The sequence below is a fragment of the Triticum aestivum genome, chromosome 5A (genome assembly GCF_018294505.1).
Source record: "Triticum aestivum cultivar Chinese Spring chromosome 5A, IWGSC CS RefSeq v2.1, whole genome shotgun sequence".
Lineage (NCBI taxonomy): Eukaryota > Viridiplantae > Streptophyta > Magnoliopsida > Poales > Poaceae > Triticum > Triticum aestivum.
In genome coordinates this window covers 471,621,855-471,766,033 of record NC_057806.1, presented here as the reverse complement: position 1 = coordinate 471,766,033, position 144,179 = coordinate 471,621,855, and positions in this window count along the sequence as shown.

Genomic DNA, 144,179 nt, shown 5'->3' with positions numbered 1-144,179 from the left:
AAGGACAAAAGTCCGAAGAGCACGGCAGTCAATGCCGGATTCGAAGGCCCACGACAAAATCAGGCAAAATCGCCCCCCCCAGGATAACAGGGATGATCCATCCAACCTAAATAAAATCCTGGACAGGATATGTCAGATACACAGTACTCCCGGGAAGCCTGCTAACCATACCCACAGAGACTGTTGGGTTTTCAAACAATCCGGCAGACTCAATGCCGAACACAAGGGGCTCGACACACCAAGCGAAGACGAGGACGAACCCCAAAAGCAGAGCACCAGGAAACAAAAGAACTTCCCACAAGAAGTAAAAACAGTGAACTCACTTCACATAACAAAACGTGCAGCACCCGTAAAGGTACACACCACACGGCCCATCCCCAAAGGGTCCTGCCACTGGTTGTCAAAACCGATCATCTTTGATCAGCTAGATTATTCTAGAAATATCAAGAATGTAGGCTGGACTGCCTTGATACTCGATCCAATAATTGGCGGACTCCAGTTTTCAAATGTCCTTATGGACGGCGGCAGTGGACTAAACCTGATATATCAGGATACAATCCAGCACATGGGGATAAACCAAGCAAGAATCCGCCGCAGCAAAACCTCCTTTCAAGGGGTAATACCTGGTCCGGACACCCATTGTATGGGTTTCCTCCGGCTCGAAGTCATATTCGGCTCTGCCGATAACTTCTGCCGCGAAAGCTGACCTTCCATATCGTCCCGTTCTCAAGTCGCTATCAAGCACTACTAGGACGCGAAGCTTTCGCTCGCTTTAACGCAATACCACATTATGCATCTCTTACGCTTAAGATGCCCGGTCCACGAGGCATCATCTCTTTGAAGGGGAAGCACTAAAGTGCGCCTCCCCAAGCAGAGGACTGTGCGGCCACTTTGACAGCCCCACAGCAAAATGGCCTCACCGGCCAAAAAACTTCGAAATAGGTCATTCAAGACCACGAACGCGGATAGACGAGTTTGGTGCAAAATCATCATTGATGCAGGCCCAGTAGCCATATAATCCCGCACTAGGGGCTCCATGCATATACAATAAGAGACAATAAAGCTCAATCTTATATATTTTACTTTATACTTTGTTTATTTTAAACCTTTTCGGCATGACCCGTTTTCAACTCAGTTCCTCTCTTTTGCAGATGAACATCGTGCGGCGCCCGTCCAGGATACGGCACAACGGAGACACAGGCGCAGACGTGTAGTAGGGACCCATCCTAAAGGATTCTTTTTAGATTAAGACCCTGCGTAAACCTTTTTTACTGTCTCTTGTTGCTACACATCCCCTGGTTTTTCTGATATAACCAAGGAGGAGGCTGGCGTCTTGGCATGTGGCCACGTCAGAATTTTTGCACGTACCTGGACACTAGGGGCTTTTTTAATAAAGAGTGTTGTTTCGCCCGCGCTCATAAAGACCGAACACCTTAGGGAGTGTTCGGCGTCGCGAGTTTTGGCATTATATGCATCAGCTCCGAATCATGTCTTTGGTCAAATGTTGGGTTGCCCGGCTCCTGAGTTCGGCTACCTTACGTTCCGCTCTATCGGCTAAGGTAGCACCAGGAGAACTACTGTGATTGTGCCTCGGTTCGGCCGGGCGAGCACCTCAGTAGAGAAAGCCGAAAACTGACTGTCATGATGTAGCGTGAGACTGGTAAGCCACTCGATGACCTATCGGAAACTATCGGATTCCTCCGCTTTAACGAAGGGCCGCTTCCCGGTCAGGAACATACGCGCCCCGAACTCGGACAAGTGCAGTTGCCACCAAGGGGCTATCTAAATAGTCTCACTGTCAAACTCCTATGGCTAAGTGAAAGTGTTAAAGCATTATAGTCCGGTTGCCTGGCCCGCTACGCTATCACCTCCTTTGTAGGACCAAGACGTTGGGTTAAGTGTGAAAATGCGTCTTCTGCGAGCACCCCCGCACTATGTGCGTGGGGGCTGAAGCCAACGACTGCCATCTTTCAGATTTTGTATATATATATATATATATCTTAAAACGGCCGCACAGGAGGTGTTCCCAATACTTGGAGGCACAAGTATAAAAAAGGCCACTACAGTTTATCAAAATATTACTTTATAATTACATATGCTATCATAACATAGCATCTTTCGGGCACTGCGTCTCTATTACACGAGCGCCTTCAAGAACTTCCTGAAAATAGTGCTCGGAGGGTACTCGGCTTTTGTCCGAATCTCGGGACGCAACAACGGTGGTCTCCATCTCTGCCCAGTATGTCTTAACACGGGCAAGAGCCATCCTAGCACCCTCTATGCATGCTGACCTCTTCATTGCATTTATACGCGGCACCGCGTCAAGGAATTGCTGCACTAAGCTGAAATAACTCTTCGGCTCCGATCTCCCCGGCCACAGGTGACCCATGACATACTTCATGGCGAGTCCAGACAACCTATTCAGTTCGGCCCATTGAGCCAAATGATCATCCACTACCAGTGGACGCTCTGGATTGTGAAACTGCGACCAGAAAATCTTTTCCACTCCGCGGTCTTTCTGATCTCGGAAGTGTTCGGTCGCATCAGCAGCACTCACTGCCAAGTCCAGATAGGTATCCTCCACACTCGACATCCGGTCCAACGGAGCAAACTTCGGATCGCAAAATTTCCTTCGCAGCATAAAGGGCTTTCCAGCCGCAATCTGTTCGGCCTGACGCAGCTCCTCCTTCGCAGCTCTCATCGCAGAGCGCGCGTCCTTGGCATCGGCAATGGCCTTCTCTAAGTCCGTCTGTTTCGCCTGGTCTTCTTTTTCAAGAAGTCTGCAACGGTCTGTAGCGCTTTTTAACTTTTCGGCCATCTCGGCCATCTCTTCCTTGCTTTGGCAATGAGCAGCCTCTTTGGCTCTCAGCTCTTCAAGGGCTTTCCTGGTGGCCTCATCACTTTCGCTGGCTTGTTCTTTAGCTCGGGCAAGTTCTGCCCTAAGACTGTCCACGGCGACCGCACCATCTGCGTCAAGCACACACATTGTAAGACACAGGCATAAAACTGTTCTTACCTGATGCCGCCCGAGGAATTACATACCTTGGGCCTCATCAAACCACTTATTGACAAGCGTGATGTCGGCATCTGCCACGTCCAGTTCTTGCTTTAGTTCGGCAAAATCATCAGTTCGGCTCGATTTCGGACACCCGGCCGCCTACATTCAAAGGCGACATCTTAGACCTGGGATTATGATCCTCTGTGTGCCGTCATTTCTTGACGATGCACAGAGTCTCAGGGGCTACTATCTACACAGGGCGCATCTTATTCATGCGCAACTGACAAAAGTATACATTATCTAATGTACCTCAAAACCCGTCAGTAAACTTTTGACGGCCTCATACAATCCGCTCTCTGCGGATGAAATCCTTTCAATCACCATGCCCATCAATGCGCGGTGCTCCTCTAAGATAGAAGCTCGCCCCAGCAGAATCTTTAGCTCCTCCGGCCGAGCACCAGACGGTGCCGAGCTCGTCCCATGACCTCTTTCGAAGGCCGGACGTGGAGAACCTCGGGGGGGGGGGGGCGCATAGCCACCTTCCGCCCCTGCCGGATTTGGAGAAACCCTCCGCGACGACACCTCAGGGTCGCCTGCCTCGCTAAACGGCACAGAAGGGGGAGGCGTCCCGCTCTCCATCATCTCCGGAAGGAGATCCCCCGAAGACGAGCTCTGCTGAGAAGGGCTGAGGTCCGAGCTACAAGATAAAGGTTTGGTTAATCTTCTCAGATATAAATCAAGGATTTCCCTCATCCCTCAAAAGGAAAATCTTTTCTCCACTTACGGCTCACTGGAGGGCTGATCCCCTTGAGGGCGTAGTCCAGCTGAGGAACTCCCCGGCGTCGGACCCTCTGACGAGGATTTTCTCCCCCGTTTCGAGGCCATGGTTTTCGGGTCGTCAAAGGCGGCTCTCTTCTTCCCCTTACGAGAGGAATTGTCGGTTCCTCCCTTCGGAGCAGCCTCCTTCGAGGAGGCCATAGCTTCCTTGTCCTCCCCCTCCAAAGGCATTATCTCCAGCATCCTGACCAGCACGGGATCCGGCCTGGTTTCAGGAAGGGGAGCCGGACACCTGATCAGCTTTGCCTTCGCTATCCACTCCTGTTTAAAAGGGCGGCTCTTTTAGGGGCAAGTTTATGACAATTATATGGATAGAAGGTCCGGGCACAAGGTTGCTTACTTGAGTATCCGGGCGATTGCAGCTTAGGCCTGCGTCCTCGGTTAAATCCGAACACATCTCTTGTGATCCGAAGAACAGTCTATACATCTCCGTGGGCGTTGCGCCCATAAAGTTCTGGAGAGCTCGTGGTCCCTCTGGATTAAACTCCCACGGGCGAAGGGGGCGATGTTTGCCGGGCAATATTCCGCGAATCAGCATGACCTGCGTCACCTTGACCAAGCTGAGGTCTCCTTCCAAGAGATCCTTAATCCGGCCCTATAACAAGGGCACGTCTTTGGGAAAACCCCAATCTAACCCTCTGTTAACCCATGACGCTAGCCATGGTGGGGGACCCGAGCGAAAGGCAGGAAGCGCCACCCACTTGGTGCTCCGGGAAGTGGTGATATAAAACCACTCTCGTTGCCACAAGCCTAGCTCCTCTTGAAAAGAGCCCTCGGGCCATGGAGCATCAGCATTTTTGCTTATAACAGCACCTCCGCACTCTGCGTGCCATCCCTTGATCATCTTCAGCTCCACTTTGAAAGTCTTGAGCCATAATCCGAAGTGAGGGGTAACACAGAGGAACGCTTCGCATACAACAATAAACGAGGAGATATGGAGGATGGACTTCGGAGCTAAGTCGTGAAATTCCAGCCCGTAATAAAACAGTAGTCCCCTCACAAAGGGATCCATCAGGAAGCCTAATCCCCGAAGGAAGTGAGACACGAACACTACGCTCTCACCGGGCTGGGGACTGGGATAGCCTGCCTTTGAGCAGGTAACCTGTGTGAAATTTCGGCGGTCAAGAACTTAGCCTCTCTCAACTTTAGCACGTCCTCCTCCGTGACGGAGGAGGGCATCCATTGGCCTTGAAGGTCGGAACCGGACATTGTCGAAGGTCTGAGGCACCCAGAATCTGGAGCCTAGGGTGTTGGAACTCGAGGCGACGGGCGAACTTCTTTTGGGATTGGAGAAAAGGAGTAAGGCCCTGGTCTCTTTATAAGAGGTTGAATACAGGAGCCCTCCCCGTAACCGTTTGGGACTCGCCTTTAATCGAGAAAACATGCTACCGGGCACGATTGGGTTACCCACGTCCGTATTGATGAGAATCCCGTAAAAGGGGGGCACACGATCTCTGCTTTGACAAGACGTGCCAAGGAAACCGCCTCGCAAAACACGCTGAGGTGGAAAAGTGAGAACGATTCGAGTGGAGGACTTGGCTGTAGTGTGATGACGCACTGCGGAATACGTCAGCAGATTTGATTTGTGTTATTCTCTCTATGGCAATATGTGGAAGCTTATTTTGCAGAGCCGGACACTACTCTTGGTGTTTACAATCTTCTATGAAGGACTTGGAGGAGGAACCCGCCTTGCAATGCCGAAGACAATTTGCGCGCCGGACTCGTCGTCATTGAAGCCTGGTTCAGGGGCTACTGAGGGAGTCCTGGATTAGGGGGTGTTCGGGTACCCGGACTATACCGTCAGCCGGACTCCTGGACTATGAAGATACAAGATTGAAGACTTCGTCCCGTGTCCGGATGGGACTTTCCTTGGCGTGGAAGGCAAGCTTGGCGATGCAGATATTCAAGATCTCCTACCATTGTAACCGACTCTATGTAACCCTAACCCTATTCGGTGTCTATATAAACCGGAGGGTTGTAGTCCATAGGCAATCAACTCCATATACAACAATCATACCATAGGCTAGCTTCTAGGGTTTAGCCTCCTTGATCTCGTGGTAGATCTACTCTTGTACTACCCATATCATCAATATTAATCAAGCAGGACGTAGGGTTTTACCTCCATCAAGAGGGCCCGAACCTGGGTAAAACATCGTGTTCCCTGCCTCCTGTTACCATCCGGCCTAGACGCACAGTTCGGTACCCACTACCCGAGATCCGCCGGTTTTGACACCGACAATCATCTTGTGCCTTTGATCTCCATCTCCAAAGTACTGTCATGATCTCCATCGTCACCGGCATGACACCATGATCTCCATCATCTTGATCTTTATCAACGTGTCATCACATGGTCATCTCGCCAACTATTGCTTTTGCAACTATTGCTATCGCATAGCGATAAAGTAAAGCAATTATATGGCGCTTGCATCTTATGCAATAAAGAGATAACCATAAGGCTTCTGCCAGTTGTCGATAACTTTAACAAAACATGATCATCTCATACAAAAATTTATATCTCATCACGTCTTGACCAGATCACATCACAACATGCCCTGCAAAAACAAGTTAGACATCCTCTACTTTGTTGTTGCAAGTTTTACGTGGCTGCTACGGGCTTCTAGCAAGAACCGGTCTTACCTACGCATCAAAACCACAATGATTTTTCATCAAGTGTGTTGTTTTAACCTTCAACAAGGACCGGGCGTAGTCAAACTCGATTCAACTAAAGTTGGAGATACAGACACCCACTAGCCACCTATGTGCGAAGCACGACGGTAGAACCAGTCTCATGAACGCGGTCATGTAATGTCGGTCTGGGCCGCTTCATCCAACAATACCGCCGAATCAAAGTATGACATGCTGTAAGCAGTATGACTATTATCGCCCACAACTCTTTGTGTTCTACTCATGCATATAACATCTACGCATAGACCTGGCTCAGATGCCACTGTTGGGGAACGCAGTATTTCAAAAAAATTCCTACGAACACGCAAGATCTATCTAGGAGATGCATAGCAACGAGAGGGGAGAGTGTGTCTACATACCCTCGTATACCGAAAGCGGAAGCGTTTAGTAACGCGGTTGATGTAGTCGAACGTCTTCGTGATCCAACCGATCCAAGTATCGAACACACGACACCTCCACGATCTGCACACGTTTAGCTCGGTGACGTCCCTTGAACTCTTGATCCAGTTGAGGCCGAGGGAGAGTTTCGTCAGCATGACGGCGTGGTGACCATGATGATGAAGTTACCGACACAGGGCTTTGCCTAAGCACTACGACAATATGACTGAGGTGGAAAACTGTGGAGGGGGGCACCGCACATGACTAAAGATCAACTTGTGTGTCTATGGGGTGCCCCTTCCCCTGTATATAAAGGAGGGGAGGAGGAGGAGGGACGGCCACAAGGGGCGCGCCCAAAGGGGAGATTCCTACTCCTATTAGGAGTAGGTTTCCCCTTTTCCTAGTCCAAGTAGGAGAAGAATGAAGGAGAGGAGAGGGAGAAGGAAAGAGGGGGGTGCCGCCCCCTCCCTAGTCCAATTCGGACCAGACCATAGGGGGGGCGGCCACCCCTTGAGGCCCTTCTCTCCTTTCCTGTATGGCCCATTAAGGCCCACTACTTCCCCCGGTGAATTCCCATAACTCTCCGGTACTTCGAAAAATACCCGAATCACTCGAAACCTTTTTGATATCCTAATATATCCTTCCAATATATACCATTTCGAGACTCCTCGTCATGTCCGTGATCTCATCTGGGACTCCGAACAACCTTCGGTACATCAAATCACATAACTCATAATACAAATCGTCATCGAACGTTAAGCGTGCGGACCCTACGGGTTCGAGAACTATGTAGACATGACCGAGACACATCTCTGGTCAATAACTAATAGCGAAACCTGGATGCTCATATTGGCTCCTACATATTCTACGAAGATCTTTATCGGTCAAACCGCATAACAACATACGTTGTTCCTTTGTCATCGGTATGTTACTTGCCCGAGATTCGATCGTCGGTATCCTCATACCTCATTCAATCTCGTTACCGGCAAGTATCTTTACTCGTTCCGTAATGCATCATCCCGTAACTAACTCTTTAGTCATATTGCTTGCAAGGCTTATAGTGATGAGCATTACCGAGAGGGCCCAGAGATAGCTCTCCGACAATCAGAGTGACAAATCATAATCTAGATCTATGCCAACTCAACAAACACCATCAGAGACACCTGTAGAGAATCTTTATAATCACCCAGTTACATTGTGACGTTTGATAGCACACAAGGTGTTCCTCCGATATTCACGAGTTGCATAATCTCATAGTCATAGGAACATGTATAAGTTATGAAGAAAGCAGTAGCAATAAACTAAACGATCAAAGTGCTAAGCTAACAGATGGGTCTTGTCCATCACATCATTCTCTAATGATGTGATCCCGTTCATCAAATGACAACACATGTCTATGGCTAGGAAACTTAACCATCTTTGATTAACGAGCTAGCCAAGTAGAGGCATACTAGGGACACTCTGTTTGTCTATGTATTCACACATGTATCAAGTTTCCGGTTAATACAATTCTAGCATGAATAATAAACATTTATCATGATATAAGGAAATATAAATAACAACTTTATTATTGCCTCTAGGGCATATTTTCTTCAAAGTCACAGACACAATTCAAGTCACATGAAAAATAAACAATGCAAAGCTGCTGGACAAGGTGCTACAAAAGCTAGCTACAAGTGATTTGGTGTTGAGAACTTGAGATTAGCTAGGAATAGTAGTACTAATGCACTAGAACGACTGGCTGCTGGCGGAGAGTGTTGTTTGTGGCACGCGTGGAGGCAGACACAAAACGCTAGATGTCTGGTGTCTCGCTCTGCGTGTAATGAGCGGCGCGAAGGGACAAACACCGGTGGATGATGTGTGGGAACTTGCTAAGCGCGATACGCCCTCTCAGCTATGCGTACTGAAAACCTGCAAGACTCTCGGATGGATATGTGTCAATCTTTGTGGCGGAGTGTCAAAGGATAAAGGCAAGAACAAAATAAATATGTCCAGAAAGCATATTGGCTTGGAGATACGAACAAAAGAAGATCGAATCTTGTTTTTCTTTTGGCTCTGATACCACTTGATGTGACGGCGGCCCAATCTTTCGATGAGAGTGGGGATAACTGTCGATTTAGAGGATTTTGACCTTGACAATCCGGCTATGCCGTACCCGATGATACGCCTCGACAATCGCTAAACCAATCTCCAATGGATATTGACCTTGCTGTAGACACGATCATCCTGAACAACGAGGTTCGAGTTCCTGCAAGCAACCGAATAACCGGCAAGAACAAAGGTGAATTGCAACTGAAATTGCGGATAATAAACTGAACACACGAACTAGATGAAAAAGTTGGGATTTCACTGTGAATCTGACAAAACGGTAGTCCTACACGTCTCGTGGATGCGAATTATAGCGATGGCTAGACAATATAATAAAACCCAAGTCTTAACCCTAACCTAAGCTAGCTATTTATTAAAGAATGATGTGCGCCTAAGTCGGTTCCTGTGCCACGGTCGCCGTGCCATACAAGACCGGACACTTCAAGAATGGATCGGTTGACTTGATGACGTGTAAGCACGTTGTGGTGTAGCGCATCAAAAAGTACACGTTACTCCTCTTGCTTCATTGAACCAAAACAAAATTGTCTGACCCCTATAGTGTTGCCTTCTTGCATGCATGCATGATGGATGGGACGGAACGTTCGGTGGTTGAGGGCATGCATGTCTTTGATAATGAAGCATGCACACATAAGGCCCGGAGCATGCATGGCTGCACCAAGTCATCTGTAGTATATGGATATGTGTACACACAAGCATGTATGTGCACATATACACTAACTGTATCTTGGCACGTGGTTTGAATAAATCTCCAACAATTCTCTGCATGAAATAGATAGAGATGTAGTAATTTTTATTTATTAACAAAATAATATATTTTATAATTACTACTAGAATCAACCTGAAGGGGAGCCTTGGCGCAGTGGTAAAGCTGCTGCCTTGTGACCATGAGGTCATGGGTTTAAGTCCTGGAAACAGCCTCTTACAGAAATGTAGGAAAAGGCTGCGTACTATAGACCCAAAGTGGTCGGACCCTTCCCTGGACCCTGCGCAAGCGGGAGCTACATGCATCAGGTTGCCCTTTTTTTACTACTAGAATCAACCTGTAAAATATGAATGCATGTAATACTTTTGATCGTATCTGAGGTAGCCATGTCCACATCAGGAAAGCAGGAGAGTCGCCTCCTGTATCGCCGCTTTGGAGCGGTCCCAGATGCGAACAATTGGGAGGCACCCTGGCCCGCGGCGTTGGGACGTAGGCCAATGCGGACAAAAAGGTCTGAACTAAGGGTTTCTAGAAGGGCTGGGACCGCTGCTTGGACCTATACAGGAGGCGACTCTCCTGCTTTCCTCTACATCTCCGGCGACAGTGGGTCCTCGTCCGTCTCCGTCTGCCGCTCCAGCGGCAGGAGCGGGCGGGGACCCTTGCTGTTTCTGTCTGGTAGGGATATAGAATAGATATATTTTGTTTTCAGAGGTGTTGCATCAATGGTGTGCCGTCGAAATAATTTGCTTCTGCTCTTCCTCCATCTCGGTGGCGCTCTAATGGGCGGCGCTGGGGAGCAGGTGGCTCGGTCTTCTTGCCGGTCTTTCGATCCGGTAAGATTTGTGTCTGATGGTCGGCGCTTCACACTTTCTCGGGTGGCGTTGGTGTCGGCTGTTGCGGTTGTGTTTAGTGTCTTGCAGTGGGGTACGTGGATGGAGGAATGCAACGGCGTTCCTCTTCTTCGACCTAGTCGAATGAAGTTGACGACGCTGGGATCTAGCAGACACATGGAAGAACCCCGGCCGACGTGCCACAAAATCTCGATCTCGTCGCTTGTAGCAGTCCGATTCATCGGCTCGAAAAGCATCGTTGTTTGCAAAGGTGCTCCTCTAGATCTTGGTATGAAGGCGGTTCCCCTCTTTCTTCGACATTGCCTCAGCGGCGGAGGAGGACGATGGTGGGCGATGTTTGGGCGTGGCACAAGATTCTGCCGAAGTGAAATTCTGGTTTTACTTCTTGTGAAGTCTTTGTTGCAATATTGCAAGACATCTATGTATGTCTTCTGTAATGACCACATGTGTATTCTTTGTAATACGTTTGTCTAATGAAATATATGAGGTTATTAAAAAAACAACAAAAGGGGCAGAAATAAACTGTACTGTTAACCCGGAAAATGCCAGGATGGACAAAAAGGTCTGAACCCAGCACCTTCAGGCTAAAATAACTGTACTGTGTTCCATTTAACTGTATAACTTTGTTCAGATTAGTAAAAGGTTCTATGAAAAAATGTCTGTGTGGTCTAGTTCAGTTAGAAAATTGAGCATGTGCTAGTTGGTGTTAACTGTTTTTACTGTCAGAACTGCACTCGTTGCCCTTGTAGAATTGTTTGCAGTGTGCACAGTATACTGAACATGTATGTGTTGGTTAAGTTCAGGTTACCGCTGGGTAGTGCACCTCCTCGGACACCATGCCCGTCAAGGATGAGTGTTCTGGAAAGTCTATTCGGAAGTATGCGGAGGAACCTACAAAGGGTGTTGTACGCCTGGCACTTGGGTTGACTTTCGATTCGCTTGGTGAGGTGTATGACTTGTACAATTTGTACTCTTGGGAAATCGGTTTCGTTATTAGATATGGTAAGAGCAGACTGAACGTCGAGAGGCTAAATGCATGCAGGAGGTAGTATTTCGGTTGCTCGGTGAGTTTTGTTTTTTTGGTTACCTCCTGATGTACGTATCAAGCAAAAATGCTAGGAGTGGCCTTCTGCTGTGCAATTCGTGTGCACGGTCGCTGATTTTCTTTTTGTTGGAACGCATGCAGGGGAAACCAGAGGCAGAAAATAGTAGATCATGTAGATGCGAATTCATAATTATCTGTACACTTAATTGAGAATTTTGTTGTACTTCATTCCCAGTATGTATGGTTAATTTTTTATAATGTTTCGACTTGTGTTTTGTGGGATGATGAATCAGCTTGTCATTGGGGTGATGCCGTCGTCTCCGTGCTGACGACTCAGCCTAATGGAGTTCGATCAATTGGGTTGATGGCTAACTTGTATCCTCCAGGTGTAACTGCTGACACGTGGCCTGCATGTGTGATACCAGCAATGCATGGCTGTTCTTGAGTGGAGATTCAAATTTCGAAATGGTCGAAGGAGTAAATGCAAGGACTGAAAGACAAGGGAAGTGTGGCATGTTAGTAGAAATTAGAACCAGTGTAAGAATGAAAGACCGGCTGCTGCCATTCTGCCTTCACCATTATTTGGAATTCAGTCCTTATCAGTTCCGGTACGTAGATCAAATAATACAATGCAAGCAAAAGTTTCTAGATTCGTAGAGATATAGAACAACATATAAGTTATCATGCTTGCATATCCATCATTTGAGTCTCCAACAATTATTCCAATAATTACATATCCGATTTGCTCTATTGATGAATATGCAAGCATACGTTTCATGCTTGTTTGAGTAATAGCAATGAGATTCCCCAAAATCATGCTAAGAATAGCTAGGATTTCCAAAAAAAGATGACATTCGTTTGATGAGAAATAAAAAGGAATATCGAGAATTCGCGTGGCTGAAGCTGAAGCAGCTACTTTCGAAGTAACAGAAAGAAAAGCAACGACTGGAGTGTGGAGGAGTCAGCGTCGAAAAGAGGATTCCTCGCTTTTTTTCTCTCATGCAAAGCCGTGCATGAGACTTTCATCTCGCACGGCTCCTAAGTGGTAAAAGAAAGAAGAAATCGTCTTCTCTCTTTTTTGATTACCTTCCTCGCGTATGTATAAGACCGAATCCATTCTTTTTTGAAATCGATTTCAAAAAAGAACTATTAATCCTTAACTTTTCGAGGAATCCTTCATCACTGGTTGTGAATGACTGACTTTTTCAATCCTTTCGACCTTGGTTCCGTAGGAGCAAGTCAGAAAGGTTGAGAAATAGAACCATCTGATTTGATTCTTTCGAATCGATATAAATTATATAATCTGTAGAAGTACAAAATTTGAAAAAGAGGGCTCAGACATGGTCGCGAGAATTCTTCTTGTTCCCGGTCAATGAAATTCCTGAATTCAAGTACCTTGACTTTCCAATATTGATAGTTAGCGAAAGAACTAAGATCTTTAAGGCTATACCAACTGAGCTATCCTGACCATCTATGGAATCTGGATTCCCCGGTTTTCTTCCTGGCTCAGACTCCTTGTCTGGAATAGGTCGCGTAACAACCCCCCAGAGGGAGACTCAAGTTATTTACTTCTTTGTTAAAATAGATTATATAGCCATGATGGTTGGTCAAGTGCACAAAAGTAGCGGGGATAGCGAATGCTCAAAGATGGTACGACACTCTCCTGAATCGGCAAGGAGGGGCACAACAGGGAGGTCTGAAGTGGGTGACGCCGGCGGTGGAGTGGAGATTCATGTACGACTGCTAACTCTAATCATCTACTCCCTTCTTTCATCTATACAGGGCCTAATGTGTTTTCGGAGGCTAACTTTGATTAAATATTAGAGTAATAATATATGACATGCAACTTACACAAAGTATACGGTCAAATTCGTATGTGAAAGGAGTTTCCAATGATATAATTTTCACATTATACATCTCATATAATATTAATCTTGTCAATAGTCAAAGGCGGTTTTGAAAAACGTATTAGACTCTATATAAATGAAAGGAGGGAGTACAGGTTTTAGTTGTTCGAGAGGGCTTTCGTTTCTCGTCAGTCTCCATTTACAGTAAGCTGCCTCTGCGTCCATGGAGCCTCGGACATGGCGCAAGATTTGCAAGCTATGTGAGCAGGAAGGAGATGGTGATATTTTCTGCGTGTGGTTGGATCGGATGTGGCTGCGAGATGCATTTAACATGGGCGCAGGCTGGTTGCCGTTTGTGAGTCTGGCCCCCGTGCACGGGTCAGGCCAGCTCAGTTAAAGGTTGAGCCGTGCGACCTTTGCCTGTCCGCATGCCCACTTCGACGTGCCGTTGCATTAATTGCGCGCCCGAGGTCAGACTTAATATGGGCGGCTGCTACAAGTCAGCCGGACGTCCGATCTGGCCTGCTGCTGCTGCATGTACGCTCACCGAGACGCGAGCCGGAGCATCTTCCTGAACTCCGTTGTACGCCACTGACGTGCTGCGTTGCAACGCCACCAGTGCTACGGGTGGACGGAGCCGCCAGCGAGCACCGGGAGCCACCGGGGCTGCTCCATGGCAACACCGAGTCCGACGCCTTCGGCGAAGCTTCCTTGCAGCTCCGACGAAAGCTTCATTGCAGCTCCGACGGAGTCTGTTCCATCCCCATGGCAGCTTCAACGACCCGGCGGCACTCCAATGCAGCTCGAGCGACGCTGCATAGCAACACCGGCAGCCTCGGCGGCGCTGCATAGAAACACCGCCGGCCTCGGCGACGCTGCATTGCAGCCCCGGCGGCCCTGGCGCGCGCTGCATAGAAACACCTGCCGCCCCGGCGATGCGGCATAGCAACACCGGCGAGGAGGCGACCCCCGCGATGTTGCACCGCAGCACCGGTGGCCCCGACGACTCAGCACCGACGAGCCCCTCGCTGCAGCACCCGCAGCCCGCTTGAAGCACAAGCACCGCATCGTTGCAGATCGGCGGCACGCAACTTTTCCCCGCCTGCGGCAACATCGTCTGTCGTGCTTTGGCTTGCAGCAGCAGCTGGTGCTTGCGGCGGGATGTGCACCGGCTCCCATGGTTGGAAGCAACAATGGCGAGCTATTGGATCGAGGCCCTCTCTTCCTTGTCTAGCCTGTGAAAAATGAGAGAGAGGGGATGAGGAACGAACGAAGAAGACGAGAACATGAGAGGATAAGGCTGGGATGGAGAGCGGTGAGCGGGCCCCGCATTCTACACGCGTAGTGGGAGAGGTGACGCACGCGCGTGAGACAAGCGCCGCACGACCGGCTTCGATCGCACGGCTCGCGACACGGTTTACGCGAGCCAAACATCAGTCGGTTTGAAACAAAGATTTCCCTTAATATGTGCATATATGGTTGGCAAATACACTGGGGAGCACGGATCTAGATGTGGGCTAGTGGTGTAGATTTCAGGAGCATCTGAGCCCGAGCTCAGAAACCAATATCCGGATTCTCTGTTTTTTTTTCCGCCTCAGGCTATTTGCTTCCTTATTAACAGATCTTGATTCCTTTATTAGTTAGATTTGCTTCCATCAGTCCTGTGTGACTGCTTACAATTTCGTCCAATATAATGCGGAAATAAACATGCTGCCGTTTACCAATGAATTTGCTTCCACGGTGAATTAAACTTGCTACGGTGAATAGAAATTAGTTTTCTAGTACCTAATTGAACAAAATTCAATAGACCAGAGGATTTCTCTTACCTGATTAGGTCTTCTTTCTATTAAAAATAAGCAATATCATGCATACACGGTACACATAGCACATTCTTCAAGCATATTAGGAGATAATTCCAAAAAATAGAAATGTGCTGAATTTGCTTCCATCATATGAAAACCATGCTTCGAACACTACAAACTATGCTTCATAATACATAGTCTCATTTTTCTCTCCAAGTAGTGTCGTGTAGTATGCTTGCTTTATTTTTCAGCTCGTAGGATCCATGTGTTATGTTTACAAATTTTTGGCTTACTAGCAATTCAATTTCTTTGTACATAGCTTGTACACTTTCTGCCTACTTTGTCGCACCACCGCTACAGTCCCATCCCAGTCCCCCCCTACTCCATCCACTGTGTCTGACTTGGACTCGATGACCTCCATTTGTCCCTTAATAAATCTACGGGTGTTGACATGACGCGCCATAAGAGTTTGGTGAGGAGCAGCAAGGCTGGCGCCATCGAGGGGACAATGCCCTTAACCTTCAACAACTGAGTTCGTGCCTTGCTAGTTTGCTTCCGAAACTATGTGAAAACATTGGGTACTGAGATGCTCGATCTGACGTCCCAGGCAATGCCGACCATCGATGGCCATGACATGCTCATCGTCGACAAATCATGATTTCCTGCTCTTGTTAGGCCTGCAGAAATGTACGAAGCATCAGTAGTTTGATTAGGATACAAACATGACGCCTACAGAACAGTATGAAGCAAGGAACACAAACTAGAAGCACAATTGTGAAGCCCATGAAGCAAACCGTAGACAGTGAAGATGCATAGTGCGTATGAAGCAAACCTTGCACCGTGAAGAAGAACATGTATGATACAAAATGACTCATGACAAATTGGATGCATCATATTCATGCAATCTCAACATAATTTCTACATAGTGGAACCAAATTATTTTAATGGGGATACAAAAGATTTATGCATAGTCGTTGAAGTTAAGACAATGAAAGGGGCAACACGCATCTTCTCCATAGTAGTACATGTGAAATTCAGGGAAGCATGATTTAGTTTTTTCTTAAAAAGAAACGTGACGGCCACATGCAATAGGCACGGAGACGAAGGCGGTAGAACGGCGTGGCTTGGGGAGAGCTGGAGCGGCGAGCACGACGGCTAGATGGGGTCGGTTTGGTTCGTTGCAATTAATTCGGGATAAGCAGATACCACAGGAGCATAGGCGTGAAGACTGGAAAGTTTAGAAAAACATTGGCGCACGATTTTGATGGGTTTCCTTGGCCGTCAGATCGAAGATGAATCAACGGCGGAGGATCGGGCTGAAGACCGCTACACATCAGACATCTGTATGTATATGTAAGTGTTTCCCATTGTTTTTCTATTTCCTTATAATTACAAAACAAAGATAACTCTCAATCGTCGGATCTCAAATGTACATCGACAATGTAGGACTGGTCTGGCGCTGGTAGTTTTATCAGACTACATATACAAAGCGTTTCCCAAAGAGGTGTCCCCCCCCCCCCCCCCCCCCCCCCCCTTTTTTTTTGGACTCGTGAAACGGGCCCTCCTACAAGCCGTAAACCTGTTGGGTTGTCTCTACCGGTTCAGCTTCGAAGTCGGAAGATAAAACACTATATATGCGCCACGCCGCCAACAGGTAATCGGTAATCTAAACCTAACTCACAGATCCGCCTTCAAGAAAAGAAACCCACAGATCCACTGAAAAAAAAACCTAACCCGATGGATCTTCCCGACGAGTTGGTGGTGGACATCCTCGGCCGCCTGCGGCCAAGGGACGTCGCCGTGTGCCGTTGCGTACGCAAGGACTGGCGCACAGCCGTCGACTTACACGGGTTACTGCTTCTTCCAGTGGGTCCCGTGCGAGGTCTCTTCGTCAACTACATTTATAAATGGAGGAACGGCTTCTTCTCCCGAGTTGCGCCGGCGCAGGGGAGCCCATCCATCGACGGCGGGCTCCGTTTCCTGCCTGGCCGGCCGACAAATTACCGGGGTGTCCTGGATCACAGCAACGGCCTCCTCCTCTACGAGAACGCGCTGGAGATGCATGTGTGCAACCCCGCGACACGACGTTGGGCGGCGCTGCCCCCGCCGCGTGTGCCGCCCATCTGCCTCCGCTAGCCTCTCTACCGCCGTCGTATGTACCTCTTGTTCGATCCAACCAGGACGCTGCACTATGACGTCTTGTTCCTCCCCGATGCGCCAAAGAAACCTAATTACGTTGGTACCACTCCCCGAGGATCAGCCGGGGTCGTCGTCTTCAGAAACACATTACGAGCATGAGTATAACACCACCAGCTCGATGGAGTGGCCACCATACTTGTACCCCGTGCAAATCTACTCGTCAAGAACCGGGCAGTGGGCTGACAGGACTTTTGTCCCAGAAGGCAATGTGACGGGTACCATGATGGACGTTTGGTCAGATCCAACGCCACCAACTAGCGGTTTCGACGCGATTCGACGCCATGGCGTGCACTGGCGAGGAGCGCTCTACGTCCACTGTCGCGGTGATTTTGTTATGAGGCATGGACAATTCATGCTATGTTGATCTATTTTTATTTTGTCTCGTCCTTGATGCAGCGTTCAATCTAACCAACATGTTTAATCAATTTTTTTCATGTCATACACTAGGTTGTCATTAGTGGAGGAGATTTATCGAGTGATCAAAACCCCAAGACTACATGTAGCCGAGTACAACGAAGAAGACGACGATGCTAAAACCTTTGGATATCTCGGAAAATCCAACAATGGGGTATACTACACCGCCATTCGTGGGTACCAATTTCAGGTATGGATATTGCGTGAAGCATCAGGACTACATCAAGCACCGGAGTGGGAGGTGAAGCATCAAGCTAACCTCAAGCTTGCATTTGTGCGGCACTACAACAAACACAAGATAGGAGAAAATAGTGCCACTTGGGTTTTGAACCCTCGCGACAAAGTATCAGAGGACAGAGAAGAACATGAATGGGACTCTAGTGATGATAGTGAAGATAGTGTTGCTGATATGGAAGAAGAGGAGATCAACAACCTCGAGGGCTACAAAAAGCACTATCACTACTACGGCCTAGACCTGTTAGGTTACCATCCTCACAAGGAGATTGCACTTTTAGGCAACAGTTTCAAAGGTTTTGCCTACTACCTAGACAACTCAAAATTAGAGTATTTGGGATCACTTTTCCCAAGATTTAGTCTAGATATCCGTCCCCGTGCACCCATGTTCGAGTCATTCATCTACACTCCTTGTATGGATGATTTGCTTCCGGCTCACAATGATATTTAGGGTTTATTTGGCTCAAAGGAAATTCATCTGCACTCCATGCATGGGTGATTTGCTTCCGGCTTACAATGATATCTAGTTTGTACTCAAAACTTATGTATTTGTGTTCCTAGTGATTCAGTTAGATCTTCAACTACTGATGTTTGGGACCATTTCTTAGGCTCTCAATTTCTCAAGGCTCATCAACGTTGTTCTTTACTTTTGACATACATGAGTCCCTGGATTAATTAGCAGATATCTTGCCAATGAGGTGAATTTGGTCATATAAATGCTAATGGCCAAAGAAGAAGGTAACAGGTCCTGTCAGTTTCTCTATTGGCTTCCAATTCAGTGTATATCCATGTGCTTTTTGCTGGACATCTGACGGTGATGCTAGTGTCCTGCTCCAGTGTTACATATAGAAGGGTTGCTCGTGTTGTTGGGTTTCTTAAAAAAATCACTCCATTTCAAAATATAAAGTGTATTACTTTTTTTTAAAGTCAAACCTTTTAAGTTTGATCAAATTTGCAGAGAAATATATGAAAATCCATAATATCAAATCGGTATTCTTAGATTCACCATGAAATGAATTTTCAAACCTTTTTGTTTCGATATTTTTGCTCTGAACTTGATCAAAGTTAAAGAATTTGACTTTCTAAAAAACTAATACCCCTTATATTTTATAATTGATGGAATATTTAGTTTGGCGGATGGGGAGACCATAGATTGTGTTTTGTTTTTATTTATAACGCGGTGATTTGGTGGGCCTTTCGTGGTGTCATTCCGTGTTATCTATGAACCAACCTATATTTATGTGGGAAAATTGTTGTGTCTGTGGTTGCATGTACTACATTGATGCTACAATATCACATGGTGGCGCTTCTTTTTTTTAGGTGGTGGAAGGGTGCGTAGGATTGATATGTTTTTATAGGTTGGTTTCTGCCCAATTCATTTATATGTTTTGATCAAATCATTTGCCCAATCAAAATCATAAACCAAATCAAAATTGAATATTTCAATTGAATGAAAGAGCTTCAAAATTTAAAAACACAGTGGATTAAAAGAATTGAATGGGAGAGCTTGACAAGTTGTCGACCTGGTCAAAATTAGATGACCCAATTCTAAATTGAATATTTTTATTAATTGTGAGGACTTAAAAATTAGGAAGCACAGTGTATCTCTACTACTGTTAAACAAGAAAACATTAATTACCCTAAACGCACCCCGCCTAACATACACGGAAAGAAACAAATGAATTAAAGGGTCACGATCAGCCTACTTATATAGATCTAACCGTCTACATAACAACTAACCTCGTGAAAAGTACCTCAAGCAATTTTTGGAGATGGATGAAACTCTGCCATCCCCGTACGAAAGGTTCGCACCCACATCCCGGCTCCGGCAACGTCTCCTGCTCTCCACCACGGGGAGGGCTTGTTGACTGCGGCAAGAACATAGAGCACACTACCAGTGATTGATAGGGATTCCTCAGGATCTGTTCTGTCGGGCTATTGGTGAGATTTTTCCTCCCGCGCCGCCCTGTGCCGCCGCCTCTACGACCGTAAGAACCATGGACGGATTTCCATGTCTATCCGATTGATGGGTAAGTAACCTTATCAACATCTTGTTTGATCTGTGTAGCTACCCAATGTAGTTTTGAATACCCGAGCCTCTTCATGGGTCTTCGTGGATGAGGACACGCGTGATTCATCTAGACCAAACTGCAATCGTCATGAGAGCCAAAACGAATTTCCGCTGACCAGGTTTCTGTGTGCTACTCCTTGTCATGTATTGACTCACAAATAGATCCATGTGAATGTATATGCTACTGTTTCTCTTCAAAGAAAAAAATAAACAATTTATCCTGACGAATGGATGTATATCTATGGTGGATGACCTCTGTCATTCTTTTGTAGGTCATAATATGCATTCACACAATTCAAATTCATGCTCTGGAAGGATATTGACCAACTAACCATGTATTAATTGTGTTGGTGCAATAATTTGCCTCCTTATATTTTGAAGTTTGTTGACATGAACGGTATGAGACCTATGTGTTTGCTAGTGCACACAGAGTAACAGGTCCCTGGAATCAAGAGGAGATTGATTCAAATGCCGAAGTTAATCCCCTGCGTGGCAGTGAAGGTTAACACCGAAGATTATGATAACAAGAGTGACAACTCAAAAATTGCTGACGAGAAGCAATTGGTTTGGTGCTCATCTGAAGTAAGTGACAGCGACCGAGAAGATTGAAGACAAAGTGAAGAAGTTTATTTCGTTGTTTCTCTACTCTTTATTGAGTCACAGGACCACCGTACTATTAAGAGGGGTGCAACGTTCGAAGCTTTGATTCTCTGATGCTAAACCCAAATCCTATGAAAGTTGTGAGAGAAATCTCTTTGTGTTCCGAGCAAATACTTGCCAGCAAGAGACTATGATCTTCTTCGCTGCGAGAGATTTGTCTCTGGCCGAGGAGTTAGCATTACTTGTTCCTCAAGTAATGTTACCATTGCTCTTGAAACCCAACCGTTGTAAACATGTTGGTTGGCCATTGGCTGGACCGCGTGCCCAAAATGGTCATTTCCCACCAGGGAATGTTGCGGCTATAAATAGCCACCCCGCACCGGCGTTGTCCGGTGGTTGCTCCGTTTGATCGTGAGAAGATTGTTGAGAAACCCCCTCTCCAGAGTGATTTGAGTTTAAAATTCACCTAGAGAAAACTCCTAGAGCCGAAAAATTAGATAGTGGTTCAACATCACTCGAATCTAAGTCCAGTACGCTCCGCCTATTACTCTTCAGAGCCGCAAACTCTCTAAACGGTTAGCTGTCAATCTCTTTAGATACAAGAGTAATTGTGGTTCTCAAAGAAGAAGTCTGTAAAGGTTTGGAGATCGCCTCAAGCATCTACCACGAGTGATCGACATTGGTTGACGAACCAATTGTCGAGGAGAATAGGGCGAAGAGAGTTTATCTTCTGTGTTAAATCACAACCCCTCCAACCAGACGTAGTCCTTGTACAGAAGGACAAACTGGTCTACCAAATTCCTTGTCGCCATCGAGCATCATTGGTTACCTCTACTCTCCTCTTTACATTCAAACGGTTTCAATCATGTGATTTGTCTCGATGCACGCCTTTAATTTCCATTTGGTAGTTTGTATTCGCTCACTGTAAACTGTTTTTCATTCGCTCCACTGCTGGGTTACGAGAGTTTTGATATTGCCGAAGAAATTTTAAAACTCCCATTCACCCCCTCTGGTAGACATACTTCCTACAATTGGTATGAGAGCAAGGTACTCCTTGTCTCTGCTCATTTTGGTCTAACCACCTTGGAGTTTAAGTATGTCTTCAGTGAGCTACAAGTTACATCTCAAGATTCTCATCTTTGATGGGACGGACTATCCCTTGTGGAAAGATAATATGAAGATCCGTCTCCGAGCTATTGATGATGATATGTGGAACGTGGTGTAGTTTGCTTTTACGGTTGAAATACCCCAGGCCCCCACTGACCACGAGAAGAAGCTCATTCAGATGGACGCTCGAGCTAAAGATGAAATTGGTGGCCATCTCTCTTGGGCTCAATTTTTTTGCTATCGTCATTGTGAAACTGCAAAGGATTTGTGGGATATTCTCGAAAACATAATTGAGGGTGTTTCAACTCAGAAAGAAGCTCGCATTCACTACAAAAAATCACTTCCCTGATGATACGTGTTTGTCACAGTAGGTCACTTTTGTTGTCATGCATGTATATCCATGATAATTTTATGAAAGAATCAAGAGTCATACCTGTGCTGTCGTAGAAGTGTTCCATGACAATACTAAAATTATCATCACGGAAGTGTCCACTTCCCTGACGATTAATGACGCACATGGAAGTGCTTTCGTCAAGGGTAACTGACACGTGGCCTCCAATGAAACGGGTCACCGTTAAGCTATCTGGTCCAGTTTTGGATCCAATAACCCACTAACAGCACAGACCAATGACGATTTTCCATATGTAAAATTCACATTGGCCAATGGAACCACGTGTTAGCTCCGGCCCGGGACAAATGTCAGTCGTCCAATGAACCACTGATACGTCATGGCACGGCCCAATAGTAACCTATTTAGGTTAAAAGGCTGGGCCTGTCAAAATAAGCGGGCCGGCCCATTAGCGACCTACTTGCATCAGTCCCATACACAACCACGAACCATACGAGTTACATAGAATCGACCCATCAAAGGCCCATTCTAGATTTGACAATTTCCAGCCCATCGTCAGTTCCAACCAGTTAACAACTCGTTACGTCTTTGGGTTCAATTACGGCATGACCTTATTTCGGTCTGATAGCAACCCATTATAAATATGGACCAATGAATTGCCGGTACGTCTTTCAGCCTTTTCTCGGCCTATTCTGTAGTTGTGCCAACTTCTAGTCCATTGTGACTTTCGGCCTTTTCTCGGCCCATTCTGTACACGGGACAACTTCTAGCCTGTTTTGTCTTTCTACCTGTTAACGGCCCGCACAACAGTTGGGCCTTTGATGGTGCCACCTGATTTTGGGTCCATTAACGACCCACGTTCCCCAGGGCACAATTTCAGCCCGACGCGACTTTCGGCCTCTTAAAAGCCTAGTTTGTAAATTGGGCCTCTTTTGGCCCAAAACACTTTCGGCCTCTTACTGGCCCATCAAGCAAAAGGGCCTAGACAAAATTGAAGTTTATTTCGGCCTGCTAGAGGCCCGCGGGCCGTTTCCATTTATACGGCCCTATCAAGCTTTCAGCCTATTAACGGCCTGCTAAGAGCCGTTGTTACAGTGGGCCACAACGATTGGGATCCACTAAATATTACTCCCTTCGTCCCATGATGCAAGACGTTTTTTTGACACTAGTGTAGTGTCAAAAAATGTCTTACATTATGGGACGGAGGGAGTAGTTGACTAGTAACCCACAAGTATAGGGGATCACAACTATTTTCGAGGGTAGAGTATTCAACCCAAATTTATAGATTCGACACAAGGGGAGCCAAAGAATATTTGCAAGTATTAGCAGTTGAGTTGTCAATTCAACCACACCAGGAGATTAAATATCTGCAGCAATATGATCAGTAGCACAGTAATATGATAGTTTTGATAGCACTAATGATAGTAGCAGTAATGGTAAGAGTGATAGCAATGATTTTGTAGCAAGTGTATCAGTAACAACAACAGTAGTAACTTAGCAAGAGCAATATGTGGAAAATTCGTAGGCATTGGATCGGCGAATTCGGTGGATGATATTCATATAAGAGTCATAACCTAGGGCTTTGCAAAACTAGCTCTAGTTCATAAATATAATGTAGGCATGTATTTCATAAATAGTCATACGTGCTTATCGAAAGAACATGTATGACATCTTTTGTCCTACCCTCCCGTGGCAGCGGGGTCCATAAGTAAACTAAGGAATATTAAGGTCTCCTTTTAATAGAGAACCAGAACAAAGCATTAACACATAGTAAATACATGAACTCCCCAAACTACGGTCATCACCGACAAGTATCCCGATTACTATCACCGCGGGGTTTACGGATCATAACACGTAATTGGTGAATATGACTTGCAAGATCAGATCTAGTACATAGATATAATAGTGAAAACATAAACATTTCAGATCTAAAATCACGGCACTCGGGCCCAAAGTGACAAGCATTAAGCATGGCAAAGTCATAGCAACATCAATCTCGGAACATTATGGATACTAGGGATCACGCCCTAACAAAACTAACTCGATTACATGATGAATCTCATCCAACTCCTCACCGACCAGCGAGCCTACGAAGGAATTACTCACACCTGGTGGGGAGCATCATGGAATTGTCAATGAAGGAGGGTTGGTGTTGACGAAGATCGAAGATCCCCCTCTCCGGAGCCCTGAATGGACTCCAGATCTGGCCTCCCGATGAAGAACAAAAGGCGGCGGTGACTCCGTATTGTGAAACGCGATGAAACTTCCTCCCTGATTTCATTCTCCGAAAATAGGTATTTAAGGAGTTGGAATTAGGGTCTGCGGGGCCACCTGGTGGGCACAACCCACCTGGGCATGCTTGGAGGGTGTGGCGTGCCCTGGTGGGTTGTGCTTAACCAGGGGACCCCCTGGTGGTTCTTGGCTCCAGTATTTTTCTATTATTGTAAAATAATTCTCCAAAAAGTTTTGTTCCATTCCGAGAACTTTTATTTCTGCACAAAAGCAACACCATGGCAATTCTGCTGAAAATGGCGTCAGTCTGGGTTAGTTTCACTCAAATCATGCAAATTAGAGTCCAAAACAAGAGCAAAAGCGTTAGGAAAAGTAGGTATGACGGAGATGTATCAACTCCCCCAAGCTTAAACCTTTGCTTGTCCTCAAGCAATTCAGTTGATAAACTAAAAGTGAAAAAGAAAAAAATTTACGAACTATTTTGTTCTCGTTTAGATAAATAAGCTTAAGTAGCACCTAGGTTTTCAGCAAAGATTATGACTAACCATGTCAACAATAACTCTTAGAAATTATATTAACTTATATGAATGGCATAAGCAACTAGTGAGCAATAATAAAATATCTCAAATGACAACATTTTTTCAAAACAACCTAGATATAATATGACAACAGTGGTATCTCGCTAGCCCTTTCTGAGACCGCAAAACATAAATGCAGAGCACCTCCAAAGTTCAAGCAACGACTAAACATTGTAATTCATGGTAGAAAAGACCCTGTCATGATGCATCCAACATTAACTATAGACAATGCACGAGGATGACAATAGTGCTCTCACATCTGGCACTTATTTGAGAAGGTGATGACTCAACATAAAATTAAATAGATAGTCCCTTCGCAGAGGGAAGCAGGGATTTGCAGCGGTGCCAGAGCTCAAAGTTTTTAAAACAGAGATAAATGAATTTTGGGAAATGCACCCTTCCTGTTTACGTCATGACCAAAATTTATCAATACCTTCAATGCTAGACACATTAGTGGTGGTTCCCAAGCGATAAAAGTAAAGGTTTACCCCCCTCCACCAACAAACACACTCCACAGCTAGCCGAATCCACGGGTACCGTCCATACCAACATCAATCCTGGGGGAGTTTTGTTTAATTATTTGCAATTTTTTATTTCGGGACTGGGAATCCCTATTACCGCCCCTCTCATGCAAGGACGAGTGAATAAACACTCATCATGAGAATAACCCGCGTAGCATGGAAGATATCGACTACCCCCTGTCGCTCTATGAACAATCCAGGCACACAAAAACATATGTTTGTTTGAAGTATTTAGAAGTGGCTGATACGTCTCCATCGTATCTACTTTTCCAAACTCTTTTGCCCTTGTTTTGGACTCTAACTTGCATGATTTGAATGGAACTAACCCGGACTGATGTTGTTTTCAGCAGAATTTCCATAGTGTTATTTTTGTGCATAAATAAAAGTTCTCAGAATGAGATGAAACTTCACGGAGATGATTTTTGTAATTAATAAAAAATATTGGCGAAAGAATCAACCGAAGGGGGCTCACACCCTGGCCACAAGGGTGGGGGGCGTGCCCTCCATCCTTGTGGGCCCCTTGGACCTCCACCGACCTCAACTCCAACTCCATATATTCATGTTCGGGGAGAAAAAAAATCAGGGAGAAGGATTCATCGCGTTTACAATATGGAGTCACCGCCAAGCCCTGTTCTTCCTTGGGAGGGCAGATTTGGAGTCCGTTCTGGGATACGGAGAGGGGAATCCGGCGGCATCGTCATCATCAACCATCCTCCATCACCAATTTCATGATGCTCACCGTCGTGCGTGAGTAATCCCATCGTAGGCTTGCTAGATGGTGATGAGTTGGATGAGATTTACCATGTAATCGGGTTAGTTTTGTTAGGGTTTGATCCCTAGTATCCACTATGTTCTAAGATTGATGTTGCTATGACTTTGCTATGCTTAATGCTTGTCACTAGGGCCCGAGTGCCATGATTTCAGATCTGAACCTATTATGTTTTCATGAGTATATTTGTGTTCTCGATCCTATCTTGCAAGTTATAGTCATCTACTACGTGTTATGATCCGACAACCCCGGAGTGACAATAGTCGTGACACTTCCCGGTGATGACCGTAGTTTGAGGAGTTCATGTATTCACTAAGTGCTAATGCTTTGATCTGGTTCTCTATTAAAAGGAGGCCTTAATATTCCTTAGTTTCCAATAGGACCCCACTGCCACGGGAGGGTAGGATAAAAGATGTCAAGCAAGTTCTTTTCCATAAGCACGTATGACTATATTCAGAATACATGCCTACATTATATTGATGAATTGGAGCTAGTTCCATGTCACCCTATGTTATAACTGTTGCATGATGAATGCCATCTGACATAAGTATCCATCATTGATCCATTTCCTACGATCTCGTTTCATATGTTTTCTCAATTACTTTTCCATTGCCACTGTCACGATTGTTACAAAACTGCTACTATTACTTTTGCCACTATTACCGTTACTTCCATACTACTTTGCCACTAAATACTTTGCTGCAGATATTAAGTTTATCAGGTGTGGTTGAATTGACAACTCAGCTGCCAATACTTGAGAATATTCTTTGGCTCCCCTTGTGTCGAATCAATAAATTTGGGTTGAATACTCTACCCTCGAAAATATTGCGATCCCCTATACTTGTGGGTTATCAAGACCTTTTTCTGGCGCCGTTGCCGGGGAGCATAGCTCTATTCTCTGAGTCACTTGGGATTTATATTTGTTGATCACTATGAGGAATTTGAAAGATCAAAGAACTAAGCTTTTTCCCTCAACTAAGAGGGGAGGTAAGGAACTGCCATCTAGCTCTGCACTTGATTCTCCTTCTGTTTTGAGTAAACTTGCGACACCTACGCCTGCTATTGATTCTGATATGTCACATGTTATTGATGATGCCACTTCTGCTATGCATGATGCTTATGATGAAACTACTTTGCTTGATAATACTGTTCCATGAGGTGAATTTCTTGATGACCAACTTGCTAGGGTTAGAGAGAATAAAATTACTGAAACTGAAGATTATGATTCTCCCCCTAGATATGAATTGCCTGTTGTACCTGAGGGTTGTTGGGAAACATAGCATGCAATTTCAAAAAAAGTTCTAGGCTCACGCAAGATCTATCTAGGAGATGCATAACAACAAGAGGGGGAGAGTGTGTCCAGTACCCTCGTAGACCGAAAGCGGAAGCGTTTGACAACGCGGTTGATGTAGTCGAACTTCTTCTCGTTCTGACCAATCAAGCACCGAACGCATGACACCTCCGAGTTCTGCACACGTTTAGCTTGACGACGTCCCTCGAACTCTTGATCCAGCAAAGTGTCAAGGGAGAGTTCCATCAGCACGACGTCCTGGTGACGGTGATGGTGAAGTGATCCGCGCAGGGCTTCGCCTAAGCACTACGTGAATATGACCGGAGGCGTAAACTGTGGAGGGGGGCGCCGCACACGGCTAACAATTGTTGGTGGGTCTTCTAGGCACCCCTCCCCATGTATATATTGGTGGGAGGGGGATGGGAGCTGCCTTGGGCACCCCAAGCAGGAGGAATCCTACTTGGGGGCCCTATTCCAATTCGGCCCCCTACCATATTTACTGGGAGGGAAAAGGAAGAGGGGGGGGGGAGGAAAGGAATGTTGGGGAACGTAGTAATTTCAAAAAAATTCCTACGCACACACAAGATCATGGTGATGTATAGCAACGAGAGGGGAGAGTGTAATCTACGTACCCTCGTAGACCGACAGCGGAAGCGTTATGACAACGCGGTTGATGTAGTTGTACGTCTTCACGGCCCGACCGATCAAGCACCGAAACTACGGCACCTCCGAGTTCTAGCACACGTTCAGCTCGATGACGATCCCCAGACTCCGATCCAGCAAAGTGTCGGGGAAGAGTTCCGTCAGCACGACGGCGTGGTAACGATCTTGATGTTCAACTGTCATAGGGCTTCGCCTAAGCACCACTACAATATTATCGAGGACTATGGTGGAAGGGGGCACCGCACACGGTTAAGAGAACGATCTTAGCGATCAACTTGTGTGTCTAGGGGTGCCCCCTGCCCCCGTATATAAAGGAGCCAAGGGAGGGGGGGTGCGGTCGGCCCTAGGAGGAGGCGCGTAGGAGGAGTCCTACTCCTACTGGGAGTAGGACTCCCCTCCCTTTCCCTAGTTGGATTAGGACTTGGGGGGGGGGGGAGGAGCAGAGGGAAGAAAGGAAAGGGGGGCACCGCCCCCCTCCTTGTCCAATTCGGACTTGGGGGGGAGGGGCGCGCGGCAGCCCCTAGGCTTCCTCTCCTCTTCCTCCACTAGGCCCATTAAGGCCCATTAGGTTACGAGGGGGTTCCAGTAACCTCCTAGTACTCCGGTAAAATGCCGATTTCACTCGGAACACTTCCGATGTCCAAACATAGGCTTCCAATATATCAATCTTTATGTCTCGACCATTTCGAGACTCCTCGTCATGTCCGTGATCACATCCGGGACTCCGAACTAACTTCGATACATCAAAACTCATAAACTCATAATATAACCGCCATCGAAACCTTAAGCGTGCGGACCCTACGGGTTCGAGAACAATGTAGACATGACCGAGACACGTCTCCGGTCAATAACCAATAGCGGAACCTGGATGCTCATATTGGCTCCTACATATTCTACGAAGATCTTTATCGGTCAGAACGCATAACAACATACGTTGTTCCCTTTGTCATCGGTATGTTACTTGCCCGAGATTCGATCGTCGGTATCTCAATACCTAGTTCAATCTCGTTACCGGCAAGTCTCTTTACTCGTTCCATAATACATCATCTCGCAAATAACTCATTAGTTGCAATGCTTGCAAGGCTTATGTGATGTGCATTACCGAGAGGGCCCAGAGATACCTCTCCGACAATCGGAGCAACAAATCCTAATCTCGAAATACGCCAACCCAACATGTACCTTTGGAGACACCTGTAGAGCTCCTTTATAATCACCCAGTTACGTTGTGAAGTTTGGTAGCACACAAAGTGGTCCTCCGGTAAACGGGAGTTGCATAATCTCATAGTCATAGGAACATGTATAAGTCATGAAGAAAGCAATAGCAACATACTAAACGATCGAGTGCTAAGCTAATGGAATGGGTCAAGTAAATCACATCATTCTCCTAATGATGTGATCCCATTTAATCAAATAACAACTCTTTGTCTATGGTTAGGAAACATAACCATCTTTGATTAACGAGCTAGTCAAGTAGAGGCATACTAGTGACACTCTGTTTGTCTATGTATTCACACATGTATTATGTTTCCGGTTAATACAATTCTAGCATGAATAATAAACATTTATCATGAAATAAGGAAATAAATAATAACTTTATTATTGCCTCTAGGGCATATTTCCTTCAGTCTCCCACTTGCACTAGAGTCAATAATCTAGTTCACATTGCCATGTGATTTAACACCAATAATTCACATCATTATGTGACCAACACTCAAAGGGTTTACTAGAGTCAATAATCTAGTTCACATCGCTATGTGATTAACACCCAAAGAGTACTAAGGTGTGATCATGTTTTGCCTGTGAGAGAAGTTTAGTCAATGGGTCTGCCATATTCAGATCCGTATGTATTTTGCAAATTTCTATGTTAACAATGCTCTGCACGGAGCTACTCTAGCTAATTGCTCCCACTTTCAATATGCATCCAGATTGAGACTTAGAATCATATGGATCAGTGTCAAAGTTTGCATCGACATAACCCTTTACGATGAACCTTTTTGTCATGTCCATAATCGAGAAACATATCCTTATTCCACCAAGGATAATTTTGACCGCTGTCCAGTGATCTACTCCTAGATCACTATTGTACTCCCTTGCCAAAATCAGTGTAAGGTATACAATAGATCTGGTACACAACATGGCATACTTTATAGAATCTATGGTTGAGGCATAGGGAATGACTTTCATTCTCTTTCTATCTTCTGCCGTGGTCGGGCTTTGAGTCTTACTCAATTTCACACCTTGTAACACAGGCAAGAACTCTTTCTTTGACTGTTCCATTTTGAACTACTTCAAAATCTTGTCAAGGTATGTACTCATTGAAAAAACTTATCAAGCGTCTTGATCTATCTCTATAGATCTTGATGCTCAATATGTAAGCAGCTTCACCGAGGTTTTCTTTGAAAAAATCCTTTCAAACACTCCTTTATGCTTTGCAGAATAATTCTACATTATTTCCGATCAACAATATGTCATTCACATATACTTATCAGGAATACTGTAGTGCTCCCACTCACTTTCTTATAAATACAGGCTTCACCGCAAGTCTGTATAAAACTATATGCTTTGATCAACTTATCAAAGCGTATATTCCAACTCTGAGATGCTTGCACCAGTCCATAGATGGATCGCTGGAGCTTGCACATTTTGTTAACACCTTTAGGATTGACAAAACCTTCTGGTTGCATCATATACAACTCTTCTTTAATAAATCCATTAAGGAATGCAGTTTTGTTTATCCATTTGCCAAATTTCATAATCATAAAATGCGTAAATTGCTAACATGATTTGGACAGACTTAAGCATTGCTACGGGTGAGAAGGTCTCATCGTAGTCAATCCCTTGAACTTGTCGAAAACCTTTTGCGACAAGTCGAGCTTTGTAGATAGTAACATTACCGTCAGCGTCAGTCTTCTTCTTGAAGATCCATTTATTTTCTATTGCTTGCCGATCATTGGGCAAGTCAACCAAAGTCCACACTTTGTTCTCATACATGGATCCCATCTCAGATTTCATGGCTTCAAGCCATTTTGCGGAATCTGGGCTCACCATCGCTTCTTCATAGTTCGTAGGTTCATCATGATCTAGTAGCATGACTTCTAGAACAGGATTACCGTACCACTCTGGAGCGGATCTTACTCTGGTTGATCTACGAGGTTCAGTAGTATCGTGTTCTGAAGTTTCATGATCATCATCATTAGCTTCCTCACCAATTGGTGTAGGTGTCACAGAAACTGGTTTTTGTGATGTACTACTTTCCAATAAGGGAGCAGGTGTAGTTACCTCATCAAGTTCTACTTTCCTCCCACTCACTTCTTTCGAGAGAAACTCCTTCTCTAGAAAGTTTCCGAATTTAGCAACAAAAGTCTTGCCTTCGGATCTGTGATAGAAGGTGTATCCAATAGTTTCCTTTGGATATCCTATGAAGATACATTTCTCCGATTTGGGTTCAAGCTTATCAGGTTGAAGCTTTTTCACATAAGCATCGCAGCCCCAAACTTTCAGAAACGACAACTTTGGTTTCTTGCCAAACCACAGTTCATAAGGCGTCGTCTCAAGGATTTTGATGGTGCCCTATTTAACGTAAATGCGGCCGTCTCTAAAGCATAACCCCAAAACGATAGCGGTAAATCAGTAAGAGACATCATAGATCGCACCATATCTAGTAAAGTATGATTACGACGTTCGGACACACCATTACGCTGTGGTGTTCCGGGTGGCGTGAGTTGCGAAACTATTCCGCATTGTTTCAAATGTACACTAAACTCGTAACTCAAATATTCTCCTCCACGACAGATCGTAGGCATTTTATTTTCTTGTTACGATGGCTTTCAACTTCACTCTGAAATTCTTTGAACTTTTCAAATGTTTCAGACTTATGTTTCATTAAGTAGATATACCCATATCTGCTTAAATCATCTGTGAAGGTGAGAAAATAACGATATCCGCCACGAGCCTCAACATTCATCGGACCACATACATCTGTATGTATGATTTCCAACAAATCTGTTGCTCTCTCCATAGTACCGGAGAATGGTGTTTTTGTCATCTTACCCATAAGGCACGGTTCGCAAGTACCAAGTGATTCATAATCAAGTGGTTCCAAAAGTCCATTAGCATGGAGTTTCTTCATGCGCTTTACACCAATATGACCTAAACGGCAGTGCCAAAAATAAGTTGCACTATCATTATTAACTTTGCATCTTTTGGCTTCAATATTATGAATATGTGTATCACTACAATCGAGATCCAATGAACCATTTTCATTGGGTGTGTAACCATATAAGGTTTTATTCATGTAAACAGAACAACAATTGTTCTCCAACTTAAATGAATAACCGTATTGCAATAAACATGATCATATCATATTCATGCTCAACGCAAACACCAAATAACACTTATTTAGGTTCAACACTAATCCCAAAAGTATAGGGAGTGTGCGATGATGATCATATCAATCTTGGAACTACTTCCAACACACACCGTCACCTCACCCTTAACTAGTCTTTGTTCATTCTACAACTCCCGATTCAAGTTACTAATCATAGTAACTGAACTAGTATCAAATACTGAGGGGTTGCTATAAACACTAGTAAAGTACACATCAATAACATGTATATCAAATATACTTATGTTCACTTTGCCATCCTTCTTATCCGCCAAATACTTGGGGCAGTTCCACTTCCAGTGACCAGTCCCTTTGCAGTAGAAGCACTTAGTCTCAGGCTTAGGATCAAACTTGGGCTTCTTCACTTGAGTAGCAACTTGCTTGCCGTTCTTCTTGAAGTTCCCCTTCTTCCCTTTGCCCTTTTTCTTGAAACTAGTGGTCTTGTTAACCATCAACACTTGATGTTCTTTCTTGATTTCTACCTTCATTGATTTCATCATCATGAAAAGCTCGGTAGTTGTTTTCATCATCCCTTGCATACTATAGTTCATCACGAAGTTCTACTAACTTGGTGATGGTGACTAGAGAATTCTGTCAATCACTATGTTATCTGGAAGATTAACCCCCACTTGATTCAAGTGATTGTAGTACCCAGACAATCTGAGCACATGCTCACTAGTTGAGCGATTCTCCTCCATCTTTTAGCTATAGAACTTGTTGGAGACTTCATATCTCTCAACTCGGGTATTTGCTTGAAATATTAACTTCAATTCCTGGAACATCTCATATGGTCCATGACGTTCAAAACGTCTTTGAAGTCTCGATTCTAAGCCGTTAAGCATGGAGCAGTAAACTATCAAGTAGTCATCATATTTAGCTAGCCAAACGTTCATAACGTCTGCATCTGCTCGTGCAATAGGTCTGTCACCTAGCGGTGCATCAAGGACATAATTCTTCTGTGTAGCAATGAGGATAAACCTCAGATCACGGATCCAATCCGCATCATTGCTACTAACATCTTTCAACACAATTTTCTCTAGGAACATATCAAAATAAACACAGGGAAGCAACAACGCGAGCTATTGATCTACAACATGATTTGCAAAATACTACCAGGACTAAGTTCATGATAAATTTAAGTTCAATTAATCATATTACTTGAGAACTCCCACTTAGACAGACATCTCTCTAGTCATCTAAGTGATCACGTGATCCAAATCAACTAAACCATGTCCGATCATCACGTGAGATGGAGTAGTTTCAATGGTGAACATCACTATGTTGATCATATCTACTATATGATTCACGTTCAACCTTTCGGTCTCCGTGTTCCGAGGCCATATTTGTATATGCTAGGCTCGTCAAGTTTAACCTGAGTATTCCGCGTGTGCAACTGTTTTGCACCCGTTGTATTTGAATGTAGAGCCTATCACACCCGATCATCACGTGGTGTCTCAGCACGAAGAACTTTCGCAACGGTGCATACTCAGGGAGAACACTTCTTGATAATTAGTGAGAGATCATCTGAAAATGCTACCGTCAAACTAAGCAAAATAAGATGTATAAAAGATAAACATCATATGCAATCAAAATATGTGACATGATATGTCCATCATCATCTTGCGCCTTTGATTTCCATCTCCAAAGTACTTTCATGATCTCTATCGTCACCGGCATGACACCATGATCTCCATCATCTTGATCTATATCAATGTGTCGTCACGTGGTCGTCTCGCCAACAATTGCTCTTGCAACTATTGCTATCGCATAGCGATAAAGTAAAGCAATTATTGGGCGCTTGCATCTTATGCAATAGAGAGACAACCATAAGGATTTTGCCAATTGCCGATAACTTCAACAAAACATGATCATCTCATACAACAACTTATATCTCATCACGTCTTGACCATATCACATCACAACATGCCCTGCAAAAACAAGTTAGACGTCCTCTACTTTGTTGTTGCAAGTTTTACATGGCTGCTACAGGCTTAGCAAGAACCGTTCTTACCTACGCATCAAAACCACAACGATAGTTTGTCAAGTTGGTGCTGTTTTAACCTTCGCAAGGACCGGGCGTAGCCACACTCGGTTCAACTGAAGTTGGAGAAACTGACACCCGCCAGCCACCTGTGTGCAAAGCACGTCGGTAGAACCAGTCTCGCGTAAGCGTACGCATAATGTCGGTCCGGGCCGCTTCATCCAACAATACCATCGAACCAAAGTATGACATGCTGGTAAGCAGTATGACTTATATCGCCCACAACTCACTTGTGTTCTACTCGTGCAAATAACATCAACACATAAAACCTAGGCTCGGATGCCACTGTTGGGGAACGTAGTAATTTCAAAAAATTTCCTATGCACACGCAAGATCATGGTGATGTATAGCAATGAGAGGGGAGAGTGTAATCTACGTACCCTCGTAGACTGACAGCGGAAGCGTTATGACAACGCGGTTGATGTAGTTGTACGTCTTCACGGCCTGACCGATCAAGCACCGAAACTACGGCACCTCCGAGTTCTAGCACACTTTCAGCTCGATGACGATCCCCGGACTCCGATCCAGCAAAGTGTCGGGGAAGAGTTCCGTCAGCACGACGGCGTGGTGACGATCTTGTTGTTCAACTGTCGCAGGGCTTCGCCTAAGCACCACTACAATATTATCGAGGACTATGGTGGAAGGGGGCACCGCACACGGTTAAGAGAACGATCTTAGAGATCAACTTGTGTGTCTAGGGGTGCCCCCTGCCCCCGTATATAAAGGAGCCAAGGGGGGTGCGGCCGGCCCTAGGAGGAGGCGCGCAGGAGGAGTCCTACTCCTACTGGGAGTAGGACTCCCCTCCCTTTCCCTAGTTGGATTAGGACTTGGGGGGGGAGGAGGAGAGGGAAGAAAGGAAAGGGGGGCGCCGCCCCCCCTCCTTGTCCAATTCGGACTTGGGGGGAGGGGGGGGAGGGGTGCGCGGCAGCCCCTAGGCTTCCTCTCCTCTTCCTCCACTAGGCCCATTAAGGCCCATTAGGTTACCGGGGGGTTCTGGTAACCTCCCGGTACTCCTGTAAAATGCCGATTTCACCCGGAACACTTCCGATGTCCAAACATAGGCTTCCAATATATCAATCTTTATGTATCGACCATTTCGAGACTCCTCGTCATGTCCGTGATCACATCCGGGACTCCGAACTAACTTCGGTACATCAAAACTCATAAACTCATAATATAACTGTCATAGAAACCTTAAGCGTGCGGACCCTACGGGTTCGAGAACAATGTAGACATGACCGAGACACATCTCCGGTCAATAAAAAATAGCGGAACCTGGATGCTCATATTGGCTCCTACATATTCTACGAAGATCTTTATCGGTCAGACCGCATAACAACATACGTTGTTCCCTTTGTCATCGGTATGTTACTTGCCCGAGATTCGATCGTCGGTATCTCAACACCTAGTTCAATCTCGTTACCGGCAAGTCTCTTTACTCGTTCCGTAATACATCATCTCGCAACTAACTCATTAGTTAGAATGCTTGCAAGGCTTATGTGATCTGCATTACCGAGAGGCCCAAGAGATACCTCTCCGACAATCGGAGTGACAAATCCTAATCTCGAAATACACCAACCCAACATGTAACTTTGGAGACACCTATAGAGCTCCTTTATAATCACCCAGTTACGTTGTGACGTTTGGTAGCACACAAAGTGTTCCTCCGGTAAACGGGAGTTGCATAATCTCATAGTCATAGGAACATGTATAAGTCATGAAGAAAGCAATAGCAACATACTAAATGATCGAGTGATAAGCTAATGGAATGGGTCAAGTCAATCACATCATTCTCCTAATGATGTGATCCCGTTTAATGAAATAACAACTCTTTGTCTATGGTTAGAAAACATAACCATCTTTGATTAACGAGCTAGTCAAGTAGAGGCATACTAGTGACACTCTGTTTGTCTATGTATTCACACATGTATTATGTTTCCGGTTAATACAATTCTAGCATGAATAATAAACATTTATCATGAAATAAGGAAATAAATAATAACTTTATTATTGCCTCTAGGGCATATTTCCTTCAAGGAAGGGGGAGGCCGACTCCCCCCTTTCCTTCTCCCACTTGTCCGGTGGCCTAGGAGGGGTGCGCCAGCCCCGTGTGGGCTGGTGTGCCCCTTCTCCTTTGGCTCATGTGGCCCATTAACCCCCCCCCCGGGGGGGTTCCGGTAACCCCTCCGGTAGTCCGATACTCTTCAAAACACTTCCGGTGTCCGAATACTATCGTCCTATATATCAATATTTACCTCTCGACCATTTCAAGACTCCTCGTCATGTCCATGATCTCATCCGGGACTAAGAACAACATTCAGTCACCAAATCACATAACTCATATAATACAAAATCATCATGTAATGTTAAGCGTGCGGACCCTACGGGTTTGACAACTATGTATACATGACCGAGACACCTCTCCGGTCAATAACCAACAGCGGAACCTGGATGCTCATATTGGTTCCCACATATTCTACGAAGATCTTTATCGGTCGTACCGTAATGAAAACATACGTTATTTCCTTTGTCATCAGTATGTTACTTGCCCGAGATTCGATCGTCAGTATCTTCATACCTAGTTCAATCTCGTTACCGGTAAGTCTCTTTACTCATTTCGTAATACATCATCCTGCAACTAACTCATTAGTCACATTGCTTGCAAGGCTTCTTATGATGTGTATTACCGAGAGGGCCCAGAGATACCTCTCCGATACTCGGAGTGACAAATCCTAATCACGATCTATGCCAACCCAACAAACACCTTCTGATATACCTGTAGAGCATCTTTAGAATCATGCAGTTATGTTGTGACGTTTGATAGCACACAAGTCATTCCTTCGGTATTCGGGAGTTGCATAATCTCATAGTCGAAGGAATATGTCACTACTGCAGGATGCTGCTAACGTGACACTACGATTGACACCCTTTGCCGAACTGTGTGCGCTGCAATAATCGCAAACGGTGGTGTAAAAATGTCAAAAAAGGTGCAAAACGTTTGCGATGGTGGAGCCATCAAACACTGTTCAGATTTTAGTTGCCTGTGTGATGCAGGGCACACGGTTAATCCATTCCAACTGTTTGCGATGAGGCAGAACAACAGAAACGGGCAGCCATATCAATGTGTGTGTGATGACCCACAAGTATAGGGGACTGATGACAACTACAAAACCTTCTTCTTGTAGACGTTGTTGGGCCTCCAAGTGCAGAGGTTTGTAGGACAGTAGCAAATTTCCCTCAAGTGGATGACCTAAGGTTTATCAATCTGTAGGAGGCGTAGGATGAAGATGGTCTCTCTCAAGCAACCCTGCAACCAAATAACAAAGAGTCTCTTGTGTCCCCAACACACCCAATACAATGGTAAATTGTATAGGTGCACTAGTTCGGTGAAGAGATGGTGATACAAGTGCAATATGGATGGTAGATAAAGGTATTTGTAATCTGAAATTATAAAAACAGCAAGGTAACTAATGGTAAAAGTGAGCGTAAACAGTATTGCAATAATAGGAAATAAGGCCCAGGGTTCATACTTTCACTAGTGTAAGTCCTCTCAACAATACTAACATAATTGGATCATAAAATTATCCCTCAACATGCAACAAAGAGTCACTCCAAAGTCACTAATAGCAGAGAACGAACAAAGAGATTATGGTAGGGTTCGAAACCACCTCAAAGTTATTCTTTCCAATCAATCCGTTGGGCTATTCCTATAAGTTTCACAAACAGCCCAAGAGTTTGTACTAGAATAACACCTTAAGACACAAATCAACCAAAACCCTAATGTCACCTAGATACTCCAATGTCACCTCAAGTATCCGTGGGTATGATTATACGATATGCATCACACAATCTCAGATTCATCTATTCAACCAACACAAAGGACCTCAAAGAGTGCCCCAAAGTTTCTACCGGAGAATCACGACGAAAACGTGTGCCAACCCCTATGCATAGGTTCATGGGCGGAACCCGCAAGTTGATCACCAAAACATACATCAAGTGAATCATGTGGCATCCCATTGTCACCACAGATACGCATGGCAAGACATACATCAAGTGTTCTCAAATCTTTAAAGACTCAATCCGATAAGATTACTTCAAAGGGGAAACTCGATCCATTACAAGAGAGAAGAGGGGGGAAGAAACATCATAGGATCCAAATATAATAGCAAAGCTCACGATACATCAAGATTGTATCATCTCAAGAACACGAGAGAGAGAGATCAAACACATAGCTACTGGTACATACCCTCAGCACCGAGGGAGAACTACTCCCTCCTCATCATGGAGAGCACCGGGATGATGAAGATGGCCACCGGAGAAGGATTGCCCCCTCCGGCAGGGTGCCGGAACGGGTCTAGATTGGTTTTCGGTGGCTACGGAGGCTTCTGGCGGCGGAACTCCCGATCTATTATGTGTTTTCGAAGTTTTAGGGTACGACGGTATATATGGGTGAAAGGAGTATGTCGGTGGAGCTACGGGGGCCCCACGAGGCAGGGGGCGTGCCCAGGGGGGAGGGCGCACCCCCACCCTCGTGAGCACCTCCCGTATCTTCTGACATGGGGTCCAAGTCCATCAGGTGGGTTTCCTTCCAAAAATAACTTCTCCAGTTGATTTCGTTCCGTTTTGACTCCGTCTGATATTCCTTTTCCTCGAAACACTAAAATAGGCATAAAACAGCAAATCTGGGTTGGGCCTCCGGTTAATAGGTTAGTCCCAAAAATAATATAAAAGTGGAAAATAAATCCCAATATTGCCTAAAATAGTAGATAATATAGCATGGAGCAATAAAAAATTATAGATACGTTGGAGACGTATCAAGCATCCCCAAGCTTAATTCCTGCTCGTCCTCGAGTAGGTAAATGATATAAAAGATAATTTTTGATGTGGAATGCTAGTTGGCATAATTTCATTGCAATTCTTCTTACTTGTGATATGAATATTCAGATCCGAAAGATTCAAGACAAAAGTTCATATTGACATAAAAGTAATAATACTTCAAGCATACTAACAAAGCAATCATGTCTTCTCAAAATAACATGTCCAAAGAAAGTTATCCCTACAAAATCATATAGTCTGGCTATGCTCCATCTTCCCCACACAAAATATTTAAATCACGCACAACCCCGATGACAAGCCAAGCAATTGTTTCATACTTTAACATTTTCAAAACGTTTTCAATCTTCACGCAATACATGAGCGTGAGCCATGGATATAACACTATATGTGGAATAGAATGGTGGTTGTGGAGAAGACAAAAAGAGGGAAGATAGTCTCACATCAACTAGGCGTATCAACGGGCTATGAAGATGCCCATCAATAGATATCAATGTGAGTGAGTAGGGATTGCCATGCAACGGATGCACTAGAGCTATAAGTATGTGAAAGCTCAACAAAAGAAACTAAGTGGGTGTGCATCCAACTCGCTTGCTCAAGAAGACCTAGGGCATTTTGAGGAAGCCCATCATTGGAATATACAAGCCAAGTTCTATAATAAAAAATTCCCACTAGTATATGAAAGTGACAAAATGAGAGACTCTCTATCATGAAGATCATGGTGCTACTTTGAAGCACAAGTGTGGTAAAAGGACAGTAGCATTGTCCCTTCTCTTTTTTTCTCTCATTTTTTTATTTTTTTATGGTTTTTTGTTTGGGCCTTTTCTCTCTTTTTTATGGCCTCTTTTTTTTCTCTTTTTTTATTTTTTGTCCGGAGTCTCATCCCGACTTGTGGGGGAATCATAGTCTCCATCATCCTTTCCTCATTCGGGGACAATGCTCTAATAATGATGATCATCACACTTTTATTTTTCTTACAACTCAACAATTACAACTCGATACTTAGAACAAAATATGACTCTATATGAATGCCTCCGGCGGTGTACCGGGATATGCAATGACTCATGAGTGACATGTGTGAAAGAATTATGAACGGTGGCTTTGCCACAAATACGATGTCAACTACATGATCATGCTAGCAATATGACAATGATGGAGCGTGTCATAATAAACGGAACGGTGGAAAGTTGCATGGCAATATATCTCGGAATGGCTATGGAAATGCCATAATAGGTAGGTATGGTGGCTGTTTTGAGGAAGGTATATGGTGGGTGTATGATACCGGTGAAAGGTGTGTGGTATTAGAGAGGCTAGCAATAGTGGAAGGATGGGAAAAAGTGCGTATAATCCATGGACTCAACATTAGTCATAAAGAACTCATATACTTATTGCAAAAATCTACAAGTTATCAAAGCAAAGTATTACGCGCATGCTCCTAGGGGGATAGATTGGTAGGAAAAGACCATCGCTCGTCCCCGACCGCCACTCATAAGGAAGACAATCAATAAATAAATCATGCTCTGAGTTCATCACATAACGGTTCACCATACGTGCATGCTACGGGAATCACAAACTTCAACACAAGTATTCTTTAAATTCACAACTACTCAACTAGCATGACTCTAATATTATCACCTCCATATCTCAAAACAATTAGAAAGCATCAAACTTATCTTAGTATTCAACGCACTCAAAAGAAAGTTTCGCATATCTTGAATACCAAGTATATTAACATTAAGCGAATTACCATGCTATTAATGACTCTCAAAATAATCTATGTGAAACATGAGAGTTCATCTATTTCTTAAAAATAAAACTACCACCATGCTCTAAAAGGTATAAGTGAAGCACTAGAGCAAACAACAAACTACTTCAAAAGATATAAGTGAAGATCAATAAGTAGTCGACTAATTATGTAACTATGTGAAGACTCTCCCATTTAATAATTTCAGGTCTTGGTATTGTATCCAAACAGCAAGCAAAACAAAATAAAATGACATGACGCTCCAAGCAAAACACATATCATGTGGTGAATAAAAATATAGCTCCACGTAAAGTTACCGATGAACGAAGACGAAAGAGGGGATGCCTTCCGGGGCATCCCCAAGCTTAGGCTCTTGGTTGTCCTTGAATATTACCTTGGGGTGCCTTGGGCATCCCAAGCTTAGTCTCTTTCCACTCCTTATTCCATAGTCCATCGAATCCTTACCCAAAACTTGAAAACTTTACAACACAAAACTTAAAGTAGAAAACTCGTAAGCTCCGTTAGTATAAGAAAATAAATCACCACTTCAAGTTACTGTAATGAACTCATTCTTTATTTATATTGGTGTTAGACCTACTGTATTCCAACTTCTCTATGGTTTATAAACTATTTTACTAGCCATAGATTCATCAAAATAAGTAAACAACACATGAAAAACAGAATCTGTCAAAAACAGAACAGTCTGTAGTAATCTGGATCAAACGTATACTTCTGGAACTCATAAAATTCTCAAATAAATCTCTAGACCTGAGTAATTTATCTATTAATAATCTGCAAAAATAATTAACTAAATAGCACTCTCCGAATAAAAATGGCAGCAATTCTGGTGAGCGCTAAAGTTTCTGTTTTTTACAGCATGATCGCAAAGACTTTCCCCAAGTCTTCCCAACGGTTCTACTTGGCACAAACACTAATTAAACACATAAAACCACATCTAAACAGAGGCTAGATGGATTATTTATTATTAAACAGGAACAAAAAGCAAGGAGCTAAAATAAAATTGGGTTGCCTCCCAACAAGCGCTATCGTTTAACGCCCCTAGTTAGGCATGATGATTTCAATGATGCTCACATAAAAGATAAGAATTGAAACATAAAGAGAGCATCATAAAGAATATGACTAGCACATTTAAGCCTAACCCACTTCCTATGCATAGGGATTTTGTGACCAAACAACTTATGAGAACAATAATCAACTAGCATAGGAGGGTAACACAAGCATAGCTTCAAAAATTTAAGCACATAGAGAGGAAACTTGATATTATTGCAATTCCTACAAGCATATATTCCTCCCTCATAATAATTTTCAGTAGCATCATGAATGAATTCAACAATATAACCAGCACCTAAAGCATTCTTTTCATGATCTACAAGCATAGAAAATTTACTACTCTCCACATAAGCAAAATTCTTCTCATGAATAATAGTGGGAGCAAACTCAACAAAATAGATATCATGTGATTGAAAATTAAGATCAAGATGAAAAGTTTCATGGTTATCATTATTCTTTATAGCATACGTGTCATCACAATAATCATCATAGATAGGACGCATTCTTTCATCATAGTAAATTTGCTCATCAAAGCTTGGGGGACAAAAAATATCATCTTCATCAAACATAGCTTCCCCAAGCTTGTGGCTTTGCATATCATTAGCATCATGGATATTCAAGGAATTCATACTAACAACATTGCAATCATGCTCATCATTCAAATACTTAGTGCCGAACATTCTATAGATTTCTTCTTCTAGCACTTGAGCACAATTATCCTTTCCATCATACTCACGAAAGATATTAAAAAGGTGAAGCGTATGAGACAAACTCAATTCCATTTTTTATAGTTTTCTTTTATAAACTAAACTAGTGATAAAACAAGAAACTAAAAGACTCGATTGCAAGATCTAAAGATATACCTTCAAGCACTCACCTCCCCGACAACGGCGTCAGAAAAGAGCTTAGTTGACGGGGTGTGTTAGTGCCGCTTTCCTTGCCTCCCCGGCAACGGCGCCAGAAAAGAGTTTGATGTCTACTACACAACCTTCTTCTTGTAGACGTTGTTGGGCCTCCAAGTGCAGAGGTTTGTAGGACAGTAGCAAATTTCCCTCAAGTGGATGACCTAAGGTTTATCAATCCGTAGGAGGCGTAGGATGAAGATGGTCTCTCTCAAGCAACCTTGCAACCAAATAACAAAGAGTCTCTTGTGTCCCCAACACACCCAATACAATGGTAAATTGTATAGGTGCACTAGTTTGGTGAAGAGATGGTGATACAAGTGCAATATGGATGGTAGATAAAGGTATTTGTAATCTGAAATTATAAAAACAGCAAGGTAACTAATGGTAAAAGTGAACGTAAACGGTATTGCAATGATAGGAAATAAGGCCTAGGTTCATACTTTCACTAGTGTAAGTCCTCTCAACAATACTAACATAATTGGATCATAAAATTATCCCTCAACATGCAAAAAAGAGTCACTCCAAAGTCACTAATAGCGGAGAACGAACGAAGAGATTATGGTAGGGTACGAAACCACCTCAAAGTTATTCTTTCCAATCAATCCGTTGGGCTATTCCTATAAGTTTCACAAACAGCCCTAGAGTTCGTACCAGAATAACACCTTAAGACACAAATCAACCAAAACCTTAATGTCACCTAGATACTCCAATGTCACCTCAAGTATCCATGGGTATGATTATACGATATGCATCACACAATCTCAGATTCATCTATTCAACCAACACAAAGGACCTCAAAGAGTGCCCCAAATTTCTACCGGAGAATCATGACGAAAACGTGTGCCAACCCCTATGCATAGGTTCATGGGCGGAACCCGCAAGTTGATCACCAAAACATACATCAAGTGAATCACGTGGCATCCCATTGTCACCACAGATACGCACGGCAAGACATACATCAAGTGTTCTCAAATCTTTAAAGACTCAATCCGATAAGATTACTTCAAAGGGGAAACTCGATCCATTACAAGAGAGAAGAGGGGGGAAGAAACATCATAGGATCCAAATATAATAGCAAAGCTCGCGATACATCAAGATCGTATCATCTCAAGAACACGAGAGAGAGAGAGATCAAACACATAGCTACTGGTACATACCCTCAACACCGAGGGAGAACTACTCCCTCCTCGTCATGGAGAGCACCGGGATGATGAATATGGCCACCGGAGAAGGATTGCCCCCTCCGGCAGGGTGCCGGAACGGGTCTAGATTGGTTTTCGGTGGCTACGGAGGCTTCTGGACGCGGAACTCCCGATCTATTGTGTGTTTTCGAAGTTTTAGGGTACGACGGTATATATGGGTGAAAGGAGTACGTCAGTGGAGCTACGGGGGCCCCATGAGGCAGGGGGGCGGGCCCAGGGGGGGAGGGCGCGCCCCCACCCTCGTGAGCACCTCCCGTATCTTCTGACATGGGGTCCAAGTCCATCAGGTGGGTTTCCTTCCAAAAATAACTTCTCCAGTTGATTTCGTTCCGTTTTGACTCCGTCTGATATTCCTTTTCCTCGAAACACTGAAATAGGCATAAAACAACAAATCTGGGCTGGGCCTCCGGTTAATAGGTTAGTCCCAAAAATAATATAAAAGTGGAAAATAAAGCCCAATATTGCCTAAAATAGTAGATAATATAGCATGGATCAATAAAAAATTATAGATACGTTGGAGACGTATCAGGGACCAATTGTAGCTCTTTTCGATAAGTAAGAGTGTCGAACCCAACGTGGAGCAGAAGGAAATGACAAGTAGTTTTCAGTAATGTGATGTTTGCAAGTGCTGAAATTGTAAGCAGCGAGTAGTTTGATAGCAAGATAGTTTGTAACGAGCAAGTAATGATAATAGTAACAAGTATGCAGCAAGGTAGCCCAATCCTTTTGAGGCAAAGGACATGACAAAACAGTCTCTTATAATAAGCAAGCGTTCTTGAGGTTACATGAGAATTTCATCTACTCACTTTCATCATATTGGTTTGATTTGTGTTCGGTACTTCGATAATTTGATATGTGGACCAGTGCTTAGGTGCTATTCTTACTTGAACAAACCTCCTACTTATGATTAACCCTTCCGCAAGCATCCGCAACTACAAGAAAAGTATTAATAATAAATTCTAACCATAGCATTAAACTCTAGGATCCAATCGGTCCGTTACGGAATAGTGCATAAACTGGGGCTTAAGTTTCTGTCACTCTCGCTACCCACCATCTATTCACTACTCCACAATGCATTCCCTTAGGCCCAAATATGGTGAAGTGTCATGTAGTCTACGTTCACATGACATCACTAAGGGAATCACAACATACATAGTATCAAAATATCGAACACATATCAAATTCACATGATTACCTGCAACATGATTTATCCCATGACCTCAAGAACGAAGGTAACTACTCAAAAACAACAAACATGCTCATGATCAGAGGGTTAGTAATATGCATAATGGATCTAAACATGTAATATTCCACCAAATAAACCACATAGTAATCAACTACACGATGTAATCAACACTACTAGTCACCCCCTACCAACAATCTATAGTTCCGGTAACAAGATTGAATACAAGAGATGAACTAAGGTTTGACATGAGATGGTGCTGCTGAAGATGTTGATGAAGATTGTCCTCCCCAAGATGGGAGAGTTGTTGGTGATGATGATGATGATGACGATTCCCTCCCCCCTCTGGGAGGGAAGTTCCCTCGGTAAAATCGCTCCACCGGAGGGCAAAAGTGCTCCTCCCAATTTCCGCCTCGAGGCGGTGGCGCTTCATCCCGAAAGTCCTCCTCTTATTTTTTTCTAGGTCAAAACCACTTATATACCAGAAGATGGGCACCGGGGGTGGGCCGAGGAGGCCACAACCCACCAGGGCGCGGCTGGGGGGACTAGCGCGCACATGTGGGTTGTGCTGACCTGGTGGCCCCCCTCTGCTGTTTATTGACTCCAATATTCCTCAAATAATTCATAAAAATTCTCTGTAAAGTTTCAGCTCATTTGGAGTTGTGCATAATAGGTGGCCTGACGTAGCTTTTCCAGGTCCAGATTTCCAGCTGTCGAAATTCTCCCTCTTGGTGTGTTCCTTGCAAATTATGAGAGAAAAGGCATTAGAATTACTCCAAAAAGCATTATTATGGACAAAAAAATTATAAATAACAGTAAGAAAACATGATGCAAAATGGACGTATCAACTCCCCCAAGCTTAGACCTCGCTTGTCCTCAAGTGAAAACCGAAATAAAAAAACATGTCCACATGCTTTGAGAGAGTGGTGTCGATAAAAACACAATATGGACATAGAAGCATCATGTTGATTATTATAATAGCAACACAATTTAACATAGGACTTTTATCATAGAACTTGCATCATATACTTCCTATGAATAAGTAACAGTTCATCACATAATCGAAGTATAAAAGCAAAAACTCTATTGGAAACCAACAAACTATGTTCTCAGTCAACTTTGCAACTACAATTCATCATCTTTTCAGGAAGAGTCACGTGTCAGAGCCTTTAGGCAAGTCCACATACTCAACCATCATATAGTCTTCTATGATTGCTAACACTCTCCTTGTACCCATGAACAAAACATTTTAACCGGACACATAGAAAGATAGGGGCTTATAGTTTTGCCTCCCAACATACTCACCTCAAGGGTGATGTCAACAATAATAACTCATGCTATTTATATTCAACTGGACATATGTGCCTAGATCTTTCCTCACCACATGATGCTTGCCAAAAAGAGAAAATAAAAAAGAATAGAAGGAAAACTTTGACTCTTTGCATAAAAGTAAAAGATAGGCCCTTCGCAGAGGGAAGCAGAGGTTGCCATGCACTTATTTGTTTGCATGCTCAATCCCTTAGTGCAAGAGAATGTCACGTTGTATTGCCCCTTAAGATGACAACCTTTATTATGCAGTCTATCACTTTTATTCTTTGTCATACAAGTTCGTACAACGCTCAATTTTCTCTTACTCTAAATGATCTCACATATTTAGAAGCAATTTTTATTGCCTTTTTGCACCGATGACAACTTACTTGAGGGATCTTGTTCAATCCCTAGGTAGGTATGGTGGACACTTGAAAAAGATTTGGGTTTAAGGGTTTTTGGATGCACAAGTAGTATCTCTACTTAGCGCAGAATTTTTGGCTAGCAAAGATAGGGGGCAAACACCACATGTTGAAGGATCTATGACAATATGACTTCTATGTGAATATAAACAAACATAAACCATTAAGTTGTCTTCCTTGTCCAATGTCGATAATTTTGGCATATAATATTTTGATGAGGGCTCACAATCACAAACGATTTCTAGGATAGTATATTTATATGCGAATCTTCTCTTCCCTTATTAAACTTTCATGAGTTGCATCATTGACTAATGCTATGTTTGTCAATCTCTAATAAAATTTTCTTACTTATACTTTTCCTTATGTGGTGCTATCACTTACCATAGGATCAGTATATAATCTTTTCATTATCTCTATCCTTTCTTTATTTATTTCCTTTCTCTTTTTCTTTCTTCCTTAATTCTTTTCTTCATTTGCAACATGAAAGTAAAGAAAGCAAAAACTAAAACTAACTTTATTATATTACTTGCACACAATTACAAGGATAGATCACTAAGCAAACTCTCAAATGAAAAGGGATTGAACTAAACTTTATTTAATCTAAAGCAAAAGATTGAACTAAGATAAATAAAAGCAAAAAGATAGTGAGATGATACGATACTGGGGCACCTCCCCCAAGCTTGGCGGAAGCCAAGGGGAGTGCCCATACCCGATACTCAATTCTCTTTTGGTGATGAAGAAGATAATGGTGGTGGTGAAGGAGAGATCTTGTCCTCGGATTTCCATGGCAGCGGCCCAACAGATCTGACAGAAATCAGCAAGAAAAGAGAACAGAGGATTTCTCTGTGATATGGTGGTTAACAGGTTCGGTAAGTATATATATATTTTTTACCTTGCAGGGCAAGTATATGGAAGAAAAACGGAGTACGGGAGGTGTCCCTGGTGGGCACAACCCACCTGGGCGCACCAGGCTGGCGCGCCCTGGTGTCTTGTGCCAACGAGGGTACGGTTCCTGGAAGTTCCTTTATTTCCAAAATTTTAAAATATTCCAAAACTGATAAAAAATATTTTTTGCAGATTTTTCGGAGCTCGTTTACTTACCGTATCACGTACCTCCTTATTTTCACGATTCTGGAGTGTTCCGGAAGGACTCTTTTATGTGTTCTTCCGGTGTCAAGGTTTGAATAATATTACTTTCGACATCAATAGGCGTACCTGAGATATAATGCCTTATTCGTTGCCCATTGACAACCTTCGGGTTAGTGCCTTCAAAATTATTTATTTTGATGGCTCCAGACCGGTAAACCTCCTTGATGACATAGGGGCCTCCCCATTTCGAGAGGAGCTTTCCTGCAAAACATCTAAAATGAGAGTTGTACAAAAGAACATATTCTCCAAATTTAAACTCACGCTTTTGGATTCTTTTGTCATGCCATCTTTTAACTTTTTCTTTGAATAACTTTGCATTTTCATAAGCTTGGGTTCTCCATTCATCTAATGAGCTTATATCAAATAACCTCTTTTCACCAGCAAGTTTGAAGTCATAATTGAGTTCTTTAATTGCCCAATATGCTTTATGTTCTAACTCAAGAGGCAAATGACAAGCTTTTCCATCAACCATTTTATAAGGAGACATACCCATAGGATTTTTATAAGCTGTTCTATAAGCCCAAAGTGCATCATCTAATTTCTTAGACCAATTCTTCCTGGACCTATTGACAGTCTTTTGCAAAATTAATTTTATTTCTCTATTGCTAAGTTCAACTTGACCACTAGACTGAGGATGATAGGGTGATGCAATTCTATGGTTAACATCATACTTGGCAAGCATTTTACGGAAAGCACCATGAATAAAGTGTGAACCACCATCAGTCATTAAATATCGAGGGACTCAAAACCTTGGAAAAATAACTTCCTTAAGAATTTTAATAGAGGTGTTGTGATCAACACTACTGGTTGGAATAGCTTCTACCCATTTAGTAACATAATCAACATCAACCAAAATACGTGTATACCGATTAGAGGAAGGAAAAGGTCCCATGTAATCAAACCCCCAAACATCAAATGGTTCAACAACAAGTGAGTAATTCATAGGCATTTCTTGACGCTTACCGATATTACCTATTCTTTGACATTCATTACAAGATGAGACATACTTATGAGCATCCTTGAAGAGAGTAGGCCAATAAAATCTAGACTGCAATACCTTGTGAGCAGTTCTATCTCCAGCATGATGCCCTCCATAAGCCTCGGAGTGACATTTCAGTAGGATTTGTCCCTGTTCATGCTCAGGTACACAACATCTAATAATACCATCTACTCCTTTATAAAGATGTGGGTCATCCCAAAAGTAATGTCTTAAATCATAGAAGATTTTTTCTTTTGTTGATATGTGAAGCTAGGTGGCAAATATTTAGCAACAATGTAATTAGCATAGTCAGCATACCAAGGAGTACCATTAGCAACATTTATTGCAGCTAACTGCTCATCAGAAAAACTATTATCAATAGGAAGTGTGTCATCAAGCACATTTTCAAGCCTAGACAAAATATCAGCAATGGGGTTCTCAGCTCCTTTTCTATCAATGATATGCAAATCAAATTCTTGTAACAAGAGAACCCAACGAATAAGTCTAGGTTTAGTATCTTTCTTTTCCATAAGATATTTAATAGCAGCATGGTCTGTGTGAACAGTTACTTTGGAATCAACAATATAAGGTGTAAACTTATCACAAGAAAACACCACTGCTAAGAATTATTTTTCAGTAGTAGCATAATTTCTTTGAGCACTATCTAGAGTTTTACTAGCATAATGAATAACATTCAATTTCTTATCAACTCTTTGTCCTAGGACAACACCAACATCATAATCAATAGCATCACACATAATTTCAAAAGGCAAGTTCCAATCAGGTGGTTGAACAATAGGTGAAGAAATTAAGGCTTTCTTAAGAGTTTCAAAGGCTTCAAGACAATCATCATCAAAAACAAAAGGCATATCTTTTTGCAAGAGACTAGTAAGAGGTATTGAAATTTTAGAGAAGTCTTTAATAAATCTCCTATAGAAACCAACATGACCTAGGAAACTACGAATACCTTTGATGTCCTTAGGACATGGCATTTTCTCAATAGCATCAACCTTAGCTTGGCCCACTTCAATACCTCTTTCAGAAATTTTATGACCCAAGACAATGCCTTCATTAACCATAAAGTGGCATTTCTCCCAATTCAAGATAAGTTTTGTTTGTTCACATCTCTGCAAAACTCGATCAAGATTGCTTAAAAAATGATCAAAACACTTCCCATAAACAGAGAAGTCATCCATGAAAACCTCAACAATCTTTTCACAAAAGTCAGAGAATATAGCAGTCATACATGTTTGAAAGGTAGCAGGTGCATTACATAAACCAAAAGGCATACGTCTATAAGCATAGGTTCCGAAAGGACAAGTAAAAGTGGTCTTTTCTTGATCAGGTTGAGAAACAGGTATTTGTCAAAAGCCAGAATATCCATAAAGTAAGCAAAAGTATGTGTGCTTAGATAATCTTTAAAGCATTTGATCAATAAAAGGAAAAGTTTAATGATCTTTTCTAGTTGCTTTATTTAATTTTCTGTAGTCAATTACCATTCTATAGCCTGTAACAATTCTTTGTGGAATAAGTTCATTTTTATCATTAGGAACAACAGTAATACCTCCTTTCTTAGGGACACAATGAACATGACTTACCCATCTACTATCAACCATTGGATAAATTATACCTGCTTCCAGAAGTTTTAATATTTCCGTTCTTACCACCTCTTTCATCTTCGGATTTAATCGACGTTGGTGATCAACAACGGGTTTAATCAGGCTCCATATTAATTTTGTGATGACATAGAGTGGGACTAATGCCCTTTAAATCATCAAGAGTATATACAATAGCATCCCGATGCTTCCTTAGAACTTTCAATAATCTTTCTTCTTCATGTTCTGAAAGGTTAGCTGTAGCGACCCGACCCGAATGGATCAAGTATCTGTGCTTAAGTGTCATCCCTGGATCGGTATGCTGACACACACAGTACTCGAGGATTTATAATAGAGGTAAATCACATGTAAAAGTAACGTAAATACTATTACCTCAATCCAAAATAGCGGAAGTAACAAGGTTGTGGATTCCCATCAATACCAACGGCAAAATTGAGTGTAGAAATCATAACCCTAATGTATCACTTACTCGTCGTAAGAAATCCTGCAACATGAGACGCTGCAGCCACAGAGGGTCAGTACATTGAATGTACTGGCAAATTCACACTGTAGAGCAATGATGAACAATGGCTATGACTACATGCATATTTGGCTGGTGGAAAAGCTCTACGGTTATAAGATTTTTGCGAAAAGCCAATTTTTCCCTACTGCAAAGGAATAAATTTATTTAACTATCATGGTGGTTGTTAAACATTGAGAATGGTTGACAACACTCTCAATCCCAATTATGTAATATCATTAAACCCAACAATATTCATTTAAAGTAACATGATGAGATCAACAGGATAATCCAAGAACTAGATACTCAAGATGTCCATAACCGGGGACACGGCTAACCATGATTAGTTTATACACTCTGCAGAGGTTTGCGCACTTTTCCCCACAAGACTCGATCGCCTCCGTTTGGTTTCTCGCACTACATGGTGTTTGAGAAGACGGATGACCGAGACATAGTCTTTCAGAAGCGCTAGCACCTTACGATGGGTAGACCGTACCACCTACATCCCCTACATCTGCTAGTCTACCACTGTAAGAGTTCGCACGACTTAGTCAACTATGCTAGAGCCCATAATAGCTTGTGGCTGCACACGGAAGTTTCTAGCATGAATAATCTTATGATCCCTTTGAGCCTGGGTGGCGGACCGTAGGATGATCACACGGTATATCCCCGGGATCTCCTAGGACAACACTGGTATATCCCCAGGTGTCCGGGCAAGTCCACTGGTATATCCCCAGGGTGCCCCTAGCAATCCACCCAGATGTGTATTCAAGTTGCCACCTTAAGTTGAACCATTAAATAACAATCTCACATCTGTCATGGATTTCACTCATACCCAAACCACGTCTACGAGCATAGCATAGCAATATAAGCAACACGTAGAAGTAACTCCCAAGGGTTTGATAGTAATAGGGCAATAGGTTCCTACCTCATCAACTACTTCCCAATCCCACAATTTAATTAGATCCTAATCATGCAATGTTTGAGGTTTGATCTAATGCAATGAAAACTGGGTATGAAGGGGATATGATCAAAGTGTGAACTTGCCTTCCTGATGATCCGCGAAACCTAACGATTCGAAGTAACAGGCGGCGCACTCCGGGTATTCTATCACAGACAAACAAACAAGCATACAATAAGTACTCATCTAATGCACAGGTAAAACTCAAATAAGAGATCTAACCAGAAGGTTCAAGTTAAGAACTCCGGTTGGCAAAAAGAATCAAATCGAACGAAGCAACGGAAGTCAAACTGCGAAAGAAAACAACTTCATTCTAGTAATCTCGATCTAGGGCAAATTTTACAGTAGCAAAATCTTGTTTAAGTTGGTTAAACGGATAAAGGGTTTCGAGATGAATCCCGAGGCGCTTGAATCGCCTGATTCCGATAAACGAGCAAAACTTAAACTAAAACGAAAATCGGATCAGGAATCGCGATCAAAAAAATCGCAGATTTAATCCGAGAAAAAGAAAAATGAGGAACGCCGAATTTTTTTTCGTCACGGAAAACGAGGCGCGACGAACCTCGGGCGGCGGGATCATCATCGGCGGCGGCTCCGGCGGTGCGCGCGGATCGAGGCGGGGCTGATGGGCTGGGGCGGCTCGGGGAGGCGCTATTTAAAGGCTGCCCCCGGGCGGTGTCCCGCTCGAGTACGGCCCGAAGTCGGTTCGATTTTTTAATTATTCCGCTCGGAAGAAAAATAAAAAGAAATACTAAACGGACTCCAAAGATTCCGAAATAAATTTTCACGGGCTTCTAAAATCAAGCCACAAAAGGAGAACATTTATTTGGGCCCTAAATGCAATTTTGAAAAACGCACATTTTCCTAAATTCAAATAAAACACCGAAAACTCCGAAATAAAAATCTTATTTGATTTTTTTATTAAATCCTCAATATTTCTTTATTTTGGGAAAGTCATTTTATTCCCTCTCTCATATTTTTGTAATTGAAATAATTGATGATAAAGTAAATAAAATCAAATGATCCTATTCTCAACATTTGAGAAAACTCAAATATGAAAATAACGAAATCCCCAACTCTCTCCGTGGGTCATTGAGTTGCGTAAAGTTTCAGAATTGGAAATATTTTCCAAATGAAATTCAAATATTTTCAACACCCCATGTCATTTAAATAAATGGAAGAAGTCATGTCATCTTCTCTCCAGGGTTTTGTGATGAAAAGAATTTGAATTCTCGGGGATCAAAAGAAAAAGGTGAAAGTTTGGGAAAGTCCTTTTATTCCCTCTCATTTAACTTTCAAAAAGTTTCGAACTTCACTCACTTTCAGACAATCAATCAACAATCAATCAAATCTATCTATTTGTTTATAACATTCCAAAATTTAGAATTTTGGGATGTTACAAACCTACCACCCTTAAAATGAATCTCGTCCTCGAGATTCGGAGAGGCTAGCAAGAAATAGGTTAGGGTTTGGGGGTCTCCTCAAAATCCATCGATCATCACACGGGGTCTGGAGTGCTACCACCCTTAGAAGCATGGTTACTGTTCCATCAAAACTCATATACTCCATCCTTATTCTTGACAGTGTCGGTCTTCTCAGATCCTCGAGAAATTCCTTCTCTGAGCTCTTCCGGTAGTGGCATAACCTTTACCACAATTTTTCTGTCCTTTCATTTGGTAAGGTTATTCCGAGACTGGGTCTTCTTAGCTAACGAGTCTGGCGCCAAAACTAAACAACTATCGATATCTCATGGTGGTCAACAATTTATGGTTTCTCCTGCAGGAAATGGGTCTGGGTTGATCCTCACCGTATAACCTACGGTTGGCAAAGCTTCCTTATACAAGGAAAAAAATACCTATACCATTCTAAGGCTTCAAACAAGGTTTAATACCGTCATCTCTCTACTATAGGCAAGTCACTCAGATTTACCATCCCATATAGCAAGGCGAATAAAAAGAGTAAGTCGGTATGGTGATCAATCCATCCCGCACCCAAATCATTACCATGTATACAGTTTAGCGAATCTCGCATACTAACACTTGGTCATTCTCACAAGCATTGCAGAATTTCTCTTGTCGACGAACGAAGTTCGGATATATCCATAGATTCTGCAAGCCAGAAAAGCATCTATCGTTTCTTCACAACTCTCAGGTTTTGCGTTACTCCTACAAAATCGTCTATCAATAAAATCGTAACTTCTTCCAGGGTTTTTCCTTCAGCAAGAATGTGCTTGCTTCTTGGCAGGTCCTGGGGCCTGTTGGTTATGGCCCATCTCATCACTTGTAGTCCTTGAACTTATCATCGGGCAACTGATCATTATTCCAACTTCCAACTTCCTAGTATTCTTAAATCCATCCAATTGTATTGACTTCCTTTCTTCTATTTGCACCAAAATCAGACATGAGTACTCAGACTCATCATGGAATTTCCTTTGATCCATATTTCCAACATCATACCTCCTTTATATCCAATAGTAATTCATCTCTTCATCCTCGTGGAATATCCCACATACCGAGTTAAAAACTTATACTTATGAAGTCCATACTCCACTTCATGGAACATCATTATCCTTTCCAGGGTCAAGCGTCCTTACAAGGGAATATTGGCCATCTCTTCATGGCACTTCTTCAACTGGGAAACGTGAAACACATCATGAACTCCTGATAGTCCTTCGAGTGACTCCAACTTGTTGGCCACTTCTCCAATACGCTCCAAGAGTCGGTATGGTCCTACAAATCTCGGGGCTAACAGTCCCTTAACTCCAAATCGTTTAACTCCTCGCAGAGGGGACACATGAAGACATGCTCTGTCTCCAATTTCATAGACTACCTCCTTGCATTTTTTTAAGTCTGCATAACTCTTCTGCCTGGACTGAGCTACCTTCAGTCTATCTCGAATAAACTTACATTCTCTTCTAACTCCTTGTTCACATTTGGTCCAAACAACTGATGGTCTCCAACTTCATCCCACATACTCTTGGGGTATCACACATATCGAGACAAAATTCATATTCATTTTGTCCGAAATCCACTCAGTGGAGTAGCCTTATCTTTCCCAGGGGTCAAGGGTTCTTACAAGGTACTACCACCCTTAAAATGCACAAATCTTCCATAGACCATATTTCTCATATCCTCAAAAATGGTCAAAATTCTTCTTCATAGGGTAACAACTCATAAAATCCATATCAGTACCAACGATGCTACTTTATTCATTCTCAAATGATTACAATCTCTCACTTCTCCATTACATGTCTCAACTCAACACCTCAACATAAAAGAAAAATGTTCTCACTTGTACTACTCCATTTCTTTTGTTGCAAACTCAACTATCTAGCACAAGTTTCCTTCTCCTTGGGGCATTCTCTGGCAAAGTGCCCTGCTCCATTACAACTAAAACATATTACTTCTGACAAGTATCGAGGTTTCCTTTTTGGGCAATTGTTGAGGTAGTGCCCTGACTCCTTGCACCTGTAACAGGTGATATGACTCAGGTCCTTCCTGGAATCCAATCTGCTTCTCTTCCTAGACCTTTCCATGCCAATCATGGCTTCTATTTCTTGTGGGTCATATTCTACTTCCTCTGTCGGGAATTCTACTAGATCCCCATTCAAACAATTCTGGGAGATGTGTCCTTCTTCTCCACATGAATAGCAAGACTTAGTGCAGGGTTTACTCGGTTCTTCTTTAGGTGTGTCCTCCACATTTTCCTTCATCACAGGTTCTTCTAAAATTTCCATGAGGGCTCCTTTCATTACTTCTTTCTTCTGTTGGATGGTTCTTTGTACCATGGGGTAAATGTGACACTAAGCAGGGTAGTGGGTAGTCCCTTCACACAAGAAACAAGTAATCTGCCTAGTTGGGCATTCTTCAACTGGGTGACTTCCTTCACAATTTGGGCATTCATCCTTGTGTTCTTTATGGGTGTGTCCTACTTCTCCATGAATCTTGCATGCACCAGGTTTCTTCATATCCTTTCCATAAGGCTTCAACTTCTGGGACACAAACCGAGACTTTGGCAAAGTTAACTTAAATTCTTTCCAAGTGGTTACTCCTTGCCATCCATTGATGGTTTGGTACATTCTCCACCAAGTAGCAGCACCTCTTTCAAAGCACTGAAGAGCATGCTGGGTCATATCATGTCCAACTATAGGGTTATTCTTCATATGATCCTCCATGTTCTGAATCCATCGGTCCGTCTCCAATTGACTCATCAGTCCAGAAAATATAAGCTTATCTTCATTCATCCTCTATTGGGTCCATGTGGGTTTGGGGTAAGATAAGAGAGAGGGAGAGGGATGCACACAATGCAAACAAAAGTTTTGAAAAGAAAAATTTTATTTGTGGCCGTCGAGAAAAACATCAAACAAATGACAGCTCACAAACGTCGCATCTAACGTAGGTATATAACAGGGGTTTGGTCTTCTAAAGTTCAATAAACCTTCAAGTCTTCAAGCCTTGTTCATGCCTCCAATGGCTTCTTCTGATCATGCTTGTCTTTCTCAAGTTCTTTTGCCAGATCAACTCTCTTGACACGAAGTCTCTCGTGACGTCCTTTAATATTCCGGAGTTGCGTTCCAAACTTCTGGTTTCAACATCCTTCACATGAACCATGGTCATACTGTCCTTCAGTTCCTGACAGATCTCGGTATCTCGAGGTTGTAGCTCCTCCATCTTGGCTACTTTCAGCTTTTGGTTCCTGAGTTCTTCATGAAATGCTTCCTTGTCTAATACGGCTTCATGGAGCTCCACTTTAAACTTCTTGATATACTACTCCAGATCCTGGTGATACACCGGTTAAGGTTAAAACTTCATCTTACTAATAGGTGCTCCATCAGCCTTCTTCCATCAAATCCATTCTGAAGAAATGCATCCTTAACTCAGCACGGTGACAATAGCATCAGCGGGCGATGACATCACGGATAACCGTGTTTCTGGTCTTGTCATTCCCCATGAGCTATCATTCCATAGTAGATATCTCCTGCCTTAGGGTTTTATTTGACAAAACTTCGAGTTCTCATGTTCCTTGTTTCAGTCTTTCTCTGATACACCTTGATCTGAGGTATTGACAACTTCCATAGTCTGCGAAGTTCCATAAGGGTAGCCTTCCTAGGTCATACAAATCTAGGGATTCTTCAGAGCCTTCAAATTCTACTTGTCTTCGGAGTCTTCAACCATTGTAGTTTCCATTATTCAGATGCACGGAAAATACTCTTCATTCTAAAGCGGTCTTAGTTGTCCAATATCTTGTACTTCTTAGAGTGGTCTCATCAGTCAAATCCTCGTCTGGTCAAAAGGGGAAAGGGGTATGGTCTAACTAAAAGGGAATATTTGAATAAGCTCAGAAGATAAGAGAGGTAAAATATCTTTTTGAAAGGGAAAGTTGTAGAGAAAAATCTTTGCTATGGGCTTCCCAGTTTCTAGGGTCATGTCCTACAGTCAACATGTGCTCTGATACCATCTTGTAGCGACCCGACCCGAATGGATCAAGTCTTTGTGCTTAAGTGTCATCCCTGGATCAATATGCTGACACACACAGTACTCGAGGATTTATAACAGAGGTAAATCACATGTAAAAATAACGTAAATACTATTACCTCAATCCAAAATAGCGGAAGTAACAAGGTTGTGGATTCCCATCAACACCAACGGCAAAGTTGAGTGTAGAAATCATAACCCTAACGTATCACTTACTCGTCGCAAGAAATCCTGCAACATGAGATGTTGCAGCCACAGAGGGTCAGTACATTGAATGTACTGGCAAATTCACACTATAGAGCAATGATGAATAATGGCTATCACTACATGCATATTTGGCTGGTGGAAAAGCTCTACGGTTATAAGGTTTTTGTCGAAAAGCCAATTTTTCCCTACTGCAAAGGAATAAATTTATTTAACTATCATGGTTGTTGTTAAACATTGAGAATGGTTGACAGCATTCTCAATCCCAATTAAGTAATATCATTAAACCCAACAATATTCATTTAAAGTAACGTGATGAGATCAACAGGATAATCCAAGAACTAGATACTCAAGATGTCCATAACCGGGGACACGGCTAACCATGATTAGTTTATACACTCTGCAGAGGTTTGCGCACTTCTACCCACAAGACTCGATCGCCTCCGTTTGGTTTCTCGCACTACATGGTGTTTGAGAAGACGGATGACCGAGACATAGTCTTTCAGAAGCGCTAGCACCTTACGATGGGTAGACCGTACCACCTACATCCCCTACATCTGCTAGTCTACCACTGTAAGAGTTCGCACGACTTAGTCAACTATGCTAGAGCCCATAATAGCTTGTGGCTGCACACGGAAGTTTCTAGCATGAATAATCTTATGATCCCTTTGAGCCTGGGTGGCGGACCGTAGGATGATCACACGGTATATCCCCGGGATCTCCTAGGACAACACTGGTATATCCCCAGGTGTCCGGGCAAGTCCACTGGTATATCCCCAGGGTGCCCCTAGCAATCCACCCAGATGTGTATTCAAGTTGCCACCTTAAGTTGAACCATTAAATAACAATCTCACATCTGTCATGGATTTCACTCATACCCAAACCACGTCTACGAGCATAGCATAGCAATATAAGCAACACGTAGAAGTAACTCCCAAGGGTTTGATAGTAACAGGGCAATAGGTTCCTACCTCATCAACTACTTCCCAATCCCACAATTTAATTAGATCCTAATCATGCAATGTTTGAGGTTTGATCTAATGCAATGAAAACTGGGTATGAAGGGGATATGATCAAAGTGTGAACTTGCCTTGCTGATGATCCGCGAAACCTAACGATTCGAAGTAACAGGCGGCGCACTCCGGGTATTCTATCGCAGACAAACAAACAAGCATACAATAAGTACTCATCTAATGCACAGGTAAAACTCAAATAAGAGATCTAACCAGAAGGTTCAAGTTAAGAACTCCGGTTGGCAAAAAGAATCAAATCGAACGAAGCAACGAAAGTCAGACTGCGAAAGAAAACAACTTCGTTCTAGTAATCTGGATCTAGGGAAAATTTTACAGTAGCAAAATCTTGTTTAAGTTGGTTAAACGGATAAAGGGTTTCGAGACGAATCCCTAGGCGCTTGAAACGCTTGATTCCGATAAAAGAGCGAAAAGTTAAACTAAAACGAAAATCGGATCAGGAATCGCGATCAGAAAAATCGCGGATTTAATCCGAGAAAAAGAAAAACGACAAACGCCGATTTTTTTGGCATGGAAAACGAGGCGCGACGAACCTCGGGCGGCGGGATCGTCGGCGGCGGCAACGGCTCTGGCGGCGCACACAGATCGAGGCAGGGCTGATGGGCTGGGGCGGCTCGGGGCAGCGCTATTTAAAGGCTGCCCACGGGCGGTGTCCCGCTCGGGTACGGCCCGAAGTCGGTTCGTTTTTTATTATTCCGCTCGGAAGAGAAATAAAAAGAAATACTAAACGGACTCCAAAGATTCCGAAATAAATTTTCACGGGCTTCTAAAATCAAGCCGCACAAGGTGAACATTTATTTGGGCCCTAAATGCAATTTTGAAAAATGCACATTTTCCCTAAATTCAAATAAAACACCGAAAAACTCCGAAATAAAATCTTATTTGATTTTTTATTAAATCCTCAATATTTCTTTATTTTGGGAAAGTCATTTTATTCCCTCTCTCATATTTTTGTAATAGAAATAATTGATGATAAAATAAATAAAATCAAATGATCCTATTCTCAACATTTGAGAAAACTCAAATATGAAAATAACGAAATCCCCAACTCTCTCCGTGGGTCATTGAGTTGTGTAAAGTTTCAGAATTGGAAATATTTTCCAAATGAAATTCAAATATTTTCAACACCTCATGTCATTTAAATAAATGGAAGAAGTCATGTCATCTTCTCTCCAGGGTTTTGTGATGAAAAGAATTTGAATTCTCAGGGATCAAAAGAAAAAGGTGAAAGTTTGGGAAAGTCCTTTTATTCCCTCTCATTTAACTTTCAAAAAGTTTCTAATTTCACTCATTTTCAAACAATCAATCAACCAATCAATCAAATCTATCTATTTGTTTATAACATTCCAAAATTTAGAATTTTGGGATGTTACATTAGCACTAATAGTAACAGGATATATCTTCTTTTCATCAAGATAAGCATATTTCAAAGTGTCTAGCAATTGTTTTAATTCGAACACAGGATCACCCTTAGGTGGAGGAGGACCTCCAAGAGTTTCAATAGGCAAATTGTGTTTAAGCAGAGGACGTTGTTCAAAGAAAATATTATCTATTTCATTTGTTTCATGCATATGTAAATCATTCTCATGGTCTAGCAAATATTGTTCTAAAGAATCAGTAGGTGGCACAACAATAGAAGCAAGACCAATTAATTCATCCTTACTAGGCAATTCTTTTTCATCATGGTTCCTACTAAACTTGGAAAAATTAAACTCATGAGACTCATCTCCAAAGCTAACTCCCACAATTTGTTTCTAACAATATATCCTAGCATTAATGGTGTTCAAGAAAGGTCTACCAAAGATAATGGGATAGAAGTCATCTTGTGGGGAACCAAGAACAATAAAATCAGTAGGGTACTTTATTTTCCCGCACAAGACTTCAGCATCTCTAATAATCCCACAAGGTGATATGGTGTCTCTATTTGCAAGTTTAATAGTGACATCTATGTCTTCTAACTCTGTAGGTGCTATGTCTTCCCTAAGTTCTTGATATAACTTATAAGGAATAGCACTCACGCTAGCACCCATGTCACATAAACCATGATAACAGTGATCTCCTATTTTAACTGAAATGACGGTAGGCAACAACTTGTCTATTTTTATCCCTTTTTCGGGTTTGGCAATTCTAGCAGCTTTTGCACAGAAGTAGATGCCATGCCCATCCACATCTTCTTCCAAGAGATCTTTAACCATAGCAATATTAGGTTCAACTCTAATTTGTTCACATGGTTTAGGTGTTCTAACAGAGCTTTTGTTAACCACAGTTGAAACTTTAGTATGTTCCTTTATCCTAACAGGAAAAGGAGGTTTCTCAAAATAAGTAGTAGGAACAACTGGATCAACATTATAAAGTATAGTATCTTCTTTTACTGGTACCGGTTCTTTAATTTCTTCTTTAATAGGTGGGTAATATTTAAACCACTTCTCCTTAGGGAGTTCAACATGAGTAGCAAATGATTCACAAAAGGAGGCTACTATCTCAGAGTCAAGTCCATACTTAGTGCTAAACTTTTGAAAAGCTTCGGTATCCATAAAATATTTAACACAGTCATACTTAAGTTTAATACCTGACTCTTTACCTTCGTCAACTTCCCAATCTTTAGAGTTGCGTTTAATTCTTTCCAAAAGATCCCACTGGAATTCAATAGTCTTCTTCATAAAAGAACCAACATAACAAGTATCAAGCATGGTTTGATCATTACGAGAAAGCCGAGCATAAAAATTCTGGATAATAATTTCTCTTGAGAGCTCATGATTGGGGCATGAATATAACATTGACTTAAGCCTCCCCAAGATAGACCGATACTTTCTCCTTCACGAGGCAAAAAATTATATATATAATTCTGATCACGATGAACTAGATGCATAGGATAATTTTTTTGGTGGAACTCCAATTTCAGACGATTCCAATTCCATGATCCAATATCATCGCATAGCCTATACCATGCCAATGATTTTACCTTCAAAACTAAAGGGAAAACCTTTCTCATGACCTCATCCCAGGGTAAACCAGCAAGCTTAAACAATCCACAAATTTGTTCCACATATATCAAGTGCATATCAGGATGTTCGGTTCCATCTCCTGCATAAGGATTAGCTAGCAGTTGTTCTATCATACCCGAAGGAATTTCATATTCAACATTTTCAGTAGGTGTTGAAGGTTGAGGGGCAATTAATTGTGGTTTCGGATGAGGTGAAGATACCCCAAGCATACCCCTCAAAGGATTGTTTTCCATAGTAACAAGTGACAATAAATTTCAGCACACTATATAATTGTTTCCTTACCGAATTCCATTGACCAAAGGCGCTTCACTCCTCGGCAACAGCGCCAGAAAATAGCCTTGATGACCCACAAGTATAGGGGATCAATTGTAGCTCTTTTAGATAAGTAAGAGTGTCGAACCCAACGAGGAGCAGAAGGAAATGACAAGTAGTTTTCAGTAAGGTGATGTCTGCAAGTGCTGAAATTGTAAGTAGCGAGTAGTTTGATAGTAAGATAGTTTGTAACAAGAAAGTAACGATAATAGTAACAAGTATGCAGCAAGGTAGCCCAATCCTTTTGAGGCAAAGGACAGGCCAGAACGGTCTCTTATAATAAGCAAGCGTTCTTGAGGGTACACGAGAATTTCATCTAGTCACTTTCATCATATTGGTTTGATTTGTGTTCGCTACTTTGATAATTTGGTATGTGGGTGGACCGGTGCTTAGGTGCTGTTCTTACTTGAACAAACCTCCTACTTATGATTAAACCTCCCGCAAGCATCTGCAACTACGAGAAAAGTATTAAGAATAAACTCTAACCATAGCATTAAACTCTAGGATCCAATCGGTCCCTTACGGAATAGTGCATAAACTGGGGTTTAAGTTTATGTCATTCTCGCAATGCACCATCTATTTACTACTCCGCAATGCATTCCCTTAGGCCCCAATATGGTGAAGTGTCATGTAGTCGACGTTCACATGACACCACTAAGGGTATCACAACATACATACTATCAAAATATCAAACACATATCAAATTCACATGATTACTTGCAACATGATTTATTCTGTGACCTCAAGAACGAAGGTAACTAGTCACAAACAACAAACATGCTCATGATCAGAGGGGTATTAATATGCATAATGGATCTGAACATATAATCTTCCACCAAATAAACCATATAGTAATCAACACTACTAGTCACCCCCTAGCAACAATCTATAGTTCCGGTAACAAGATTGAATACAAGAGATGAATTAGGGTTTGAGATGAGATGGTGCTGGTGAAGATGTTAATGGAGATTGTCCTCCCTAGGATGGGAGAGTTGTTGGTGATGACAATAATTTCCCCCTCCGGGAGGGAAGTTCCCCCGGCAAAATCGCTCCGCTGGAGGGCAAAAGTGCTCCTGCCCAAGTTCCGCCTCAAGGCGGCTGCGCTTCATCCCGAAAGTCCTCTTATTTTTTCTAGGTCAAAACCACTTATATACTAGAAGATGGGCACTGGAGGTTGGCCGAGGAGGCCACAACCCACCAGGGCACGCTGGGGGGGGGGGGCTGGCATGCCCATGTGGGTTGTGCCCACCTGGTGGCCTCCTCTGGTGTTTATTGACTCCAATATTCTGCAAATAATTCATAAAAATTCTCCGTAAAGTTTCAACTGATTTGGAGTTGTGCAGAATAGGTGGCCTGATGTAGCTTTTTCAGGTCCAGCTTTCCAATCGCCGAAATTCTCCCTCTTGGTGTGTTCCTTGCAAATTATGAGAGAAAAGGCATTAGAATTACTCCAAAAAGCATTATTATGAATAAATTTTTTATAAATAATAGTAAGAAAACATGATGCAAAATGGACGTATCATTTTGCGATGCAGGACACACAGTTAATCCATTCGAGCTGTTCGATGAGGTAGAACAATAGAAATGGGCAGCCATATCAATGTGTTTGCAATATATGGCATATGGTTCACTCGGATGAACTGTTTTCAATTAGGGAACACAACAGAAACAGTTCAACTTCACAAGATGTGTGTGATATGCGGCATACAATTCACATGGATGAACTGTTTGCGATAAGCCAAAAGAACACAAACGAGTCATGTAAACAAGATGTGTGTGATACGTGCCAAACTGCCGACTCGGATGAACTGTTTGCGATGAGAAATTACAACACAGACGGTCAATATAGTTAGTTTGTGTGCGATTCTGTGTGTACAAAAAACTTTAAAAATGCAAACTAGTTTCTTGCGGTGGATAGGAGTATCGCACATGATGCGTCTGCGAGTACTCGTGTGCGATGATTAGTATGTTACACATACGTTTCTTTATATTAACATGTGTGTGAATTTGCAATATGGATAGTTAAGATGCAAATGCCTTCTGGACATCGGGCACACGCTTAAACTCAATGAACTGTGTACGATACTAATACTTTCCATGAAAATTTGTGAACTTGGGTAACAACATTTGATTAACATATATATATTGGTTACACTATTCGACAAAAGGAGGATATTCATAACACAGTTTTGACAACCATATGGTCCATATCTACATACTTTACATAGTAACAACTATCACATTTTAAGAGGCTAAGGGCCAACAACCATATGGTCCATATCTACATACTTAACATATATAGTAATAGCTAGCACATTTTAAGAGGCTGAGGGCCAACAACCACAACTATCCACTAGAAGCATCTTGGTCACGGCAACTCGACATCTCCTCAATGAAAAGGAAGAGCCCTCCTGTGCCTTGGTAGAGCATGAGTAGAAAAGTGTCTCCAATTTTCCAATATGGATGCATTGCCATGAGAAGTGAGAACTTGTTAATTTGAATGGTTCCATTTCTGCGGGGAATGCAGTACCTTGCAATTACTTTGGCGTTATTAGCAGTCACAAGTGTAATTCGACCACGCCGGGAAATCGATCCATGAACTGCTACAGGGGGCAATTTCTATTGACATGTAGAATAAAAACCAATTGTAACATATCGTTGATGATATATATAGTTTATGAGCATCAACATTAAAGTAAGACCTTTTACCAGCGTTTTGTGCACTCAATTGGTCTTGTTTAGTGTGTGCACCATAGGTATAATTAATCCCATCCAAAATCCAGCGTTCATACGCTGTGCTATCTCTGTCAGATTATCAACAAAGTTTATGACATGCTTCAAGTCCTTCCAGTGAAATTTGGTACGCTTAGTAACATACAGATCATTCACTATGCATCCAACATATCCTGCTTAAAAGGTGGAAATGTATTATTTATTCAAAACATGGCAGAAGAATATATAGTGGGCATAAATTGGTAAATAGAATTTTTTACTGCCTAGGAACGGAGTCAGAATATGATATCACAATTGGTTTCTCAAATAGTGATCAATTAGTCAGAACAAATACCCCGATTTTGCTAAGTAATATGATAGCATGGAGAAAGTTGAAAGGACACTAACCTCGATCAGACTTTGATCGGCTGATGACGTTGGGAAGTAAACATCCATATTAATTAGACCAGGTTGTGGTGCAAGCACTAGAATTTTATTGCCAGCTTTCAGTTCATAACACTTAGACATTTTTCTCCAAAGGTCCGCATTAAAATAGGAGTGACCATCTTTATCAAGTTTTACGCTAACCGTCATTGTAAATCCATGCCGTGTTGTCAATATGACATCCTGGGAGTCATCAACAAAGTAAAGCCCAAGATTTCCTTCTACTCTTGTTCTTGCAAAGCAAGGGATGTACTGCTTGAAATGAAAATTAAGATCATAAATTAGATATATTGAAATAACAGAGCAAGATGCAAATATGGGAGTAACTGATAGAACAGATCAATATATAGATGAAAGCAAAGTACAAAAATATAGTATTAAAAATAGATAATGTAACAAAGATTTGATGCAAATATATAGATAATGTAGCAACAGACAGTATATGTTCACAAATTTAGGCCATGCCGATCGTGGTAGGTTGAGATTGAACATACCGAGCGCTCTCTGAAGTGATCCGGAATGGTGAGATAGAACTTCTTTTCCAACTGTCCATGACCACAGTTGCCCGATTTGTGCTTGCATTGTGGACACATGAATGAACACCCACAAATCAGCTAGAACAAAAATGATTCCACAATGATTTCCACCGGTTGATTAATAGCGACGGACGGACTGTGATAAGAGATGATTGAATATTTTGCTAAGTTGATTACCTTCTCCATGAGAAAAATCCCCGACCCAATCCGCAGAAAACCCCAGTCGACAAGAGTCTAGAATGTCGGTGCAGATGGGCGGTGGAAAGCGGTAGGGGTGAAATCCCGTGCCGTTTGCAGCGCGACCTATGCCCGCCGCCAACAGCCGTCGAGCTTAGGGTGCAGAGTTGCGGAGGAGTCCGCAGCGAGTGAGTGGGGGTGATAATCCCCAAGTGCATAGAATCATCATAGCAACATTCCCAATGGTGGAAGTGATAAGTATGGAGTGTCGAACCCACAAGGAGCTAAAGGTAAGATCAATATTCTCTCAAGCCCTATCTGCCACTGATGCGACTCTATGTACACCGAACCTTTGCTTCCAACTAGAAACGAAAAATAAAACTATGTTGTGGGTATGAAGAGGATAACTTTGCATGGTATCGGAGAGATAAAATATAAAAGTAGGTGCTGTTATCATAAAGTTAGAATATATTACTAAATATTATAAATAGCGGGTGTGGAATAATGATGGATCAGTGTGCGGAATTGTCTTAGGCAATTGATAACAAGACCGGTGGTCATCATTGCAATTTCATATGAGGGAGAGGCATAAGCTAACATACTTTCTCTTCTTGGATCATATGCACTTATGATTGGAACTCTAGCAAGCATCCGCAACTACTAAAGATCATTAAGGTAAAACCCAACCATAGCATTAAAGCATCAAGTCCCCTTTATCCCATACGCAACAACCCCCTTACTCGGGTTTATGTTTCTGTCACTCAAGTAGCCTACTATAAGCGAATCATGAACGTATTGCAACACCCTACAGCGGGAATCCCTCATGCTTGCGCGACACGGAGGGCGCAATAGGACAGCACCAAAATAAAACATACAACTCATACCAATCTAGATGAGCAATCAACCCAAAGACAAAGGATATCTACTCAAAACATCATAGGATGGCAACACATTATTGGATCATCATATGTGGCATAAAGCACCATGTTCAAGTAGGGATTACAGCGGGGTGCGGGAGAGTGGACCGCGTAAAAGATATGAGGATGGTGATGTTGATGAAGATGATCACCGTGGTGATGATTCCCCTCTCGATGGCACTCCGACGCCACCGAGAGAGAGGAGGAGAGGTTCTCCCCCTTGTGCTTCCTCCTACATGGCCTCCCCCTGGATGGGGAGAGGTTCCCCCTTTGGTCCTTGGCCTTCATGGTGATGATGGCTCCTCCAGGATCCTCCTCCATGCCCTCCAGTGATGATGGCCCCCTCCAGCTGGGTGCCAGAGAGGGCCTAGATTGATTTCTCGTGGCTACAGAGGCTTGCGGCGGCGGAACTTTAAATATAGGTTATTTTCTGGAGGTTTGGGCATTTATAGGAGAGGTTGGCATCGAGAACAAGTTAGGGGGGCCCACAGGAAGTCCACGAGGCACAGGGGCGCGCCCAGGGGGGTGGGTGTGCCCCCCACCCTCATGGGGCCACGGGACTCCCCTCCGGTAGATATTTGTTCCAGTATTTTTTATATTTTCTAGAAAAATTCTCCATTGATTTTCATCGCATTCCGAGAACTTTTATTTCTACACAAAAACAACACCATAGTAGTTCTGCTGAAAACAGCGTCAGTCCGGGTGAGTTCCAATCAAATCATACCGAAATCATATAAAACTATTGTAAACTTAGCATGGATACTTCATAAATTATAGATAGGTTGGAGACGTATCAACATCCCCAAGCTTAATTCCTGCTTGTCCTCGAGTAGGTAAATGATAAAAGAAATAATTTATGAAGTGTGAATGCTAGCAAGTGCAGAAGTTTGATCACTGATAGTTCCAATCACTTTTCCTAGCATCATTATATATCATAATAGTAGCTCAACTCATGAAACTTCTCATGATCAAGTAACAAGCTATTCACATGTTAAAGTATAGATCATAAACATTCTTGAAAACTAACAAATCGTGCTCTTAGTCATCAAACAATTGCAATTAATCTTATTTTCGGGAAGGGTCTATGTAAGAGCTTTGATTCAGCAAACTCCACATACTCAACTATCATTTAATCTTTCACAATTGCTAACACTCATGTGATATTTATGGGTTCAAAGTTTTAATCGGACAGAAAGAAAGATAGGGGCTTATAGTTTCTTCTCCCAACCTTTTACCTCAAGGGTAGTGTCAACAATAATAATTTATGAAAACCTACTTCCAAGTGGATATATATATATACGGATTGCTCCAACACAAAGTGCTTGCTAAAGGAAAAAGTGTAAAAAGGAAAGGTGATGACCACCATGACTCTTGTATAAGGGTAGAAGATAAAAGTAAAAGATAGGCCCTTCACAGAGGGAAGCAGAGGTTGTCATGTGTTTTTATGGTTGGATGCACGAAATCTTAGTGCAAAAGAACGTCACTTTATATTGCCACTTGTGATATGGACCTTTATTATGCAGTCTATCACTTTTATTTCTTCCACATCACAAGATTGTATAAAGCTTATTTTCTCCAAACTAATAGATCATACATATTTAGAGAGCAATTTCTATTGCTTGCAACAATGACAACTTACTTGAGGGATCTTACTCAATCCGTAGGTAGATATGGTGGACTCTCATGGCAAAACTGGGTTTAAGGATATTCGGAAGAACAAGTAGTATCTCTACTTGGTGCAAAGAATTTGGCTAGCATGAGATGGAAAGGCAGGCTCAACATGTTGGATGATCCAAGACAATATAACGTTTTGAATATAGGAAAACATAACCCATTAAGTTGTCTTCCTTGTCCAATATCAACTTTTTAGCATGTCATATTTTAATGAGTGCTCACAATTACCAAAGATGTCCAAGATAGTATATTTAGATATATTAAAACTAAGCACTTTTCTAGCCCTCTCAGGGCATCAGTGCTCCGAGCAGTCTTTTTATCCGTCAGATCTTCACTTCTAGGCTTCATTGGCCGTCCGATTGCCTCTTAATCGAAGCTAAGTCGCGCGTACAGGCTTCGTTGATAGCGTAACGAGCGCTAACCCTCTCGGGCCGCTGCTCCGGCGTTTTTTGGGCATTTGACATTCAATTGGGCCTATTGGGCCTATAGTAGGATCCCGTGCAATGTAAAAGTGGAGAACCCTGGACACTCGCGACCGCGACGGACAGCGCATCGTCAGATGCACGGACGTGAGCGGCACGACGGGGTGGGATGTGACGGCGAACAACCGTGAGAATCGCCAAGGGTGCTTGATCGAAAGGTTAATCAACCATTAGTGCCAATCGATGCTCCGGTCAGTTACAATGGCGATTTATATTTTCCATTAAATTCATACGAGCCCATATATTCCCAACCTTGCCGCTGGTCCTTTTCCACCGCTGCTCACTTTTGCAAACCATTCTCCATCGCAGAGCGAAGTTTGATGCCTAGGGTCCAGCCCAATTCTCCCTGTTTGTTGCATCTACTGTTCACCCAATTATTCCTCAATTTTCAGTGATATACTGTTCTTTGTTTTTTTTAAATGCAGGTTCCACACGTTGACAGATTTGAGCCTCCTTCTGCTGGGTTAGAAGGTGATGCACTGGTTTCAATTATCAATTGTTGTCTACATATACTAATGTGTTCTCTGTCTATTTCATAATCTCAAATGATTGCAGGCTTCACTAGAAGAAGGAATTCCAGCTATGTACTGCTTTGTTTCTTTCGTTCTTCTAGGTAAATCTGCTGGAATACAATGACTAATGGAAAGGTCAGTATCAATTTTCTCTTGTGCCTCCTTTAATTATGACTCATCTCACTATCTATGTATTGTACTATGTACCTTTCATTCACATGATATGATTTCACTCTATGATTGTTTGAAATAATCAAAGTACCGCCTACTGTTCCTGTGCTATGTAGCAGGTTATTTAGCAAGTGAAAGATGCGCAGAAGACAAATGTTGTACAAGGCACCGAAGGATTAAATGAAAATATTGTGCTTCCCAGATCGTGACATGTTGGTAAGCCCAAATTTGCTCGGGTTATACATGATATACTGATCGTGAAACTGAAAATAGAACAAAAGCATTGTGTAAAGAAGATGATTTTGATGGTGAATTGGATCGCAACATTGTCGCAAAACTAATGCAAATGTTAAATGGTGTAAACCGACAGAAATTCACTCTTCACTTCACTGTCAAGGAGAAGTTCCTTCACTATGGGCTACTCTCTTTCCAAGTGAACAGCATAACACAGATTCACACAAAGACAAATGTATTTGAATTCAACAAACTTAGCGTTGGGTCAATCAGCACATCAACAGATATTTAAATTTCCAATTTATTTACTTCCACCTGCCTCAAGTTGTAGTGCACTAACCTATAGTATATCTCTTTTACAGGTAAACACTAGCAGTAACAACAAAGAACCCGAGGACAAGGACATGGACAACACTAATGAAAGTGATAAAAGTGAAGGACATATCTCTCCGTCACTGGATTCAATAGTACAATCATTTCTCATTTTCTTATATCCTTGACAAATATATTTACTTGATTGTGACCGTGATCTTTTAATAAATAAAGGAACAGATACACCATCTTCTGCCAAGGAACATGAAGGGCCATCTAAAATTGCTACTACAAGCAAAAATGGTTCACACGGCACTGGCAAGAAGCCATCAAAAAGGTAAGACCAAAACTTGCAAACTAAAACCATGCACACTTACTATTTATTTACAAACTTCTCTATGGACTACAGGGACAGAACTGAAGCCAACAAATCAACTTCGGCAAAGTAGAAGATGCACTTATCATAAAAAGAGCTTCGATCAGCGTATTTCAAAAGCAAATATAGAAATGGCGACCTTCTGCATTCGTCCATCTTTTGAAGTTATTTCGTTTTCCATTAATTAATATATCACGTATGTGCGAATGCTACTGTATCATCAGCTGATCAACAAATTTGTCTTCAGCAGTTAATGTGTCTCGGTAGTATGTTTTGCAAAAACTATTCCTCTTGTGCACTGAATAATGAAACAACTTATGCATTTCTTATTAAGATAATGCACTTCTTAAATCTTCTACTATTCTGCCAAGAATATTTAAATCTCAATGCTGTAATATCTCGTTCTATTAGTATAAAAATGCACTTCTTCATTTTCCAGTTCATCTTTCTCTTGACATGCAGAAACTAACATTTCATCATAGTTTGTAAATTCATATGCAAAATGACGATTATTACCCTAAATTCAGCAGAGGAACAAGACCTTATGTGTCCACGCCTAAAAAAATTTGCAGCGTGGAGCTTCTAATTCCTCTCATGTATCACTGTTTCTCCTCAAAAAACATCAGTTACAGATGCGTGGTGCAAAATGATACTGAATACTTCTAAATGTCTGAATATTAAACACCCATTAAACACCATATAATGTTTATTAGCCTGACCTCAAACAACATTCTTCTATGGTTAGAGTATTAGCTAATTCCTGCTAAGAGGTACCTATGTTCTCAATTTATGTTTGTCGCATGGCCTTTTCAGATCTGACATATTTTCATACCCTTGCTTCAGATGGATAATAATATCAATGAACACATTCTAGAGACTGCTGAGGCATGAGACAAGGCCCTGTCGAAGATCATACTTCTAGATAAATTGAAAAGGGCCAGCCCAAGAACGAACTAATAGCCCAATATCTTTGGCTTGTTTAATCCTCCTAGCATTTCATGTATACCTTTGATTTCCAATATTCAACAAAGGATGGATGGAGCTACAACTAAAAATAAAATCTCAAGCTAAAATTACAATACAAAATTACTGAACAACGTGTCTCCGTATATTCATATCAATGCCTACCATAAAATCGCACAAATCGATGGGTGCAGCAACGCGCGCCGACATGGTCTAGTTTAAATCCATTATAACTGAGCACTTTTCCTGCCCTCCCAGGCCATTAGCATTTCTAACCGTTCGATCGTCACTTTCAGGCTTCGTTGGCCGTCAGATTTGCTCCTAATGGCACCCACATCGCGCCTACAGACTTCACGACGAGCGCTAACCCTCTCGAGCCGCTGCACCGGTGGCTTTTTCGGCCATCCGAGATTCAATTGGGCCTACTGGGATTGTATTAGGATCCGGTCCAATGCAAAATGCAAAACCCTAAAACCGGACGCTTGCGACACTGGTCTCTTTCGCTCGCACCCTCACGTTGCGGCGCCTCGCCATGGTCAACCGATCTGGGGTACCTCCACCTTCGCTATCCCTGACCACGACCTCGAGTGGCGGCGCCAACGCTTTTCTCTCTGTGTCATCACTCACATCATTACCGTCCTGATAGGTGGCGATGTGAAATCTCTCTTCCTTCAATATTCTTTCATGAATTGTTCAAGTGACCAGTTCTGCGTTTGCTAACTTCCAATAAGTTTACTACCTATACTTATTATGTGTGAAGTCATTATTCCCCATGTTTTATTCATATGAAACATATTTAAATTCAGATTTATGATATTCAATTCATTCAACCATTTACTCATAGGATATATGTGAAGCACGTGAGTAAATGACAAACTACTCCAAAAAGATATAAGTGAAGAATACTGAGTAGTCAAATAATTAAATAGCCATGAGAGGATTCTTTTTCATTCAAGATTTCAGATCCAATAATTTTATTCAAACAGCAAGTAAAATTGAAAATATGCTCCAAGCGAAACACATATCATGTGACGAATAAAAAATTTTCTCCGAGTAAGGTATACCAATAGTTTTGAAGACGAAAGAGGGGATGCCTTCCGGGGCATCCCCAAGCTTAGGCGCTTGAGTCTTACTTGAATATTACCTTGGGGTGCCTTGGGCATCCCCAATCTTAGGGTCTTTCCACTCCTCATATCGCTATCTCACCCAAAGCTTGAAAACTTCAATCACACAAAACTTAACGGAACTTCGGGAGATAGGTTAGTATGATAAAGATTTACTTTGGTACTGTCAAAGACAAGGTTCATAATTATCCTCACACAATGCCTACTGTACCAAATCATTTCTACAATTTATATTGAGAAATATAAGCCATAGAAACTAGAAAACAAGCAAACTATGCAATGAAAACAGAATCTGTCAGTGACAGAACAATCTGTAATGATCTGAACACCAACCATACTTATGCTACACCAAAAATTATGAAATAAATTGGTGGACGTGAGGAATTTTTCTATTAATCTTCTGAAAAAAGAATCAACTCAATCGCACTCTTCTGTAAAAAAATGACAGCAAATCTTGTGAGCGCAAAGTTTCTGTTTTTTACAGCAAGATCACATTAACTTTCACCCAAGTCTTCCCAAAGGTCTTACTCGGCACTTTATTGAAACAAAAGCTATAAAACATGATTAATACAGTAGCTTAATCATGTAAACACATAAAAACAGTAAGGGTAAATATTGGGTTGTCTCCCAACAAGCGCTTTTCTTTAACGCCTTTTAGCTAGGCATGATGATTTCAATGATGCTCACATAAAAGATAAGAACTGAAACATAAAGAGAGCATCATGAAGAATATGACTAGCACATTTAAACCTAAACCACTTCCTATGCTTAGGGATTTTTTGAGCACACAATTTATGGGAACAAGAATCAACTAGCATAGGAAGGCAAAACAAGTATAACTTCAGAACTTTAAGCACATAGAGATTGAACATACCGAGCGCTCTCTGAAGTTATCCGGAATGGTGAGATAGAACTTCATTTCCGACTGGCCACGACCATAGTTGCCCGATTTGTGCTTGCACTATGGACGCATGAATGAACACCCACGAATCAGCTAGAACAAAAATGATTCCACATCGATTTCCACTAGTTGATTAATAGCGACGGACAGACTGCGATAAGAGATGAGTGAATATTTCACTAAGTTGATTACCTTCTCCATGAGAAAAATCCCCGGCCCAATCCGCAGAAAACCCCAGTCAACCAGAGTCTAGAATATTGGTCCAGATAGGCGGCTGAAAGCAGTAGGGGCAAAATCCCGTGCCGTTTGCAGCGCGACCTATGCCCGCCGCCAACAACCGTCGAGCTTAGGGTGCAGAGTTGCAGAGGAGTCCGCCGCGTGTGAGTGGGGATGATAATCCCGAAGTGCAGGGAATCATTGTTGCAATTCCCAATGGTGGAAGTGATAAGTATGGAGTGTCGAACCCACAAGGAGCTAAAGGTAAGATCAATATTCTCTCAAGCCTATTTGCCACTGATACGACTCTACGTACACCGAACGTTTGCTTCCAACTAGAAACGAGAAATAAAACTATGTTGTGGGTATGAAGAGGATAACTTTGCATGATATCAGAGAGATAAAATATAAAAGTAGGGGCTGTTATTATAAAGTTAGAATATATTACTAAATATTATCAATAGCGAGTGTGGAATAATGGTGGATCGGTGTGCGGAATTGTCCTAGGCAATTGTTAACAAGACCGGTAATCACTATTCTTCAGTTTCATATGAGGGAGAGGCATAAGCTAACATACTTTCTCTTCTTGGATCATATGCACTTATGATTGGAACTCTAGCAAGCATCCGCAACTACTAAAAATCTTTAAGGTAAAACCCAACCATAGCAGTAAAGTACCAAGTCCTCTTTATACCCAAACGCCATGTCCCGCTTATCCGTGTTTGTGTTTCAGTCACTCACGCAACGCAGACAATAAGCAAACCATGGACATAGTGCAACACCCTACAACGAGAATCCCTCACGCTTGCGCGACACGGAGGGCACCATAGGACATCACCAAAGTAAAACATACAACTCATACCAATCTAGATCATCAATCAACCCAAAGACAAAGGATATCTACTCAAAACATCATAGGGTGGAAACACATCATTGGATCATAATATGTGGCATAAAGCACCGTGTTCAAGTAGGGATTACAACGGGGTGCAGGAGAGTGGACCGCGTAAAAGAGATGAGGATGATGATGGTGGTGATGTTGATGAAGACGATCACCACGGCGATGATTCCCCTCTCGATGGCACTCCGGTGCCACCAAGAGAGAGGAGGAGAGTTCTCCCCCTTATGCTTCCTCCTCCATGGCCTCCCCCCTGGAAGGGAAGAGGTTCTCCCTCTGGTCCTTGGCCTTCATGGTGATGATGGCCCCTCCGAGATCCTCCTCCATGCCCTCTGGTGATGAGGGTGCCCTCCGGCAGGGTGCCAAAGAGGGCCTAGATTGATTTCTCATGGCTACAGAGGCTTGCGACGGCGGAACTTCCGATCTAGGTTAATTTCTGGAGGTTTCTGTATATACAAGAGGTTTTGGCATCGAGAACAAGTCAGGGGGTCTCTGGTGGGCGCGCCTCCCATGCTCGTGGGCAGCCCGGGACTCTTCTGGCCCAACTCTTTTACTCCAAGGCCTTCTTCTGGTCCAAAAATAAGCTCCGTCAAGTTTCAGGTCAATTGGACTCTATTTGGTTTTCCTTTTCTGTGATACTTTAAAACAGGGAAAAACAGAAACTGGCACTGGGCTCTAGGTCAATAGGTTAGTCCCAAAAATCATATAAAATAGCATATAAATGCATATAAAACATCCAAGGTTGATAATATAATAGCATGAATACTTCATAAACTATAGATACGTTGGAGACGTATCAGCATACAACACGTGGAAGTGCGCGGGGACTCAAACCTCACAATATCTCAAATAAATGGAGATTTTGATGCCAAAGATCCGAAGATGGCGGCTTACCACAACACTGTCCTAAAAATCTCGGCTCGATTTGAGGGGCTTGAGGTTCATCATGTGGCTCGAGAAAGTAATCAAGCGGCGGACGTCGTCGCTCGCATTGGCACCAAGTGCGACCCCGTCCCACCTAATATCTTCCTGGAAAAGCTAATTAAGCCGTCCGTGGTGTGGCAAGGGGAGAGCGGTAACACTAGTCTGGATCCGAACACAACCCTAGCCTCTGAAAACAACGATATCATCGTGGACTCAGCCACCGAAATAACACCGTGGGCCCATCTAATCATGGCAGTCATTGCCCCATGGACCGAACCCTTCTTGGCCTACCTTAATAGGAAAGAACTCTCGGAGGACCAGAATGAGGCTCACCACATTGTTCGGCGCTCGAAGACCTACATGGTTCGTGAAGGAGATCTCTACAAGAAAAGCGTTACTGGAGTCCTTCAAAGATGTATCTCTGAGGAAGAGGGGTGGCAGCTCTTGGCTGAAATTCACGCCGAACTCGGCGGTCACCATGCTGCAGCTCGATCCCTTGTTAGCAAGGCCTTCCATACAGGTTTTTACTGGCCAACGACCCGAGCAGATGCACAGGACCTTGTCCAACATTGCATCGGATGCCAGCTATTCGCCAACCAAAGCCACATGCCCCCCACCGCTCTACAAATGATCCCCGTCACTTGGCCTTTTGTGGTCTGGGGGCTCGATATGGTCGGACCCCTTAAAGGAGGAAGCCATAAGAGAAAGTATCTGCTAGTCATGGTGGATAAATTCACTAAGTGGATAGAGGCCAAACCAGTCAAAACCGCCGAGGCGGGGCCAGTAATAGACTTCATATCCGGTGTGGTGCAACGTTATGGTGTTCCACACAGCATCATCACCGATAACGGCTCCAATTTCACAATCGATGAGGTGAAAACTTGGTGTGCTAATCTGGGCTTTAAGCTTGATTACGCCTCTGTCTATCACCCGCAAACAAACGGTAAAGTTGAACGGGCTAATTGTCTTATTATGAGCGGCATTAAACCTAGACTAGTGTGGTCTTTGAAAGAATCAGACAAGCACTGGGTTGAGGAACTTGACTCCGTACTCTGGGGGCTGCGGACCACGCCCAACCGCACTACTGGATATACACCTTTCTTCATGGTGTACGGTGCAGAAGTTGTGTTGCCCTGCGACATTATCCATGACTCACCTCGAGTGTGCATGTACGAAGAGAGAGAGAGGCCGAGCTTGATCAGCAGGACAGCCTAGATACCCTGGAGGAGGAGCGCGATGTTTCAAAAGCCTGTTCCACATTTTATCAACAACAGGCCCGCAGATACCATAGCAGAGAAGCACGGGCCAAGACTTATAATGTCGGCGAACTCGGCCTATGCTTGCCGGAGAAGAAAAGGGATAAACTCAAGCCCAAGTGGGAGGGTCCCTTCATAATTGACGAGGTTCTCATGGGAGGAGCGTACCGCCTGTGTGCTGCGTTAGACAATCGCCTAGAGCCGAACCCCTGGAACACGGCCAGACTCTGAAGATTCTATGCCTAGTGTCGAACTATGCGTTTATCTCCTTCTCCCTATTGTCTCCTTTATTTTTTCCTCTCTTTTCGTTTTTTATTTTTTTCTAGAACTTAAAATCTTTCACACAGCTAAACCGTGCACCTGTGATGTACACATCCTTGAGCATGTGCGTCCACTATACCTGGGGGATTCCTGGACAGAAGCTTATTTTCCGGGCATCAAGCTCATCACATATGTGTTTCTTCTCATATGTACCTTTTTTGCCATTATATGCATCAATATGACTTAAGTTTTGGCCAAGCTGGGTTGCCTGGCTCCTATGCTTATGCCCTACGTTCATGTTAGTTCGGCTAGGGCATAAGGGGAGCACCTCTGCGATTGTTACTGCCGGGTCATTCGGATGTGTACCTCAGACTGGATGAAGCCGAAAGCTAGCGTTCTTAAGAGCTTACTCAGTCGGCGGATTAAAGATGCTTTATATTCTTTCCATTATGAACCCTAGATGATTACCTATACTGTAATGTTATCAATCATAGTTCGGACATGCATTTTAATGCATGCACAACCAGGGAAAGGAACCCCTAACGGAACTATTTTCCCTGGAAGATGTTTCTTACAATCATAATGTAATATAACATAACTAGCCGGATACATGTTGTCTGTTCAAGTAACTATGACCCCTACGCCTGGTTCCCACGCATACCAGCCCCGGTCTATTTTATCGCTAAGGTATTCGGAAACACTCCACACCTTCGGTTCCAGAGGTCGAAGCGAAAAGGTCTGCCATGACAATTGTTTTTATAATTCAGTAGAGTCACATATGTCAAGGAAAGTACATAGTCACTAGGACTCAAAAATTTCCTCCTTTATGCCATCCAGCAGGCGGTCTAACTTACAATCCTGCTCGGAATACTTGGCGGCTACTTCTACTTCGTCATATACCAAATTAACGGGAAATTCTTTTCCATCTGACCCTAGAGGTCCGACCCGAGCCATATGATTCGGATCAAGCTTGGTATACCGTGTTTTCACCATGGCCCAGGCTTCCCGTGCACCTTCCCGACAGGCCGATATCTTCCACAGTCGAAAGCGCCGCCACGCTCCCTTGAATAGCTGTATCAGCTCCTCCATCTTTCCCAGAGGGGAGGCGGATGGCCATAGGGCCTTGGCAACACTTCGCATCGCCTGCCGAGCTTGCTCGTGCACCTGCGACAACTCTTGTAGCAGATCACTCGAAGATCCGGACATCTCCTCTTCGGGACGACTGGTCAGCATAACTGCGGATATAACTCTATCGGCCCCTTCTGCCTCCGAATTATTCAAAGGTAAGTTCGACCACATACTGAATATGCCGCCTCGCAGCCTTTTATTCTCCTTTACGGAGTCTGCCAGCTGGGCCCGAACATCCTTCAGTTCCTCGCCCAGTTGGGTGTTTGAATCCCGGAGCTTGTTTTTCTCCACAACGACCTTTGTTAACACACGCTCACCCGTGACTAGCAGTTTTTTGGATCCTCGTTCTCCGCTTCAAGCGGCTCCCAGTTGTTCTTGCAGTTGACCTATTGATCCAATTAATAGGTAACCAACCATGTTAGCATTATTGGTATACCATTATGTTTTCTCGATGGAGGGAAACATTACCAGGAGATGCCTTCTTGGATTTCTCCAGTTCGACATTGGCAGCAGTTAGCTGGCTCCGAAACTATTCTAGTTCCTGAGATAATAGACTATTCTTCTCCATAAGCACTTGGTTATACATTGATCCTTAAATAAGTTGTATCAACTACTTTAAGTCTCGGGGGCTACTGGTGTATGATTATTAAATCTACACTTACCCGCATATCTTTCAGATGCTGGTATGTGGCTCTGACAAGCCCATCCCGAGCAGCTTGAATGTATGCATCGGTCGAATTAAAGGCATCAAATGCCTCTTTTGAAAAAACTGGGGTTACGAAGAACGGCCCTCCGACGACGATGATTCATAGCGCTCTCCACTTCATAGTTCGTGATGGACATGTCGTCCGAATCCTCTGTGGAAGGACAGTTCGGCGCCACTCCCGTGTCAGCCCCCGTCCTTTGGGCAGGGTCTGGAACCTGATTAGTGGAGGCACATCCGGCCGGATCCCTGGACACAGTCCGGCGGATACTTTTCCTGATAGGATGCAGTGAATGACATTACAATTTGATGTGACGATCAGAAAGGGTATTCTTGAAAAGAAAAGCCTTACCTCTTTAACGAGGGTTCTGCCGTGTTATCCTTTGCCTTCCTCTTCGAACATATGCCAGGCGTGGGCGCTGCTCTCCTCGGAGATGCTTCTGGTGCATATTGCGGTGCTGAGCGCCTCCCCTTTGGTACACGGAATAGTGTGGTGGGTGAGGCATAGTAAGGGAAATATTTTGAAGTAAGTGCCTTTTAAATTACTTACATGCAAAGCAGGAAGGAGGCCGGGGTAATCGGTGATGATAGGTACAAACGTGCCGTCATAGCTCATCTGATAGAATATTCCATCCTCGAGCTCCACAAATATGTCCAGATCTTCTTCATATCCGGGGTCAAGATCCCGGTTGTGATTCTCCGACTGAGGGGCAGGGGCATGGATCCCCTCGACAAACTTTCGCCATTCCTGTCATGAGTGGATAGGATACTCCCCGTCAAAGATAATTCAGGGAGAGGAGTAAAATAGTGGAGTTAGAGCTTACCCAGCTAGGAGGATTATACATGGAAAATCCGTCTCGATATTGGAGACGGGTGAACTCCTCCTTCTCCCCTTTATATAGTTTTGCCAATATTTAGCCAGAGCGAGGGGGGTATTTGGGCCCTTCCGACCGCAGCGTGAGGCGTCGTCTTCCCCATTGTAGTGCCACATGGGTAGCCCTCTGTATTAGAGTGGTTGGACCCTCCCCCCCCCCCCCCCCCCGCACTATGGAGATCGCCATTACCTCGACTGACAATCCATACTAGCGAGCATCTTAATCTTGCCCAGTAGCAGATTGACCTCTGTGCTATCCTCTTCCTCGAGGCTCCGAGGACACCAGCTATTGCGTTTCTTCAACGGAGCACTTGAAAATTCGGGGAAGGCCCATACGGACTAGGTTGGGAAGAGCGATGTCGTCGATATAGAACCATTCGGAAGGCCACTCTTCAGAAGCCTTCTTCGGCGTGCCAGACAGGTATCCGGTGCCGGCGATGTGCCACACATTGGCTCCCCCCACTTCAAATATTGACCCTCCTTGATTACGAGGGACGAGGCAGAATAATCTTCTCCATAAACCGAAATGGGCCTCACAGCCCAGGAATAGCTCACATAGAGAGACATAACCCACAATATGCAGGATGGAGGCGGGAGTGAGACTGTATAGTTGAAGGCCATAATACTCCAGCAGACCTCGGAGGAAGGGATGGATTGGAAATCCGACACCTCTTAACAAGAAGGGTACGAAGCATACTCGTTCCCCTGGACGAATTGGGGAAGTTCTCCGCTTGAGCCCCACCGTTGAAGGACGTCATCCCTGCTCGTACGGGGACCAAATCCGTGGGAGGAAGAAAGCCCTATGTTTGCAGCCTTACCAGCTGACTGTGAGAAACAGAACATCTCTCCCAATCCCCCTTTTCGGAGTTGTGGGGAAGAGAGGAAGAGCTGGGAGCGCTAGCCATGTTGGGGTGATTCTGCTCTACAAGCTCTGAGGATTTTTTCCGTGGGATTTGGAAGGGATCTGAGATCCATTCTCTTGAAGTAGGCACCTTTCTGGTACGGTCAGGGTGGTATATGTAAAAACACCCCGACCTCTTGTATTCACTTGACACGTGGAAGCTGAAGTTAGGGTGGTGCAGAAGCCAAGGGGTACGACATTAAATGGAAAGCCGAATACATCACTTTAAAGTCATAGGAGGAGGAACCCGCCTTGCAATGCCGAAGATTATCTGCACGCCGAACACCTCATCATTGAAGTCTGGTTTGGGGGCTACTGAGGGAGTCCTAGACTAAGGGGTAATTGGGCGTCCGACCTATTGGATATGGGCCGGACTGATGGGCTATGAAGATACGAAGACCGAAGACTCTACCTGTGTCCAGATGGGACTCTCCTTGGTGTGGAAGGCAAGCTTGGCGACCAAATATGAATATTCCTTTCTTTGTAACCGACCTTGTGTAACCCTAGATCCCTCCCGTGTCTATATAAACTAGAGGGCTAGGTCCGTAGGTAGATCCTCATAACCATAGCCAGGCTAGACTTTTAGGGTTTAGCCATTACGATCTTGTGGTAGATCAACTCTTGTAATACTCATATTCATCAAGATTAATCGAGCAGGAAGTAGGGTATTACCTCCATAGAGAGAGCCTGAACCTGGGTAAACATTGTGTCCCCCGTCTCCTGTTACCATCGATCCTAGACGCACTGTTCGAGACCCCTTACCCGTGATCTGCCGGTTTTGACACCGACACCCGCCAGAGGATAAAAAGAGTTTAAATTTGGAGGGACCTCACTTTGACATTTTCGTGGAGCTAGAGTATTTGGTAAACCAAAGGATAACTCTCCACCTCCGCTGGTTCGAGTCTAACGCCGGTTATCATGCTGCTGTTACTTCAAAAGAAAGTGATGATCCAAATGAGCTAAGGGGTGTGAAAAGCTTACTTCCCGGGTTACTCGTCGAATTTTCTGTCTTGGAAAAGGCTCTGAGTCGGAGGAAATAACAGTTACCTCTTCTTCAACCGCTTGACTGGCCCCCGTGTCATCCTGATGATAATCAGTGTCAATAAGATAATTGAAAAAGGAGCCAAGGGCGTCAAGAGCTACCTCCGACTCAGTGCTGTCGTCCAGTTCAAACATCTCGGAGGCACTTAGTTTCTTCTTATTCTTCTTGGCGGCTTTCTTGACGGCTTTCTTTTTGGCCCTGGCTTTCTTGGCAGCTTCATGGTCATACTCCTTCTCCCAAAAAGCGGATTTAGCCTGTGAAAGTCATCAAGATTGAGTTGATAGAGCATTTGAATGATAAGGTAAAATAAATAATTTGGAGACTCATAGTTGGTGGCAGGTTAAGTGTGCAGAAAGGGTTGAGTCCCACTTTGTTGCAGCTTTCCAAGTTCTCATTAAGAAGGGTCTTTGTCATCTCATTGATTGCATCATTAGTTAAACACGTCGAGCTATAGCGCAGAGCATCTTTGGCATCACCCGTATAAGTACACATTAAGCCAAAATGGCGGCTCAAGGGTATGATTCTCCAAGAAACCCAACACCGAACTAGGTCAATACTGGTTAACCCATTTCCTAGCAGGGCCTTGACCTTTGAAATGGTAGGTGCAAGCTTTGACCATTCAGCAGTAGTAAGCCACTCAGGAAGATGATGCTTGGGGTTGAGCCACTCTACACAATAACCCAGCAGTGGATTCTCATCAGCCGGAGAAGTATCTTTACAATAGAACTATGTTTGGTTCCAATCCTTGGTGTGACTCGGCAAGCGAGCATAAGGGAAGATATCATCTCTTCTCCGTTGAATCGAGACCCCGCCAAGTTCTAAGCTATGTCCATTGGTAAACTCATTCTGCCATTTCAAATAAAAATATTCCTGAAGAGTTCGACGTTGGGTTCTTCTTTAAGGTATACTTCATAGAAAACTTGAAAATTGTAGATGTTTGACTTGGAATTGGGTCCGATGTCTTAAGGATGAAGTTGAAAGAAGTGCAGAATGCCTTGGGAAAATTTGGATCCAGGCGGTGAGAAGCCCCGATTCATTTGATCAGTAAAAACAATGACCTCACCATCTTGTGGCTGAGGTCTTTCTTCACTTGGTGTGGGGGCGCGCCAGTGAAGGCTGTTTTTTGCTGGTAAAAAGACGACTTTGACGAAGTCCTTGAGTGTGTTTTCAGTGATAGTGGAAGGAACCCAATTGCACGAGGTAATTGTCTTCGGCATCGTAAGGGAAGAAGCCTAAAAGAAAGAAAATTTGCCGGTTTAAGTTGATTCATTAAGCCGGAGATGAATGCTGCACCATATATTCATATTGGCGGCTTAAATGGGGCCTAATGACATATGACTACTTATAACTGGTGATGTAAGCCGCCATAACAGTAATGGTATTTAAGATCTATCAAGAGCGAATTCTGCTAAGTGTTGGATAAACAGGTTTTACAAATGGTGCAGTTAATTTTTGATCTGCCGCTGCTCGAAAAAAAAGTAAAATTAAAACCTAATATCACAGCAGCGGAGGAACTAGTATATTGGCAAGATTTCTGCATCTGGGAAGCATATTCAGTGAATTAAGAGAAGGTGCGGAAACAGATTCCGGATATTTTAAAAGTTACTTTTGGATTGAAGAAAGGATCAAGCAAAGGTATGATGCAAAACGACGACGAACTCCTAAGAACTTCAGAAAACCCTAATGGAGATCTACAGTTGAGAAAGGAGAGGTGCTTACTGGATCCACTGAGCAATGGAGAGGCGCCACAGTTTCTCTGGTCTCATTCAGGTCGATGCCGCGGTCGGGGTCTAGGAAGACGACGAGGTCGGCGGCGGCGGTGTTCAGATGCACAGATGCGTTGTGAGAGAGAGAAAGGTTGAAGACGAGAAGGCAAAGGGGGAAGAGTGAAAAGGGACCCTCGTCCTATTTATAAGGCTGGAAGGATAAGTGGCGTGCGCAGGAATCAAGGAGAACCAAAAATGGATATGTGACGGCACAAACGCCTCGATTTTCGGGGTACGTTAAAAAAGAAGATTTAATAAGATTTGGGCCTTGTGCAATATTAATGACAAGTAACATCATGGCGGGTTACCACAATCCTAGGAGACACTACTAGGAAAAGGCTAATTAGTGGCGCACCTGTTTTGGCCATTAATGGCGCACTACAGGTGTGCCACTATTAACACGCCACTAGTAACAAGTACTAGTGGCACACCCCTGGTGCGCCACTAGTATCCCAGATAATAGTGGCACACCTGGCAGTGCGCCATTAATATGTCCCCTGGTGAGCCATTACTATGCCTCCCAGGGGGACATATTTACCTTGTGCTCTGGGTTACTAATTGCGCACTTCTAGATAATGCGCCACTAGCATGTTTATTGCAGTGCGCCACTAAAGTGCAGTATGGTGCGCCACTAGGATGAATATTAGGATTTTTTTTCTTTTCTGATATTTGCACAGGTTACAAAATATATTACTGCACAAAATATAGACAGCACAACATATAAACAGCAGATTTATCGAATACAATAGAAGATTAGTCTCCGAATACAATTCATGATATTAGTCTCTGAATTCAAAAGACCGAACAAAGTTAGAACATTACAAGTCTCGAGACCGCGAGTAGCGAGTTTGTATTCACACTACAAGTCGATATCGATCATCTAAACTACCATCACATAGAAGAGAGCTGCGGTCATCACGATGAGCATCATCGCGATGAAACTGGTCTTCATCCAGTTCCTCCTCCGCTCCCTCCTCTCTCTCGCTAGATAGCGCGTGTATCTAGCTTCCGCCTCCGCCCTAGTGGTGTACCCTTTGTAACTGTTACCGCTAAAATGGTGAACCTGTCTCTGACACTCCTCCCAGTCGTCGTAGACTCCGGGAACCTTACCCTTGTGTCGGGGAAACTGATCCTCGAACACCTATGGGGCCGGCGGACCGGGCCCCTTTCGGTTCGGCGGGGGGCGGAGATCGCACGAAGAGCAGATTGAGGCGAGGCACACGAGCAGTTTACCCAGCTTTGGAGCTCTCCGGAGAGATAACACTCCTACTGCTGCTTGTCTGGTTGTATTATCTGGTGTTCTTGCTCTCCAAAGCGAGAGTGTGATGTTCTTTGGGCTACGGATGGATCGAAGCAAACTGCCTGAGGCCTCGAACCTATGAGCCGAACCCCCTCTACGTTGCGCATGAGCCTCCTTTTATACGCTAAAGGGGTCACCGACAGGTGGCAACGCAGAGGAGGGTAAAAACGTAAAAAGCGAGGTAGTTGATACAGTTGCTTGTACAGTGCACCCTACCTAACCTTGACGGTAGGGGACAAGGGCATTAAATGCCCGTCTGAGTCACCCGAACAGTGCAGAAAAGGACCATTAGGGGCGCCACCGTTCGCCACGATGGTGATCTTGTCAGCTTCGCACGCCACTGCGCACCGCTGGCTGCACAGCCTCCCGCCACGCACGCCCGGAGAGGCCCCCAGAGCGACACGTTGGTGGATGCGCTGGAGCGTGGACGCAGAGTGGCCGCCTGCCGCGGCAAGCGCCTTGCCGCTGTTGTTATCTTGTCGGGTCCGGAAGCTTGTCGCTCACCGGGCTTCGAGGTACCTTGGTTTGTCTTCCCGGCAAGCTCCTCTTGCCGGGGCCTTGTCGCCTTGCCGGAGCGCGTGGCGCGTCGCGGCAAGTTCATTGGAGCGTCTTGGTTGGCCTTCCCGGCAAGCTCCTCTTGCCGGGGTCTTGTCTCCTTAGCTTAAATACTTTGTTCTTGGATGGCTCCAAGGGAACCTTGGGGGATCTTGGCGATCACCCGGCAAGCCTTTGCCGCGGGATGCTGCAACTGCCCGTGCACAAGTTCGGGGTACTAGGGTACCCCTAATCTAGTACACTGACAAGAGCCCCTGGGCCTGGGCCAGACACGGTGTCGAGCGCTGTTGGGCCAGGCCCAAGACAGGGCACGGGCACACGCGGGCTGGGCCACGCCAAATCTTGTTCCGTATCCATCGCACTCTCCCATAACGGCATGCGTTGATTGCGGCATTGTGGGAGAGATCGTGGGTGGTTGTTTAAGCGGAAGGCCGAAACGTCCGCCCCGTCCCTCTTTATAAGCAGAGGAAACAGGGGCAGTTTGTTCCCCCTCGCTGCTTGCTGCTACTCCTTCTTCACAAACTCCGCCGCTCCCCTCTTCTTCTCGAAGCCGAGAGAGCAGCGCTCCCCCCCCCCCCCCCCATTGCCACCAGCATCATCATGCCGTCGACCTTCTCCACCACCTCCTCCATGGCCCCGAAAGCCAACAAGGGAAAGGGCGTGAAGTCGGCCGAGGCGCAGCGGCTCGCGGCGCTGCGGAAGGAGCGGGCGATCTTCACCCCCCAGCTCGGCGTGCAGGAGCTGAGGGAGTACTTCTACCTCTTTTGGGCGACAGAGACGCATGCGCATCCGCGCACGAGGGTACTCCCGGCCGCTGCCTCGGAGTCGGCTCCAAATGGGTACCCGTTCTTCCCGCTATTCTTCTACTGCGGGCTCTGCCCGCCCTTCTCGGAGTTCTTTTGTGACATTATGAACACGTATGGCTTCCGCCTCCTTGACTTCACCCCCAATGCTGTCTTGACCATGGCAGTTTTCGCACACTTGTGCGAAAACTTTGTCGGATTCCACCCTAGTGTAGCCCTTTTCCGCCACTTCTTCATACCTCGGGTAGAGAGAGGAGAGCCACTTGCCGGAGGGATTGCCTGGGTCTCGAGAGTCAGCAAGAAAGATGCGTACTTGGAGGGTGAGCTCCGCAGCAAGTGGGAGGAGTGGAGAGCGGAGTGGTGTTGGATCGTCGAGGAGGATCCGTAGCCCTTCACCGCCGTGCGCCAAACTCCAATAGTGCGCGGCAATGACTGGAGCAACATGGCCCCGGAAGACGAGAGGATGAAGATCGCCATCACTAGGATTCTTCGCCTCAGGCTTGCCGGGCTCACCGTAGGTGCTGTCGGGGCAGATTTCCTCCGCCGCCGCATTGCCCCCCTGCAGGAGAGGAGGAGGCCCGCCTGGGAATTTAAGAATTCGGCGGACATCATGAGGCTGCGTCCGGGCCTCAACTACAACTTCACTGTCTTGGAGTTGGATGCAATGCTCTTGGAGTTATTCAAACGCGACCCCCAGCACCCATTCACACTGCCGAGGGGCGTAGTTCCTTTGTGCAGTAACTCTTCGCTTGACCGGATCCGCGCCATGATGCCATTGTGCGATTCACACGGCATCGTCCCGACTTGGCAAGAGCCTGCGGACGACGTTGTGCGAGCGTTCTTCGACACCTTGGAGGAAGTGCCAGTCCGCGCCGACGAGCAGAAGAGCCTCACCCGTGACACCACCGATGAGGAGCTGCAACTCATCGCTACTAGGGCGGAAGAGGCTGCGGCCGCAGCTGCTGCGGGTGTGTTTGGGTTCACTTTGGAGGAGGCAGAGGCTGCAGAGGCGGCAAACCTTGCCGAACAACGCGGAGTTCATGGGCGAGGAAGAGCCTGCTGGTTCCGAAGCCGAGTCGAGCGAGGCCGGCGAGGAGGAGGCTGAACCTTCAGAGAGCTTGCCGCAGGCGGAGGCCCCGGCCCCGCCAAGGAGGCGCTTTCGCAGGGCCGGGGACGCAGCAGGGCGGCAGCCGGCTCCACAGCCACCGAGCCGCGCGACGCGCTCTATCACGGCAAGTAATGTTGCCGCGGGAGCGCCTCACGCAACAGCGGCAACTGGAGCGGGATCTTCCCGGGACACCGCCGCCGCCCCCGCCAAGCGGGCAAGGGATCCTACTCCTCCACCTCGTCGCACCGGAGGAGGGCCGGACTTCGATCTTTCCACGCTCAGCTCCGATGAGGAGGAAGATGAGTGAATTTCTTTGGTGCCCTTATAATCCTTCAATCTTGCTGTTTATATTTTGTATCTGACTTGCTCCAATCTAGACTCTTTTCTTTTCAGAACATTGGCCTAGAGAGCGACGAAGAGGGCCAAGGCCGCGGTGATCGTCATTGAGGATGACCCCATCGCGTCGGCAGGAGGTGGGTCCAAGACCACCTTGACGGACCCGGCAATCACCCCTCGGAGCAACCCCCAGCGCAGCCCCCAGCGTAAGTTCATAGTTTAGCCTTCTGCTGTCGGGCGCGCTTGAGTGCTTTTTCCTTTGTTGATATCTTGCTTGTTGACTTGTGCAGGAGCAGAGCAGCCTCATCAGGAGCGCCCGGAGGCCGGTCCCGAAGTGCCACCTGCTTCGACTGCGCCGCCAAGGGAGGAGTCCCCGGCAAGGGAGCGCTCTACGGCAAGGGAGGACTCTCCGGCAAGGGACGGCACTGCTGATCCTGCGGCGACCGAGGCCGCAGCTGAAGATCTTGGCGCAGGTACCCAAAAACTTTCCCTTGGGTTCTGCTTCTTCTGTTTTTCTTCCCTTGAATTTTTGATTGATTTTCCTTCCTTCTTTGTTCTTCAGACCCATCTTCGGCTGAGCCAATGGAGACAGAGGGCGCCGGCGAGGAAGGTGTCGGTGCTGATGAGACCGCCGGCGAGGAGGCCGCCGGGGCTGCTGCTACGGAAGCCGGTGAGGGGTCGGGCGATCGCACTGACGACCCTGAGGCCGCAGGAGCGCCGGGTGCTGCACCGACCGCCGAACCCTCTGCTGCTTCCGCGGAGCCGGGCTCCGAGGAGCCCCAGCCCGGCGCCTACTTGCAGGCTGGTGACAACATCTTCATCAAGCTACCCTGGGCGTCGAGCTCCAGGGTGCCAGTCGAGGGGGAGACTTTTGACGGGGAGGTGCTCGCCTCTGCTGGGCTGTCATTGGTTGACGCGCCCGGCAGCAGCAGCAGCGAGCCTGAGGAGGAGCAGCTCCTGCGGAAGCTGCTATCACTCTACCGCACCCGGCAAGCCAAGCTGGCTTCCCGGGAAGCGCTTGTCATGAAGGCGGGAGTTGACATGGAGAAGCGCACGGAGGAGCTCCGGGGACAAAATCAAGAAGCTCTTCGATCCCTGGCACAGGAGCGGGAGCGAGTAGACGAGGAGCGCACGGCCTTTCTTCTCGAGAAGGCCGAGGCTGAGGAGGAACAAAGGCTTGCTGCCGAGAAGCAGTCCGCGCGGGAAGGCGAGCTAGTGCAGCGGAAGGCCCACCTTGACAGCTACGAGGAAGAGCTTGCCGAGCGCGAGCGAGCACTTGGCGGGGCGCTCAAGGAGGCAAAGGATGCCGCGGCAACTGCAGAGGCCGCCAATAAGGAGCTAGAGGAGAAGGTGGCGCGGCTGGAGGCCGATATTGGGAAAAGCAGCGAGGAGATTGCCGCGCTCAAGCGTGAGCGCGAGAAGGATGCTACCGCCCATGGTGAACTGCAAGGCCTTCTCACTGAGAAGGGCAAGGAGCTCAGCGCCGCCAAGGATTCCAAAGCAGACCTGGAGCTGAAGCTGGCCATGATGACGCAGACGCTGGAGGCCGCCAAGGAGCGGGAGAAGACCTTGGCGGAGAAGGTCAAGGCTGACGCTGCGCTGCTGGAGAGCATTGCAGTTACCCAGAACTCGTTCAGAGACACGGTGGAGCACTGGACCGAGGGCCTGGTGAACACTGCCGCTGTCATCAACGAGGAGCTGGCGCAGCTGGGGATGGAGGACTTTGGGTATCCTTCCGACGAGAGCCTTCAACCCAGCGCCAAGCTCAGTCTATTCTTCAAGGGCGTGGCGACGGCACTCCAGCGACTCCGGGAGAGGATCCCGAAGCAGCTGGCCAACGAGTCATGCAAAATCTGCACCGGGGTTCTTCAGAAGGTGCTGATGAAGGTAGCCTTCCGCAATCCAGGCCTCAGCTTCACCAACGTCCTCCGATCCTTGCCGCCTGACGCCGATCTGGACGCACTCAAGGCCCTTGTCGCACCCATTGTGGACAAGGTGAGCGAGATCAAGCGAGTCGAGGGCGGGCGCGTAGATTAGGCCGCCCATTTCTTCTTTTCCCTTGTCGCTGCTAGTCATGTCATGAAAACAGTCTATTAGAGCTGCGACAAGTTATCTTTGTAATATAACTTTATTTCTGTTATCAATTGCAATGTTATTTCCTCTACTAGATTCCTTCCTTTGTATGTTTTCACCCTACGCTTTTAGGGAACTTGTCGGCGCAGGTGCCCGAGCCGCGAGCGCTGAGTGCAGAACTTCAGCAGCTTGCTGGCGGCGCCGCTTCCGACAAGAAGCCTTGTCGCGACTAGATGCAGCACACTTAAGCTATTGAGCGGACTCGAAACAAAGTAAGGGCGCAACTAGCCACGAGTTGGTTCCTCCGCGCACAGGTTTTCCATACAAAGCAGGGTCGTTCGAGGAAGATAACTCAAAAATTTAAAAAGAGATTGCTCAAACTTTGGCAACTTAGCTTTTCTGTCATTTGCTTCCCGGTAAGGCAAGTCTTTGCTTGAATGACGCCTGGTCCATACCACAATCTTCTCCTTCCCCACGGCAAACTTGTGTGCGAGGGAACCTTCTTTTCCTTTAAAAGAAAAAGAAAGAAGAGAAAATAATAATATGGAGCACTTCGACTCATTACTGCTTACCGGATGTAAGTGCTGCACAAAGTGTCAGCTAATCACATGCAAGAAAGGAACTAACGCATGAAATGGACAAGCTGTGCGGAGCACATGGGTTTTACTTATGCACGGGATCTGCGCCCGGCTTTGTACAAAGGATTACATGCAACAGCGGCAAGACTTGTACAAAAGGTTGTTGCCGGAATGGGTTCCGGCAACCGCGCCTTATGGGAAAAACTTACGAAGATGTTCTATGTTCCAGGAGCTGCTCACTGGAATGCCATCTTCGGTCTCAAGGAGGACAGCGCCAGGCCTTGTGACTCGTCTCACCCGATAAGGGCCTTCCCACTTCGGCGTCAACTTGTTGGAATTCTTGGCGGACTGAACGCGCCGAAGAACAAGGTCGCCTTCCTCGAAGCTTCTGGCTTTAACTTTGCGGCTATGATAGCGGCGCAAAGCTTGCTGGTATCGAGCAGCTCGTACAGCAACCTGAAGACGATCTTCCTCAAGGAACAGCGTGTCGTCTTGCCGCAGCTGTTCTTGCTCAAGCTCATCATAAGCGAGCACTCGAGGTGATCCGTATACGAGTTCCGTGGGGAGAACTGCCTCTTCTCCGTAGTCTAGAGCGAAAGGTGTCTGGCCAGTGGCTCGATTTGGCGTCGTTCTGATCGACCAAAGAACCACCGGCAGCTCCTCGATCCAGTTCCTTCCGCACCTGTGTAGCCTGTCGAAAGTTCTGGTCTTGAGCCCGCGCAGCACTTCAGCATTTGCCCTTTCTGCTTGACCGTTGCTTCTCGGATGAGCAACAGAAGCGAAGCAGACCTTGGCGCCAAGGTCTTGGACGTACTGCATGAAGGTGCGGCTCGTGAATTGCGTACCATTGTCGGTGATGATCCTGTTAGGGATCCCGAAACGGCAAACAATTGACCTGAAGAACTTGACTGCTGACTGTGTTGTCACCTTCCTCATTGGCTGCACTTCCGGCCACTTTGTGAACTTGTCGATTGCGACGTACAAGTACTCAAAGCCCCCGACAGCTCGGGGGAAGGGGCCGAGGATATCGAGCCCCCAGACCGAAAATGGCCAGGATAAAGGGATTGTCTGGAGAGCTTGAGCTGGCTGGTGTATCTGTTTGGAGTGGAACTGGCACACTTCACACTTGGTTACTTGTGCAGTTGCATCCTGGAGGGCTGTCGGCCAAAAGAAACCTTACCGGAAAGCTTTTCCGGCAAGTGCTCTTGCACCTATGTGGTGGCCACATATGCCTCCATGTATCTCTGCCAACAGCTTTTGTCCATCTTCCCGGCGAATACACTTCAATTTCACACCGTTGAGTCTTCTTCTGTATAGTATGCCATCGACAAACTGGTACATACTTGACTGCCGGGCTACTCTTTCCGCTTCTTCTTGCTCTTCGGGAAGTTCTCCTGTCTGAAGGAAATGGACAATCTACTGTGCCCATGCTGGAGCTTGTGGCTCGACAACAAGAATTAAAGGCACATCTGCTGCTGCGGGAACATCTGCTTCTACGGCAAGGACTTGCGGCCCTGCCGGAGCTTGATGTTCCCCGGCAAGCTTGCTGGAGCAAAACTTGTCGGGAGCGTCTGCTTCAACGGAACAAACCATAAGGCTTGCCGGAGCAGACTGCCCCTCACCAATTGTGGTGTTGATCTTGGGGACTTTCTTGGCGGCGGCTTCGGGGAGCTCTGCCGGAAAGTAGTCACCAGAAACCAACTTCCTCTTTTTGCTTTGTCCAGTTGATGGTGTTACGGATGGTCGAGTCAACTTAAGCACAAAGATCCCTGGTTCCACAGGTAACTTTAGTGCGGCGCACTTTGACAGGCCATCAGCAATATCATTCTGAGCTCTTGGGATATGCTCCATTTGTAGGCCGTCAAAGTGCTCCTCTAGCTTCCTCACTTCATCGACATACGCTTCCATCAACGGACTCTGGTAGTTCTTGTTCACTTGTCGGACGACAAGCTGTGAGTCACCCCTGACAATGAGCTTCTTGATCCCAAGGTCTGCTGCGATTCTGAGACCGGCAAGTAATCCTTCATACTCTGCAGTATTGTTGGTTGCTTGCTCTTTGGGAAAGTGCATCTGGACTACGTACTTGAGGTGCTCTCCGGTGGGTGCGACAAGCAGCACACCTGCACCGGCGCCTTGCAGCGAGAAGGCTCCATCGAAGTACATCAGACACTCTTTGCTTGCCTCTTTGACGGGGATGCTCGTTTCTGGAATTTCTTCATCTGGGGTTGGTGTCCACTCTGCTATGAACTCTGCCAATCCTCTGCTTTGGATAGTTGAGGTGCTCTCAAACTTGAGGCCAAAGCTTGACAGTTCCAGCGCCCACTCAACAATCCTGCCTGTTGCTTCTGGATTTTGCAGTATCCTCTTCAGCGGAAAGCGAGTGACGACTGTGATCTCATGTGCCTGGAAGTAATGGCGCAGCTTTCTCGAGGCCATGAGGAGGCCGAAAAGCAACTTCTGCACACCAAAGTACCTTGATCTAGCCCCCTGCAGAAGGGAACTGACAAAGTAAACTGGGCGCTGCACCATTCTCCTTGGCATCCTATCATGCTCCTGCGCAAACTCATGTTTGTCGGGACCAGAGCTTGTCGACGAAGCCCCCTGCTTGTCGCTGGATGGATCTGCCGTGGTTGCTGGCTCATCATCTGCCTCCCTCTCCGCCACTAACGCAGCACTAACCACTTGATTGGTTGCTGCTATATACAGTAGCAACTTCTCTTGCGGCTTAGGTGCGACAAGCGTTGGAGTGGAGGACAGGTATCTCTTCAAGTCCTGCAGCGCAGCCTCCACTTCCGGAGTCCATTTCATTGGACCTGCCTTTTTCAAAATTTTGAAAAATGGCAGGGCGCGCTCAGCAAATCTAGAGATAAACCTGCTGAGAGCAGTCACGCAACCGGCAAGCCTTCGTACATCCTTGACGCGCTTTGGTGCTTCGATCTGCTCGATGGCTTTGATCTTGTCGGGATTGGCTTCAATTCCCCGCTGAGACACGAAGAACCCGAGAAGCTTGCCGGAAGGGACTCCAAACACGCACTTCTTGGGGTTAAGCTTGAGGTTGATCTTGCGCAGGTTTGCAAATGTCTCATCTAAATCTTGAATCAAGGTCGCTTTGCCCTTGCTCTTGACCACTATGTCATCCATGTAAGCTTCCACATTTCTGTGTATTTGTGGCTCAAAAGCATGGTGAACAACCCTTGCGAATGTTGAACCAGCATTCTTCAAACCGAAAGGCATCCGTACGAAGCAGTATGTGCCACACGGGGTGATAAATGCGGTTTTCTCTTCGTCTTCTTCGGCCATGAAGATCTGATGATATCCTGAGTATGCATCAAGAAACGAAAGCAAATCACATCCGGCTGTGGAGTCAACAATCTGGTCAATACGCGGCAAGGGAAATGGGTCTTTGGGACAAGCTTTATTAACATCAGTGAAGTCAATACAAAGTCTCCATTTCCCGTTAGCTTTGCGCACAACAACAGGATTGGCCAACCACGTGGGATGGAGTACTCCTCTGACAAGGCCTGCTGCTTCCAACTTCTTGATTTCTTCTGCGATGAATTCTTGGCGCTCAACTGCCTGCTTTCTGACTCTCTTCTTGACGGGCCGCGCATGAGGACAGACGGCAAGGTGGTGCTCAATCACTTTCCTGGGAACACTAGGGATATCAGACGGTTGCCACGCAAACACGTCGACATTCGCCCGCAGGAAAGCAACGAGCGCGCTTTCCTATTTGGGGTCAAGAGTGGCGCTGATGGTGAAGGTACCACCAGTGCCATCCTCCCTAGCGGACACCTTCTTAGTCGCAGGCGGAGGTGCCATCGCCTTCTTGCACTTGCCGGTGGAGCTCGATGGTACGTCCTCGACGGTAGCGCAGCACTCCGAAGAGGTGCTCTTGCCGGAGTGGGCATCAGAGCTCTTGCCGGACTTGGTCTTCTTCTTCCCCCCGGGAGCTTCAGCAGCAAGTGTCCTTCGTTCTGCTGCGGCTGCTGCTTCCCGGTAGATCTTGTCGGCACAGATAAGAGCATCCTTCTTGTCACCAGGGACAGAGATGATACTTATTGGGCCTGGCATTTTCAGTACGTTGTACGCATAGTGAGAGGCTGCCATGAACTTGGCGAGTGCTGGACGGCCAAGGATTCCATTGTAAGGTAATGGAAAATCGGCAACGTCAAAAGTGACCCTCTCAGTCCTGAAGTTCAGCTCACTGCCAAATGTTACCGGCAATGTGATCTTTCCCTTTGGCTTGCTCCTTCCCGGGTTGATTGCTTGAAATGTGCCGGTCTCTTCGAGCTCGCTGTCAGGGATCTGGAGCTTCTGGAGCACCACGGAGGAGATCAAGTTCAAACCGGCCCCGCCGTCAACTAGCATCTTAGTGACCTTGAGGTTGCGGAGTGTTGGTGAAACCAACATCGGCAAGCACCCGACCGCAGTTATGCGATCCGGGTGGTCCTCAATATCAAAGATGATAGGCGTGCTAGACCATTTCAGAGGCCTGCGTGACCCGACGGGTGGTTCTGCTGCATTAACCTCCCGCATCCACTGCTTGAGCTGGCGGTGCGAGGCATGCAGAGAAGCACCACCGTCAACGCACTGGACCTCTGTAGCTTTCTGGAACTCCTGCTCATCGGTCTCCTCATCATCCATATCTTCATCGTCACCGTCATCTTCATCCTTGTCGCGGCCGCGAGGAGGTCTGTCTCCTTGCCGCTGCTTGGCCTTGCCGCGGCGTCCTCCTCGGCCAGGACGTTTCTTGCCGGATCCACCAGCTCCTTCCTGGGCTTTCTCCTTGTCGCGCCGCTCGTATTCAGCTTTCTGTTGCTCAACAAGCTGCTCGACCCTCTTGCAGTTCTGAAGATCATGGCCCTTGGTGCGGTGAATCTTGCAATACTGCTTGTTGGTGCCGTCCTGCTTGTCGGCGACCGCTACCTCCGCGGCAACCTCCTTGCCGGAGTTACCAACTTTGGCTTCCTTGGCGCCGCCACCGTTGCCGGACTGCTCAACAACTAGCACTTCTTTGCCTTTCCTCCTTCTGTTGTTCTGCCGCCGGGTTTTCCTTGTCGGGGCGGCATCTTCGCTGTCAGATCCTCCCGCTCCTATATTTTCTCCGGGGAGTCTCCTCCCTTCCTCAGCACGCGCGCACTTGTCGGCCAGTGCATATAACTCACTGACGTCCCTGATCTTGCACATCGCCATTTCCTCCCGCATCCTGCGGTTCCGCACGTTCTGATGGAACGCGCTGATCACCACGGCAGGGTGGACGTCTGGGATGCTCTGCTGCATGCTACTGAATCTCTGAATGTACTTGCGCAGGGGCTCTCCTTCCTTCTGGGCGAGCAAATGAAGATCACTCTCCTGGCCATGAGGCTTGTGTCCGCCGGTAAAGGCGCCGACAAACTGATGGCACATATCGGCCCAAGAGGATATGGAGTTGTCCGGCAAGTGCATGAGCTAGGATTTGACATTGGGCTTGAGCACCAGCGGGAAGTAGTTGGCAAGGATCTTGTCATCCCGTCCCCCGGCAGCTTGCACGGCAATAGTGTAAATGCTGAGGAACTCTGACGGATGCGTCTTGCCGTCGTACTTCTCCGGTACGTCTGGCTTGAAGTTCTTTGTACTGGGCCACTTGACTTGCCGCAGCTCACGAGTGAACGCAGGACAACCTACCGCATACGGCAGATCGCCTAGTTCCCCTGGCGCATGCATGTCAAAGGAGGGCCCAGCGCGCTTGTCGGATTGACGTCGCGCTTCTCTTCGGCGCTCGATGCGGGTTCGAGCGTCTTCTTGTTGTCGATCATGAAGAACTTGGCGCTAATCACGATGAGTCGGCGATCTTGGCCTTCGGGGCGGTGATTGCATGGTAGTTGCACCTCCGCCCGTTTCGTCGCCACCGGCTCGCGTCCGGCGGTCCTGCCGCGGCGGCGACGCGCTCGGCCGCCGTGGAGTGTCGTTGTTGGCGTAGCCGATGAGACTCTGAATGGTGGCTCTCCATTCGTCGATCTTGTCTGACGTCAGAGGGTAATCTAGGAGAAGTTGAGCTCGCGCCAAAGCTTCTGTTGGGGTAGTGGGTGGCAGTGGCGGACGGCGCGAGGAGCGGGACGTGCTCGAACTTCTAACTATGTTAGAAGGAGCAGTATCCCGTCCAGGCGACCGCGCCCCGCTCGTGCCAGCACGCTGGCGTGCATGCTGGTCTTGAGCGGCCCGAGATCCACTAGCTTGGTCTTGGGCTATCATGCGTATGGCACTGCTAGTGCCATGACAGTGTTGATCTTGCGCCTCCTGAGAGTGGCGTGGAACATGTACAGTCGCCGAGGTTTGTGCAGCCTTGTTCTTGGATCTGGCGGCATCATGGGCTTCCTCGTCGACGTCCTTTCTTCCGCCGGCGTCCATCCCACCACTCGTTTGCTCCAACGGTGGCGGAAGGTACGTGGATGGGGCGGCCGCCGCCGAAGTCTTCTTCTTCGGTGGCATGTTGATGAAGGGAATAAGGATCGAGCTCGTGTGAACGCCGGATTAGGTTCACGCAATCTCGACGCCCCCTACCTGGCGCGCCAGAGATGTCGGGGAAACTGATCCTCGAACACCTATGGGGCCGGCGGACCGGGCCCCTTTCGGTTCGGCGGGGGGCGGAGATCGCACGAAGAGCAGATCGAGGCGAGGCACACGAGCAGTTTACCCAGCTTCGGAGCTCTCCGGAGAGATAACACTCCTACTGCTGCTTGTCTGGTTGTATTATCTGGTGTTCTTGCTCTCCAAAGCGAGAGTGTGATGTTCTTTGGGCTACGGATGGATTGAAGCAAACTGCCTGAGGCCTCGAACCTATGAGCCGAACCCCCTCTACGTTGCGCATGAGCCTCCTTTTATACGCTAAAGGGGTCACCGACACGTGGCAACGCAGAGGAGGGTAAAAACATAAAAAGTGAGGTAGTTGATACAGTTGCTTATACAGTGCACCCTACCTAACCCTGATGGCAGGGGACAAGGGCATTAAATGCCCGTCTGAGTCGCCCGAACAGTGCAAAAAAGGACCGTTAGGGGCGCCACCGTTCGCCACAATGGTGATCTTGTCAGCTTCGCATGCCACTGTGCACCGCTGGCTGCACAGCCTCCCGCCACGCACGCCCGGAGAGGCCCCCAGAGCGACACGTTGGTGGATGCGCTGGAGCGTGGACGCAGAGTGGCCGCCTGCCGCGGCAAGCGCCTTGCCGCTATTGTTATCTTGTCGGGTCCAGAAGCTTGTCGCTCACCGGGCTTCGAGGTACCTTGGTTTGTCTTCCCGGCAAGCTCCTCTTGCCGGGGCCTTGTCGCCTTGCCGGAGCGCGTGGCGCGTCGCGGCAAGTTCATTGGAGCGTCTTGGTTGGCCTTCCAGGCAAGCTCCTCTTGCCGGGGTCTTGTCTCCTTAGCTTAAATACTTTGTTCTTGGATGGCTCCAAGGGAACCTTGGGGGATCTTGGCGATCACCCAGCAAGCCTTTGCCGCGGGGTGCTGCAATTGCCCGTGCACAAGTTCGGGGTACTAGGGTACCCCTAATCTAGTACACTGACACCATGTACACGACATATGACGGCATGTCTATGCACTAGACAAACAAAACGTTAGTAGCAATTCACAGACAATACATAAGCAATATATAAGTATGCAACAAAAGGATCGGAAGAGAAAAGCAACACATTAATAGCACGATTCATGGTCCTACTAATAAATAGCATCGATTACATATAAGTTGAACGACTGACCAAACCAAAGAGACATAGAAGTTCATTAAAGTTTAATTACAACATGAGGTAATCGATATTTTAGAACTACATAACATCACTACTTTCGACTCGACTCAGGGACCGGAGCGTGGATGAAGCCACCGTCTTTCGTGATGGTCATGAAATCGTGATCGTTGTCAGCCTGCATTTGTAGCGTTGTTTCTATTTCACTGTTGGATGGTTGATATCCGAGGTAGAACTGCCCCGAGGTACGAAGGACATCTTGATGGATGATTTTCGCAAACTCCGACTAGATGTGAAAGAATTCTTGTCTGAGGTCTGCGTCCTGGATTGCCGACAAGTGTGCGGCCCAATCTTTGAGACTATTTGGTAGCAGAAGGTGATTATGGTCCCGTACGATCACCCGCATGTGATGGAGGGCGTAGTAGGCATCCTTCTGACTGCCAGGCGGCTGCTTGATGTAGGGGAATGTCGTTACATGGGTGAACACGTGCTTGCCATACTTAAAAATTGGCCTCCTGAAGGTGCCGCCAGGGAGAACATCATCAAGAACTTTCTTGATATTTGTGTAGTCTTTATTTGACTAACGGTCCGAGTCAAAATACATGGCCATGGAATAGTTCAGGCTTAAGAGGATGAGTGTGCAACGTGTGTCACTGCACAAAACACGGAATGTTAGAGAGAAAAAAGAACGATCGAAATCTAAGAAATCATATGTTACGGGGCGGTGAGGGGATGACTTACTCGGGAAAGTAAGGCACGAGGAAGTTATCCTTATCTAGGTTCGCTAGAATGAGGCCTTCGATGTATGAACTCACGACTTGCCGGTCCCCAGCGCTGCCCAAGAGCTTGGCACGCATGTAGAATGGGTCGACTATCACGATGTCCAGGGTCTTGTCTCTAATGATCTGCATCTCCATACTTAGCCGAATGAAGGTGTAGTGCGGCCGATGAAGGTTAAACATAGCGAAGATGTCATCAAACCGTAGGACGATCATACCCCCGATGGTGCTATCGACAAAGCCCTTGCCCTTTGGCACCTTGGCCACGAAAACCAGGTATGCCACATCATTCTCGGAGAGACGCCACTTCTCCAAAGAAAGAACACTGTCATGCAGACTCCGCATAGCACCGGTTGCAGCATTGAGCAGATTAGTCGGTAGCATCGGCCCACCCGCCACATGCACCCTCCTTGAGAAATCCTTAGATGAAGGTGGCCCGTCCTGAGCATGGATCGTACTCGGTGCCGGATGGCTCGCACCCTTGTTATTCTTTCTTTTCCGTCCCTTCTTCTTTTGCTGTAATGGGATCGAGTTCTGCTTAGAGACGACCTTCTTGAGTGTGTTGGGGCTGATAATATTTCGCACCTCGGCTATCTGAGGCTCGGTGAAGGCGGCAGCTGGAGGCGTCTCCTGAGAACTGAACGCCAGACGACGCCTGTTGCAATTGGGTTTCTCCGTGGTACCAGCTAGATCGCGATCGTCTTTTGCAGGGTTGGGTTCTTGAGAAGGAGGCCCCAAGAATTTGTCACCGTACCCATGTTCGTTGAAGTACTTATCGACCCTGGTAAATGTACCATCGTCGTCCGGATCCTGTGCCATATTAGGTGTGGTCTGGATGGTGTCTATGGTTGGTGAGGCTTCTCTCCTCACAAACGCAGTGGTCAATGGTGGAGGTTGGGACATCGTTGCCAGCGAACGGACAACTCCAATGGCCACAGATGTGGCGTCATGCAAGCTCGCATTAGCAAAGGCCAGAGGGCTATTATTGGGGCTTCCCCGGCAATGACCATGGGCAGTTATTGGGTCGTGCCCCCTGGGTCCACTGGGAGTGAATGGGGATACATACGTGGGCGCCTCCTATCATGTATGCGTTGACCTGGACTCGATGCCTGATGCTGGGCTAGGAGAAGTTATTGGTGCTACTGCTCTCTTGTCGTGGTTGGTGCATCGGGTGGGTGGCGGTGTTTCAGATAATGGATGCCAAGGCGGTGGCCCTAGATGGTGGTCCGCATTGTTGGCCCTCTGGCGAGCACCATTGTGGCGGTGGTGGCTATGCCTCTTGCTGCGTGGGCGGCGAGAGGTGTAGTGGCGGCTGGCCCGAGCACGTTCTCTGTCATTGGCAATGGCGATGCCCATCTAGAGGCATGTGCTTGTCGCAATTGTCATGGGTGCCTCCTGGTGGCATTGGTGAGCTACCAAGCAAAAGCTCCATGCTTTCGCACCGATGTTGGCAACGCCTGCAGGTGCCACTCACCTCTTGAGGACGTCGTTGTGGTTCTCCTCTCCATGCAAGGGTTCCAGGTGAAGACCCTTGTCCATCTTGGACTCAGTAGTAGCTATGATCTACACCGTTTTCACTCATGAGGGTGTTTTCATGGAGCTTAGGTGTCTTACGGCATGTCATGGCAGTATATTTAGGCCTACCTGTATTTTTCCCTTCGGTAACCTAGTCGCGTGCATTTATGTTGGCCGGTTATCCCATGATCTGCTTTGTAAGGAGCTGCCTCACTGTCTTGTATCGCTTGGCCATGTACTTTGGTTCATGCTTTATCTATAAAGCACGAGACGAGCTTGTTTCGGGGTATCAAGGATGTTACTAGATAAACATAGTGCAAAACCTCTGAAAACAATAGGTTACACAACCAACCTAATCAGAGAAACAGATTAGCAGACATCGCTGTGACAATATACATTATTTTTTCTAGTTACAGTTTTATAGTTTTAATAAAACTCCTCTGACTGACATTTGTATATTTGTCACATACCAGATCATAATGAATTAGGCAGAGCGCAATGCCTTTCTCATATTCAGTCTTACGACCAACATGAATCATAGCTGGTGTTCAGCCTATCAAATTTGCAGCAAAAACACTAAAATAGCAGTAGTTGTTACTAAACACTCGAGTTCCTTCCATGGCATACAAATTAGAGAAGTTCTGTTAAAAAAACTTAGTTTAGTAAGACCACGCGAATTCTTGAATGAATCAGCAATGTTCCTTTGTAGTAGTACTAGTAATAAAATTATGTCCAGCACATTTTGATATAATATGTCATGTGGCTCTTTTTTATTTATGAAAAGGGGTTTCCCCCCGCCCCATTTTATTGCCGCAATCAACCATGTTAGGGTAAATTTGGATCTCAACAGAGTAAAGCTAATCTTCATATTAGAAGAACATGGTGCTTCCCAGCCCTCTAATGGTTATGTGCATCATTTAAATTTCTCCATCGAAGCCAAAAATCTAGGCAGTATCTAAATCAAAGTAGCTGCATAAATCTGCAACCTTCAAGCAGCGAGAGAGAGAGAGAGAGAGAGAGAGAGCAGAAAGGATCGAACCGTAGGAGTCGTGGGATGTGGAGACGATGTTCTCGCTGGAGCCGAAGGCGGTCGTGAGCGCCAGCGAGATGGAGAAGTCCCCGTCGCCAACGATCAGGATGCTTTGCACCGACGAGTAGTGCTTCAGCCACCTCACCCCGCTCCACATGTTTCTCCGCCTGGTCTCTTCCATCCAGAAATGGCCGGGGCACACTCCGCGACCGGCGCCTTCGCCTTCCAATCGAGCGCGATCAGAGACGGAACCCCGTCCTCCGGTGGCGCCTTGCTTCTCTCCCCTCCACAGCAGTCCAGAGTGAGGGGAGTGTGGGTGTACGTGTGTCAGTGTGTGAAGCGTGCATGTTGACTTGATCAATCTAGTCGAGACTGCGATGGGTCAGGGTGACAGATAACGCCTTGGGTTCTGTCCGGGGCGATCCTGGGTTGGATCCTCCATTAATACGGTGCTCATGGGAATTCGAAACGTTGGTTGAGCTACAGAATGTGAAGAATGAAGAAGTGAAGAGTGTCAACGTCCCCAAATGATTTTGTAGCTCTTTTCACCCATTAATTTACATTTCTTGAGCTGGGTAATTACTTAATGAGGCCCCCCCCCCCCCGCGTCGCTCTCCCAAGGGCGACTCGGGGGCGACATAGGGTTCCCTCGCGCCGCCACCTCCCCCTTCCCCTCCTCCTCGCCGCTGCCGGAGGCGGTCGCCGGGGCCCCCGCGCGGCTGCCTGTGAGGGTGGCAGCGAGGCCTCTGGCCACTCCCTTTCGAAGGTGAGGGCCCGGATCTGAGGCGGCGGCCTCGCTGGTGCGGACGGCGCTCCTCCGGCAGCGGGGAGTGCTCGTCGGTGAGGTTGGCCGGATCCCGTCGGCTGCGCGGGCAATGAGGTCCTGGTGGGCGCTGGTTGTGGCGCGGCGAGGCCCCAGGCTCCCCTCATCAGATCTGAGGCGTTCTGTCCGCTCGCGACGCATGACCTCTGGCCGGCCTGGATCTCCAGCGTGCACGTGCCTGCTGATGCTGTGGCTGGTTCGGAGGTGGCGACAGGGTGCTTGGCCGGGGGAAACCCTTGGCCGTCGGTGGCGGTCGATGGCGTCCTGGATGCCATTCCCTCCTTGGTGGCGGCGCCGAGGCTCATCTTCCCCTGCCTCCCCCTTCCCCTGCGCCCGGGTGAAAACCCTAGCCCCGGTGGCTAAGCGGCGGTGGCGCCACAACGTCGTCACCTTCTTGAAGGCGCCAACTTGGGCATGGGGATGGTGGGCGTGCGTGGAGAGCTCGTCTAGTTCCTGGTGGCGGTCCGTCTGATCTACTGCATCGTAGATCCGGGCAGGTCTGATGTTTCGTCCAGGTGGTGTGCTCCTTCCCCAAGTGCTCCAGTGAGTCCGGCGGTGCGGCGCCCTCGAGCCTGGGCAGGAGGGGATAGTGGTCCCCTCTCCTGCCACTGTGATGTGTTGGTGGCGAGGGCAGCTAGCCTTGGAGAGCTCTGATTCTATCACGTGGCTACGGTGCTCCTCTTTTGGCCGTGTCTCCGATGGCGACCTCGCCCTTCTGCAGCTTCCTATTGTGCGTCGTGCTTGGGGCGTCGGCGACTCCTTGCTACGTCTTGAGCTTGTGTTGGTTTTCCCCGAAGAGGAAGGGATGATGCAGCAGAGTAGCGTAAGTATTTCCCTCAGTTTTCGAGAACAAAGGTATCAATCCAGTAGGAGCCCACGCTCAAGTCCCTCGTACCTGCACAAAGCGATAGCTACTCGCAACCAACGCGATTAGGGGTTGTCAAGCCCTTCATGGTCACTTACGAGAGTGAGATCTGATAGATAGAATATTTTTGGTATTTTTGATATAAAGATGCAAAGTAAAAAGTAAAAGCAAAGTAAATAGCAAAACAATATAAAAGTGATGGAGATTGATATGATGAGAATAGACCCGGGGGCCATAGGTTTCACTAGTGGCTTCTCTCAAGAGCATAAGTATTCTATGGTGGGTGAACAAATTACTGTTGAGCAATTGATAGAATTTAGCATAATTATGAGAATATCTAGGCATGATCATGTATATAGGCATCACGTCCGTGACAAGTAGATCGAAATGATTCTGCATCTACTACTATTACTCCACTCATCGACCGCTATCCAGCATGCATCTAGAGTATTAAGTTAAAAACAAAGTACGCATCAAACAAGATCCATATATAATGTTCATGCTCAACGCTGGCACCAAATAACAATTATTCAGGTCTAATACTAATCCCGAAGGTAGATGTAGAGGTAGCGTGCCGACCGCGATCACATCGACTTTGGAACCATTTCCTACGCGCATCGTCACCTCCTCCTTACCCAATCTTCGCTTAATCTGTAGCCCCTGTTTCGAGTTGAAAATGTTAGCAACAGAACCAGTATCAAATACCCAGGTGCTACTGTGAGCATTAGGAAGGTACACATCAATAACATGTATATCACATATACCTTTGTTCACTTTGTCATCCTTCTTATCCGCCAAATACTTGGGGCAGTTCCGCTTCCAGTGACCAATCTGCTTGCAGTAGAAGCACTCAGTCTCAGGCTTAGGTCCAGACTTGGGTTTCTTCTCCTGAGCAGCAACTTGTTTACTGTTCTTCTTGAAGTTCCCTTTCTTCTTCCCTTTTCCCTTTTTCTTGAAACTGGTCGTCTTATTGACCATCAACACTTGATGCTCCTTATTGATTTCTACCTCCGCGGATTTTAGCATCGCGAAGAGCTCAGGAATAGTTTTATTCATCCCTTGCATATTATAGTTCATCATGAAGCTTTTGTAGCTTGGTGGCAGTGATTGAAGAACTCTGTCAATGACACTATCAACAGGAAGATTAACCCCCGGTTGAGTCAAGTGATTATGATACCCAGAAATTTTGAGTATATGTTCACTGACAGAACTATTCTCCTCCATCTTGAAGCTATAGAACTTATTGGAGACTTCATATCTCTCAATCCGGGCATTTGCTTGAAATATTAACTTCAACTCCTGGAACATCCCATATGCTCCATGACATTCAAAACGTCGTTGAAGACCCGGTTCTAAGCCGTAAAGCATGGCACACTGAACTATCGAGTAGTCATCAGCTTTGCTCTGCCAGATGTTCATAACATCTGGTGTCGCTCCTGCAGCAGGCTTTGCACTTAGCGGTGCTTCCAGGACGTAATTCTTCTGAGCAGCAATGAGGATAATCCTCAAGTTACGGACCCAGTCCTGTAATTGCTACCATCATCTTTCAACTTTGCTTTCTCAAGGAACACATTAAAATTCAACGGAACAACAACACGAGCCATCTATCTACAATCAAACATAGACAAGCAAGATACTATCAGGTACTAAGTTCATGATAAATTTAAGTTCAATTAATCATATTACTTAAGAACTCCCACTTAGAAAGATATCCCTCTAATCCTCTAAGTGATCACATGATCCAAATCAACTAAACCATGTCTGATCATCACGTGAGACGGAGTAGTATCAATGGTGAACATCAATATGTTGATCATATCTACTATATGATTCACGCTCGACCTTTCGGTCTCCGTGTTCCGAGGCCATATCTGTTATATGCTAGGCTCGTCAAGTTAAACCTGAGTATTCTGCGTGTGCAACTGTTTTGCACCCGTTGTATTTGAACGTAGAGCCTATCACACCCGATCATCACGTGGTGTCTCAGCACGAAGAACTTTCGCAATGGTGCATACTCAGGGAGAACACTTATACTTTGATAATTTAGTGGGGGCTCATCTTATAATGCTACCGCCAATCAAAGCAAGATAAGATGCATAAAAGATAAACATCAAATGCAATCAATATAAGTGATATGATATGGCCATCATCATCTTGTGCTTGTGATCTCCATCTCTGAAGCACCTTCATGATCACCATCGTCGCCGGCGCGACACCTTGATCACCATCATAGCATCGTTGTTGTCTCACCAATCTTATGCTTCCACGACTATCGCTACCGCTTAGTGATAAAGTAAAGCATTACAACACAATTGCATTGCATACAATAAAGCGACAACCATATGGCTCCTGCCAGTTGCCGGTAACTCGGTTACAAAACATGATCATCTCATACAATAAAATTTAGCATCATGTCTTGACCATATCACATCACAACATGCCCTGCAAAAACAAGTTAGACGTCCTCCACTTTGTTGTTGCAAGTTTTACGTGGCTGCTACGGGCTTAGCAAGAACCGTTCTTACCTACGCATCAAAACCACAACGATAGTTTGTCAAGTTGGTGTTGTTTTAACCTTCGCAAGGACTGGGCGTAGCCACACTTGGTTCAACTAAAGTTGGAGAAACTGACACCCGCCAGCCAGCTGTGTGCAAAGCACGTCAGGAGAACCAGTCTCGCGTAAGCGTACGCGTAATGTCGGTCCGGGCCGCTTCATCCAACAATACCGCCGAACCAAAGTATGACATGCTGGTAAGCAGTATGACTTATATCGCCCACAACTCACTTGTGTTCTACTCGTGCACAACATCAACGCATAAAACCTGGGCTCGGATGCCACTGTTGGGGAACGTAGTAATTTCAAAAAAATTCCTACGCACACGCAAGATCATGGTGATGCATAGCAACGAGAGGGGAGAGTGTTGTCTACGTACCCTCGTAGACTGGTAACGGAAGTGTTGACACAACATAGAGGAAGTAGTCGTACGTCTTCCCGATCCGACCGATCCAAGTACCGAACGTACGACACCTCTGAGTTCTACACACGTTCAACTCGGTGACGTCCCTCGAGTTCTGATCTAGAAAAATGTTGAGGGAGAGTTTCGTCAGCACAACAGCGTGATGACGGTGATGATGTTCTACCGACGCAGGGCTTCGCCTAAGCACCGCTACGATATGACCGAGGTGGAATATGGTGGAAGGGGGCACCGCACACGGCTAAGGAACAATCACGATGATCAACTTGTGTGTCATGGGGTGCCCCCTTGCCTCAGTATATAAAGGAGGGAGAGGGGGAGGTGCGGCCGGCCCTACGGGTGCGCAGTCCTACTGCAACCGGGAGTAGGACTCCCCCCTCTTACCTTGTTGGAAAAGGAAGGAGGAAGGGAGAAAGAGGAAAGGGGGGCGCCACCCCCCCTTCCTTGTCCTATTCGGACTAGGGGGGAGGGGGCACGTGGCCTGCCCTGGCCGGCCCTCCTATTTTCCCTTATGGCCCATGTAGGCCCAATAACCCCCGGGAGGTTCCAGTAACCCCCCCCCCCCCCCCCGGTACTCCGGTAAAATCCCGATTTCACCCGGAATGTTTCCGATATCCAAATATAGGCTTCCAATATATCAATCTTTATGTCTCGACCATTTCGAGACTCCTCGTCATGTCCGTGATCACATCCGGGACTCCGAACAACCTTCGGTACATCAAAACACAAAAACCCTAATTACGATCGTCACCGAACTTTAAGCGCGCGGACCCTATGGGTTCGAGAACTATGTAGACATGACCGGGACACGTCTCTGGTCAATAACCAATAGCGGAACCTGGATGCTCATATTGGCTCCTACATATTCTACAAAGATCTTTATCGGTCAGACCGCATAACAACATATGTTGTTCCCTTTGTCATCGGTATGTTACTTGCCCGAGATTCGATCGTCGGTATCTCAATACCTAGTTCAATCTCATTACTGGCAAGTCTCTTTACTCGTTCCGTAATACATCATCCTGCAACTAACTTATTAGTTGCAATGCTTGCAAGGCTTGAGTGATGTGCATTACCGAGAGGGCCCAGAGATACCTCTCCGACAATCGGAGTGACAAATCCTAATCTCGAAATACGCCAACCCGACAAGTACCTTCGGAGACACCTGTAGAGCACCTTTATAATCACCCAGTTACGTTGTGACGTTTGGTAGCACACAAAGTGTTCCTCCAGTAAACGGGAGTTGCATAATCTCATAGTCATAGGAACATGTATAAAGTTATGAAGAAAGCAATAGCAACAAACTAAACGATCAAGTGCTAAGCTAACGGAATGGGGTCAAGTCAATCACATCATTCTCCTAATGATGTGATCCCGTTAATCAAATGACAACTCATGTCTATGGTTAGGAAACATAACCATCTTTGATTAACGAGCTAGTCAAGTAGAGGCATACTAGTGACTCTCTGTTTTTGTCTATGTATTCACACATGTATTATGTTTCCGGTTAATACAATTATAGCATGAATAATAAACATTTATCATGATATAAGGAAATAAATAATAACTTTATTATTGCCTCTAGGGCATATTTCCTTCAATTACTGCACTCATCGACCGCTATCCAGCATGCATCTAGAGTATTAAGTTAAAAACAGAGTAACACCTTAAGCAAGATGACATGGTGTAGAGAGATAAATTCATGCAATATGAAATAAACCCCGTCTTGTTATCCTCGATGGCAATGATACAGTATGTGCCTTGCTTCCCCTTCTGTCACTGTGTAAGGACACCGCAAGATCGAACCCAAAGCTAAGCACTTCTCCCATGGCAAGAACTACAAATCTAGTTGGCCAAACCAAACGGATAATTCGAAGAGACTTGCAAAGATAACCAATCATGCATAAAAGAATTCAGAGAAGATTCAAATATTATTCATAGATAGACTTGATCATAAACCCACAATTCATCGATCTCAACAAACACACCGCAAAAAGAAGATTACATCGAATAGATCCCCATAAGAGAGGGGGAGAACTTTGTATTGATATTCAAAGAGAGAGAAGAAGCCATCTAGCTACTAACTATGGACCCGAAGGTGTGAGGTAAACTACTCACACTTCATCGGAGGGGCTAGGATGATGTAGAAGCCCTCCGTGATGACGGCCCTCTTCCAGCGGAGCTCCGGAACAAGCCCCAAGATGGGATCTCATGGATACAGAAAGTTGCGGCAGTGGAATTAGGTTTTGGCTCCTGTTCTGATCATTTGGGGGTACGTGTGTATATATAGGAGGAAGGAGTACGTTGGTGGAGCACTAAGGGGCCCACGAGGCAGGGGGCGCGCCCTAGGGGGGTGCCCCCACCCTCGTGACCACCTCTTTGATCCCTTGCAGTAGGGTCCAAGTCTCCTGGATCACGTTCGGTGAGAAAATCACGTTTCCGAAGATTTTATTCCGTTTGGACTCCGTTTGATATTATGTTTATCCGAAACACTGAAATAGGCAAAAAAACAGCAATTCTGGGCTGGGCCTCCGGTTAATAGGTTAGTCCCAAAAATAATATGAAAGTGGAAAATAAAGCCCAATATAGTCCAAAATAGTAGATAATATAGCATGGAGCAATCAAAAATTATAGATACGTTGGAGACGTATCATTCCTCGGGTGCACTAATGGGCGAGACCTTGTGGCTATTGCCTCGGCTTCATGCTCCATAGTCGCTTGCTTACCTTCCTTACCTTGTACCTGTCCTTTGGGGTTGCATCCTCTGTTCTTCGTTTCGGTTTAGCTTGTACTATCGATTGTATCCTCACCTGTTGATGGCTTTGTTACTTCAAAGCCGGGTTAGGTCCACTTCTCGGGCTTGGCCGAGCCTTTTCTCTAAAAATTAATTTACATTTCTTTGGAGAAAATATGTCTCCAAAAGAAATAATTATGCCGGCGATCATTGTATTTAAAGCAGGAGCATGATATGGTCATTGGTTCTGACTACGCTTATTATGGTCACTATATACGATTTGAAGTGAAAATACGGCCACTCTCACATGTACGCACTTGTTGGCCGCCACGTACTCTTCTCTTATTAGGCCAATCTTGCATGGAGGGATTTTAAGTAAAAGAGGCTAAAATTCCTCATTTCGTCAAATCCCTAAGCCGCAGCAGCCCCCTCCTCAACCCCTAGCCTCCTTCCGTCCTCGCGTGCGACTAATCCCTCACTACCTTGCAAAGAGAGCCTTGGTTTAGTGGTTGGGCATGCGGTTGTGCAGCCTAACTACCCGAGTTCTATTCCTATAATTGACAGATGATGCACAGGGGTTTTCCCCCATTTATTGAGGATCAAGTTTGGTGTGTGATGGAACCATCCATCAAAAAATATCTTGATACTCATTTGAAAAATTCTGAGGACCATGTTTATCTTGGTACTCATAATAAAATGGCTGTATGCATCCCTAGTTGGTATAGAGGCTGGGGAAGTGAAGTTCTCCCCCATTTTTAAGCGGTTGGGCCTTGGCTCAGTGGTTGGGCATGCAGTTATGCAGCCTAACGACCCGAGTTCAATTTCTAGAATCGACAGGTGATGCACAGGGGTTTTCCCCCATTTATTGAGGATCAAGTTTGGTGTGTGGTCGAATCACTCATCAGAAAATATCTTGATACTCATTTATAAAAATCCGAGGACCATGTTTATCTTGGTACTCATACTAAAATGGTCGTATCCATCCCTAGTTGGTGCAGAGGCCGGGGAAGTGAAATTCTCCCCCAATTTTAGACGTCAAACTTAGCGCTAGCGTCGCCTCCAAGGGGCGGCTCAGGCGGCCTAGCAGCCGTCTCCTCTAGGCCCTCCCTCCCCACCCCCCCTGATTCTCCGCCGCCGCCAGAGGAGGCCGGCGAGTGAAGCTCGTCCGACGGACCTTCCTCCTCTCCTCGCGAGGGGATCCTCTGGCCGAAGCATCATGGCGAACCTGGTCGCCTGGTGTGGAGGCGGAGTGGGCGTGATGGGGCGGTGGCCCGATCGGATTCCGGCGGCGGTTGTGCCTCCACGGCTATGGGGGTAGCCTGGGGTCGGCCATGGCGGCTGGCGGCAGAAGATCTAGGGCCCCCACCCCAGATCGGTTCCCCTCTAGATGGTGTGGGCTCGGGCGCCGGCCTGGCGGCCCTGAGCGGCAGTGGGCGCGCGCCGAGGTTTCCCCAGTCACTGGCATGGTTGGGGTGGCCAGTGGTGTGTGCGTGAGGCCGGCATCGTTCGGAGTTGGCTCTGACGTGTGCGGCAGTGGGAATCTGGCAGGCGGCGGCCGACTGTGAATCCCGGTAGCGTCATCTCCGACTCGATATGATCCTGTTCGTGCTAGTTCCAATACCTACCCGATGCTGGCTAGACAGATCTGACGGGTGGGCATGGATCCGGGGGAAACTCTAGGCCGGCATGGCGGCCGCACAAAAGTCGACGCCCTCGGCCCCGATTCCCTTCCTGGAGGCTTCGGTGTGGATCCTATGCCCCCACTTCTGCCATGAGTGTCGGTGAAAGCCTCCTGTTCCTCTGTTTGGGCGACGATGGCACTTTGGTGTCATGTTCCTTCCTGAAGGCGTCGGCCGAGGACTACTCAGGGTGGTGGAGTTGCTGGTAGTTCGGAGTCGACGCGAGATGACATGTAGGTGGAGCAGTGTGGCATCAACAGTATCATCCACGGTGGGTCTCGGCGGCATGCCGCAGTGGAGACTCAATGTCCGATGAACGAAGATGGACTTGCGCAGGAGGAGGAAGCTGTCTGGCGTCATCGTGACGTCGACAACGGCTAGACCGTGCAAGGTAGTTGTGGCAGTACAGCTCTGAAGATGGATTGGTGGCAGGTGGCTGCGGCGGCCTCATACCCGGCATGCGTCCTGGTTGAGGAGTGCGCCAGACCGGTGGGTGCCCCATACCCAGCAGGCTTCCTGGATGGGACCTCTGGTCTTAGATGTTAGGTTTGGCTGCGAGGTCTGTTTGGTATTAGGCCCAGACTATCAGTATCCTTTAATCATTTGGATAGGAATAGCGACAGATGTGGCCTAGATGATGGCTTTAGTCTTGTTGTTGTATTACTTTGTAATGTCTTGTGTGAACAATTAATAAAGTGGTTGCATGCATCGTCCAGATGCAGAGGCTGGGGGTCCTCCTCCATTTCTAAAAAAACTCCCTCACTACCTTTGTCGCCGGTCATCATTGAATCCGCCGAATACCGCGAGATCCCGTCTCCCGGGTAGTTCCTTCCCCTCTGGTGCTCATGTCTGCCGCAAAGCTCCTTTGTCTCTGCTGCCCGCCGCATGGCATAGCTGCTGCCCCTGATCTGTTGTCCAAGCTGCAAGGAGAAGGCGCACATGTACGTCTACATGACGGAGAAGCACATCCGGTGGATCTTTTACAAATGCTAGAAGCATGTTTAGTGATTTGATTTCTTTTCTTTTCCATGGTTTCTCTTCCGTTTTGGCCGAAAAGATTCAAGTTTTTGAGCTTGGCATGTATTTTGGGATAGGTTACTTGGGATTTCTGGTGTAGGGAATTGGAATATGTTCAGTACCTGATTGACAAATAGTATCTCATTGGTGATGCCACTGTGGATACTATTGGTGTTGCGGAGGACTGAAGGGAGGAACTTCTGAATGTACAGGACCTTAGCCTTATGACTGCATCTACCAGCAAGTGTAAGAATGCTCTCAAGAATGAAAGTGCAAATGTGATGACTAGGCAGTAAGCTTGTGCACTCATGATACTAGGGAGAAAGCCGGTGGTGCTCATGAAGATGTTGCTTGGTGTTGTGGTGCTGCTAGGTGTTATTGTTGTCTTCATGTTGAAGATCGAACTCACATACAAATCGATGACCAAGATAATGAAGATGTCTTGAGGAAGGAGCCTATGTCCTCAGTTTTAAGACAAGTTCAGGGGCTACTGACGGTGTCCTGGACTAGGGGGCGCACACCACGTCGGCCCGCCATTCATAGGTCGGGCCGAGGACCCATCAGTAATTAGAGAATGGGCCACGTGTGCCCTGGCCCTCAGCGTGATCAAGATGGAGTTCTTCGAACTTGCCGTACATTTCAAGGAGTGTAATAATTGACATGTTTATCCTAGATTGTAACCGACCATGTGTGAACCCTAGATACCCCCCGTGCCTATATAAGCTGAGGGGTTTAGTTCGTAGAGGCAGTTTTTTTACAAGGTTTAGAGGTTAGAACTCGTTCGTACGATCTCGAGGTAGATCATATTGTACTTTGTACCCCATCCACAATTAAATACAATAAGAGCACGGTGTAGGGTTTTACCTCTTCAAGAGGGCACTTGGGTAAATACCATGTCCCTATTTTCCCTATTACAATCGTTTCAAGATCACTAGCTTGGTACCCCTACCCGAGATTCGCCGGCTTTAGCACTGACACACCTCTCTCCCGCACCACGATGTTGGTCTCCCTACTCCCGACACTCAATCTTCGGCTGCTCTACCTCGACCGACCTCTGATCTCCGGCTCTTGCTACAGGCAGGTCCATCGGTATGTGACTCTCGCGATGACTTGGCCCAACCATGCCTTGCTCGCTTCCAGGCTAACTGGTGGTGGCGGTTCTGGGCATTTGGTGGCGGCTCATGCATTAGCAGCAGGGTTAGTGTTGGTGGTGGGTTCGGCGGCGCCTGGTGTCTCCTTCATTCAATGATGGGCGGAACTTGCCTTCTGGCAGTAAAGCCAACCGACATTTTAGTTTCACATCTTCTGGTCCTGATCCAGTGGGCATTTAGGATTGTTTGGTCAGAGGCGTGGGTGAAATCCTTGCTCTAATGCTGGCAGCGGTGACACGTGCGTGTGTCATCTCCTTCTTGAAGGCATTTCCATGGCCTCCTCCATGCCCCTCTTCAAGCATTGGGGGAACCCTAGATCTAGTTCATCGGATCAAACAGCGGTGGCGTCACGACGCCGTCCCCTTCATGAAGGTGATGTCTTGGTTACTCACGGTGGCGTCACGACGCCGTCCCCTTCATGAAGGTGATGTCTTGGTTATTCGCAGTGTCTCACATTTTAGTGTGGTGCCCTCTCTCTCTTCTCTATGTAATGTTTTCTTCTTGTATTGTTGTCTCCTACCTACGAATGAAAAGATACACATGTGAAAAAAAGTTACCACAATGGCTAGCATAATTCATAAAATACGCACTCCATGGAAGTCTACTAATGAAAAGATACGCAAGTGATTTTTTTACCACGATGGCCATCATCTTTCCCTAATAATAAAGCACGGATTGACTTCGTGGGTTCATCGTCACAATACGTTTATTCCCGTAATTTTACGCTTTCACTTTGAATTAAAAACATATGTGAGGTGGTACTAAATTTTGTTTTCTTTCATCCATCAGAGTCGATCGATTCACTCGATCTGTTTATAATCCACGTCCTGGGCTATTTTTCTGGCCCATCCATCCCAACCGTGCAAAAATAATAATGGTTGCGCGCAGAATCAAGCTTGCAACCTCGTGCCCAACAACCTTTGACACAACCAACTAAGTTAGCTCCATCTGTGCTATAAGGAAAGTTCATTTAGGTTTCAAATAGTCCCACATCGCTCCCTCCAAACCAAACTTTGTAATTTAAAAGGATCTTCGAGTTTGCTCGGAATCAAGGAGCAGTTTCGGGAATCAATAAGGAAGAAAATAAATTGCCCAATAAGGAAGGAAAAGAGGAAGAAATAATGATGGAAAGAGAGGGAAAAGAAAGGAAAGAGTGGATAGGTAAATAAGGAAGCAAATGGAGAAGGAAAGAGGGAAGAGCAGATAAGCAAATGGAATTGAATTAATAGAAGGAAAAAGAGAGAGGGATTTCGGTCTTGAAGAAGGAAAGAGGGAAGCAAATGGAATTGAATCCAAGAAGGAAAGAGGGATTTCGGTATTGAAAAAAAATGGACAGGTGGTGGTTACTGTTTCTCGTAAAAGTACATCCTAATCGGCCGGACATGCTCGCTATGCACAACTATGGCCACCGGCTATCATCCCTTTTCCTTCCACCTAATCATGAAGAAACCATTTAGGTCATAATGAGATATCTTTTTAGTTCTTTTAGAAACTGATTTCAAATATTTTTCTGAAAAACCAATTCGTGTAGAACTTGGAGCAGAGCGAGCGATCCGTCTACAACTCGGAGTAGAACATAGGATTTGGAGGAGAGTGAGCGATCTCTCCTAGAGATTAAGCTTGAGCAGGGACTAGTAACTGTCTTAGACTCAAAACGAAAAGATCCCCAGGACTATGCGGACATGACTCAAATGCTCGAGAAGTAAGTTAAATCGATCATTATCCACCATATCAGCAACTTTGTTCATTTCCTGATATATCAAGTAATTGTTTTCTTTGTCTCGCAGGGTTTGGAAAAAATTCTCCAAAAAAGCTCCAGGACTCCCGAAGAAGCTGCAATTTAGACACCCGAAAGTAAGTACTATAGTAGCATGTTTCACGCATCTCCTATTGATTTGGCATTCTTGCTTATCTGCTTGACTGACCTCTATTTCTTGTAAAGTGGTTGTGGCAGGAAAAAGGGAATGATTTCTGTGGATACTACATTTGCAAGTCCATCCGCCACACGACCTGTGAGCGGGGCTACACTGACGAACAATATGAAGTACGTAAATAACAACATTCACAATTTTATTTTATTACCATCATTTGTGTTGAGTTTCATTCATTCATATATATATATGTATTGACCCCCTTATTCAAATTAGATGTTTTGGAAGCGGGATGAAATCCTAGCACCAGCTCGCATGCGAGCAGTTCAAGAGCAATTGGCGGCATTCTTTCTTGACCACGTCATCGCTGAAGACGGAGAATACTATGTGGACCATGAGTCCGTATGATTATATTTGTAAGAGATAATTATTGTATATATGTAGCCGGTAGTGTCGGATAGATATACGAGAACTTGTTGTTCGACCAATCTCTCGGAGAAGGAGAGGTGGTCGATATCACTTCTCTCTATATGCATATATGTTCATGACGATCTTTTGTTTCTTTCGTTTGCTTACTAGCTAGCTAGCGTGTCTAGTCCTCTCTATACGTATGTATAGTACGTAGCGTCGACCAAGCACGGACATAAGAGAGGACACTTCTCTCTATTAATTATAGCTAGCTAACACAATATATGAAACACCTAAATTAACCCCCCAACCCCCCCCCTTCAAAAAAAACAAAAACCCCAGCCACAGAAATGCTGACGCGTGGATGCCTATTGGTCCCGGTTGGTGCCACCAACCGGGACCAAAGGGTCTCCTGCCTGGGCTCCGCGCACAGGCCACATGGAGGCCCATCAGTCCCGGTTCTGGATTGAACCGGGACTAAAGGGGCAGGGCATTAGTACCGACCCTTTAGTCCCAGTTCAGGAACCGGGACAAAAGGCCCTTACGAACCGGGACAACATGCCCTTTTTCTACCTGTGTGTCATAATAAACGGAATGGTGGAAAGTTGCATGGCAATATATCTCAGAATGGCTATGGAAATGCCATGATAGGTAGGTATGGTGGCTTTTTTGAGGAAGGTATATGGTGGGTGTATGATACCGGCGAAAGGTGCGTGGTATTAGAGAGGCTAGCAATGGTAGAAGGATGGGAAAAGGTGCATATAATCCATGGACTCAACATTAGTCATAAAGAACTCATATACTTATTGCAAAAATCTAGAAGTTATCAAAGCAAAGTATTACGCGCATGCTCCTAGGGGGATAGATTGGTAGGAAAAGACCATCGCTCGTCCCCGACCGTCACTCATGAGGAAGACAATCAATAAATAAATTATGCTCCGACTTCATCACATAACGGTTCACTATACGTGCATGCTACGGGAATCACAAACTTTAACACAAGTATTCTTTAAATTCAAAACTACTAAACTAGCATAAATCTAATATTATCACCTCCATATCTCAAAACAATTATCATGCTTCAATCTTCTCTTAGTATTCAACACACTCAAAAGAAAATTTCACATATCTTGAACACCAAGCATATTTATATTAAGCCAATTACCATGCTATTAAGACTCTCAAAATAATTTAAGTGAAGCACGAGAGATCAATAATTTCTTTAAAACAAACCACTACCGTGCTCTAAAAAATCTAAGTGAAGCGCATAGAGCAAAATTATAACGCTCAAAAGATATAAGTGAAGCACGTAGAGCAAAACTACATAGCTCAAAAGATATAAGTGAAGCACATAGAGTATTCTATCAAATTTTAATTCATAGATGACTCTATCAAAAGGTGTGTACAGCAAGGATGATTGTGGCACACTAACAAACAAAGACACAAATAATACAAGACGCTCCAAGCAAAACACATATCATGTTGGTGAATAAAAATATAGCTCCAAGTAAATTACCGATGGAAGTGGACGAAAGAGGGGATGCCTTCCGGGGCATCCCCAAGCTTTGACTTTTTGGTGTCCTTGGATTATCTTGGGGGTGCCATGGTCATCCCCAAGCTTAGGCTCTTGCCACTCCTTGTTCCATAATCCATCAAAAGAACTCACCCAAAACTTGAAAACTTCACAACACAAAACTCAATAGAAATCTCGTGAGCTCCGTTAGAGAAAGAAAACATAAAACCACTTCAAGGTACTGTAATGAACTCATTCTTTATTTATTTTAGTGTTCAACCTACTGTATTACAACTTCTCTATGGATTATAAACTATTTTACTAACCATAGATTCATTGAAATAAGCAAACAACACACGAAAAACAGAATCTATCAAAAACAGAACAGTCTGTAGTAATCTGTAACTAACGCAAACTTCTGGAACTCCAAAAAATCTACCAAATTTAGACGACCTAGATAATTTTTTTATTGATCAGCAGCAATTGGAATCAGTATTTTATCACGTTCTGATGATTTTTAGTAATTCGGGCACTGAATGCAAAGTTTCTGGAAATTACACCAAGATCAAATAACTATCCTCCAAGAAGATCCAATAGGTCTAGCTTGGCACAAACACTAACTAAAACACAAAACCACATCCAAACAGAGGGTAGATGGGTTATTTATTCCCTAAAATAAGAAAAATACAAAAAACAAAAAATAAAATTGGGTTGCCTCCCAACAAGCGCTATCGTTTAACGCCCCTAGCTAGGCATAAAAGCGAGGATAGATCTAGGTATTGCCATCTTTGGAAGGCAACCCATAAGTGGCTCTCATGATGGTTTCATATGGCAATTTTATTTTCTTTCTTGGAAAGTGTTCCATGCCCTTTTTAATGGAAATTGGAATCTAATATTCCCTTCCTTCATATCAATAATCGCACCAACCGTTCTAAGGAAAGGTCTACCAAGAATAATAGGGCAAAAAGGATTGCAATCTATATCAAGAACAATGAAATCTACGGGCACATAATTCCTATTTGCAACAATAAGAACATCATTAATTCTTCCCATAGGTTTCTTAATAGTGGAATCCACAAGATGCAAGTTTAGAGAGCAGTCATCAAGATTGCGGAAATCTAGCAAATCACACAAAGTTTTGGGGATAGTGGAGACACTAGCACCCAAATCACACAAAGCATAAAACTCATGATTTTAATTTTAATTTTGATAGTTGGTTCCCACTCATCATAGAGTTTTCTAGGGATAGAGACTTTTAACTCAAGTTTTTCTTCATAAGATTGCATCAAGGCATCAACAATATGTTTGGTGAAGGCTTTCTTTTGACTATAAGCATGCTTAGAATTTAGCACGGATTGCAACAAATAAATACAATCAATCAACTTTCATAATTAAATTCCTTGAAATCCAATATAGTGGGTTTAGCAACATCTAAATTTTTATTTCTTTCAATCCCACTTTCGTCAATTTCATCATAAAGATCTAAATACTCCGAATTTTTGGAACGCCTTCTAGGTAAAGGAAGATCATATTCAGTTTCATCAAGATTCATATTGCAAAAAAAAAAAGATTTGGTAGGGGACACATCAATAACTTTTAGATCTTCATCTTGATTTTCATAAGAATTAGAAGAACACACTTTAATAAAGGCATCTTTGGAAGCACGCATCCTAGCGGTTCTTTCTTTAGACTCATCAATTGAAATTCTCATGGCTTTTAGAGACCATTAATATCATGCTTAGGTGGAATAGATCTAAGTTTCAAAGCATCAACATCAAGAGCAATTCTATCAACATTCCTAGCCAAATCATCAATCTTAAGCAATTTTTCTTCAATCATAGCATTAAAATTGTTTTGCGAAGAAATAAATTCTTTAATATTAGATTCAAAATCAGAGGGCATCTTATTATAATTTCCATAAGAGTTGTTGTAGGAATTCCCATAATTATTAGAAGGATTACTAGGATAAGGCCTAGGATTAAAATTCCCTATATAAGCGTTGTTACCAAAATTATGCCTACCAACAAAATTCACATCCATAGAATCATTGTTGTTCTCAGTCAAGGTAGACAAAGGCATATCATTAGGATCAGAAGAAACACTCTTAGTAGAAAATAATTTCATAAGTTCATCCATCTTTCCACTCAAAACATTGATTTCTTCTATCGCATGCACTTTTTTATTAGAAGATCTTTCAGTATGCCATTGAGAATAATTAACCATAATATTATCTAGGAGTTTAGTAGCATCTCCTAAAGTGATTTCCATAAAAGTGCCTCCCGCGGCAAAATTCAATCCGGCATAAAATTTTTGTATAATCATCCACAAATTTAAACCATGATTAGGGCAATTACGTATCATTAATTTCATTCTCTCCCAAGCTTGTGCAACATGTTCATGATCAAGTTGCTTAAAATTCATAATATCGTTTCTAAGAGAGATGATCTTAGTGGGAGGAAAATACTTAGATATAAAAGCATCTTTGCACTTGTTCCAAGAATCAATACTATTTTTAGGCAAAGACGAAAACCAAGCTTTAGCACGATCTCTAAGCGAAAAAGGAAATAGCTTCAATTTAACGACATCATTATCGACATCCTTTTTCTTTTGCATATCACATAAATCAACGAAGCTATTCAGATGAGTAGCGGCATCTTCACTAGGAAAGATGCCCGGCGAATTGATCTTTCATAACAAGATTCAACAAAGAAGTATTGATTTCACAAGATTTAGTATTGGCAAGAGGAGCAATCAGAGTGCTAAGAAAATCATTATTGTTGGTATTGGTGAAGTCACACAATTTGGTAGTATCTTGAGCCATCGCGACAAACAAGCAATCCAACACACGAGCAAACAAAAGCAAATGGGCAAAAAGAGGCAAATAGAGAGGGAGGATAGGGAGAGAGAGGGCGAATAAAACGGCAAGGGTGAATTGGGGGGAGAGGAAAACGAGAGGCAAATGGCAAATAATGTAATGCGGGAGATAGGGATTGTGATGGGTACTTGGTATGTTGACTTTTTGCGTAGACTCCCCGGCAACGGCGCCAGAAATCCTTCTTGCTACATCTTGAGCTTGCGTTGGTTTTCCCCGAAGAGGAAGGAATGATGCAACAGAGTAGCGTAAGTATTTCCCTCAGTTTTTGAGAACCAAGGTATCAATCCAGTAGGAGGCCACGTGCAAGTCCCTCGTACCTACACAACACAAAGAGCTCAACGCAACCAACGCGATTAGGGGTTGTCAATCCCTTCACGGTCACTTATAGAAGTGAGATCCGATAGATAATACTTTTGGTATTTTTGATATAAAGATGCAAAGTGAAAAGTAAAAGGCAAAGTAAAAACAAAATAAGATTAAAGTGATGGAGATTTATATGATGAGAATAGACCCGGGGGCCATAGGTTTCACTAGTGGCTTCTCTCAAGAGCATAAGTTTTCTACGGTGGGTGAACAAATTACTGTTGAGCAATTGACAGAATTGAGCATAGTTATGAGAATATCTAGGCATGATCATGTATATAGGCATCACGTCCGTGCCAAGTAGATCGAAACGATTCTGCATCTACTACTATTACTCCACTCATCGCCCGCTATCCAGCATGCATCTAGAGTATTAAGTTAAAAACAGAGTAACGCTTTAAGATAACCAATCTAGTTGGCCAAACCAAACGGATAATTCGAAGAGACTTGCAAAGATAACCAATCATACATAAAAGAATCCAGAGAAGATTCAAATATTGTTCATATATAGACTTGATCATAAACCCACGATTCATCGGTCTCAACAAACACAACGCAAAAGAAGAAGATTACATCGAATAGATCTCCATAAGAGAGGGGGAGAACATTGTATTGAGATCCAAAAAGAGAGAAGAAGCCATCTAGCTACTAACTATGGACCCGAATGTCTGAGGTAAACTACTGACACTTCATCGGAGGGGCTATGATGATGTAGAAGCCCTCCGTGATGACGTCCCTCTTTCGGCGGAGCTCTGGAATAGGCCCCAAGATGGGATCTCATGGATACAGAAAGTTGCGGCGGTGGAATTAGGTTTTTGGCTCCTATTCTGATCGTTTGGGGGTACGTGGGTATATATAGGAGGAAGGAGTATGTCGGTGGAGCACCGAGGAGCCCACGAGGCAGGGGGCGTGCCTTGTAGGGGGGTGCCCCCTACCCTCGTGACCACCTCCGGTACTTCTTGGAGTAGGGTCCAAGTCTCCTGGGTCTTATCCGAGAAGAAAATCATGTTCCAAAAAGGATTTTTCTGTTTGGACTCCGTTTGATATTCTGTTTCTTCGAAACACTGAAATAGGCAAAAAAATAGCAATTTTGGGCTGGGCCTCCGGTTAATAGGTTAGTCCCAAAAATAATATAAAAGTGGAAAATAAATCCCAATATAGTCCAAAATAGTAGATAATATAGCATGGAGCAATCAAAAATTATAGATACGTTGGAGACGTATCAGTATGGTGGACTCATATGGCAAAAACTGGGTTTAAGGATTTTGGATGCACAAGTAGTATTCCGACTTAATACAAATGGAGGCTAGCAAATAGATTGAGATGCAACCAACCAAGAAACGAAAATTCTCATAAACGAGCATTGAGCATAACTAACATCGAATAATGCACCACAAGTAGGATATAATTTCATCGCATAACTATTGACTTTCGTGCTTGCATAGGGAATCACAAACCTTAACACAAATATTCTTGCTCAAGCATAATTACTCATTAACACGACTCATATATTATATCATCATATTGCAAAACTATTACAAGGAATCAAGTTTATTTTGTCCAATGATATTCATGAAAGTTATTAATATATCCCTCTTGAATATCTATCACTTTGGGACTAGTTTCATAAGTTGCTTTTGACAAGCTCAAACAAATTTAAGTGAAGAACCTGAGCATAAAAAAATTCATCTCTCAAAGTAATATAAGTGAAGATCAAGCGAGTAGTTAAGTAAATGGGTAGCTAATTGAGGACTCTCTCTTATTTAAAAGTTTCAGATCTAAGTATTTTATTAAAACAGCAAGCAAAGCAAAACAAAATGAAATGAAATTCTAAGAATGGCACACATCATGTGAAGAAGCAAAAACTTAGGCTCAACCGAGGTTTACCGATAATTGTTGATGAAGAAAAGTGGGATGCCTACTGGGGCATCCCCAATTTTAGATGTTTGAGACTTCTTGCAATATTAACTTGGGATGACTTGGGCATTGACGGTGTCCTGGACTAGGGGGTACTCACCACGTCGTCTCCCGGCCAGTTGGATCGGGCCGAGGACCCCCATGGCGGTTCACTCATGGGCCACTTCGGGCAGCCCATGCCGCACACGAGGAAGATTCCACAAGACTTGATGATCAAGGCAAGGACTCCTCTCCACCAACGTATTCGACTAGGACTCTTGTTATCCTAGGCCTCTGATACATTATATAAGCCGAGGCCAGGCTAGTCACTAGATTATTATGACATTATTCATCATACCCTCAGGTTTTAGACCACAACATATGATCTCGAGGTAGATCAACTCTATACTGGATACTCCATCAATATAAACAAGAGCAGGACATAGGGTTTTACCTCCATCAAGAGGGCCCGAACCTGGGTAAAACACCATCTCCTTCGTTCCTGTTACCATTGATCCGAGAATCCACAACTCGGGACCCCCTACCCCGAGATCTGCCAGTTTTGACACCGACAATGGTGCTTTCATTGAGAGTTCCACTATGAGATCGACAAAGGATCAATGGCTCGCCTGCAGATCAACTGCAACGTCGGTGTCTTCGTTGCCGGCTCGACTGGTCACCTTGGCTTGACCAAGGACTGTGCCCCGCCTCCAATCGTCATGTTTGGACATGGGCCTTCATCAAACATCAACTCCGATATCTATCATGATCATGGAGGAATCATCCTTGGAGCTCGGGGGCTCAACGTCAACATTGCCCTCGGGCGACCGTGCTGTTCTTCCGGACAGCAAACTTGTATACCCAAGCTTGAGCTCTTGTGTCTTCTTCATTCTTCTCATAACACGGTTTCCCTAATTCTTAAAAACTTCATCCACACAAAAATCAACAAGAACTCGCAAGATACGTTAGTATAAATCAATGCAACACCTTATCATTCTCTACTGTAGCAAATCACTAAAATTATAATTTAAAATTGCATAATGAATGCCTCTGCATATTTAATACTCCTATCCTCAAATAGAATCATTAAACAAGCAAACGTATGCAAACAATGCAACCATAATAGCAATCTACCAAAACAGTACAGTCTGTAAAGAATGCAAGAACATTCATACTTATGTAACTCCAAAAATTCTAAAAATTTACCACATTGTAGGAAATTTATCATAGCTTATTGTGCAAAAAGTTTCAACATTTTATCACATTCTGACTTTAGATAATTTTTGCAACAGGGATAAACTTTCTGTTTTCAAACAACAACACGTAGACTTGCAAAATAAGCATAGTAAAGGCTATCATTGCCACTTTTATTGAAATAAAAGATGCAAAACATTATTCTAAATAACAGCAAGCAAAAACTAGTAAAATAAAATGATGCACTAAGCAGAACTTATAGCATGTGACGAATGACAATATAGCTCCAAGTGAGGTTACCGATAATGTTGGAAACGAAAGAGGGGTTGCCTTCCGGGGCATCCCCAAACTCCTCATTCTCCTCATATCGATGTCTCACCCAAAACTTGAAAACTTAAATCACACAAAACTTAACGGAACTTCGTGAGATAGGTTAGTATGATAAAGAGCAAACCATTCACTACTATCAAAGACAAGATTCATAATTGTTCTCACACAATTCTTACTGCACCCTATAATTTCTACAATTTATATTGAGCAATATAAGCCGTAGGAACTAGAAAACAAGCAAACTATGCATTGAAAACAGAATCTGCCAAAAAAGAACAGTCTGCAGTAATTTATACTCCAACCATACTTCTACTACTCCAAAAATTCTGAAAAATTAGGACAACCTGGGAAATTTGTATACAAACCTTGTGCAAAAAGAATCAGGATTTTATCACGCTTCTGTAAAAAAATGAAAATTATTTTACTGGGCGCAAAAGTTTCTGTTTTTCGGCAAGATCAAATCAACTATCACCATAGACCATCCCAAAGGTCTTACTTGGCACTTTATTGAAACAAAAGCTATAAAACATGAATACTATAGTAGCATAATCATGTGAACACACAAAAACAATAGGTAAAAGTGTTGGGTTGTCTCCGAACAAGCGCTTTTCTTTAATGGCTTTTAGCTAGGCATGACAATTTCAATGATGCTCGCATAAAAGATCGGAATTGAAACACAAAGAGAGCATCATGAAGCACATGACAAGCACATTTATGCCTAACCCACTTCCTATGCATAGGGTTTTTGTGAGAAAACAACTTATGGGAACAAGAATCAACTAGCATAGGAAGGCAAAACAAGCATAACTTCAAGATTTTCAACACATAGAGAGGAAACTTGATATTATTGCAATATGTAAAAGCATATGTTCCTCTCTCATAGTAATTTTCAGTAGCAAGAATGAATTCAACAATATAAATATCACATAAAGCATTATTTTCATGAAACAAAAGCATAGAAAACTTATTACTCTCCACATAAGCAAATTTCTTCTCATCAATAGTAGTGGGAGCAAACTCAACAAAATAACTATCATGAGTGAAAATTAAAATCATGATGACAAGTTTCATGGTTATCATTATTCTTTATAGCATACATGTCATCACCATAATCATCATAGATAGCAACTTTGTTATCATATCAATTGAAGCCTCATACAAAATGGTGGATTCATCACTAAATAAAGTCATGACCTCTCCAAATCCACTTTCATCATTATAATCATCATAAATAGGAGGCAGGCAATCATTATAACAAATTTGCACATCAAATCTTGGGGGACTAAAAATATCATCTTCATCAAACATAGCATCCCCAAGCTTATGGCTTTGCATATTGTTAGCATCATGGATATTCTAAGAGTTCATACCAACAACATTGCAATCATGTGCATCATTCAAAGTTTTTTGTCAGACATTTTATAGAATTCTTCTTCTATCAATTGAGCACAATTTTCATTTCCATCATTTTCACGAAAGACATTATAAAGATGAATAATATGATGCAACCTCAATTTCATTTTTTGTAGTTTTATCTTTATAAACCAAAATAGCAATAAAACAATAAACTAAAAGATTCAATTGCAAGATCTAAAGATATACCTTCATGCACTCACCTCCCCGGCAACGGCACCAGAAAAGAGCTTGATGTCTACTACGCAACTTTATTCTTGTAGACACGTGTTGGGCCTCCAAGCGCAAAGTTTTGTAGGACAGTAGCAATTTTCCCTCAAGTGGATGACCTAGGTTTATCAATCCATGGGAGGTGTATAGGATGAAGATGGTCTCTCTCAAACAACCCTGCAACCAAATAATAAAAAGTCTCTTGTGTCCCCAACACACCAAATACAATGGTAATTTGTATAGGTGCACTAGTTCGGCGAAGAGATGGTGATAAAAGTGTAATATTGATGGTAGAAATATATTTTCATAATCCAAATAAATAAAAACAGCAAGGTAGCAAATAGTAAACGGGCACAAAAACGGTATTGCAATGCTTGAAAATGAGGCCTAGGGTCCGTACTTTTACTAGTGCAATCTCTCAACAATGCTAATATAATTGGATCATATAACCACCCCTCAAAGTGTGATGAAGAATCACTCCAAAGTTCCTATCTAGCGACGAACATGCGAAGAAATCATTTGTAGGGTACGAAACCACCTGGAAACTATTCTTTCCGATCGATCTATCCAAGAGTTTGTACTAAAATAACACCAAATAATTTCAGATTCATAATACTCAGTCCAACACAAAGAAACTCAAAGAGTGCCCCAAGATTTCTACTAGAGAAACAAAGATAAGAATGTGCATCAACCCCTATGCGTAGATTACCCCAATGTCACCTCGAGAATCTGCGAGTTGAGTGCCAAAACACATATCAAGTGGATCAATATGATACCCCATTGTCACCAGGAGTATTCATATGCAAGACATCTATCAAGTGCTCTCAAATCCATAAAAGTATTCAATTCGATAACAACAAAATCTCAAAGGGAAAAGCTCAGTTCATCACAACACGATAGAGAGGGGAAAACACCATATGATTCGACTATATTAACAAAGCCCACGATACATCAAGATCATGACATGTCATGAACACGAGAGAGAGAGATAAATTAAACACATAGCTACTGGTACAAACCCTCAGCCCCGAGGGTGGACTACTCCATCCTCATCGTGGTGGCCGCCGGGATGATGAAGATTGCCACCGGTGATGATTCCCCCCTCCGTCAGGGTGCCGGAACAGGGTCTAGATTGGTTTTCGGTGGCTACAGAGCCTTGCGGCGGCGAAACTTCTGATCTAGGGTTATTTTTGATGGTTTCTCTATTTATAGAATTTTTTGGCGTTGGTTTCACACAAAGATGGGCCTCGAGGTGAGCACAACACACCGGGGCACGGACAAGGGCCTAGGCGCGCCCGGTGTCTTGTGCCCTAGTCCTTCACCTTCTGGTCCTTCCATGAAGCTTTGGGGGTCTCTTTTGTTCCAAAAAAAATCTTCAAGAAGTTTCAGCTCATTTGGAGAACTTTCATTTCTGCACAAAAAATAACACCACGGAAGTTCTGCTGAAAACGTCATTAGTCTGGGTTAGTTCCATACAAATCATACCAAAACCATATAAAATTGTTGTAAACATGGCATGAATACTTCATAAATTATAGATACGTTGGAGACGTATCACACACTTGTGCTTCAAAGTAGCACCATGATCTTCATGATAGAGAGTGTCCTATTTTGTCACCTTCATATACTAGTGGGAATTTTTCATTATAGAACTTGGCTTGTATATGCCAATGATGGGCTTCCTCAAATTGCCCTAGGTCTTCGTGAGCAAGCGAGTTGGATGCACACCCACTTATTTGTTTTTTGAGCTTTCATACACTTATAGCTCTAGTGCATTCGTTGCATGGCAAACCCTACTCACTCACATTGATATTTGTTGATGGGCATCTTGATAGCCCGTTAATACGCCTAGTTGATGTGAGACTTTTTCCTTCTTTTTTGTCTTCTCCACAACCACCATATTCTATTCCACCTATAGTGCTATATCCATGGCTCACGCTCATGTATTGCGTGAAAGTTGAAAAAGTTAGAGAACATCAAAAGTACGAAACAATTGCTTGGCTTGTCATCGGGGTTGTGCATGATAAAATACTTTGTGTGATGAAGATGGAGCATAGCCAGATTGTACGATTTTGTAGGGATAACTTTGTTTGGCCATGTTATTTTGAAAAGACATGATTGTTTTATTAGTATGCTTGAAGTATTATTGTTTTTATGTTAATATTAAACTTTTGGTTTGAGTCTTATGGATCTGAATAGTCATGCCACAATAAAGAAAAATTACATGGATAAATATGTTAGGTAGCATTCCACATCAAAAATTCTGTCTTTATCATTTACCTACTCAAGGACGAGAAGGAATTAAGCTTGGGGATGCTTGATACGTCTCCAACGTATCTATAATTTTTTATTGTTCCATGCTATTATCTTATCTGTTTTGGATGTTTTATATGCATTAATATGCAATTTTATATTATTTTGGGACTAACTTATTAACCTAGAGCCTAGTGCCAGTTTCTGTTTTTCTCCTTGTTTTTGAGTTTTACAGAAAAGGAATATCAAATGGAGTCCAAACGGAATAAAACTTCCGTGATGATTTTTCTTGGACCAGAAGACACCCAGAAGACTTGGAGAGGAGGCCAGGAGACCTACACGGTGGCCACAAGCCCTAGGGGTGCGCCCTAGGGGGGCGCCCCCAGGCTTGTGCCCCCCTGTAGACCTCCTAACCCTAATCTTTGCTCCATAAATACCCAAATATTCCCCCAACATCAGAGGCATCCACCAAAATACTTTTCAGCCGCCGCAAGCCTCTATTTTCCAAGAGATCCCATCTTGGGGCCTTTTCCGGCAGCCTGCCGGAGGGGATTCGATCACAGAGAGCATCTACATCAACTCTATTGCCCTTTCGATGAAGCGTGAGTAGTTTACCACAGACCTACGGGTCCATAGCTAGTAGCTAGATGGCTTTTTCTCTCTCCATGATCTTCAATACCATGTTCTCCTTGATGTTCTTGGAGTTCTATCCTATGTAATATTCTTTTGCAGTGTGTTTGTCGAGATCCGGTGAATTGTGGATTTATGATCAGATTATCTATGAATATTATTTGAGTCTTTTCTGAAATCTTTTATGCATGATTAAATATCTTTGTATTTCTCTTCGAATTATTAGTTTGGTTTGGCCAACTAGATTGGTTCTTCTTGCAATGGGAGAGGTGCTTAGTTTTGGGTTCAATCTTGCGGTGTCCTCACCCAGTGACAAAGTAGGGGTAGCAAGGTATGTATTGTATTGTAGCCATCGAGGGTAAAATGATGGGGTTTTCATCATATTTCTTGAGTTTATCCTCTAGATCATGTCATCTTACTTAAGGCATTACTCCGTTCTTATGAACTTAATACTCTAGATGCATGCTGGATAGCGGTCGATGTGTGGAGTAATAGTAGTAGATGCAGATTCGTTTTGGTCTACATGACACAGACGTGATGCCTATATTCATAATCATTGCCTTGGATATCATCATAACTTTGCGGTTTTCTATCAATTGCTCATCAGTAATTTGTTCACCCACTGTATGTTTTCTTTCAAGAGAGAAGCCTCTAGTGAAACCTATGCCCCTGGGTCTATTTTCCATCATATTTTTTCAGATCTATAAACCAAAAAACCCAAAAAATACCTTGTTGCAATTATTGTTTTTACTTTGTTTTACGTTTTACTAATCTTTTATACCAATCTCTATCAGATCTCATCCTTGCAAGTGAGTGTGAACGGATTGACTACCCCTTTATCGCGTTGGGTGCAAGTGCTTGATTGTTTGTGCAGGTACATAGATTGGAGACTTGCTTGTACCTCCTACTGGATTCATACCTTGGTTCTCAAATTGAGGGAAATACTTATCTCTACTTTGCCGCATCACCCTTTCCTCTTCAAGGGAAAAACCAATGCAAGCTCAAGAAGTAGCAACACCCGATATTACCCAATAGTCACTGAAACGTTTCCGGAACCTCTCGGGACTATTCGGATATTAATGAAACCATTTCACAAATATATTCTCATCACTCCTGTACTACCAACACTCAGTAGATTGTGATTACCTTAAGCTTGTGACCCCGTAGGTTCGGTAAATCATAGACATGAACGAAACCCCTTCGTTCAATTATCGATAGTAGAACCGTGGACATCCATATCGGTCCATATGATTACATGAATGATATTCGAGTGAACCTTTGGTTATCATGTGATGGTCCCTTTTCTTCGTGATACTTTACGAAACCCGATGTGGATCGATATCCTCCAGAGTCATCACCATGCTCACTATATCGTTGCTCTCATTATCGTTTTGTTATTCTTTCTCGTTGACGTGTTCCGGCATCCCCGTGGCATAGTCACCTGTGTCTAGCCAGACAATGATGAATGCCATCACACCGAGAGGGCTCTAATAATATCTCTCCATCGTTGGAGGAGCAAATCCCACTCTTGAGTTGTCTGGTCACTTGTCAAACTTTCCAGTGTGCCTGAAAGTTGTCATTATGATCACCTTGTTACAGATGACGTTTGAGCAACCCCAAAGCCCACTGTCCGGTAGGAAGTGACCGAGACACTCTCATGGTCTGAGGAACTAAAACACATGCTAATACTCTATTTTATAACAGATGATTTCAAACAATATGATCACATGGTATAATAGACAAGTATTGGGTCGATTCAATATGATTGTTCTTCTAACATCATACCCTCAATGTTGTTTTAGGACTATCGTTACACTTAACCATATCCTAAGATCCAGAAAACATGATCACCAACAACACTTGAGCCAGTCTTAGAGGCGAGACCGGAACCTATTGTTTACTTTTTATCATTCCACATGTGCATATGAGTTTTCCACTAAATCGCATATTCCAGGATCATATCAGTTATAGCATGGAATATAAACTCTTAACTATGAATAATGGAAATATAATAATACAATATTATTGCCTCTAGGGCATATTTCCAACAAGGAGAACATTGTATTGAAGATCAAAAAGAGAGAAGAAGCCATCTAGCTACTAACTATGGACCCGTAGGTCTGTGGTAAACTACTCACACATCATCGCCGGGTAGCAAGGTTGATGAAGAACCCCTCCGTGATCAATTCCCCCTCCAGTGGAGTACCGAAGAAAGCCTCTAGATGAGATCTTGTGGTTTTGGAACTTGCGGCAGCGGGAAAGTATTTTGGGTGTCTCTCTGATGTCAGGGGAATATTTGAGTATTTATAGAGGTGAAATTAGGGTTTTATGTGCCACGAGGGGCCCACAAGCCTGGGGGTCGCGCCATCCCCTCGGGGCGCCCCTTGGTCTTGTCGCTCCCTCGTGGCTCCTCTGGCCTCCTCCCGAACCATCTAGGGTAGCTTCTAGTCCAGAAAAATTAACCCGTAGTTTTTTATCCATTTGGACTTCGTTTGATATTGGTTTGCTGAAAAGCCAAAAACATATGTAGAAAAAAGCAACTGACACTGGGCACTAATTTAATAGGTTAGTCCAAAAAGATGATATAAAGTTGCTTGTAAATGTATATAAAACATCCAAGATTGATACTATAATAGCATGGAACAATAAAAAGTTATAGATATGTTGGAGACGTATCAGTGTTGGAGCCCAATGAGGATGCACCGGAGTTGGAGCCCGAGCCGCAGTTAGATCCCACAGCCGTTCTAGTGTTGGAGCCGTCGCCTGTCCCGGGCAGTGACGCCCTGGGGCATAGACCTCCCGTGGAGATCCTTGCGGTCTGTAGCTTCCTCACCATGGTGGCTGAACTAGGTTTGGATTGCGTGACATGTGGAAGCAATGGAGTGAAGCATCGATGGAACGATGCCGCATGCCAGTATTTAAATCAAAGGAGTGTGGGGAGTGGATCGTCGGTGTGGGGAGTTCAATGGAGCACTGCCTCCGTCTTTTCACATTGAATCGAGGCGTGTCGATCGGTAAGTTGCGTCCCGGGGGCGCACTAATTGCCCTAATGTGATGAAGGAGCGCGCATGCATGGCAGGCTGAGACTAGGCCTCTACAACGGCCCATCGACCTAGCACACGACCCATGGCTGCTGTCGTGTGTCCTTGATCCCCCACTGCTAGGTGGGCTACTCATGTCCGCAGTCACGGATCACCCGCCCGATGCAGCCAATCAGGCCTCATCTTTTGGATCAACCATGGCAAACCCTAGCGCGTGATCTAAACCGTTCCCGAACAATGATCCAATGACCCTGGTAGTGAGGGGTTTTGAGAGGGGTTTGAGGGGTATTGAGTGCTAGGGTTGGGCATAACTAACATTGAAAAAATCAAAAAAATATGAAACTTGCACACATCATCGTTTTATGTTAGTAAGTTACTAGAAAAATAAGAAACCATGACTACGGATATTTTCTTGAAATTTCCTGCATACAGCTTAGCTATCATGAACAAGGGTGCATGGATTTTAAGGGGAATGAGCTAGGGTTTAGGGTTAACCGTGCCATAGTTTGTCCAAACGATCCCATATTAGGCATGGACCCTATATTTCCACACTAGATGACAAGGGAGGACATGGAAAACTTGATTCTTAATTCGAATGTTAATTTTTGCACACACCTTTTTAACTATTATTTTATTACTCTTCTGTATTTCTTTTTTATTTCTTTCATACATTTGGTAGACTCCTTGAAAATTCTTTTTAACACAAGATAATAAAAGGCATGGAACCTATATTTGCACACTATTTTATTACTATTATATATTTCTTTTTATTTCTTCCATACATTTGCTAGAGTCCTTTAAAATTCTTTTAACACTCCTTTTTTTACAAGATAATATAAACACAAGATAATATAGAACACAAGGTAATATAAACCACAAATAAACATAATAGTTCACATACTATATTACAAAAATATACAATCTTCCAGCAGTTCACAACCACATGGACTTTAACAAAAGTAAAACATTAGATGATCAAGATCACATAGGGCTACTAAATGGGAGTCAAAGCCTTCAGGGGGGCTGCATGTTACGCCCTGATCATGGCATCCTCTCCACTCTTCAATGCATCCTGTGCATGAGACACAAGGTGCTCAAAGAGCCCATCCTTGGGATTTGGCTTAGTGGTACAGTAGGGACACCGAAACTTCTTTATCTTGTAGTAGGCAGCCATTCCCTGGTCCTTGATCTTCTAGACTTCCTTCGACACGAAGGAGTCGACGCTCCCACCGTCCACATCATCTCCAGAGTTATACTACACACAAAAATGAGTTGCATTCATATAGTAAAATAAATATACACGACATAGTAATCATATAGTAAAACAAACAAAATTTCAAGTAGGCTTTACCTCGTAGACGTCATCGTCAAAAAAGTCAGGATCATACCGGTCCTTCAACCCAGTCATGGCCAGCTTCCTCTTGTTTCCCACAGGATCTTCCTCCTGTAATATAAAAGTGCATCCATTATTATTAATTACAGGAAACCAACATAAAATTCAAATATACACGATAGTCACATTGATCATATTATCCATAATATTAACCTATTTGCATTTTGCATTTTTCATAGGCATGTGCACATATTTCACAACAAAGCTAATAAAACTATGTATGGTGGAGAACTTCATAACTAGAGGAAACTTAAAAAAATAAAAATTTAAATCTACCTAAACATTGTGATTTTGGATAATGAAGCAAAGCTCCAAACTATCCTAAAATGGTGCACATTTATAATTACAGGAAACTTACAAGATAATGAAGCATTGTGTAACGCCCACGATGCGGCTATATCTCCCACGTGTCGGGGCACGACTTGGAGGCATAACCGCATGGTGGTTTTGTCGCAATAGGGGTAATCTCCACACAATCCCATGTGCTGAATAAGAAAGGGATAGAGTTGGCTTACAATCGCCACTTCACACAAATAAAAAGTTAAATATACATCATCCAGAGTACAATCAAGGTCCAACTATGGAACCAAAATAAAATAAGACAACCCCAGATGCTAGATCCCCGGTCGTCCCAACTGGGCACCACTACTGATCTACCGGAAAAGACACATAACAACGATCAAGATCTTCATCGAGCTCCCACTTGAGCCCGGTTGCGTCACCTGCACTAGTATCATCGGCACCTGCAACTATTTGGAAGTATCCGTGAGCCACGAGGACTCAGCAATCTCACACCCGCGAGATCAAGACTATTTAAGCTTATGGGTAGGGTAACGTAATGAGGTGGAGCTGCAGCAAGTACTAAGAAAATATGGTGGCTAACATACGCAAATAAGAGTGAGATGATAAGCTACGCAATGGTCGGGAAGCTATAAGTGATCAAGAAGTGATCCTGAAACTACTTACGTTCAAGCATAACACAAGACCGTGTCCACTTTCCGGACTCCGCTGAAAAGAGACCATCACAGCCGGCTACACACGCAGTTGATTCATTTTAATTAAGTCAAGTGTCAAGTTCTCTACAACTAGATATTAACAAACTAGCATCTGCCACATAACCGCGGGCACGGCTCTCGAAAGTTTATACCATGCAGGGGTGTCCCAACTTAGCCCATCACAAGCCCTCACGGTCAACGAAGGATATTCCTTCTCCCGAAAATACCCGATCAGTCTTGGAATCCTGGTTACAAGACATTTCGGCAATGGTAAAACAAGACTAGCAAGACTGCCCGAATGTGCCGGCAAATCCCGAGAGGAGATGCACATATCTCATTCCCAGGGCACACCGGATGAGCACTCCGTACAACTAAAACCATCCCTCAAGTTTCCCCGAGGTGGCGCTGCAAAGGACTCTAGTTTGCACCAACACTCAGAGGAGCACTGGCCCAGGGGGGGGGTTAAAATAAAGATGACCCTTGATTCCGTGGAACCCAAGGGAAAAGGCTTAGGTTGTTAGGCAAATTTAAAACCAAGGTTGGGCCTTGTTGGAGGAGTTTTATTCAAAGCAAACTGTCAAGGGGGGGCCATAACCCCAACCACGTTAGGAACGCAAAATCAAGGAATATAACACCGGTATGACGGAAACTAGGGTGGCATGAGTGGAACAAAACACCAGGCATAAGGCCGAGCCTTCCACCCTTTACTAAGTATATAAATGCATTAATTAAATAAGAGATATTGTGCTATCCCAACATATCCATGTTCCAACATGGAACAAACTTCAACTTCACCTGCAACTAGCAACGCTATAAGAGAGGCTGAGCAAAAACGGCAACATAGCCAAACAACGGTTTGCTAGGATGGTTGAAAAAGGTTAGAGGCTATCATGGCAATTTGGGAGGCTTGATAAACAAGTGGTAGGTAGCACGACATAACGATAGAGCGAACAACTATCAAGCAAAGATAGAAGTGATATCGAGGGTATGGTCATCTAGCCTAAGATCCCGCAAGGAAGAAGAACGAGTCCATGAAGAAGACAAACGGACGTAGTTGAACTTCTCACAAACACAACATTACCGGAACTACCGAGAAGAAGTAACACCGGAAAGAAAGCAAATAACATAGTAAACAACCATCACATAAACATGACATGATGCGCAACCAAGTATGATGCATGTCCGATTTAAAGAGGCATGGCATGGCAAGGCAAGGCAAAGTGCAACAAACAATACTACAAATTAAGTGGAGTTCAATATGCAACGAGTTGCATATTGACGAAACACCACATGACTTATTTAGTTCTCTCTCGGTTATGTACCCAACAATATTAAATGTTGTTAAACATGGCAAGAGGTGAAGCATATGAAAACTACACATTTAAGCAAGTTTAAATGAGGCCGGAAACAACAACAACAATTTTGGAAAATCCTCATATGCATATTTCGAATTAGCTACTGTTCTGCCCTAAACATAATTTTAGAGTTGTTAACCATGCAAAGTAAAGCCACCATGTTAATCTATGCATTTTTCTACCCCATTTACATATAAAGTTTATTTAAATCCGAGCTACAGTTAATTAGTTATGAAATAAAGCATTTTAGCATGGCATTTAAGCAAATTAATGCAAACAACAGTTTAAAACATTTCAAACATAGATGAAAGTGGCATATTATGAAACTAGACAAAATTCTAAGCATATTACATATAAATTTTAATTAATTCTGATGCACGGTTTATTAGATGTGAACAATGCAAGAATAATGGCATTTTTGTAATATGCATGTCCATGATATTTAATGACAAAATCGCAACGCAGAAAAAAAAGTCACGGGCCGAAACTACAGGCTGGCCCAACAGGAGGAAAACAAGGGGGCGTTGGGGCAGCTCACCATGGGCCAAAGGCCCAGATCTGCGAAGTAGCTGGCCTGCGGATGAGGCGCGGTGCGGGCAGGCCGCGGAGGAGGCTGGGCCCACCTGGCGCTGGCTGGGCCTGCGGTCAACGTGATGCATCGAGCACTCATGTCCTGAAACTGACGAAGCAGAGGATGCAGGGGGCGACGGCAGTCGATCTCCGGTGAGCAGTCGACAGTGGGGTCCGCGAAGCACGAGGACGGGCGGATCCACGCCGGATCTGTTGAGGGGAACCGGTTCCCGGCGGTGGGAGGCGGATCCGACGCGGTGGAGCTCGAGGACATCCATGGCGGCGGCCTCCTTGCTCCTACGCGGGAGACAGAGAGTGAGGTGAGGGAGAGGGAGGACGAGGGAAAGGAGAGAGAGGCGGGTCTGGCTTGGGGTCACCGGCGGCGGCTCCTGGTCGCCGGAGTTTGGCAACGCGGAGATGGGGTCGTCGGCGAGGCAAGGCGAGGTCAGTGGCAAAGAGCTGGCGCAGGAGGCGTTCGGGAACGAGGGCTCCTCCCTCGGGAGCGAGGCAGCGACAGAGAGACCTGGGCCCAGATGGGCGCCGGCGGGCTTCCCGCGGGCTCAGCAGGCCTACGCTAGAGTGGGGAGGCATGGGTTGAGGTGTGCGTGGGGATTGGCTGGGAGGTGGCTCGCGGGCGCTACTAGAGCGGCGGCTGGCCACTGGCGGCTTACCAAGTGGTGAGTGATAACCCACAAGTATAGGGGACCGCAACAGTTTTCGAGGGTAGAGTATTCAACCCAAATGTATTGATTCGATACAAGGGGAGCCAAAGAATATTCTCAAGTCTTAGCAGCTGAGTTGTCAATTCAACCACACCCAGAAACTTAATATCTGCAGCAAAGTATTTAGTAGCAAAGTAATATGATAGTAGTGGTAACGGTAGCAAAAGTAATATTTTTGGTTTTATATTGGTTGTAACAGTAGCAACGGAAAAGTAAATAAGCGAAGAACAATATATGAAAAGCTCGTAGGCAATGGATCAGTGATGGATAATTATGTCGGATGCGATTCCTCATGCAATCGTTATAACATAGGGTGACACAGAACTAGCTCCAGTTCATCAATGTAATGTAGGCATATATTCCGAATATAGTCATACATGCTTATGGAAAAGAACTTGCATGACATATTTTGTCCTACCCTCCCGTGGCAGCAGGGTCCTATTGGAAACTAAGGGATATTAAGGTCTCCTTTTAATAGAGTACCAGACCAAAGCATTAACACTTAGTGAATACATGAACTCCTCAAACTACGGTCATCACCGATAATTATCCTGATTATTGTCACTTCGGGGTTAACGGATCATAACACATAATAGGTGACTATAGACTTGTAAGATAGGATCAAGAACTCAAATATATGCATGAAAACATAATAGGTTCAGATCTGAAATCATGGCACTCGGGCGCTAGTGACAAGCATTAATCATAACAACAACAATCTCAGAACATGGTGGATACTAGGGATCAAACCCTAACAAAACTAACTCGATTACATGATAAATCTCATCCAACCCATCACTGTCCAGCAAGCCTACGATGGAATTACTCATGCACGGCGGTGAGCATCACGAAATTGGTGATTGAGGAAGGTTGATGATGACGATGGCGACGGATTCCCCTCTCCGGAGCCCCGAACGGACTCCAGATCAGCCCTCCTAAGGGAGTTTAGGGCTTGGCAGCGGCTCCGTATCGTAAAACGCGATGAATCCTTCTCTCTAAATTTTTTCTCCCCTAACATGAATATATGGAGTCAGGATGGATGTCGGTGGAGCATCAGGGGGCCCATGAGGCAGGGGGCATGCCGAGGGGGGTAGGCGCGCCCCCCACCCTCGTGGACAAGGTGTGGGCCCCCTGACGTGGATTCTTCTGCCAGTATTTTTTATATATTCCAAAAATAATCTCCGTTGATTTTCAGGTCATTCCGAGAACTTTTATTTCTGCACAAAAATAACACCATGGCAATTCTGCGGAAAACAGTGTCAGTCTGGGTTAGTTCCATTCAAATCATGCAGGTTAGAGTCCAAAACAAGGCAAAACTGTTTGGAAAAGTAGATACGTTGGAGACGTATCAGTGAGGAGGGGCTGGCTGGCGCGGAATGCGAGGTGGAGGCGGTGGCTGCGGGTTGGGGGCACGGAAAACAAGGAGGGGAGGAAGGAATGTCCAGAATTGGAAGGGGGGATCTCCTTTTATAGGTGGGGTTAGGGTTTGGGGGGATTTGTGGGGTTTCCGGACCCTCCGTTGACGATCCGACGGCTCCGGCGAGAGGGGGAGTTCAGGTGGGTGATGATGGGTTGTGCAAGTGGACTAGTGGGCTGAGAAGAGAGGAAGATGGGCAGCCCGACACATCTTTCCGGATACCGAAAACGTACGACATTTGACCGGCTATACTACCGCTATACACTATAACAAGACCGCACACCAACTTTCACCCTATTCCGAGAAAATTTTCTGGCCACTTACAAAATAATATTTCGGACGAGCCGCGGGCGCGTGCAAGTGTGTCTGGGCTCAGAACGGACAACGGAAAGAACTTGGAGACCCGGACGGATGCAAGTTTTGAAAACATGATGATGCAATGCACATGATGACATGGCAAGATGCAACACGCAAGCGAATGACATGGAAACGATGGCGAATAACTGGGAGACACCTGGCGCAACATTCTCGGGGCGTTACACATTGCAAACACGAATCTAATACACAAAATCCTCTAACCAACTATACTAACGCAGGAATCATAATCTAACTAACTCTATATTCTTAATCCTAGCTCGAACTACAAAAAGGAAATGAAAAGAAGTACCTCCTAGACCACCTGCTCGTCGCCGGACTATGGAGCTGCATGCACTACGCCGTTGGATGCCTTCACCTCTAGCTCCGGCATGGCCAGTCCGAGCCCACCACCTCCTTCTCCACCAGATCTGCCATAACAACTGTAGCTGCAGCTCCAGCAATTGCCGTGGACATAGCGGTTGCAGCATCTCCCGCGCCACCACAGACGTAGGCAACTTCCTGCACGGCATCTGGCATGGTCCCTGCGACCTTATCCTCTAGCACATCTCCGGACGAAGCGGCTGCAGCACCACGAGTGTCCTCCACTAGAGGCGGAAACAAGCGTCTGGACGGAGGGTAGTGCGGTGGGGGTGAGCGAGTCAGTGCGATGGGGGTGAGGGTTTTGCTGCGGTAACACTAGTAGAAAAAGGGTCAAACGTGAAGCACATTAGTGTTGGTTTGAATTTGAGCCGGCACTAATGGTACCATTAGTGCCGGTTCGAATGACTATGCATTAATGCCGGTTCGTGTTGAACCTTTAGTACCGGTTCATGCCACGAACCGGCACTAAAGGGGTGATGGCAGGCTGGCGTCATGCTGGGGCCCCACGATCACCTTTAGTACCGGTTCGTGGCACGAACCGGTACTAAAGGGCTATCCTTTAGTACCGGTTTGTGCCACGAACTGATACTAAAGGGGTCTGACCTATAGTACCGGTTTGTGACACAAACCGGCACTATAGGGCAATTTTCAAACTCTACCCCCCCCCCATGTGTCGCCATTTCAGTTCTGAAAAAATCAAAAGAAAATGATAAAAACTTCAAAAAACAAAATCCTTCGAGAGGTAGTTATATTACTACATCTACTAGTTAGGAAAATTTGAAAACTTAAATTTGGACATGTTTTGCAAAAAGTGTAGGGAAAATGAAAAGAAGTACCTCCTAGACCACCTGCTCGTCGCCGGACTATGGAGCTGCATGCACTACGCCGTTGGATGCCTTCACCTCTAGCTCCGGCATGGCCAGTCCGAGCCCACCACCTCCTTCTCCACCAGATCTGCCGTAACAACTGTAGCTGCAGCTCCAGCAATTGCCATGGACATAGCGGTTGCAGCATCTCCCGCGCCACCACAGACGTAGGCAACTTCCTGCACGGCATCTGGCATGGTCCCTGTGACCTTATCCTCCAGCACATCTCCGGACGAAGCGGCTGCAGCACCACGAGTGTCCTCCACTAGAGGCGGAAACAAGCGTCTAGACGGAGGGTAGTGCGGTGGGGGTGAGCGAGTCAGTGCGGTGGGGGTGAGGGTTTTGCTGCGGTAACACTAGTAGAAAAAGGGTCAAACGTGAAGCACATTAGTGCCGGTTTGAATTTGAGCCAGCACTAATGGTACCATTAGTGCCGGTTCGAATGACTATGCATTAATGCCGGTTCGTGTTGAACCTTTAGTACCGGTTCATGCCACGAACCGGTACTAAAGGGGTGATGGCAGGCTGGCGTCAGGCTAGGGCCCCACGATCACCTTTAGTACCGTTTCGTGGCACGAACCGGTACTAAAGGGCTATCCTTTAGTACCGGTTTGTGCCACGAACTGATACTAAAGGGGTCTGACCTATAGTACCGGTTTGTGACACAAACCTGCACTATAGGGCAATTTTCAAACTCTACCCCCCCCCCCGTGTGTCGCCATTTCAGTTCTGAAAAAATCAAAAGGAAATGATAAAAACTTCAAAAAATAAAATCCTTCGAGAGGTAGTTATATTACTACATCTACTAGTTAGGAAAATTTGAAAACTTAAATTTGGACATGTTTTGCAAAAAAGTGTAGGGAAAATGTAAAACGGCTATAACTTTTGCATACGATTTCGGAAAAAACATATAATATATCAAAAAATTCAGCATGAAAATCCACATCCGATGGAGACCGCCTACGGCCTGTTTGCTATTTTGTTAGAATCCTCAAATTCCAAAAGGAAAAAAAGAAATGGTCAAATTTAAGTTTTTTTTAAAACAATTGTTAAATCTGGTCAAACTACTTATTCAAGAAGTATTAATGTTACTACATAATTATTCAAGAATATTAGTGTTACTAAATAATTATTTCAATTTTTTGAATTTTTGTCAAATCTGGTCAAACTATGGTCAAACTATGGTCAAACTGTGGTCAAACTATGGTCAAACTTATTCAAGAAATATTAGTGTTACTAAATAATTACTGTTTTTTAGAATAATAGTTTCAAACTCAAATAGTGGAATGTGTGACTTCATGCTCAAGCTAAACTCCTGAGGGTTAATAGGATTGGCATCTTACTATTGTCAGGAAAACAACAAGTGCAGACTTGGAAACGAAGGAGAATAGAACCCGAAAGTTAAGCATGCTCGGACTGGAGTAGTGAGAGGGATGGGTGACCGGTCGGGAAGTTAGATGATTTGGAATGAGTGATCCACACTTGAGCAGTTAAGAGAGGTGATTAGAGACTAAATCACCAAATAATTCAAAAAAAATAAAAATAAAAAAAAATAATCAAAAAAGTTTCCAAAATTTTCAAAAAAAAATTCAAAAAAAACCTTTAGTACCGGTTGGTAACACCAACCGGTACTAAAGGTCCCCCATACTAGGGCGCGAGCTCACGCCACGTGGTGGTACTAAAGGGGGGGCCTTTAGTGCCCACCAATTAGTGCCGGTTATGGAACCGGCACTAAAGGCCCTTACGAACCGGTTTTAAAGCTCCATTTTCTACTAGTGTAAGCGAGCCGATTTGGGGGGAAATGATTGGGAAAATGCGTCCGGTGGTGGTTCCCCTCCTCTTATAAGATGGGATGTTTTTGGACATTTTCCATTGACACGTGCACACCCACGACAGCGATATGTTGCACAGGAAAGCAAAACGGCCAGACCCACATGTCATACACGTCCCACATGTCCCTCCGGCCCCACGCGTTAGTAACTGAGGAGGTAACGGTCAACTACTTTGACCCAATGGCAAGGCTCTGCTTGCGCTTTTGTGAGAGTGGGCGAGTGGCGAAGGGCAAAAGTGAGAAAATTTAGACTCCTTGAACAAAAATGAGCACAACTAAGAAACTAGGGGCATAGAAATAGAAAACCCCTTTATAATATGGTTTTTGTGCATTAGTGTGTCCCGCTGTTTTGATATGCTTGCTTTGCATTTGTTTTACTTAGCATGTGGAAATCTTGTTATCTTTTGGAAAACATTGCCATGTTCTTTCAGAAACCCAATAAAGAAGTCCATTGAAATGTTGCCTTTCTTTCACCTAATACTTAAGTTGGGGACTCTAGTGGTGGCTTGATTGGTGATTGAATGATTGCAGAGATTTTTTTTGCTGATGAACCCAACATCTTTGGTTGATCTGGGACGCGCAATTTATCTCTGCCAAACTATCCCCTCAGGATACTTAGCTTTTGAGTCTTATGCATCACACTGTGATACTCTTATGTACGATTTGACTTCTTTATGACTAAAGAAAGTTCGAAGCCTTTGCACTTCATTTCATCTTTTATTGCTAGCCTCTAGGGTACCATTCATTGCCCACTCTCACATTGAGACATGGCGCATACTTCGCAGGTACATCCAAACTCGTGGGAGGATGATACGTCTCCAACGTCTCTATAATTTTTGATTGTTCCATGCTATTATATTATCTGTTTTGGATGTTTAATGGTCTTTAATATACCTTTTATATTATTTTTGGGACTAACCAACTAACCCAAGGCCCAGTGCAAATTGCTGTTTTTTTTGCCTATTTCAGTGTTTCGCAGAAACCAAATGGAATCCAAATGGAATGAAACCTTTGGGAGAGTTATTTTTGGAACAAACGTGATCCAGGAGACTTGGAGTGAACGTCAAGAAAGAAGCAGGAGGGCGCGCCCCAGGGGGGTGGGCGCGCCCCCCACCCTCGTGGGGCCCTCGCAGCTCCACCGACATACTTCTTCCTCCTATATATATCCATATACCCCGAAAACATCCAGGGGCACCACGAAACCCTATTTCCACCACCGAAACCTTATGTACCCATGAGATCCCATCTTGGGGCCTTTTCCGCCGCTCCTCCAGAGGGGGAATCAATCACGGAGGGCTTCTACATGAACACCAAAACCTCTCTGATGATGTGTGAGTAGTTTACCACAGACCTTCGGGTCCATAGTTATTAGCTAGATGGCTTCTTCTCTCTCTTTGGGTCTCAATATAAAGTTCTCCTCGATTCTCTTGGAGATCTATTTGATGTAGTTCTTTTTGTGGTGTGTTTGTCGAGATCCGATGAATTGTGCGTTTATGATCAAGATTATCTATGAACAATATTTGATTCTTCTCTGAAATCTTTTATGCATGATTTAATATCTTTGCAAGTCTCTTCGAATTATCAGTTTGGTTTGGCCTACTAGATTGATCTTTCTTGCAATGGGAGAAGTGCTTAGCTTTGCGTTCAATCTTGTGGTGTCATTTCCCAGTGACAGCAAGGGCAGCAAGGCACGTATTGTATTGTTGCCATCGAGGATAAAAAGATGGGGTTTATATCATATTGCTTGAGTTTACTCCTCTACATCATGTCATCTTGCCTAATGCGTTACTCTGTTCTTATGAACTTAATACTCTAGATGCATGCTGGATAGCGGTCGATGTGTGGAGTAATAGTAGTAGATGCATAATCGTTTCGGTATACTTGTCACGGATGTGATGCCTATATACATGATCATGCCTAGATATTCTCATAACTATGCGCTTTTCTATCAATTGCTCGGCAGTAATTTGTTCACTCACCGTAGAATTTGCTATCTTGAGAGAAGCCACTAGTGAAACCTATGGCCCCGGGGTCTATCTTCCATCATATTATTTTCATATCTACTTGCTATTTTTATCATTATTTATTTTGCAATCTTTATTTTCCAATCTATACCACAAAAATACCAAAAATATTTATCTTATTATCTCAATCAGATCTCACTTTCGTAAGTGACCATGAAGGGATTGACAACCCCTTTATCGCGTTGGTTGCGAGCTTCTTGTTTGTTTGTGCAGGTACTAGGCGACTTGCGTGCTACCTCCAAGTGGATTGATACCTTGGTTCTCAAAAATTGAGGGAAATACTTATGCTACTTTGATGCATCACCCTTTCCTCTTCAAGGGAAAACCAACGCATGCTCAAGAGGTAGCAAGAAGGATTTCTGGCGCCGTTGCTGGGGAGGTTGCACCATGTCAAGTCAAGATTTGATCTCCTAGCAACTAGCCATCTCTGGCACCATCTATGCACAAGTCAAGACATACCAAGTACCCATCACAAACTCTTACCCCTTGCATTACATTATTTGCCACTTGCCTCTCATTTTCCTCTCCCCCCACTTCACCCTTGCCGTTTTATTCACCCTCTTTTCCATCCGCCTCTTTTCTGTTCGTCTCTCTTTGCTTGCCTCTTGTTTGCTTGTGTGTAGGATTGTTTGTCACAATGGCTCAAGATAATACTAAATTGTGTGACTTTTCCAATACCAACAATAATGATTTTCTCAGTACTCCAATTGATCCTCTTACCGATGTTGAATCTTGTGAAATTAATACTCCTTTGCTGAACCTTGTTATGAAAGATCTGTTTTCTGGCCTTCCTAGTGAAGATTCCGCTACCCATCTAAACAACTTTGTTGATTTATGTGATATGCAAAAGAAGAAAGATGTGGATAATGATATTGTTAAACTGAAGCTATTTCCATATTCGCTTAGAGATTGTGCTAAAACTTGGTTTTTGTCTTTGCCTAAAAATAGTATTGATTCATGGAATAAGTGCAAAGATGCTTTTATCTCTAAGTATTTTCCTCCCGCTAAGATCATCTCTCTTAGAAACGATATTATGAATTTTAAGCAACTTGATCATGAGCATGTTGATCAAGCTTGGGAGAGGATGAAATTAATGATACGTAATTGCCCTACACATGGATT